This window comes from Myotis myotis, unplaced genomic scaffold (assembly GCF_014108235.1).
Source record: "Myotis myotis isolate mMyoMyo1 unplaced genomic scaffold, mMyoMyo1.p scaffold_m19_p_4, whole genome shotgun sequence".
Classification (NCBI taxonomy): Eukaryota; Metazoa; Chordata; class Mammalia; order Chiroptera; family Vespertilionidae; genus Myotis; species Myotis myotis.
The window spans coordinates 122,837,913-122,982,091 of NW_023416346.1; the positions used below are offsets into that span (position 1 = coordinate 122,837,913).

The 144,179-nt window shown below is 40.7% G+C and overlaps 1 protein-coding gene and 1 pseudogene across 14 annotated transcripts; both read left to right on the forward strand.

The window, feature by feature from the left end:
• The first annotated feature begins 561 nt into the window (after positions 1-561).
• SCML2 (Scm polycomb group protein like 2) lies at positions 562-112,988 on the forward strand. Of its 14 annotated transcripts, none has more exons than XM_036305648.1 (15): positions 571-682; positions 15,882-15,927; positions 18,385-18,450; positions 25,017-25,087; positions 26,172-26,406; positions 29,446-29,534; positions 51,518-51,761; positions 63,050-63,255; positions 68,602-68,722; positions 87,973-88,176; positions 88,898-89,080; positions 105,898-106,011; positions 107,035-107,280; positions 110,594-110,745; positions 111,804-112,988. In XM_036305648.1, the coding sequence occupies exons 2-15, from the start codon at positions 15,906-15,908 to the stop codon at positions 111,942-111,944; spliced, it is 2,094 nt and encodes a 697-aa protein (XP_036161541.1). In that variant the 5' UTR covers positions 571-682; positions 15,882-15,905; the 3' UTR covers positions 111,945-112,988. The 14 variants fall into 14 exon arrangements, with proteins under 14 accessions (XP_036161546.1, XP_036161547.1, XP_036161541.1 ...); XM_036305652.1 differs by having other exon boundaries at positions 18,385-18,447; XM_036305650.1 differs by lacking the exon at positions 571-682 and adding an exon at positions 11,647-11,698.
• LOC118654328 lies at positions 63,606-63,818 on the forward strand (annotated as a pseudogene).
• Positions 112,989-144,179: the final 31,191 nt, after the last annotated feature.

Below are 144,179 nucleotides of genomic sequence, written 5' to 3' on the forward strand. Positions count from 1 at the left end.
ACTGGAGGGTAATGCCTGGCAAAAGCTCTTGGGGTGTGTGTGGGGGGGGAGGGAGGGGGGAGTATCGCTGTTTTAAGGAATATGTTGCAACTCCTGAAGGAGTGGTTTTGTTCCAGCTGCTTTAAGGAGATGGTCTTTCCTTGCTCATAGAACTTGCTCGAGTTCCTAGGGAAGCGCCTGCCTATTGAGCGTGTGGCCAGGGGTGGGTGGTGGCCCAGAGTCCAAGGCGATGGTCCAGGATAGGAGAGCGAGTTCCCGGGAAGGAACTTGACGCGCAACCTGGGGTCCCAGTTAGGGTGCAGGGGCTGCGCCTGGCTTTTCTTTTCTTTCTTTCTTTTTTTTTTTTTTTTTTTTTTTTTTTGGCGGGAGAGCAGATGGTGGGAGGAAAATAAGGAAAAACTGCCCAGGGCTTTCCCGGGCTCGCAGTGTGTGCTCGCGCGGGCTCACAGCCGGGTCCCCAGCACTGGCCCCGCACGCGGCCGCGGTCAAAGGGCGTGCTCGCGGCAACCGCAGGGCACGCGGACCAGCGGGGGCGGGGCGCCAGTGGCGGTTGCGGGGCATGCGCGGCTCCGCGCGCGGCTTCTCAAACATGGCGGCAGCGGTGTGAAGATCTGTGGCTGCTCTCGGGGAATCGGTGACCAGTGTGATCGGAGTTTTGCTCCCTTTGCCTAAGAGACCCTAGGTATGTGGCTGTCCCCGGCCCCTTGAGGACCAGACAGGCGGAACCTCGGAGTCCGGTATCTGGCCGAGTCCGCGAGCGGGCGGGTGGCCGGGAGCCCTTCGCGGCGGGTCCCGCGCGCGGAACGCCCCCTCAAACGCCCCGCGGGGTCGGGCCTTAGCCGGGCCCTGCACCCCTGTCGCCCACTCTCGGCGGCCTCACCAGCCCCCCCATCCCGAGATTAGGGGTTCCCCTGCCCCACGTAGTGCCCTCAGCCTCAGTCGTGGCACCCCTCACACTCCCCCGGGGTCCGGTAGCCTGGCCGCTCCCCTCCGGCTGCCCCGGGTCCCAAGCGCGGACGGCACCTTCCCGAGCATCCTCTTGGGGTGCGTGGGGCCGGGTCGGGCCCCGGGAGCGCGGATGGGCAGCGGGGCTGACTTTGTGTGCTCGGGGCCGAAACTTGCCTGGTTGCCCTCTGGACTTGTGAGGTAACTTTTGGAGTTTGCGAGTGAAATGCCAGCTCGGAAGGATGCGCCAGTGGCGGAGCGCGGGTTTCGGTACTGATGCTAGGTGCCCGTCCGACTCGCGTAGGGGGCTCGTGGCGGCTGGTGTGTGGGGAAGGGAGGGGGTAGGGGGAGCGGAGGAGCTGGCGGGAGCGGAGGAGCTGGCGGGAGCGGAGGAGCTGGCGGGAGCGGAGGAGCTGGCGGGAGCGGAGGAGCTGGCGGGAGCGGAGGAGCAGGGGGGAGCGCCAGTGGCTTGTCTAGGGGGCTTGGAGCAGCCAGCTCTCAGATTACAGGGTAGGTAGCCGGGGTGGGTAGCGGCGTGCGCGGCTCCTGCTCTCCCAGCGTGACGGGTTAGGGACCTTCGCTACCTTGGTTTTGAGACAGCGTTTCTCCACCTCGTTAGTGCTGCATCCTAGAGTGACTCGCCAGAGGTAGAATGGTAGGTGAATTTATTAGGTTTTGCGCTTTGAGGTTCTTCGTTGCTTTGAGGGCTGAACTGTAATTGGGATCCTCCTTCCCCAGAATGTTTTGACAGCACAGGTATTTAGGTACAAGTTCCCATTTAAGGCTATTGATTTTTTTTTTTTTTAAAGAAAGGTTGTAAAACATTTGTCATTCATAGTAACGTGCGATTACAAGTGGAAATTGGCCTCTACTTTGAAGAAATAGATTAGCATTTATGACTTAACTGTAGGGTGACTTCGGGACATTTCTAGAAAGTGTATTGATAGGTTAGTAGAGGAAACTAAGGCAGAGAAAGTGAGTACTTCATTATGATCGCAGGATTTACAAAATTAAAGTTTTCTTTCCCCAAACCACTGCAGATACTCCTGCATTTTTAATGATCCCAGAACTATTTATAAATATTTCTGTTTTGAGGACAGAATATTATAAGATGCATAACATTTATGGAGTACAGCTTCCTATGACGAGCAAGTGTATAACAATAGTTCATAGACATATTTCATCAGTGCTTGGGGATGTTCTTCAATAAAGATAATTTTGCCTTCCTTGTTATTCTTTTCTTAATTACTCATTAAATGTATTTCCAAGGGTGATTGTTCTTTTATTCTGTTTGTGGTTTTGTATATTTAAGTGGGAGGGATGTGCAAAATAAGCTTTTGGAAGTTAGTCCAATTGGGATTTCAAGAAAGGAGTGAGTATATGAGCACTGACCCCAAGTTTTGTATTTGTTTGGCTGTAACTTTATCCATAATCTTCAAAATAGTATGATGGAATTAAAAAAAAACATAGTCAAACACCATTAAAATGACTGGAATTTTTGAGTATATTTCATATTTATCTCACAACCATATAAGCTTCTTAAAGGTATATACCTGTTTCCTAAGAGAATCTGATTTGTTTTGAAATCGATAGTTTGGAAAAAAAGATTAATGTAACTGAATACATTATAGGTGAGGATGCTTTAAAGCTAAGGGTGTCATAATATGTACAAAAAACCTTGGAGCCAGTCTTAAAGTGATATGAATTTTTCTCATGAGGTAGTTGGTCAGTCGTTTTGGTTTGCACGTCAATAAGCACATCTTTATTAAGTGCCTGTGCTGTCTGTATGGAGTTCAGTTCAATGTGCATTTACTAGTATTCAGAGGCTGCTATGTGTGCTGGTTTCTGGGTGTTTAAGGCTTCCCATCAGTATTTTATTCCTGAAAAGGTCAAGGTTATAGCTAAGAAAATTAATATGAATGTCTTTTTATTTCAAGGCAAATTCAGGGATTTTGGTTATAATTCTCTAAATGAAATTCTGGGTGTAGCAGAATTTTCTGACTTATATGATGTTAACTTTATGACTCTTTTGTTCTGATTCTATAGAAGTATACATTTTTATGAGAGATTGTTTTCTGAGTCAGATAACATTTAGGGGGAAAAAGGAATGACTGGTATACATTGAAATCAGAATGTGCTTTGGACATTGGGTATTTTTAATGCTAAAAAAACCCAAACAACTCTTTACTTCTATGACCAAGTAGTTTAGGCTGTTAACTAGATATTAACTGGCTGATCATTTAGAGCATTTTTTTCTAAGATGTTTCAGAAATCTCTCTGAGCTCAAAAATAACAAATAAGGGTTATGATGGTCAGCTATAAGCCAGATGTGGCTCTCATTTTCTTTTGGGTTTGTTCCTTTTTAGCTGCCTGCCTGTTCCTCCCAGATGCTTCCTATCACCCCTCTTCCTGCCCCTGTTCCCTTTGCTGTTGAAGTCTGTTTCCGCATCATTGAAATGGTCAGGGTAATCCTGCGCTGCCTCACTGAGAAATAATTGATGATATAGTAAAGTGCCTTGAAAACGCTGAGTAAATACCAAGTCTTTTGAATGAAAATGACGTAGTCCCTTGTTCCATTTAAGGAAGATCCAAGTCACAATTTTAGTTTGAACTCTTGTAGGGTAAAAGAGAGTAGAAGGAGGAGGAAAATTTCACTAGAATGTTTTATTGCCCCTCTCCTTGGGTTAATAGAAATCACTTGTAACTTTAGTAACTGGAACACTGGCAGATGCAAGGGATCTATCTGCTTTGCTTTTTTTTTTTTTTTTTTTTTTTTTTGCCAGGTAACAGGGTCTGTAACTTCTTTCCTCTCTATTTTCATTCCAGTTGTGAATGGAAATCTGGGGCCATCTCCTCTATTTGCTCCTCTCCCTGGGACTCTCATTGTTTCCTCATAGTCATTTCTAGTTTTTAGGATTTATAAGATATGAACAAAGTGAGCTCTGCCACAGCCATCTATGTTAGAGCCATGAGGCTATGGTGCAAATATTGGTCTGGCATTGCCAGGTGTTTTGTAGTTTGGAATGAGCAAATCAAGCACCCTTAAGAATTTTAGGAACATTTTTAATGTCTGAAAATTACTACACAATACCTTAGAATTTGAAGTGATTGTTGATTTCAGGAACCAAAAAAGTGGAAATTTTGAAGATAGCAAATGTTGGTGATTTAGAAAGAAAAGTTTATTCTTCCTTGGCTTGGAGTCTTACTATTTATGATCCTTTTACCTTGGGGAAATAGATGAAAGAAACCACTGCTGTTTATCTTAGATTAAAATGGGTTGGCATAATTTAGTGGTTGAGTTTTCCAGGCTCTAACTTTGGTTATTCTAAGCATAGAAATGGCTTTATTGTAGTGATAACATCTCATTTTTAAAAAGATAGTAGAGATGGTGATTCTGAAAGCTGGGTAAGTTGAGAATATTTCAGAAACTAGGATTTGAAATGTGCGTATGTTCTTTGGTTTTCATGAGTAAGGCATTTTTGCTTATTTTGTGTTTATGTTGTCTAATATAACTAAACCTTACCCACCTTAGAAATAATAATACTAGTGTTTTTTGTGATAAGTGATTTCTACTAAACATGTATCCCTAAGTCTTCTTCTTACTTTCATTTTTTGGGCATGTGATGGAAATGTTTTAATGTAAGAAACAGGGATATTTTACTGGGTTTAAAGCAAAAGATTTGAGGTTCCTATTAGCAGTTTATATGATGGTGCTGTTAACTTAATTTCATACTCATCTGACCTAGGCTAGATGAATTCCTTATTTAACCAGGGAGTTAAAAGAAAAAAAGAATAAGCTTAGTACGAGTAAAGAGCTGGGAAACACTTGAAAATGGAGAGCATTTGATTACCTACTACTTGTGATGTGCGTTTATGGCTGTGGCTCTGCCCCTTCCTAAGTTTATAGGAGCAAATTGTTGTAATAGCGGAAAGAGCATGCCCACCTTTTGTGGTAACATGCCATTGTAAACTTCAGAAGGGACAGATATATTGCAATTCTAGGGCATACCTTGAAGATGCTTTCTTTTCTCAAGGAAAGGCTGATGAAGCTCTCTTTGCTTCTTGTCTTTAGAATACGTATTTGATTTATCTTAACCTCTGTTTTTCCAGACACAAACAGCTTCATTTGCTTAGTCTCTTAAGCACATGTATTGACAAGGTTATTTAAAAACAAAACAAAACATGTGGTCACTTTTCCCACCTTCCATCATTTTTAGCTGGTTTAAGATTTTGATTATATATTTAGTTTTAAAGTAAGCCGTGAGTGAAACAGCTGTTTCTTCTCCAGTTCTCTGGCCTCTGAATACAGTTGTAAACATGTGCCCTTTGCTGTGAAATTGGTCCTTTTATTCTTTTGATAGATTTAAAGTATTATTTGGAGTATGTTTCAATACACTTTCAAGTTATTTGAAATGTAATGATCAGTATTATCTTTATTTTTTATTAACTTGGTAGAGTTTAAGAAATCTGTTCAAATAAACACATTGTCTTTGATGGTTATTAAAAGAAAATATAGTACTCAATAAGCACATTTATATATTGCTTGGTTTAGACTAGAAACCCTGATCTGAGATTTTTTGAGGTTGTAGAAATATTTAAGTGGGTAATTTACTGACACACCTGCCTCATGTTTGAAGCATTGTCAGGGATGTTTAGTTTTCTGGTCACTTCAGATTGTGTTTTATTGCATGCTTTTCTGCAGTCTGTTGTCTAGCAGGAATTTTTGTTGTCATAATTTCCATTATTTCTTGTAGGGCTGGTGTTAGAAATCATAAATCTAGACTGCTGTGATAATAGGGGACAGGCTGTAACTTGACCCAGTTCTTTTGTCAAAATGTCACATGGAGAACTGCCTGTAGTAAATTGACATGCTCTGCTATTAAGTCCAGTCTTCTGCAAATGTTAGTGGGCAGCAGATCCTTGGACAAACAGCCTGCGGCTGTGCTTTAAAACTTTAGGAATTGACAATAATAAACATGGATTTTGGCAACCCTTAATGTATCTTTCATTGATCTGTTTTCTGATATAACATACTTCTTAACTAAATGAATAGCTTTCACATAAATTATTTTAAAATTGTAGGTATTAATTATTTTAACTTGTAGGCTACCATTGTTAGATAAATTAAAAATTCTTCAAAATAGTTTTTTCCCCCCTTGGGCTTGACACAGAAAAAGATTAATTTCTAATTTGTTGTAGTCAATTTCAGTAAAGCATAATTAAAATTGTTCCTCTAGAAACCTTAGTTTCTCCAGAAGGCTTGATTTGATAAATGCTACCAAAAATCTTCATTCTTAATATTGATTATACACAACTCAGGGATGAAAATTTATTTTTAAAGGCAATCACAACATTAAAGTTTAGTTGTTTTCTCATTATGTTTATACATATATCAGAAAATGGGAATTTTACAAATATATTTTTATTCAATTCAGAGAGGAAGGGGGAGAGAGAGATAGCAACATCAATGATAAGAGGGAATCATTGATTGGCTTTCCTCTGCATGCCCCGCACTGGGATTGAACCTGCAATCCCAGCATGTGCCCTGAGCCGGAGTCAAATTGTGACCTCCTGGTTCATAGGTCAGTGCTCAACCACTGAGCCACACCAGCCTGGCAGAAAATGGGAAATTTGATTATTTACTTGAATGGATTAAGTAGTTACTTGTGAAATCTTAAAGTGATGAATCATGCCCAATTTAACAAATTATATATGGCTGTACAATGGATATATATACTTTTCTGTCCTTTATTAGGATAACCACCATTACCAGAAGCAAATTTTAGTTAAAACAGCCAGCTAAAGGTAGGACAACCAGGGAATAACACATGCCTAAGGCTCAGAGAGGAGAGGTGTCAGGAATGAGGGGTGACCTATCACAGAGGGCTCCTGAAGTGTCAAGGGGATTGACACCAAAATGGGTGCTGATAATCTGGGAAGTAATTGAAGCCTTGGAAGCAGATATAGGCGAAGAGGGAAGGTAGAGGCCAGATTGCAGAAAGTGAGGTATCACAGCAACTCTTTGTATTATGGGTGTTATCATATTTATTACCAAAATCCTGGTGACCATCAGGAAACAGTTAGTCTGGTAAATATATAATATAATCGAGAGTCTTTTCTACAGCAATAAAAATTGATGTTATCTCAATTTAAGGTCACTTTACTTTTTCAAATATGTGGGTTTTAATATCTGCAAAATGGGAGGCTCAGTGAATAAGTCTAATACTTAATGTTTAAGTTTGGACATTATTCCCACTTATGGGACTTCTGTCTGAGAAATATAGCAGCAAACCTTGCTGTTAGTATGGGAACACATTTATTTCTTTTTCAGCTCAACATCTGCGTTTAGTTTATTTTTATGTTCTCTCAGGTTGATTTGCTGTAATTTCATCTATTTTATAACATCTGAAATACAAAAGGCCCTGGGAAATTTCTTGCTTGTCAAACTTGTTTTCGTTTCTGTTCTTGTCATCCTTATTGACTCTTCAGGTAGTAGTCTCTAATTAGAGACTCAAGGTATATTACCTTATTTTCAAAACAAAACAAAAAAGGGAAGGAAAAACAAAAACCTCAAACAAGCAAATAATGGAAGGATTCTGTATTCTTAGAATTATAGACTCATTAACTTTAGTCCTTTAAAACGGTCTTTCTAAAAAAACACTAGAATTTTCTCTAGAATCAGATAGGTGCAACTAGGAATTTTAGGTTTAATGGTTCCACTATTAATTTACTGTTTACATTGTTTAATTGTATTGAGAAAATGGTTTAAAACAATGCATGACTTTTCAAACCATTAAAAAATTTATCTTTGTTGTTGAAAGTATTATAGATGTCTCCTTCTCTCCCCCCTCCATTACCCCCTTCACCCACTCCTGATCCCCCAGGCCTTCACTGCTCTATTGACTGAGGAATCTCAGAGGGAAGGGGGAAGGGGAAGCGGGAAGATATTAACCAAAAAATTTATATGCATATATGCATAACCCATGGATAAAGCATTTTTAGCTCAAATCTATGACAAGATACAGTAAGCAAAACAAATGATTTTTTTGGTAAAAGATTCCAGGTTATCTATGCTTGGTTAAAGCCTGCTAGATTTAGTGTAACTGCCCTTTTGGTAAATTAAATTTAAATGTCAGGCATTATAAAAGAGTACTAACCTAAGACCCTGGGGGGCTTACCAGTATTTATATTTGAGTGCTTTTTTTACAGAGAGGAAGGGAGAGAGAGAGAGTTAGAAACATCGATGAGAGAGAAACATCGATCAGCTGCCTCCTGCACATACATCTCCTACTGGGGATATGCCCGCAACCCAGGTACATGCCCTTGACCGGAATCGAACCTGGGACCTTTCAGTCCGCAGGCCGACGCTCTATCCACTGAGCCAAACCGGTTTCTTGAGTGCTTTTTTTAAAATGCAGTGAAGTTGCTCCTTATATGCATTTAGCGAAGCAACTTCCCTTTATGGTGGTAAAAACAAAACAAAGCTTTTAATTTTTTTTTCACCAAAAATTTCTCTGCTATGTAACATTGAACATTATTTTGGGGGCTTTATTTGAGACTTAAAGTGCTGAAACAGCTCAAAGTATGTTGAGAACAAAGTTAAGCTTTTCTACAGTTTCCCCTGGGGCTTCACTTTACACGAACTTTTAAAAAGGCATTTATTATTTTCCAATTCTCATTTTAGCTAGAAATGTTGGCTTTATAAATTTATAACATAGGCAGAATTTCATTTGAAGATTATGACATATGAAATATGGAAAATTTATATTTGAGTGGTTCTCCCTGACTGGTGCTCCTAAGTGATTAGAGCAGGGGTGGGTAAACTTTTTGACTTGAGGGCCACAATGGGTTCTTAAACTGGACCGGAGGGCCGGAACAAAAGCATGGATGGAGTGTTTGTGTGAACTAATATAAATTCAAAGTAAACATCATTACATAAAAGGGTACGGTCTTTTTTTAGTTTTATTCATTTCAAACGGGCCAGATCCGTAGTTTGCCCACGGCTGGATTAGAGTGTCAGCTCTCACACCAAAAGGAGGAGAGGTTGAGGGTTTGATTACTGGTTAGGGGCATGTGCCTGGGTTGCAAGTTCCATCCCTGCCCCTGGTTGGGGAGTGTGAGGGAGGCAACTAATCGATGTGTCTCTCTCACATCGATGTTTCTTTCCCACTCTCTCTAAACACACACACACACACACACACACACACACACACACACACACACAGAAAACCAAAAATCAATGGGAAAAAAAATATCCTCAGGTGAGAATTAAAAACAAAAAAAGAGTGGTTTAAATGTGTATTATATATGGATTTACATATGTGATTTTTAAAAATTGAAAGGATATATACTAGATGGTTAACAGCAGGTATTACTGTTTGATGGTGGGATTACAGAAGGTCCCCCCTCCCCCACCCGTTTTACTTAACTGTATTTTGACTTTTGGGGGGTGATGAATATGTAAAAAAGAAGAAAAAAAAACATTCTAGTTACTAGGGATTCACAAAGGCTTCTTTGGTTCATAAAGGGCCAAAATCTATTTTCAGTACTCACCAACCCTAAAAGAATTATATTCGTGAATAATTATACCTCAAAGTCACAGGATGATGATAAGTTTTTTTGAGCTTTTGCTAGAATACATAAACTTTCTGGTAATGCTGGTTAGTAGATGGCGGTTGCTTTCTTTGGTAACTACATGTCTGGGCAATATATATATATTTATATATATACTAGAGGCCCGGTGCACAAAAATTTGTGACTGGGAGGGGGGGGAGGCGGGGGTCCCTCAGCCCGGCCTGTGCCCTCTTGCAGTCTGGGACCCCTCGGGAGCTAACCACCTGCTGGCTTAGGCCTGCTCCCGGGTGGCAGAGGGCAGGCCTAATTCCTAGGTGCAGCCCCTGGTCGGGCTCAGAGCAGGGCCGATTGGGGAGTTGGGGCGCCACCCCCTGTCATGCACAGAGCAGGGCGGATTGGGAGGTTGCAATGCCACCCTCAGTCACGCTCAGGGTAGGGCCTATTGGGGGGTTGGGGCACCGCCCCTGTCACACTCAAGGCAGGGTCGATTGGGAGGTTGCGGCACTACCCCCTGTCACGCACAGAGCAGGGCCAATCAGGGGGTTGGGGCGCTGCCCCTTGTCACACACAGAGCAGGGTTGATCAGGGGGTTGGGGAGCTCCCCCCTGTCACTCACAGAGCAGGGCCCATCAGGGGGTTGAGGAGCTCCCCCCTGTCACTCACAGAGTAGGACCAATAGGGGAGTTTGGGCACTGCCCCTGTCACACACACAGCAGGGCCGATCAGGGGGTTGGGGCGCCGCCCTCTATCACCCACAGAGCAGGGCCGATCAGGGGGTTGGGGCGCCACCACTGTCACACTCAGAGCAGGGCCGATGGGGAGGTTATGGCTCTACCCCATCACACACAGAGCAGGGCCCGTGGGGGGGGCGGGGCGGTGTTGGGGCGCCGCCCTGTATCACCCACAGAGCAGGGCCGATCAGGGGATTGGGGCGCCTTCCCTGTCAGGAACAGAGCAGGGCCGATAGGGAGGTTGTGGCCCCACCCCATCACACACAGAGCCGCAGGGCGATCAGGGGGTTTGGGCGATGCCCTGTCACGCTGATCCCGTTGCCTGGAGGCCTCGCGGCTCTGCTGATCCCGGTGCTGGGAGGCATATTACCCTTTTAGTATATAGGGTAGAGGCCTGGTGCATGGGTGGGGGCTGGCTGGTTTGCCCTGAAGGGTGTCCTGGATCAGGGTAGGGGTCCCCACTGGGGTGCCTGGCCAGCCTGGATGAGGGGATGATGGCTGTTTGCAGTTGGTCACACACCCTTCAGGGTGGGGGTCCCCACTGGGGTGCCTGGCCAGTCTGGGTGAGGGGCTGAGGGCTGTTTTCAGGCTGGGACTGAAGCTCCCAACTGCTCTTTTTTTTCTTTTTTTTAATTCTGGGCCAGCTTTAGCTCTGGCTCCAGCTCTGAGGCCTCTGCTGCTGAAAGAAGGTATCTGGTTTGTTTAGGTTCTGTAATCGAAACAATGTATAACTCCAGCTCTGAGATCCCAGCTCGCTGAAAGCTGGTTTCTGGGGTTTTGTTTAGCTTCTATATTTGTTACAATGTTTCTTAAACTGCAGGCTCAGAGGCCAGCAAGGCAGGTGGGGAACGTTGGAGTCCTCCATCACTGAAGCAAGCAAGCCTCATGTTAGTTTCAAGCTGCCTGGCTGCCGGCCGACATCTTGGCTGGCAGTTAATTTGCATATCTCGCTGATTAGCCAATGGGAAGGGTAGCGGTCGTACGCCAATTACCATGTTTCTCTTTTATTAGATAGGATATAAATATATATACATACATATATATATATATATTACTGCTTAATTTAAGAGTTACTTAAACTTAGCATTTCTGTTTTTTTAAATCTTTCTTTGTTGAGAGATTACAGATGTCTCCCCCCCACCCCCGCTTTTTACCTATTCCCTCCCACCTCCCAGTTCCCACCCCATCCAAGGCTTTCATCACCCTATTATCTGTGCCCATGGACAATGCATATATACATATAAATTCTTTGGTTAATTGCTTCCTGCCCACTCTCCCCCCTTCCCTCTGAGATTCATCAGTCTGTTCCATGTTTTCATACCTCTGGTTCTATTTTATTGTGTTCATTAGATTCCACATATAAATGAGATCATGTGATATTTGTCTTTCTTTGACTAGCTTTTTTGCTTAGATAATCATCTCCAGATCCACCCATCTTATCTCAAAAGGTAAGAGGGCCTTCTTTTTTATAGCTGTATAGTATTCCATGTGTAAATGCACAACTTTTTTTTTTTAGATCTATTTATCTAAATGTATTGGGATAACATTGGTTAATAATATTACATAGATTTGAAGTGTACAACATTATATTACAATGTCTATATGCTCAGTGGTGTGCTCACCACCCAAAATCTAGTTTACTTCTGTTACCATATATTTGAAGCATTTATTTCTTTAAACATCTTTTTGGTCCATACTTTAAAAAAGTAATTAGCCCTAGCTGGTTTGGCTCAGTTTGTAGAACGTTGGCCTGCAGACTAAAGGTCCCAGGTTCGATTCTAGCCAAGGGCACATGCATGTGTTGTAGGCTCGATCCCCAATAGGGGGCATGCAGGAGGTAGCCAATCAATGATTCTCTCTCATTACTGATGTTTCTATCTCTCTCTCCCTCTCCTTTCCTCTCTGAAATCAATAAAAACATTTTAAATAAAGTAAGTAATGGTCAGGAATCAAAGTAGGAATATAGTTTCATTTTACAACATAATTTAAGGGCTAATGCTGAAACTCACTCTTCTCAGGGAATTTTAATTAGGACAGATGGGGTATGATAGAAAACAATCTTTGAGTTTCCACTTATTCAGCACCTATGGTAGGTCCTTTACCTATATACTATCTTGCTTTAATTTTCATGACTATATTATGAAGTTTAGATGGTATTAGTTTTCATTTATATATGGGAAAACCAAGACTCAGAGAGATGAAATAATTTGTAACGGCTTTAAGCACTTGAAATAATATTTATATGTAATTGATATAGTCACCAGTAATTATCACAGTATAATTTTTTTCTTTAAGAATATGTATAATTTGTTAAGTGTGATAGACCAGCTTTGCATATATAGGGCTTCTTCATAATATAAGAACATATAGGGATTATTAAACTTTCAGGGCACTCCCTCCCCCCTTGAAAATAACTTTCTGTGATTATTTAATAGATACCATTGTAAAGAGTTCAAATAATACATCCTATCTAATAAAAGAGAAACATGGTAATTAGCGTACGACCGTTACCTTTCCCATTGGCTAATTAGGGAGATATGCAAATTAACTGCCAGCCAAGATGTCGTCTGGCAGCCAGGCAGCTTGAAACTAACATGAGGCTTGCTTGCTTCAGTGACGGAGGACTCCAACATTCCCCGCCTACTGCTGCCGGCCTCTGAGCCTGCAGTTTGAAACATTGTAACAAATATAGAAGCTAAACAAAACCCCAGAAACCAGCTTTCAGCGAGCTGGGATCTCAGAGCTGGAGTTATACATTGTTTCGATTACAGAACCTAAACAAACCAGATACCTTCTTTCAGCAGCAGAGGCCTCAGAGCTGGAGCCAGAGCTAAAGCTGGCCCAGAATAAAAATAAAAGAAAAAAAGGAGCAGTTGGGAGCTTCAGTCACCTGTCAGCCTGAAAACAGCCCTCAGCCCCTCACCCAGACTGGCCAGGCACCCCAGTGGGGACCCCCACCCTGAAGGGTGTGTGACCAGCTGCAAACAGCCATCATCCCCTCATCCAGGCTGGCCAGGCACCCAGTGGGGACCCCCACCCTGATCCAGGGCACCCTTCAGGGCAAACCAGCCAGCCCCACCCATGCACCAGGCCTCTACCCTGTATAGTAAAAGGGTAATATGCCTCCCATCACCGGGATCAGCGGAGCTGAGAGGCCTCCCGGCACTGGGATCAGCGTGACAGGGGGCAGCACCCAAACCCCCTGATCTCCCTGCGGCTCTGTGTGTGACAGGGGGCGGGGCCACAACCTCCCTATCGGCCCTGCTCTGTTCGTGACAGGGGAAGGCACCCCAACCCCATGATGGGCCCTGCTCTGTGCCTGAGATGGGGGAGCTCCCCAACCCCCTGATCGCCCTGTGGCTCTGTGTGTGACAGGGTGTGGCGCCCCAATCTCCCCCCCCCCCACGGGCCCTGCTCTGTGTGTGACGGAGTAGAGCCATAACCTCCCCATCGGCCCTGTCCTGAGTGTGAGAGTGGCGGCGCCCCAACCCCCTGATTGGCCCTGCTCTGTGCCTGATACGGGGAGCTCCCCAACCCCCTGATCGCCCTGCGGCTCTGTGTGTGACAGGCTGCAGTGCCCCAACCTCCTGATCGGCCCTGCTCTGTGGGTGACAGGGTGTGGGGCCCCAACCCTCCCCCCCCCGACACGGGCCCTGCTCTGTGTGTGACGGGGTAGTGCCATAACCTCCCCATCGGCCCTGCCCTGAGTGTGAGAGTGGCGGTGCCCCAACCCCCTGATCGGCCCTGCTCTGTGGGTGATACAGGGTGGTGCCCCAACACCCCCCCCCCACGGGCCCTGCTCTGTGTGTGACAGGGTAGAACCATAACCTCCCCATTGGCCCTGCCCTGAGTGTGACAGTGGCGGCGCCCCAACCCCCTGATCGGCCCTGCTCTGTGGGTGACAGGGGGCGGTGCCCCAACTCCCCTATTGGCCCTACTCTGTGAGTGACAGGGGAGAGCTCCCCAACTCCCTGATGGGCCCTGCTCTGTGTGTTACAGGGTACGGAGCCCCAACCCCCTGATGTGCCCTGCTCTGTCCGTGACGGGGTGGCGCCACAACCTCCCTATGGACCCTGCCTTGAGTGTGACAGGGGGCGGTGCCCCAACCCCCCAATCGGCCCTACCCTGAGCGTGACTGAGGGTGGCATCACAACCTCCTGATCCGCCCTGCTCTGTGCATGACAGGGGGCGGCGCCCCAACTCCCCAATCGGCCCTTCTCTGAGCCCGACCAGGGGCTGCACCTAGGGATTGGGCCTGCCCTCTGCCACCCGGGAGCAGGCCTAAGCCAGCAGGTCGTTATCTCCCGAGGGGTCCCAGACTGCGAGAGGGCACAGGCCGGGCTGAGGGACCCCCGCCCCCCCCCCCCCCGAGTGCACAAATTTTTGTGCACCCGGCCTCTAGTAAAAATATAAAGAAGACAATAAAGGTCACCTAAAATCTTACCACCTGTGGTGCAAAAAATAAGGATCACCAAAATAGTTTTGTATTACATTATGCAAACTTACACACAATTTTTTACATATAGGATTATATCACACAGGAGATATTTATAAGATACCATCTCTCTTACCCCCTTCCAGTTAGTATATACACCACCATCTTTACCATCCCAGGTAAGTCTTATTCACAGGCTAGCTTGTGTCCTTTGTTTCTCTCCATACTTAAGAAATCTTTTAGTCATATAATTGTATTCAAACCTATATATGCACTTAACATTGAATTTTAGTCACTATTAGTTACTATTAGTGAACATTTGAGTACTTTTAAGTGTAATGCTTTGTACTAGCTTTGGGAGAGATACAAGGGAGTAATGTGTGGCCTGTGTTCTCAATTACTTTATAACCTGTGAGGAGAGGTGAACAGGTAAATAGCTTGTATTATATAAGACTTGTTTTGATATCTGCTGTTGGGTAGAAATGTCGGGTAGAAACAGCCTGGGAAGCCCTGCAGGGGAACTCCCAGAGGACAGAGGCCTTGCCTTTTTTATTCTTGTATGCATAAACCCTTGATAAATGTGATTATGTCCAGAGTCTGTAAATAAATATCTGTAAATAAAATCATGTGTTTTGTTCATATGCTTATTTCTGACTAGGTGGACCTGTTGGAGAGCAAGGACAGTGTTTTATTTATCTTTGTTGTAGAGTAAATGTCATATTGAGGACATGCAGGAAAAGTTTGGATTAATGAATTAGTGGCTTCAAAATACACATGCCTTCTAACAAGTAATTATCTTGTTAAACTTGACTCTTGCTTGCAGTTCTTACAAGTTTCACCAACACAGTCATGATTGTTTCACCTCTCCATAAAATACGCATAAGTGGGTTTTTGGGGTAGGCCTCAGTTTGAATCCCAACTCTACTAACTTACCATCTGCTTTTTAAAATTATTTAACAATAAAATCCACCCTTTTAAAGTGCACAGTTCAGTGTATCCATCACCACTATCTAATTCTAAAATACTCCATCACCTCAAAAAAGAAATCCCTTACCCACAGCCATACCTGTTAGCAATCACTCCCTACTCCCTGTTCCCATGCCTTTAGCAACTACTAACTCTATAACCAGTTTCTAATAATAATATGACCCTTTAGAAGTATGCTAAAAGGTATTAATTGATTTTTCTCCTTGTAGGAAAGAACACCAGAAAGGGATACTATGGGGCGAACAGCTGGTAGAGGTAAAATTTACTTACCTAAAAATGATAATATTGGTTTGTTACTCATTTGGAATGAGTATCTTCTGGTAGACTGAACGTTTGTAAAATCCTTTTAAAAATAAAAGTTAAGCGAGATGTTAGGTGCTTAGAATTGGAATTTTAGAACTGAAGAGCTATTAACAATAATTTTGTTATCTCTTCTGAATTTTATAAATGAGAAAACTGACACTGAGGGAGGTTAAGTGAACAGGTCATACAACAATCTGTGACAATGCTAAAATCAGAATCTAAATCTTCTAACTCGAATATGAGAGATTAAAAAATACTTCATCCTGACTTACTCTAATGAGAAGGCTGCTCACTGTACTGTGAATATGCACTCTGTTTTGAGTTGTGCTTTCTTTTCCATAATACATACTTCACACCTTTGCTATCCTAAATCCTGTTTTTCTTTCAAGACTCAGTTCAAGTTCTTTGTCTCCCATGACTTTTTCCCTGGCTGAATACTGAATGTTATCCTCTGCTGTTCACAATTTTATCAAGTGTACTAGTTTACTGTAGTCTTTGTAACTAGATTTTAGCTTCTCTAGAACAGGAATCATGCCTTTAGTTTTACTTTCTTATTAGAAAATCTTAAGGAGAACTATTTAGTAAATATAAATACGTACCTTCTTTTTACTAGCCAAATTATTTAAATAGAAAGCATTCCATCTACTTTGTTCATGTCCTGATTCAAACAGACACATCTACACTAATAAAAGAGAAAAATGGTAATTGGTGTACGGCGCTACCCTTTTCATTGGCTAATCAGGGCTATATGCAGATTAACTGCCAACTAAGATTGGCAGTTAACTGCCAATTAAGATTGGCAGTTAACTGCCAACAAGATGGCGGCTAATTTGCATATGTACGCACAATGCAGGGAGGCGAAAGGGAAAGCAGGAAGAAGCCCCCTGCCACTGACAGTGATCGGAAACCCAGGGGGGAGCTAAGAGGTGGGGGGCAGGGCCTTTGATCGGAGAATCAGGTGCCTTTGCCGCCCTGGCCAGTGATAGCAGGAAGTAGGGGTGGAGCCAGCGATGGGAGCTGGGCACGGTCGAAGCTGGCAGTCCCGGGAGCTAGGGGTCCCTTGCCTGGGCCTAAAGCGAAGCCCACGATCGCGGCGCCCCCCGCTGCCACTGCGGGTCCCCGCTGCCCGGGCCGGACGCCTCAGCCAGAGGCGTTAGGCCTGGGCAGGGGCGGAGCCTGCAACCGCGGGGAGCTGGGGGTCCCCTGCCCAGGCCTGACACCTCTGCCGGAGGCCTCAGGCCTGGTCAAGGGGCCGATCCGGTGATTGGTGATCGGAGGGTGATGAGGGTCAACTCCTCTGGCCGAGGCATCAGGCCTGGGCGGGGGGCGGAGCCGGGGACTGGGGGGATATGATGGTCCCCTTGCCCAGGCCTGAAGCCTGGGTCAGAGGCGTCAGGCTTGGGCGGGGGGTGGTGTAAGCGATCAGAGGGAGATGGGGGTCCCCTGGCCAGGCATGATTCCTGGGCCAGAGGCATCAGGCCTGGGCGGGGGCCAGAGCCAGTGATCGGGGGGAGATGGGGGTCCCCTGTCTAAGCCTGACACCTCTGGTGGAGGCGTCAGGCCTGGGCAAGGGGCCGATCAGGCGATCGGAGGGTGATGGGGGTCAACGCCTGAGGGCTCCCAGTATGCGAGAGGGGGCAGGCTGGGCTGAGGGACACTCCCCCCCCCCCACACACACCCAGTGCACGAATTTCGTGCACCGGGCCCCTAGTTTAAAATAATTAAGACTATTGGGGAAATATGAACAGACTTCTTATTTGATATTAATGAATTATGCATGAATTTTTAGCATAATAATAATATAATGATAGAATTTTAAAATTATATATCTTTAAGACATATACTGTAATATATGTGGACAGAATAATATAATATCTTAGATTTGGTGAAGTCATAAGTTCCAGCACTGTTTGAGCTCCTCAGTTTGTTACAAAATTCTGCCTAACCTATTGAATTATATTACATTCTAGCTTTCTTGTTATGTTTTCAACTGTCAAAAATATCCACTTTATTTCTAAGGCACATTAATTTGAATATTGTAAGGATCAGCTCAACTGGTTTTGGTTTATTTATTCATTCATTTTTCAAATCCTTGAGGGTGTTATTGCCTGCCAGGTCCTATTCTAGGCACTGAGACTATAGCAGTGAATAAAACAGACAAAATTAAATAAATCCCTGCACTTTTGGAGCTTACATTTGAGTGAGGCATAAAATGAAACAAAATAAATGAGCAAATTTTAAGGTATACAGCATGTGAGAAAATGAAGTCCTGTGCAAAAAATGAGAACATTAATTATAAAATTAAAACTGGTTCCTATCAGAAAATAGTTTTATAGTTTTTCTAAGTGTTCTTTCAGACTATTGCTATAGTCTTTAGGTATTGCTTACTATTTTATTTATTTTTTTTAGATTCAATGAATGTGAAGAAGGAGAGTCAAGAGAAAACTTCTCAATCGGACACATCTACACAAGGTGGTAGGTTTTAAAGTACTTCAGTGCAACATATTTTTTCCTCAGTCAGTGTTAATATGAACTCTTATTGCTTTTATATAGTCTCTGTACAGCAAACTCCTGTAAATATAAAATCTAAGTGATAAGAAAGGTCAGGAAATAATTTTTATTTTGAAAATTTTACTTTGGTTTTACTTAGAGATAAATTGGTATGGCATTACATAAAAAAATAACCATGTATTTCAATGCAAATTTTGAAAAATTAAAGATACCTAGTTATTAATTACCATGTATTACCAATTTTAAAATAACTTGATTATGAATAAAAAAACCTAACATTAGAATCAATGTGAAAGTCCGTTTTTGATGGTCAAAAGATAGTTGATAAAAGTAGGTAAAAGCTTAGGCATTGATAGGTCAGACAGACCTCTTCTAGAAATCCTGGCCTCATCCTTTTTTTGTTTTTAAATCCTCATCTGAGGATATGTTTTTATTGATTTTAGAGGGAGGAAGAGAGAGAGAGAGAAAGAGAGAAACATCGATTGATGAGAGAAACATCGATTGATTGCCTCCTGTATGTGACCTGATTGGAGATTGAATCTGCAAGCGAGGTATGTGCCCTGACTGGGAATTGAACCCCAACCTTTTGGTGTATGGGATGATGCTCCAATCAACTGAGCCACCGGGCCAGGGCTGGCCTCAGTCTTTATTGGCCTCGTGACATTGGGCAAATTACTCAACATTCTTTGTCTGTTTTTTTTTCTCAGTAGCACATGGATACTACTACTTACCTCATAGGGTTATTGGAATTTAAATTTGAAAAATAAATGTAAAGTACCTAGTATAATTCCTAGGTATATTGTACATGTTCAGTAGATGTTAATTTTATTTATTAACACTCAATTGATTTCTTATTGTAAACAGCATGTGTATAGCACTGCACCAGAGACACTGGAAGTACATCTGACTTGTTGCACCTGCTCTTAAGGAAAATGAGAAAATAAGTCATATGAACACAAAAGGCCGAATAAAAAATGACAAACTTATTATGAGATATTACCAGACGAACCTCTTGCTCTTTCCTTTGTCTTTCTGTTGGCCCTGCTCTGCCAGCCCCACTCTTGTAGTACTTCATATATGGCTTTCTGTTCTCACAGGAAGGTTGCCTATAGAGGTAATCCCCATGGAATCATTCTCTCTCAATGCTGGGCCCCCAGTGCCTCCTTATTTTTTCCCATTGGCCTTATTTGTCCTTCAGCTCTTCTTTCCAACCTCTAAAACCCTCCAAGGAAATGGAGGCCATTAGGTTAGAATGTTCTTTATCCCTACAAATTCCATCTGTTTTTTAAATATAACAGTTTTGTTGAGATGTAAACAATTCCCCCATTTAAAGTATACAATTCAGTGGTTCTCAATATATTTACAGAGTTGTGTAACCATCATCACAATAAATTTTAGAACATTTTTATCACCCTACAAAGAAATTCTGCACCCAGTTAGCAATCACTCCACATTTTCTCCTAATGCCTCTCCCCTCCCCAGCTCTAGGCAACCGCTTATCTACTTGTTGTCTCTATACATGTGGCTATTCTGAAAATTTCATAAAAATATATTTTTGAAGGTTGAAGCTAGTAACTTTTCAAAATTCGCAAACTTCTGATTTAAAAAATGAGATTGCTTGATCAAATTGATAGACATCTGCAGATATTTTTAGGACCTGATTTTAACATCTTATTTTAGAAATTTGGACAAATAATGGACTAGAATAGAGTACAAGTCAAACAAGAAGGAACCATGGGTCCTGAGCTTAACATATTGTTTTAGAAATCAGTGAGTGACTGCTAGAAGTTAAGCTCTAAAAGAGCCAGAATTTTTGTCAGTTTTATTTTTATTTTTATTTTTTTAAATATATATTTTATTGATTTTTTACAGAGAGGAAGGGAAAGAGATAGAGAGTTAGAAACATCGATGAGAGAGAAACATCGATCAGCTGCCTCCTGCACATCTCCCACGGGAGATGTGCCCGCAACCCAGGTACATGCCCTTGACCGGAATCGAACCTGGGACCTTTCAGTCCGCAGGCCGATGCTCTATCCACTGAGCCAAACCGGTTTTGGCTTTGTCAGTTTTATTAATCACTATCTCCAGTACCTAGAACAGTGCCTGACACATACTGGCTAACTTTTATGGGAATCCAGTGATGAATGAAACAGACATGATTCCTGCCTTTTTTCAGTTTAGGAGGAAAGATAGACATTAAATAAACAACTTCAGTTGTGATAAGTGCTGTGAAATAGTGGTGCAGTGATCATTTTGCTGAGAAGCTTCTAGCTCCAGATATTTTGCCCATCTTTACTAGACTCTGAACCCTAGCCTCACACTAGAAGACATTATGATTCTGATTTACTCTGGAGAAGACCAGAGGGCTCACATAGATTATGTTCAGTTTGCCAAAAGGTATTTGGACAAATAATGAACTAGAATAGAGTACAAGTCAAACAAGAAGGAACCATAGGCATGTGCAAATAATAATCAGAACACAAAGTACTCTGAGCACAATGTACACCTGTCTCTTGAACAAACCTATCAGTTCCTAGGCTTCTTTTCTGAGAGAGAATCTACCCTCCCACCCTACCCCAGTTTGTCAATGAGGATAAGATGTAGAGGCAGACTGGGACGTCAGGCTTAGCTAAGACGTTCTGACTATTTTGGCTCCTGGTCAGGAATTCCAGCTGTGGTATTATAGATGTGTCAAATCTAAATTAAACTGATCAGGATATTTCAGTGACCTTAACGATACCCTAGCCAGATACTCCCACCCCCAATTCATGTTTTGTTTTGTTCTTTAAAAAAATCCTCTCCAAGACCATATGTTGGTAGAGCTTCAGTTAGAATCTTGGGTCTCCTGATTGTTTAGTTAGTGTTTAGGAGGTCACTGAAATATCCTGGCCAGTTTAATTTTGGAGCCATGGATCTTAGTTTTCACTTATGAAAAAGCTATCCAGTATTAATAAATAAATGACAGTATAGACATTTAATTTTATAATAACACTAGAGGCCTGGTACACAAAAATTTGTGCACTGGGGGGGGCGGGGAGGGGGTGTCCCTCAGCCCGGCCTGTGCCCTCTCACAGTCTGGGACCTCTCCGGAGATAACGCCCTGCAGGCTTAGGTCTGCTCCCAGGTAGCAGAGGGCAGGCCCAATCCCTAGGTGCAGCCCCTGGTCGGGCTCAGAGCAGGGCCGATTGGGGAGTTGGGGCGCCGCCCCCTGTCATGCACAGAGCAGGGCGGATCAGGAGGTTGTGATGCCACCCTCAGTCATGCTCAGGGTAGGGCCGATTGGGGGGTTGGGGCACCGCCCCCTGTCACACTCAAGGCAGGGTCGATGGGGAGGTTGCGGCACCACCCCCTGTCACGCACAGAGCACAGCCAATCAGGGGGTTGGGGTGCTGCCCCTTGTCATGCACAGAGCAGGGCCCATCAGGTGGATTGGGGCTCCGTACCCTGTCACGCACAGAGCAGGGTCGATCAGGGGGTTGGGGAGCTCCCCCCTGTCATGCACAGAGCAGGGCCCATCGGGATTGGGGAGCTCCCCCCTGTCATAGACAGAGCAGGGCCCATCAGGGGGTTGGGGAGCTCCCCACTGTCACACACAGAGCAGGGCGGATCAGGGGGTTTGGGCGCCGCCCTCTCTCACCCACAGAGCAGGGCTGATCAGGGGGTTGGGGCGCCTCCACTGTCACACTCAGGGCAGGGCTGATGAGGTTATGGCTCTACCCCATCACAGAGCAGGGCCCGTGGGGGTGGGGGAGTTGGGGCGCCGCCCTGTATCACCCACAGAGCAGGGCCGATCAGGGGGTTGGGGCACCGCCACTCTCACACTCAGGGCAGGGCCGATGGGGAGGTTATGGCTCTACCCTGTCACACACAGAGCAGGGCCTGTGGAGGGGGGGAGGTTGGGGCGTCGCACTCTGTCACACACAGAGCAGGGCTGATCAGGGGGTTCGGGCGCCACACCCTGTCACACACAGAACCACAGGGCGATCAGGGGGTTGGGGAGCTCCTTCCTATCAGGCACAGAGCAGGGCCGATCAGGGGGTTGGGGTGCCTTCCCCTGTCACGAACAGAGCAGGGCGGATAGGGAGGTTGTGGCCCCGCCCCCTGTCACACACAGAGCCGCAGGGCGATCAGGGGGTTTGGGCGCTGCCCCCTGTCACGCTGATCCCGGTGCTGGGAGGCATATTATCCTTTTACTATATAGGATGGAGGCCTGGTGCATGGGTGGGGACTGGCTGGTTTGCCCTGAAGGGTGTCCTGGATCAGGGTGGGGGTCCCCACTGGGGTGCCTGGCCAGCCTGGATGAGGGGATGATGGCTGTTTGCAGTTGGTCACACACCCTTCAGGGTGGGGGTCCCCACTGGGGTGCCTGGCCAGTCTTGGTGAAGGGCTGAGGGCTGTTTTCAGGCTGGTGGGTGACTGCAGCTCCCAACTGCTCCTTTTTTTCTTTTTTTTCTTTTTTTTTCTGGGCCAGCTTTAGCTCTGGCTCCAGCTCTGAGGCCTCTGCTGCTGAAAGCAGGTTTCTGGCCTTTGTTTACCTTCTGTATTTGAAACAATGTTGCGATTCTACTGGCTGAAGCCCTGTGACTAAAGCAGGTTTCTGGGGTTTTGTTTAGCTTCTATATTTGTAACATAGTTGCTTAGAGTTGCAGCTCAGAGGCTGGCAGCGGCAGGCGGGGAACGTTGGAGTCCTCCGTCACTGAAGCAAGCAAGCCTCATGTTCGCTTCCAGCTGCCTGGCTGCCGGCCGCCATCTTGGCTGGCAGTTAATTTGCATATTGCCCTGATTAGCCAATGGGAAGGGTAGCTGTTGTATGCTAATTACCATGTTTCTCTTTTATTAGATAGGATGCCATTTATTGAGTGACTTACATGTATGCTACTTCACTTAATTCTCAAAATACCTTGTACCATATTTATTACATTCCCCATTTTATAAAAGAAGGAACCGAGGCTGAGAAAGTGAAATGACTTGCTCAGGGTCACATAGCTAGAAATAGGCAGAGCTTGACTGGAAGAAGGCAGGTTTGACTCCAGAGTCCATAGTCTCAACATTTCTGCTGTATACCTTTCAGCAGTGTGGTAACATTCACTTCACATCATCTAAAGTGGACTTAAACACAGTATTTTTTAATGGAATAATCTCTTAAATTTATTGTTAATTTTAAAAAGCAGGGTGTACAGTGTTAAGTATGACATAATATTTGTACATACACGTATAAATGCACACTCATATATCAATGGCATGCTAAAGCTGATTCACACCAGCTTGGGAGAGCCATTTACATACATCTCTTTCCAACTTTGTGGTTAGTGACTTCTCCTTGGCACCTTGCAATCAGGTATGGTGGTAGTAGTTAAATCACAGAAGACTGCAAACACTACCAGTGAGGCTTTTTGTTTGTTTGTATTTTCTGAAAAGCTGGCTGTTAATCATTTGTCAGCACTTTGTGTGTGTGTTTCAGTGTGTTATATCCTTTAAAGGATATATAAGAGGTTAGTAATGTAAATTCCCCCAGGAAGGGGAAATGTCCAAACCAATATTTTTAAAAAATATGTTTGTGCTGATTTCAGAGAGGAAGGGAGAGGAAGAGAGAGAGAGAAACATCAGTGATGAGAATCATTGGTTATGCCCCCACACTGGGGATTGAGCCCACAATCAGGCGTGTGCCCTGATTGGGAATCGAACCATGACCTCCAGGTTCATAGGTCAACAATCAACCATAGAGCCACACCGGCCAGGCTCAAAACCAATATTTTTATAGTGAAAAAATTAAAAGAGTACAGAAAAACCTGATGGTTGATGAGAATTAAACTTTGTATGAATTAATTCAGCTATCAAGTTTTTCTTTCAGTGTCTTTGGCATCTGACTGGCACAGTGAATTGAAGTGTTCAGGCCAGGCAGAGTACTGCTTTCTGACCTTTTCCTCTAGCATTATAATATATTATGAAGACTAAGTGAGAGAAAGGACAGCAAGAGTGTGTAAAAAATATAGATCATTAAAATAATCTATATCAGTGACTGTACCGATGACTGGTTTACTGCTTTGTTCTGCCATCATATTCTTGACACCTGGATGGAGATTGACTAGTCAATTGAGAAACAACTCTGATTCTCAGATTTTTTCTTTCCATAAAATTCTGCTAGAACACACACCTAAACACCTTTAGCTTCCCTTGAAAAACAAAGCACCATCACATTAATAGGATGAAATGGTAAAAACACATCTTCAATAAATTTATATTAGAGATAAATAAGTAGAATTTGCTATTACTCTATAAAACATCCTTTAGTTGTTTATAGAATCCACATTTTTAGAATCACTGTGCTGTAGTCCTCATTACATTGAGAAGATCTGGCATTGCCTTATTTTTTATTTCTATACTGGTAATCAAATGTAGATCAGGAAGTTTGAATCTGCTCTTACTTAGGAAATATTTTTGAAGAGATATGGAACCAAAACCCATTTTATTCTTGAAAATTAGTATACATATTGCATATATTAAGAAATATTTTGTATATTTATTTCTAGATGATTTCCATTGGGACACTTACTTGAAAGAGACTGGATCTTTAAGTGCTCCTATAGAGTGTTTCAGACAGGTATGCTAAAATTCTGTAGATGTTGAACATACTAATGTAAACTATTAACTTGTTGAAAGGTGTCTGTGTGAGTGTTAGGTTCAGGTGGTGTGAGGAGATGGTGGGATTGTGGTAGTGCCATTTAAGAGCCAGCTGGTCTCTTTGCATTCATTCATTAAGAATTTCTTCAGTGTCAGATATATGAAGCCCTTATGATTACCCATCTGGAGGGAAAGATAGACATGTAAATAATTAATTATGAGAAGTGTGATTACTCTATAGTGGGAGGGCTCACAAAAGAGGTGCTATCTGAGATGGTTGGAATGAAGGGAAGAATATTCCAGGTAGAGAGAACATCTAAAACAAAGGCACATGGATGTAAGGGAACCTGAGTGTGAGGGATGGCGTGGCTGAAGCACAGAGTGGGGTAGAGGCAATAGTGTAGGAATGAGGTTAAAGTTGTGGGGGCTTTTAAACTGTAATGAGTACTTGGACTTTTATCTTAAGCAGTGGTGAGCTACCAGTTGGCTTATTTCAAGGGGAGTGGCCTAATCAGATTATTATTTTAGAAAGCCACTCAGGGTGCATTTTATTTATTTATTTATTTTTAAATATATTTTATTGATTTTTCACAGAGGGGATGGGAGAGGGATAGAGAGTTAGAAACATCGATGAGAGAGAAACATTGATCAGCTGCCTCCTGCACACCCCCCACTGGGGATGTGCCCGCAACCAAGGTACATGCCCTTAGCCGGAATCGAACCTGGGACCTTTCAGTCCACAGGCCGATGCTCTATCCACTGAACCAAACTGGTTAGGGCACAGGGTGCATTTTAAAAGCCACATTTAGGTTGCCTGGAAGTGGGAAAATGAGTAAAACCAGCAGTTGGCAGTATTTTTATGCTGCACATCAAGCCAAGGGGAGGGTTTGAAAATCTTTTTCTTGACCCTTAAAGTTTTTAACTTTGTTCACCATCTGCTGTGACCATTACTTAAAATGCTCCTCAAGTATTCTGGTAACATAACTGACTATTTGTTTTTCTTATAGTTGATGCACTTTAACAAAATTGTGTGTGTGTGTGTGTGTGTGTGTGTGTGTATGTAGTCTAAGATCCCACCAACTAATGAATTCAAAGTTGGTATGAAACTGGAAGCGCATGACCCTCGCAATATGACTTCAACATGTATTGCCACGATTATCGGAGTTACTGGTGCCAGGTTACGTTTACGCCTTGATGGTAGTGATGATAAAAATGATTTTTGGAGACTTGTTGATTCTGCAGACATACAACCCGTTGGCACATGTGAACAGCAAGGGGACTTACTTCAGCCTCCATTGGGTAAGGATAAACAGTTTTTAAAATAACATATTCTTACTAATGTAATATTCAGAAATAGTTTTAATGGCCTTTTAAAAACCCGTCCTCCTAGACATTCTTACAAATAGGTGGTCAGGTGGTTACTGTGGAAAATGTATGAGAGAGGAACTCATCAGTACTATAATGTTAGAGAGTTTCACTAAGTACACATTTGGTTTATGTGTGCTAAAGGTTTCCCACTCCAGGGAAAGACTCATTCTGTCTTTAAAGTTGAAATGTCAAAAGCTGCTCTACTAGATTACACATGCAGATTCAGAAGCCCTTCTGAGGGAGTAGTTTACAGCATTAGATAGCAAGTTACTTCCTCCCTTAATATTGTCCACTGGGCCATTCAGTATTTTTGGTATGGAGATGAGCATAGGGGATTCCACATCCAGGTTCTAGATGCAAATTTGGGAATTCCATTTCATCTGTAGTGGGAAGAAATCTCAGTGAGAGAGGAAGGAGTGAGTAGCTTTAGGTCTTTGAAAAGGAGGAGATGGATGGAACTTACCAGTAAAGGTTTTTAAGTTCCAAGTTCTCCATTTTGACCAAGTTTTTAAAATGTAAAAACTGTATGACTAATTTTGAGCAAACTTTTTCTTTTACCACTTAGGTGTACTATGATATTCTATAGAAAATAAGTGATTTCATGTATCACTTTGTATTCTGAATGAATGGTGGGTTTTGGTTTTTGTTCTTTACAGCACTGAAAAGGAAAATTCCTTATTTTAAAGCACAATGAGAAAATGGATTTTTTTTGTCTCCTACTGGTGAAAAATTCCCTGAGAATAAAAACTTAATATATTAATAATAACTATTTTTAGTGATGTATTTTTATGCTGTTTTTGCTCTAATTGTTAATTATTCCTAATTTGGCTTAAATATTTTTAAAAACTAATAAGAGATGTGTTATTCCAAGAAGATGGTTAAGGGTGTGTATGTTTTCTGCTTTTCCCCTTTTTCCTTCATATCATTCATATTTTTTATTGTTTACTTTTATAACATTTCTGGAATCATACAGAATTCTGTAAGAGGTGTGTAAACCTGAGGCTTAGTGCTTTCCTGTTTGGATTTTATTTCTGTCTATAATATGATAATATGTGTCTTATTTTGTTTAAAAGAAATACAGCTATTGTGATTGCCAGCATTTCAAACACATAGCCAAAATTATGATTGATTATTTTTCAAATTACATTTAGAATTTTTTAACTAAAAATATGAAATACATAACAACACATGCTAATTAGTGTATATTTTCACACTACATATAAAAATACAGTTTTTGCCAATTTGCTCATTAGGCACTTTTGAATAGTTTAGTTTCCATTTTAATATAACACAACTTATTTAATTTTCCTTTTTAAAATGGGTTTATTTATTTAAATCTTAAAAGTTATTATTTAAAAGATACTTTAAAGTTTTAACATACAAACAGAAAGTGTATAAATCATAGGTGTACAGCTTATAAATGAACATACCTGTATAACTACCATCCAAATCAAGATGCGTGAACATTATCAGAACCCCAGAAGCCCCATTCCTGCTGATCTCTATTCATAACTACCCCTTTCCCAAAGATAACCACTGCCTAGACTTCCTGACATCATAGATTAGTTTTATCTGTGTTTGAATTTTCTATGCACTTTATTTTTTAGCCTTTTAATCTATGTTTGACTTTAGGGAGTTACAGAATTAAGAAAAATGTTAAATTTAGAAAAATCATGGTATATGATGCAATAAGATAAGGTAAGGGGTAAGAGAAAGGCATAAGGAACAGAGAATGATTCTTATGCAATATTCTGACCACAGTGTGGAAAATATATGCTGTGGATAACTTTATTAGATATCACTAATAATATTGAGGGAGTAGGTAATAAATCTCCCCTCCCCCATTTTTCCTAACAACAATTATTTCCCTTATTATATTAGGGGGTTTTGGTACAGGGTTATTATGGTATGATTTTCTGTCTGAACATTTTTGTAGGTTTTATACTGTTGATAGACATGTTGCCAGTGACTCATATGCCTCCCTATCTTACTGCATGTAATCATCAGGAATGCATGACAAGTTCTCTCCAATTCTGGTATCAAGGCAGGCAAGTGCTGCCTGAAACAGATTGCAGTAAAACCAGCAGATCCCTGTTTCCAGATGCTGTGATAGTCACCATTAATTATAAGATCTCTGGAAAATATACCTATTTTGATAGCAACTAATACATATTCTAAGAGGAGATCATGTTTATGTAGTGTGTGTAAGGATTGCTAAAGTGAGAGCTGTATTTTTCTCTAACATATTGTATGAAAAAATTTCAAACATACAAGGTGAAATAATTTTACAATGAATACCTACCTACCCATTACCTAGGTTCTGTCATTATCATTTTATTATACTTGCTTTGTCACTCATCTATCTGCCCTTCTATGAATTTATCAATCCATCTTATTTTAAAATACATTTGAGAGTAATTGACATCATTACATTTCTCCTGAATACTTTAGCATGCATATTATTAATTAGAGTTGTGTTTATGCAGCTTTTTAAGATGAAATTTACATAAAATGAAATGCACTGTGTTAGTGTGCATTTACTGAGTTTGACATAAAACTGTCTTTTTCTGAATGGAAATAAAGCAGGGGAAAAGAGGGCCTGGAAATCTTTTGCAGCCTTTGCCCTCCTTGTGAGGCTGTTGGTAAGAAATGGTAGCTCTCCTGGGTTCTAGCTTGGATTACCCAAGTATAATGGCCCATTCCCAAGATATACATGGATGTTGATGATCTCTAGCTACTGGTTTCTCTAAAATGAGAGTTTCTACTCCACTGTAGCATTGTTGCCAAATAATACAGTGGTTATAGTAGCACCAATTGGAGAGTGTAGCTGCTCCTCTGGCCCATTTCCTGAGTTCCTCGATAAGAAAGTTATTCTCTGGAGAATAGTAAATGAATACTATTTTTAATACCAACTTGCTGTAATATCATAGGAAGGCTTTTTCATGATACCTGATTTAATTTTTAAAATAGGATACAAGATGAGTACATTATCTTGGCCGATGTTCCTTTTGCGAACATTGGATGGATCTGAAATGGCACCTGCAACATTCTTCAAGGAGGTAAGAAAGAATTTATAAAGAACTTCAAACCTCAGAGGGAAGGCAGCAGAGGGTGAGGCTAAGGGGGAGAGATCAACCAAAGGACTTGTATGCATGCATATAAGCACAACCAATGGATACAGACTACAGACACGGGGAGGGCGGGGGTGAGGGCATGAGCGGGGTGGGGGGGACGAAACTGGGGGGAAAAGAGTACATTTGTAATACCGTAATCAATAAAGGAAAAAAAAAAGAACTTCCATCAGCTGGGCTGTGGTTTTATTTTTTTAACTTGTAGCCCTCCATAGGAACCCATGCACCAGTAGCTTGCCCATAGCTTGCTGCTGCCCTCTAGTAGCTCTCCGCCCACTGCCCTGCTCTCCTGTAGCTCCTCCCACCACCCCCCTTGCTGCTCCGCCCTCCTGTAGCTCCCTCCCTCTCTCCCTGCCCCTCTCATAGCTTGCTGCCCTGCCCCCTCCTGTTGTAGCTCTCTGCCCCACCCTCCTGCTGATCCGTGATCCAGTCGTTACATTTGCATTTTACATCCTTATTATATAGGACTAGAGGCCCAGTGCACAAAAATTTGTGCACTCGGGGAAGGGAGGCATCCCTCAGCCTGGCCTGTGCCCTCTCGCAGGCTGGGACCCCTCGGGAGATAACGCCCTGCTGGCTTAGGCCTGCTCCCGGATGGCAGAGGGCAGGCGCAATCCCTAGGTGCAGCCCCTGGTCGGGCTCAGAGCAGGGCCGATTGGGGAGTTGGGGCACCACCCCCTGTCATGCACAGAGCAGGGCGGATCCAGAGGTTGCGATGCCACCCTCAGTCACGCTCAGGGTAGGGCCAATTGGGGGGTTGGGGCACCGCCCCCTGTCACACTCAAGGCAGGGTCGATAGGGAGGTTGTGGCGCCACCCCTTGTCATGCACAGAGCAGGGCCAATCGGGGGTTGGGGCTCCGTACCCTGTCACGCACAGAGCAGGGTCGATCAGGGGGTTGGGGAGCTCCACCAACCCACGCACAGAGCAGGGCCGATCAGGGGTTTGGGGAGCTCCCCTCTGTCACGCACAGAGCAGGGCCCATCAGGGGGTTGAGGAGCTCCCCCCTGTCACAGAGTAGGGCCGATAGGGGAGTTGGGGCACCGCCCCCTGTCACACACAGAGCAGGGCAGATCAGGGGGTTGGGGCGCTGCCACTTTCTCACTCAGGGCAGGGCTGATGGGGAGGTTATGGCTCTACCCCATCACACACAGAGCAGGGCCTGTGGGGGGGGGGGGTTGGGGTGCTGCACCCTGTCACACACAGAGCAGGGCCGATCCGGGGGTTGGGGCGCCGCACCCTGTCACACAGAGCTGCAGGGCGATCAGGGGTTGGGGAGCTCCCCCCTATCAGGCACAGAGCAGGGCCGATCAGGGGGTTGGGGCGCGTTCCCCTGTCACGAACAGAGCAGGGCGGATAGGGAGGTGGTGACCCCTCCCCCTGTCACACACACAGCCGCAGGGCGATCAGGGGGTTTGGGCGCTGCCCCTGTCACATTGATCCTGGTGCCGGGAGGCCTCAGGGCTCCGCTGATCCCGGTGCTAGGAGACATATTACCCTTTTACTATATAGGATAGAGGCCTGGTGCACGGGTGGGGGCCGGCTGGTTTGCCCTGAAGGGTGTCCTGGATCAGGGTGGAGGCCCCGCTTGGGTGCCTGGCCAGCCTGGGTGAGGGGCTGATGGCTGTTTGCAGCTGGTCATACCCCCTTCAGGATGGTGGTCCCCACTGGGGTGCCTGGCCAGTCTGGGTGAGGGGCTGAGGGCTGTTTTCAGGCTGGCGGGTGACTGAAGCTCCCAACCGCTCCTTTTTTTCTTTTTTTTATTCTGGGCCAGCTTTAGCTCTGAGGCTTGACTCCAGCTCTGAGGCCTCTGCTGCTGAAAGCAGGTATCTGGTTTGTTTGGGTTCTATAATCGAAACACTGTTTCAACTCCAGCTCTGAGATCTCGGCTGGCTGAAAGTAGGGATCTGCGTTTGTTCTATAATTGAAACAATGCTGCGGTCCTGCTGGCTGAAGCCCGGCTGGCTGAAAGCAGGTTTCTGGGGTTTTGTTTAGCTTCTATATTTGTAACAATGTTTCAAACTGCAAGCTTAGAGGCTGGCAAGGCAGGTGGGGAATGTTGGTTTCCTCCATCACTGAAGCAAGCAAACCTCCTGTTCGCTTCCAGCTGCCTGGCTGCCGGCCGACATCTTGGCTGGCAGCTAATTTGCATATCGCCCTGATTAGCCAATGGGAAGGGTAGCAGAGTGACACCAATTTGCATGTTTCTCTTTTATTAGTGTAGATGGGATACTTAAATATTTTCTCTTCTCTAACATGAAAACGCAAAAATGCTTTTTAAATTTAATGTTTGGCAAGTGTATTTGTTAGTCTGCTAGGGCTGCCATAACAAAGTTCCACAGACTGGGTGGCTTAAGCAAAATAAACTTATTTTTTTCACAGTTCTGGAGGTCAGAAGTGCAATATTAAAGTGCCATTGGGGTTGGTTTATGGTGAGGCCTTTCTCCTTGGTTTATAGATGGCTGCCTTTCCGTTGTATTTTCACATGGCCTCTTCTCTGGACATGCACAGAGGGAGAGGAATCTGTTTTTTCTTTCTCTTCTTATAAAGACAACAGTCTCAAGTCTTATAACCTCACTTAACCTTTATTACCTTTTTAAAGGTTCTAGCCCTAAATAGTCATATTGGGGGTTAGGGCTTTAATTTATGAATTTTTGGAGGACACATTAAGCCCCTAACAGTAGCTTAAACAAAAGAAATTTATTTTCTCAAAGCTCCAGAGGATAAAAGTTTGAGGTCAAGGTGTTGTCAGGCTTGGTTTCTTTGAGGCCTCTCTCCTTGGTTTGTAGTTGATGGGAGCACACAATTCAGCCCATGACAGCAAATTATTTAACAAAAACGTTATTGTTATAATCATCCACTAGCCAAAATGAATTAGTACCCCCTTTCTTGACCTTAGATATGAAAGGGGTGTTCCACTGGAAGCAGATGTTCATTGCTATTTTTTATTTACTTTCATAAGTGAAGCTTCCCCCTCACTTAGTTATGTTAGTCATCCCTTTGATATTGAAGAAAATGATAATGGGCCAATAAAACCACTTGAAGGTTACTCAGATTTGTTGTTTAGAAGTAAAAGAATGTTAAAAAGTCATCAGAATGAATTTGTTATAAGGAAATACTTGTTATATAACAAAGGGAAAATTCCAAAACTAGTTTATGCTCTTGAGAAATTGTTGAAAGAGTACAGCATGTTAGCAAACAATGAATAAAAGCCAAGTTTTAGTTAAATTATGGGTCAAATATTTCTTTCTCAACTGTTATCCTAATTGTTTTCATAGTCACTTAAATTTTATTACAACTATTCATATCAAGAAGATTAAGGACATAAGGATGTGACACATCAATTAATACGACTCCTGTGCCTTGGCCAGTGTGGCTCAGTTGATTGGGCATTGTCCCATGCACCGGGAGGTTGCTGGTTCGATTCCTGGTCAAGGGCACATGCCTAGGTTTGGGGGCACGATCCCCAATAGCGGGTGTGCAGGAGGTAGCCGGTTGATGTTGCGCTTTCACATTGATGTCTCTCTCCCTTTCTCTCTAAAAATCAATAAACTTCTCTCAAAAAATATGACTCCTGCATTGCAAAAAAAATTTTTTTGAGTGCAGCTTTGAGCAGCATGAAAGAACACAGGCAAATGCTCCAAGCCCTTTGGGCAATACGTGAAGTATATGTAAGAATAGCTAATCCCCTTTTAATGTGCACTGGGCCACTAGTAGCTAATAACAGGAGATGTTTAACAGAGGAAGGTGGAGAGAGAGAGAGAGAAAAATTGATGTGATAGAGACACATCAATTAGTTGTCTCCCGCATGCACTCTGACTGGGGCTGGGGATTGAACCTACAACCCAGGGACATGCCCTTGACTGGGAATTGAACCCGAGATCCTTCAGTGTTCAGACTGACGCTCTAACCATTTAACCACACTATAAGGGCTAGCAGTAGTTTTTATTAAACACCTATTAGCTTGGGTTGTGGCTTTAGAAAAGCCACTGAATCTATTTATATATCAAATTGTTTATCATCTAGTGACAAGCCACTTGTCATACACATTGTTTTTCATTTAAAAATATTTTTATTGATTTCAGAGAGGAAGGAAGAGGGAGAAAGAGATAGAAAAATCATTAATGAAAAAGAATCATCAATCAGCTGCCTTCTGCACACCCCACCCTGGGGATAAAGCCGTCAACCTGGGCATGTGCCCTGACTGGGAATTGAACTGTGACCTCATGGTTCATAGGTCGATGCTCAACCACTGAGCTACACTGGCCTGGCTCATTTTAAAAATTATAAAAGTAGTTCATGTTTGTGTGGGGGCAAAAAATCAAACTATACATTTAGCTAGAGCAGCTGTGGGCAAACTACGGCCCGCGGGCCGGATCCGGCCCGTTTGAAATGAATAAAACTAAAAAAAAAAAGACCGTACCGTTTTATGTAATGATGTTTACTTTGAATTTATATTAGTTCACACAAACACTCCATCCATGCTTTTGTTCCAGCCCTCCAGTCCAGTTTAAGAACCCATTGTGGCCCTCGAGTCAAAAAGTTTGCCCACCCCTGAGCTAGAGTGAAAAATGTGTATCACTTTATCCTGTCCATTCCTGTATTCCACTCTTCTCTCTGTATTGAAGTTTTATTTGTGTTCTTCCAGACCTTTTTCTGTGCTTTCACAAATATATATGTGCTCTTATTTTTTTTAACAAATTGGAATATATTGTATATATTGTTCTGTGATTTAGTTTTCCCCCTAAATTATGTATAGTTTGGAATTCTTTCCATTTCATTTCATATATACTTCAGGTAATCTTCTGTGGTATGGATTACCATAATTGATTTAACCTCTGCCTAAGGATGAATATTTAGGTTCTCTCCATATTCTTGTTTAAATCATCCTCAGTGAACATTCTTGCATATATATACATATATATATATATATGTATATATATGTATATATATATGTATATATATATGTATATATATGTAGATATAGATATATATCTACATATCTATATATATCTATCTAGCTATTTATATATCTATATCTATATCTATCTATATCTATATCTATATCTATATCTATATCTATATCTATATCTATATCTATATATATATGAATAGCTATGTTCTTGGAAATAGAATTGCTGGTTCTAGGGGAATGTATGCTTTAAGTGTTGATATATACTATTAAATTGCATTCCAAAATGGTGTTCCAAGCTATGCTACACTACTAGTGTGTAGGTCTGTTTGTATTTCCACACATTCTCTAACATTGAATATTATCAATCTTTTAAAATTTTGTGAATCTTTTTTTGGGAGTTGGGGATAAGGATGGTATCCCTTTGTTATAATTTTCATTGAGCTTTTAAAATGTGTTTAATGGCCTTTTATTATTCTGTAGTAACGTGCCTGATTATTGCCTTTTCCTGTTTTTCTATTGGATTTATTTTTTTACTCTTACTGATTTGTGGGTACTCTTCCTTCTTGATGGCCTCTGTATAGCCAATGAATTATAAAGGCCCATCCACTTAGCTTCCCAATTATTTCTTTGTTGTGTGTCGTCTTTCTCACTTTACCACCATTGCCTCTTTTTTTTTTTTAAATATATTTTATTGATTTTTCACAGAGAGGAAGGGAGAGAGATAGAGAGCTAGAAACATCGATGAGAGAGAAACACCGATCAGCTGCCTCCTGCACATCTCCCACTGGGGATATGCCCGCAACCCAGGTACATGCCCTTGACCGGAATCGAATCTGGGACCCCTCAGTCCACAGGCCGACGCTCTATCCACTGAGCCAAACCGGTTTCGGCAACACCATTGCCTCTTGTACAAGCTTTCCTCTTGCCTGGACTGTTCAGTCATATGACTGCCTCTGCTCTTCACCTTTCCACAGAACTGGTAGAAATACCTGACACAGAAGCCTTACCACATCATTCCCCTGCTTGAAATTCTTTTGAAGTTACCAGTTGTACTCAGGATGAAGTATAAGTTTGTCAGTATGGCCTTTAAGGTACCTATGATCTGGTTTATGGCTGCCACAGCTTTCTTTGGATTTTACGTTCTAAATTGCTTGTATTAGCCTATTGATACCATGTTTCTTTTCAGAGCTGGTTATCTCTGATTAACTCCTATTTTTCTTTTAAGATTTATGTCAGGTATTAAATCCTTCAGGATACCTTTCCTAATTCCTCCTCTCCATTTTTTTTTTAAATATATTTTTTATTGATTAAGATATTACATGTGTCCTTATCCCCATGGTACCCCCTACACCCCCCCCCCCCCGCTCATGCCCTCACCCCCCCCCCCCGTTGTCCATGTCCATTGGTTAGGCCTATATGCTTGCATATAAGTCCTTGGTTGATCTTTCCCCCTTACCCCCACCCTCCCCTACCTTCCCTCCAAGGCCCGACAGTCCAATCAATGCCTCTCCGTCTCTGGATCAGTCCTTGTTCATCAGTTTATGTTGTTCATTATATTCCACAAATGAGTGAGATCATGTGGTATTTATCCACTCTCCAGTTCCATCCATGCTGTGGCAAATGGTAAGAGTTCCTTTTTCTTCTTCCTCTTCTTAAAGAATACCTTTCAGCATTTCATATAATGCTGGTTTGGTGGTAATAAACTCCTTTAGCTTTTTCTTATCTGTGAAGCTCTTTATCTGACCTTCTATTCTGAATGATAGCTTTGCTGGATAAAGTAATCTTGGTTGTAGGTTCTTGCTATTCATCACTTTGAATACTTCTTGCCATTCCCTTCTGGCCTGCATGGTTTCTGTTGAGAAATCAGTTGACAGTCGTATGGGTACTCCCTTGTAGGTAACTGACTGTCTTTCTCTTGCTGCTTTTAAGATTCTCTCGTTGTCTTTTGCTCTTGGCATTTTAATTATGATGTGTCTTGGTGTGGTCCTCTTTGGGTTCCTTTTTTTGGGGTTCTCTGCGCTTCCTGGACTTCTAAGTCTAATTCTTTGACCAGGTAGGGGAAGTTTTCTGTCATTATTTCTTCAAATAGGTTTTCAATATCTTGCCCTCTCTCTTTTTCTGGTATCCCTATAATTCTGATGTTGGTACGCTTGAAGTTGTCCCAGAGGCTCCTTACACTATCTTAATATTTTTGGAATCTTTTTTCTTTTTTCTTTTTCGGTTGGGTATTTTTTGTTTCTTTGTATTTCAAATCTTTGACTTGATTCTTGGGATCCTCTTGTCTGCTGTTGGATCTCTGTATATTATTCTTTATTTCAGTCAGTGTATGCTTAATTTCTAGTTGGTCCTTTTTCGTATCCTCGAGGGTCTCACTAGATTTCTTGAGGGTCTCGCTAAATTTATCGGCGGTTTCCATAAAATTCTTTTTTTTTTATTGCTTAAAGTATTACAAAGGGTATTATATATGTGTCCATTTTATCCCCCCGCCCTAGACAGTCCCCTAGCATCCCCTATGCCCCAGTATCATATGTCCATTGGTTATGCTTATATGCATGCATATAAGTCCTTTAGTTGATCTCTTACCCCCCTACCTCCTGCACCCCAACCCTCCCGGCCTTCCCGCTGCAGTTTGACAATCTGTTTGAGGCAGCTCTGCCTCTGTATCTATTATTGTTCATAAGTTTATAATGGTCTCTATTATCCATGAATGAGTGAGATCATGTGGTATTTTTCCTTCATTGACTGGCTTATTTCACTTAGCATAATGCTCTCCAGTTCCATCCATGCTGTTGCAAATGGTAAGAGTTCCTTCTTTTTTACAGCAGCATAGTATTCCATCATGTAGATGTACCACAGTTTTCTAATCCATTCATCTACTGATGGGCACTTAGGCTGTTTCCAGATCTTAGCTATGGTGAATTGTGCTGCTATGAACATAGGGGTGCATATATCCTTTCTGATTGGTGTTTCTGGTTTCTTGGGATATATTCCTAGAAGTGGGATCACAGGGTCAAATGGGCGTTCCATTTTCAGTTTTTTAAGGAAACTCCATACTGTCTTCCATAGTGGCTGCACCAGTCTGCATTCCCACCAGCAGTGCACAAGTGTTCCTTTTTCTCCACATCCTCTTCAGCACTTGTCGTTTGTTGATTTCTTGATGATAGCCAGTCTGACAGATGTGAGATGGTACCTCATTGTTGTTTTGATTTGCATCTCTCGGATGATTAGTGACTTTGAGCATGTTTTCATATGTCTCTTGGCTTTCTGAATGTCCTCTTTTGAAAGGTGTCTATTTAGGTCCTTTGCCCATTTTTTGATTGGATTGTTTATCTTCCTTTTGTTAAGTTGTATGAGTTCCCTATAAATTTTGGAGATTAGGCCCTTATCAGAGATGACATTGGCAAATATGTTTTCCCACACAGTGGGTTTTCTCGTTGTTTTGTTGATGGTTTCTTTTGCTGTGCAGAAGCTTTTTATTTTGATGTAGTCCCATTTGTTCCTTTTCTCTTTAGTTTCAAGTGCCCTAGGAGCTGTATCAGTGAAGAAATTGCTTCGGCATATGTCTGAGATTTTGTTGCCTTTGGATTCTTCTAGAATTTTTATGGTTTCCTGTCGTACATTTAAGTCCTTTATCCATTTTGAGTTTATTTTTGTGTATGGTGTAAGTTGGTGGTCTAGTTTCATTTTATTGCATATATCTGTCCAATTTTCCCAACACCATTTATTGAAGAGACTATCTTGGCTCCATTGTATGTTCTTGCCTCCTTTGTCAAATATTAATTGAGCATATTGGTTCGGGCCGATTTCTGGGCTCTCTATTCTATTCCATTGATCTATATGCCTATTCTTGTGCCAGTACCAGGCAGTTTTGAGAACAGTGGCTTTGTAATACAACTTGATATCTGGTATTGAGATCCCACCTACTTTGATCTTTTTCAGGATTGCTGCAGCTATTCGGGGTCTTTTTTTATTCCAGATGAATTTTTGGAGTGTTCGTTCTAGATCTGTGTAGTATGCCGTTGGTATTTTAATGGGAAGTGCGTTGAATTTATAGATTGCTTTGGGTAGTATGGACATTTTAATGATGTTGATTCTACCAATCCATGAACACGGTATGTAGTTCCATGTGTTTATGTCTTCCTCTATCTCTTTTTTCAATGTCCTGTAGTTTTCTGAGTTAGAGGTCTTTTACCTCTTTAGTTAGGTTTATTCCTAGGTAGCTTAATTTTTTTGGTGCGATGGTAAACAGGATTGTTTTTATAACCTCTCTTTCTGAAAGTTCACTATTGGTGTATTGAAATGCCTCAGATTTCTTGGGGTTAATTTTGTATCCTGCTACATTGCCAAATTCATGTATTAAGTCTAGTAGCTTTTTGATGGAGTCTCTAGGGTTTGTATGTATAATATCATGTCGTCTGCAAATAAGGACAGTTTTACTTCCTCTTTTCCAATTTGGATGCCTTTTATTTCTTCTTCTTGCCGAATTGCAATGGCTAACACTTCCAGCACAATGTTGAACAGGAGTGGTGAGAGTGGGCATCCCTGTCTTGTTCCTGTTCTTAGGGGAAATGGTGTTAGTTTTTGTCCATTGAGTATGCTGTTGGCTGTGGGCCTGTCATATATGGCTTTTATTATGTTGAGGTATGATCCTTCTACTCCCGCCTTACTGAGAGTTTTTATCAAAAATGGGTGTTGAATTTTGTCAAATGCTTTTTCTGCATCAATTGATATGACCATGTGGTTTTTTTCTTTCAATTTGTTTATGTGATGCATCACGTTTATTGATTTGCGGATATTGTACCATCCTTGCATCCCTGGGATAAATCCTACTTGGTCATGGTGTATGATCTTTCTGATGTACTGCTGGATCCGATTTGCTAAGATTTTGTTGAGGATTTTGGCATCTATGTTCATGAGAGATATTGGCCTGTAATTCTCTTTCATTGTGTTGTCTTTACCTGGTTTTGGTATTAGGGTGATGCTGGCTTCATAGAATGAGCTTGGAAGTGTTCCTTCCTCTTGAATTTTTTGTAGTAGTCTGAGGAGGATAGGTTTTAGTTCTTCCTTGAGTTTGGTAAAACTCCCCTGTGAAGCCGTCTGGTCCTGGGCTTTTGTTTGCTGGAAGCTTTTTGATGACTGCTTCAATTTCTTCCATAGTTATTGGCCTGTTGAGATTTTTAGATTCTTCCTGATTGAGTTTTGGAATGTTGTATTTTTCTAGGAATATGTCCATTTCCTCCATGTTGTCTAGTTTGTTGGAGTAGAGCTGTCCAGAGTATTTTTTAACAATCATTTGTATTTCTGTGGGGTCTGTTGTTATTTCGCCTCTATCGTTTCTGATTTTGTTTATTTGGGTCCTCTCTCTTTGCTTCTTGGTGAGCCTGGCTAGAGGTTTGTCAATCTTGTTTATCCTTTCAAAGAACCAGCTCTCGGTTTCATTGATTTTCTGTATTGTTTTTTTGGTCTCTATGTCATTTATTTCTGCCCTAATCTTTATTATCTCCTTCCTTCTGCTCACTCTGGGGTTTTCTTGTTGCTGTCTGTCTAATTCTTTGAGTTGTAGAGTTAGATGATTTACTACCATTTTTTCTTGTTTTTTGAGATAGGCCTGTAGAGCTGTAAACTTCCCTCTCAGGACTGCTTTCATTGTGTCCCATAGGTTTTGGATTGTTGTGTTTTCATTGTCATTAGTTTTCAGGATGTTTTTAATTTCTTCTTTGATCTCATTGGTAACCCAATCAATATTTAATAACATGCTATTCAGCTTCCAGGTGTTTGAGTATTTTGGGTTGTTTTTATTGTAGTTTATTTCTAATATTATGCCATCGTGGTCTGCGAAGACGCTTTTTATGATTTCAATCTTCTTGAATTTGGGGATACTTTGCTTGTGACCCAATATATGGTCTATTTTTGAATATGTGTTATGAGCACTTGAGTAGAATGTATATTCCGTGACATTGGGGTGAAGTGTTCTGAAGATGTCTATTAAGTCCATCTGATCTAGTGAGTCATTTAGGATTGCTGTATCTTTGCTGATTGTTTGTCTAGAGGACTTATCCAGTGATGTCAGTGGTGTATTAAAGTCCCCTACCATGATTGTATTGTTGTCGATCTCTCCTTTGATATCTTCCAGGAGTTTTTTTATGAATTTGGGTGCTCCTGCATTGGGTGCATATATGTTTACCAGGGTTATATCTTCTTGTTGTATTGATCCCTTTGGTATTATGAAGTGGCCTTCCTTATCTCTTTTTATGGCCTTCACTTTGAGGTCTATTTTGTCCGATATAAGTATTGCTACCCCAGCTTTCTTTTCCTTTCCATTTGCCTGAAAGATATTTTTCCATCCTTTCACTTTCAGTCTGTGTGAGTCCCTTCTAATGAGGCGGGTTTCTTGTAGACAGCAGATGTATGGGTCATGTTTTTTTATCCATTCAGCCACTCGATGTCTTTTGGTTGGAGCATTTAGTCCATTTACGTTTAAAGTTATTATTGAAAGGTATTTGTTTGTAGGCATTTCTTTTTTTGTGTGGCTGTTTTCTTTCTGAGCTTTTTATTTCTTATTTTTATACCAGTCCCTGTAGCATTCCTTGCATTGCTGGCTTGGTGGTGATAAACTCCCTTAGCCTTTTTTTGTCTGTGAATCTTCTTATTTCCCCTTCAATTTTGAATGATAGCCTTGCTGGATAGAGTATTCTTGGATTCAGTCCTTTGCTTTGCATCACTTTGTAAATTTCCGTCCATTCTTTTCTGGCCTGATGTGTTTCTGTTGAGAAATCATTTGACAATCTAATGGGAGATCCCTTGTATGTAACTTTCCGTCTCTCTCTTGCAACCTGTAAGATTCTCTCTTTGTCCTGAACATTTGTCATGGTAATTATGATGTGTCTTGGTGTGGGTCTTTTTGGGTTCACCTTGTTTGGGACTCTCTGGGCTTGTGTGACTTTTTTCTTCCCCACCTCAGGGAAGTTTTCTGATATTATTTCTTCTAATAGGTTTTCTAATCCTTGTTCATCCTTCTGTTGTTCTGGTACCCCTATTATTTGTATGTTGTTTCGTTTCATGTTGTCCCAAAGCTCCCTTAGGCTCTCCTCCTGTTTTTTCATTTTTTTCTCTAATTGCAGTACATTTTGGGTGTGTTTTGCTTCCTTGTCTTCTAATTCACTAATTCGGTCCTCCGCTTCTCCTAGTCTACTGTTGATACTTTCATTGGAGTTTTTCATTGCAGCTATATCACTCTTCATTTTTTCTTGGGTCTTACTTAAGTTGTTGATTTTTTCATGTTTCTTCTAGCTTCTTCCATATGTTATTGATTTTTTCATCTGTTTCTTCTTGCTTCTTGCAGAGGTTGTCGATTTTTTCCTCCATCTGGTTTATGCACTCTAGGACCCTTATTCTGAATTCTTTTTCTGTCATGTTGCATGCCTCTGTATTACTTAGCTGCTTTTCTGGAGAGTCCTCCTTCTCTTTCCTTTGGGGGTTTCTTTGTCTACCCATGTTTGATCTCACTGACATATCTAGACGTTGAGTCGTTCAGTGGTTGCTCCCTTGGTGGCAGTGACTCCTTGGTCTGTGGTTGCTCTTCGGACGGTTGCGGTAGCAGCTGCTCTTCAGTTGGCAGCAGCTCCTCTGGTGGGTGCTGTTCACAGCTGTGGTGGCTCTTCTGGCTGGTGGGGTGAGGTTTCACGTACAGCTGCTGTTCTTCAGCAGAGGGTGTGGTGCTCAGGAGGTTGCTGTTGCTTGGATCTGACTCCGTGGCGCTGGAGGACACCAAAACACTTCATTTTACCTAAAGGTGCCCAGGACTTCACCGAAGTTCCCTTGCCCCCAACAAAACCATAAAATTTTTGAAAAACCTTATAACCGTGGTTTTGAACTCTATATCCAGTCGTTTGCTTTCCTCCATTTCTGTCATTTGTGACCTGTTTCTTTGTCTCCGCATTTTTTATGCTTCCCTGTGTTGGTAGAGTGGTTTTGTGTGCTAGGTGTCCTGTAGGGCCCAGTGGCTCAACCTCCCCAGTTACCTGAGGTGGACACTCTTGGTGAACCCCCTTGTGGGCTTTGTGCACAGTCTTGTTGTAGTTAAGCCTTGATTGTTGTAGGATCACTGGGAGGAATTGACCTCCAGGCCAGTTGGCAGTGAGAATTGGCTGTGTCTGCAGTGGGAGAACTTCTGTGCTGAAGACACCCTTCTGGGGCAAGACTTGCTTTAGTGCGACTTTGGTTCTGACTGAGTCTGCCCCCTGGGTGTGTCCCTTATGGATTTGAGGAGTTGTAATCTGGATGGTCCCCCTCTGTCCAGTGGGTACACTGGCTCTTGGAGGTTACCCAGCAGGAGCTATGAAGAGAACTGCAGATTCCCCTTCCTTTTTTGGAGTTTGGAGGTGCCCTGATGAGGCCCAGCTGTGAAGCAATGCAAGCTGCTTTGGGGCCTTGTGCCTTCTCTTGGAAGTTCTGGGTCTGTGGCCCAGCTGCAATTTGTTAGGTAATTTTCAGGTTGCAAAGGGCCAGGGCATTCATATGCAAAAGCCTCTGACGCAGCCTGGGTGGGGCGGGGTCTCAGGGAATCAAAGGGCGGAGCAAGGAACTATGGCGGATTCTCAGCCCTGCCCTAAGGGGCCGTGCGCGTCTCAGTGTCCTGACAATCGAATTGCTGCAAGGATCTCTGAGGGAAAGTCGCCCTCGAGTTCTCAGTTCTGTCCGCTGCCAGACAGTCCAGTTTCTCCCCGTATGAGTCCTGGGTCCCCAGAGACTTCCCAGAACCGGAGTTCAGAGCATTCGGGAGCTTGTGACTCCCTCCCGATTCAAAAAGACAGCCTCATCCTCAGGTACTAGCCCCTTTCCACGCGCACAAGCCTCCGTACCTTTGCACTTTACTTCCGCAGCTCCTGACCCTCAATGTGCTTTTCTCCTTCCTTCTAGTTGTAGAATGTCCACTCCTCCAGCCTTCCTGTAGTTCTGGATGATGTCCGTTTTGTCTGTTTATTGTGTTTTGAAGTTGTAGGAGGCCGCAATTTCAGTGTTTCCCTATGCCGCCATCTTAGTTTCTCCGCCCCTCCTCTCCATTTTTATTCTTCTGTAGCACTTTGTGCATATCTCAATCTATGTAGGGATCTATATATGTAAAAGCGTAAGCGACCATTATGACCGGTTGACTGAATGACCAGTCGACTGGTCGTTATGACGTGCACTGACCACCACAGGGCAGACGCTCAACACAGGAGCTGCTCCCTGGTGGTCAGTGTGCTCCCACAGCCAATCTCTCACAGCTTGCCAACCTCCTGCAGTCCTTCCCCCAGCAACCCCACCCATGCACAAATTTGTGCACTGGGGCTCTGTTGTGCTTTTTTTTCACTGTCCCTTGTTTCGTAGACTGAGTTCCTTTTGAACAATTAACATGTGCCTCTCATTGGTCCTAGTACATACTATTTGTTAAATGAATGAAGAAAGTTTGGGAAGTACAGAAAGATGAGTAAATATAGAGGGAAAGATGAGGTTTTTGTTTTATTTTTTTTTTTTAATTAAATCTTTATTGTTCAGATTATTACATTTGTTCCTCTTTTTTTCCCCCCATAACTCCCCTCCTCCCAGTTCCCGCCCCACCCTCCGCCCTCACTCCCCACCCACTGTCCTCATCCAAAGGTGCACGATTTTTGTCCAGTCTCTTCCCGCATCTCCCACACCTCTTTCCCCGCAAGAATAGTCAGTCCATTCCCTTTCTATGTCCCTGATTCTATTATAATCAACAGTTCATTCTGTTCATCAGATTATTTATTCACTTGATTCTTAGATTCACTTGTTGATAGATGCATATTTGTTGTTCATAATTTGTATCTTTACCTTTTTCTTCCTCTTCCTCTTCTTAAAGGATACCTTTCAGCATTTCATATAATGCTGGTTTGGTGGTGATGAACTCCTTTAGCTTTTCCTTATCTGTGAAGCTCTTTATCTGACCTTCAATTCTGAATGATAGCTTTGCTGGATAAAGTAATCTTGGTTGTAGGTTCTTGGTATTCATCACTTTGAATATTTCTTGCCACTCCCTTCTGGCCTGCAAAGTTTCTGTTGAGAAATCAGCTGACAGTCGTATGGGTATTCCCTTGTAGGTAACTGAGTTTCTTTCTCTTGCTGTTTTTAAGAGTCTCTCTTTATCTTTTGCTCTTGGCATTTTAATTATGATGTGTCTTGGTGTGGTCCTCTTTGGATTCCTTTTGTTTGGGGTTCTCCGTGCTTCTTGGACCTGTAAGTCCATTTCTTTCACCAGGTGGGGGAAGTTTTCTGTCATTATTTCTTCAAATAGGTTTTCAATATCTTGCTCTCTCTCATCTTCTGGCACCCCTATAATTCTGATGTTGGTACGCTTAAAGCTGTCCCAGAGGCTCCTTACACTATCCTCGCATTTTTGGATTCTTTTTTCATTTTGCTTTTCCGGTTGGGTGTTTTTTGCTTCCTCGCATTTCAAATCATTGACTTGATTCTTGCGCTCCTCTGGTCTGCTGTCGGGAGTCTGTATAATATTCGTTATTTCAGTCCGTGTATGCTTAATTTCTAGTTGGTTCCCCAATATAAGATCGAGGGTCTCATTAGTTTTCTTGTAGATCTCATTAAGTTTATCGGCGGCTTCTAAACAGTTCTTGAGAGACCTTAAAAGTGTGGTTCTGAACTCTATATCTTCCATTGACAATTTTGTCCTGTTTCTTTGTCTCCGCATTTTGTTATGCTTCCTTGGTGCACCCCCTAGTGGTCTTTGTTCGCAGTCTTATAGTTAAATCTTGATTGTTGTAGCTAATTCCAGGGAGGGTTTGACCTCCAGGCCAAGTGGCTATGAGAATCAGCTGTGTCTGCAGTGAGAGAACTTCTGTCCTCTAGGGAGGTGCTAATCTGGCCTTTGCCTGAGGCTATCCGGCAAATGCCTCTGTGCAGGGTCGCACAGGATCAACAGGGTGGGCCGGAGAGAGCAGTTATGGCGGCTCTCAGTCCTGTCCCCAGGGGCTCTGCCTCTCTGAGTCCCAGCACCCGCTGCAAAGCTCAGAGAGAAAGCTGCACTTGCTCTGACCGAAGCCAGACAGTCCCGCTTCTCCCGTTTGAGTCTGGGTCCCTAAAGACTCGCCCGGATCTGGAGCTCAGATTCTGCGACTTCCTCCCGATTGAAAACGCCAACCGTGCCCTCCGCCGCCAGCCCGCTCCGCGCACTCCGCACCTCAGAATTTGACTTCAGCACTGTGCCTCCTCTGAGTGTCCATATGCGTTTCTCTTTCCTCCTAGTTGTAGGACTTCCACTCAGCCAGCGTTCCTGTGGTTCTGGGTGATGTCCCTTCCGTTTTTTGGTTTCACTTTTGAAGTAGTTGTTCAAAGCAGCAAACTCCGGCGTTAACCTATGCCGCCATCTTGGTTCTCCAGAGCTCTATAATCAGGTTTTTGTTTTAGACATTTTGCGATGCCTCTGGGAAATTTGAGGAAGGATGATTGCCACCAGACTGTTAGAAGTAAAGTGTTTAGAACTTAGAAACAAGGTTTTACTTGAGTACCTGGATTTGAGAGTTTTTAGTTTAAATGATAGTAATGGAAGCCACGAGCATGAATGAGCTAGTTCAGAATTTATAGGAGAAGAAAGGAACGTCAATGTTAGAACCTTGAGAAATTCCCACTCACCTTTATAATGTATAAGCACTCATATTAGGTACTTAATAGAGGTCAGTTAAGGGGAAAGCTGATTCCTTACTATTTGGTGGATAGGAAGGTCATCAGTTACATTAGTAAGAACTAAAGACTAGGTGAACAGTACCCTTACATATAGTTAAATTTGTAATTATGGGGGAAGAATATTGATAGAGTTCATTGCTGATGGCATCAGTTTCTTACTCTGTGAAATAGGAAACTGACAAAGGTTGGAGGGGAGGATTCATACATAGACTGAATGTCTGTTGTGTTTTAACATTGAGGTGGAGAGCTTATTCTCTGGTTGGGGAGAATGTCAGTTAACAAATAAAATAATAAACATATAATGAGGATGCATTATTAGTCTTTTGTATGGGGTTGGAGAGGTAACAGCCTAGGCATACATGGCCATTTTGGAGGGTTCAGCTAAAGATGAAGACTAAATATGTGTGGCACTACATGTAATTAGCATGTGGGACTTTTCTTCATCAGTGCTCAGCAAATAAGTATATATAGGTAAAGTGGATATGATATTGAACTAAGATTTGGAGATAACAGAACAAGCACAAGGCAATAAGTTGGTTTTGGGTGCTGAGGAGAAAGTGGTGACAGGATGCTCTGTAACCTGGAATTGAAAAGGTGTGATAGAATGTTAGAGTGTTTGGTTCTCTCTCTCTTTTTTTTCATCTATATCAGTGGCTCTCAGCTGCGAAGGGGAGCGATTTGCCCTCAAGGAACATTGGCAACATCTGGAGACAATTTTGAATTTTGGTTGTTACAACTTTGTGTAGGAGTACTACCTGTATCTAGTGGGTATAGACCAGGGATGTTGCTAAACATCTTACAGTGCACAGGACGGCCCCCACAACAGAATGTCTGGCCTCAGATGGCCGAAGGTTGAGAAACTCTGATCCTTATTAATTTCTTGGTGACCTCATCTAATTCCTGTCTTTACATACGCTTTATATGCAGATGACTTTTTCAAATTTGTGTTTCCAATCTAGACCTTTTGCTCCCAACTCAGATTTGTATATCCAGCCTACCTACTCTACATCTCCACTTGAATATCTAATATATATCTCAAACTACTCCTCTTGCAGCCTTTCCCATATCAGGGAGTAGCAATGATCCTTCTGGTTCCTCAGGCCAGAAACCTTGGTGATTATTTCTTTCACACACTGTATCCAGTTCATAAGGAAAGCCTAATGGCTCTACCTTCAAAATACAACCACTTCTTGACATCTCCATTGTTATCAGACTGGTACAAACTACTTTTATATCTCACCTGGATTACTGCAGTAGCCTCCTTAGTGGCCTCTTTATTTATAACCTTAGAGTTGGTAGTCAACACAGCAACCAGAATATTCCTTTGAAAAAAAAAGGTGAGATTATATCAGTCCTTTGCTCAAAACCATCCAGGAGCTCTCCATTTTACTCCAAATAAAATCCAGAGTTCTCATAGTTGCCTCCACCACTGTACATAATATGACCCTTTATTCTCTCTCTGACCTTGTTTCCTTCTGCTCTCATACTTGCAGACTACATTTTAGCCATACTTGCTTCTTTGTTGTTTTCAAGCATTTCAGACACATCTCCTGCTTTAGGCCCTGGCTGTTCTCTTTGCCTGGGACACTTTTCCTCTGCATAGCTGCATGGTTAATAATCACCTCTTTTCAGGTTTCTGCTCACTATCACCTTCTGTATGAGGGTTGTCCTGATCACCCTATTTGAAATTGCACAATCTTTCCTATACAATGTTCTTTGGCCCTTATTCTTCTCTGTTCTCTTTTTTTGCATAGCACTTATTTCTAACATAGACTATATTTTACTTATTTTATCATGGTATCTTATCTTTCTCTTTACTAGCACCACAAGGGTGTTTTTTTAAAAAATCTGTTTTGCTAGTTAATATATATCAAGAACCTTCAGTAATGTCTGGCATGTAGTAGTCACTCAGTAAATATTTGTAAATGGATAAATGAAGGTTAAAGGACTAGACTTCTTGATGAGGTCAAATAAATAGTTGATTAAAAGTAAGGAAGTAGAAGTTAAGGATAGGAGTTTGTGGTCAGAGGTAGACTCTGGGAATACAGCTTTATACAAAAGAGTGAAAAACACCTTTCCTGCCCTTATGAAGCTTACCTTCTAGCTGGGGAAATGTATAACAAACCATGCTAAATAAAGTATGAATATATGATGTTTCATAGTTATATATACACTAAGGATAAGGGAGGGTGACATTTTAGATAGATTAGTCAGGAAGGTGTTGCTGAGGAGGTGCCATTTGAGTAAATATCTGAAGAAAGGGAGAGAATGAACCATGAGATTATAAGGGTAAGAATATTTCAGGCAGAGGATTAATGCAGGTAATACTGAGATTGGCTTCAGAGTTGGTGGGATTTGGGAAGAAATATCCTTTAAGTAGAACCATATTGTAGGTAAGTGAGGAAGGAGGTTAAAAAAGCATTCTTTACTGCCACCTTCTTGAACAGAATCACTTTTCTCACAGTAAAAGACAGTGACCCTTGTTTATTTTACTATTGCTTCTGCAAATTAAATGTTTATGTTAGGAAGTCATTCAAGAACTAATGTTGGCAAAGCATATTCTTTAAAATCATTTAAAAGCAGTATCATTACCTTTCATGGGCAGCAGAGGGAACCATTTTGCTAATTATCTAAATCTGGAGGTACCTTATTTTGAGATAAAGCCCTTTCATTTACTATGTTATACAAAAAGAGCAGTTTCCTTTTTCAAAAATAAAGATTTGTGTCCTGGTTAGTGTGGCTCAGTTTGTTGGGCATTGTCCTGTGCACCAAAAGATTGCTGGTTCGATTCCTGGTCAGGGCACTTGCCTGAGTTGCAGGCTTGATCTCTGGTGGGGCGGGGGCTGCATGTAGGAAGCAGTCGATCACTGTTTCCTCTCACATCGATGTTTCTCTCTCTTTCCCTCTCCCTTCCTCTGCCTCTAAAAATCAATTAAAAAATCTAAAAAAAAAGATTTGTTTTCTTTCAGAGTCTGTTAATATTTGTTTGTATGGGTATGCTGATGTAAGTAAAATAGATAAGTAAGTTTATAAAATTTAGAAGAATTAATAAGTAGTATGAAAATATTTAGAGAATAAATAGCAGAAAAGTGTGTACTGCCATTTGAACTTAATTTGCTTTGCTACAGACAGTTTTTCCTTTTATTCTGTCATATGACATTTTAAGGTCCTGGGAACCTTATGTGTGCCTTGAATGTTTCCTGCATTCTGTGAATGTCCAGCATAAATTTATCAACTACCAAGTTATCTTTTGTTAAATATGCCCCCCTGTACCCCATATATGGTAACAGATAATTGGTCTTTAGTGGCAATATGTAAATCTTGTTTCTTACCAGTTGTTTAGTTATTAAATATTTTGATATTTGCTCAAGCTAATTTTTGTTCTGCTGACTTTCAGGGTGGTTTTAAAGAATCAAATTAAAAATATGTAATTAAAAAGGACATTGATGGCTAATAATTAAGGAATTTTCAAATTGCAAGAGTATAAAGGATAACAGTGGAAAAATATGGATAATGAGATGGGTTTATAGAGGCATTTTATAAAGGGACCAACCTACCAGATATGTTTCTTAAATTATATCTTGGTGAAATAATTAGTTGGGAGCTTGTTTACTGTTCTTCAGGTGACTCCTTGTTTCATTCTTTTTTTTTTTTAATATATTTTATTGATTTTTTACAGAGAGGAAGGGAGAGAGATAGTTAGAAACATCGATGAGAGAGAAACATCGATCAGCTGCCTCCTGCACATCTCCTACTGGGGATGTGCCCGCAACCCAGGTACATGCCCTTGACCGGAATCGAACCTGGGACCTCTCAGTCCACAGACCGACGCTCTATCCACTGAGCCAAACCGGTTTCGGCTCATTCTTTTTTTTAACTGCTTGCTGTTGGGTCCTGTGCTGGAAATAACATGAATAAGATGTAGTACCTGTTTTGAGAATCCATTCATCTCATAGAGGAGTGAACACATTCTAACAGTAGTTTCACAATTGAAGGCAAGAGTGCCTCTGAGGTGGGCCTAGGAGTGGGCAGGAGTTGGTCATGGAAGCCTTAAGAGACCAAGAGAACTGTGATTTGGAAGTGGATGAGTTGGAGTTAGTTGGCCAGGCAGATGATGGGGTAGGGTGTTGCAATGAGTTAGTTGCCTAGGTTTAAAATCTAACTCTGATATTATGTATTATGTTGTATTCTTAGGCAGTTGTGCATAAGTTTTATCACCTGTAAAATGAGGATAATAATTTCACTGACTTCATAGGGTATTGGGAGAATTAAATTAATATATAGAAAACAGTGTCTTGGCATATACTAACTAATTAAAGGTTAGCTTTTAATGTTAGTTTTGTAGAGATCTAGAGGGTAGAATTGGCAGGTTGTGGTCTTTGAATGTGAGTTTTAATGGGAAAGGATGTCTTCAGGGCAGTGGTTCTCAGCCTTGAATGGACATTAGAATCACCTGGGAAATTAAAAGGTGCTGATGACTGGGCCCCACCCAAGACCAGTTTAATACTTTCTCTTGTGGTGTGACCATCAGGTGAGTCTAATGTTCAGTTGGACTGAGAACCACTGGTCTAGAATTATTTCCAGGCTTCTGGCTTGGATGATTAGGGAGCTGATGGTGCCATTTACTAGGATAAAATGCAAATTGAAAGAAAAGATGTTGCTTTCAACAGAGCACTTGGGCTTTCTAAGAATCCTGTTAGCATTTGCATGCTTTAACTTTTGAAACTAAGGCATACTTTTTAAAGTATTCTGGATTGGTTATCATACATATCCAATATATTATGAATATATAATATATATGACTTTCATGTTCTTTTGTCTGCCTTCTCTATAGATTTACCACCTATAATTTTTATTGATTTGTTTGACTCCCTCTTTTAAACTTTCTTATTGATTGCTTCTCCCCTTTGCCCCCATTCAGCCCCTAACCCTATTACTACCACCACTAGAATTTAAGCTCTACCAGAGCAGGTATCTTTGATATTTTTGTTTACCAATAAATCCTGAATTCTTGGTACATAGTATACAATATATATATTTCTTGAATGAATGAGTAAATGAATGTCTAAATTACTGTCATGCTGGTTTTGTTTCCTTCCAGGTTCTTGGCTCTGCTTCAGAGTAAGTGCGATGTTGTAGAACAGGGCTGCAGAGCGATTTCTAAGAACTGTTTTTTTCCTGTATTTTAGTTGATAAGCATAGAACTCAATTTTTAGTTGCTACAGGTTTTAAGAATCAATTGAGCAAATGCTTCTTAATATATCTAAACAATGAAAACTTTTTAAATGTTTTGATAGGAACCACCAAAGCCACCTCTAAATAACTTTAAAGTGGGGATGAAACTAGAAGCTGTAGACAAAAAGAATCCGGATATGATATGTCCTGCAACTATTGGAGGTGTTAGAGGAGATGAAGTTCATATTACATTTGATGGCTGGAGTGGAGCTTTTGATTACTGGTGCAAATACTATTGCCGAGATATTTTCCCAGTTGGGTGGTGTCGTCTGGCAGGAGATGTATTGCAACCACCAGGAGCCAATGGTAAGATAATACGTAACTACATCTTCTTTTATTTTATTAAAAAAATATATAACTGCTATTGGCATTGAGGTTAGCATTTCATACCCACTGGAGCCACAGGCAGAACAATGAGGGCACTGTCCAGGCTAGAGAACTGGAGATAAAAGAAGACTGTGATTAGAATTATTGAGGGCCAACCCAGTATCATAGTCTGAATTCACAGTCTACACTGGAGATATGTGCAAAGCTGGAACTATTCTTGGACCATTGAAGCCTCGCTGCTATAAGCACTTTGGGGTACTTAGTTTCCTTTATAGTTGATATTAAACTTAAAATTACACATGGTATTCCACTGTTTATATCTAGAAGATAGAATTTAAAAGGTTGGGCATAACAATTATTACATACATGTTTTACATGATTTTGGTCATGTTACAATTAAATTGATACTTTGATAGTCTTAAGTAAAATCTACACATCAGTGAACATTTCGACCCTATGGAAGCCATCATAGATTAGTATGTTATTTTAGTAATGGGTTTATCAGTTGTGATGTTGTGTTTCATAAGTTGAATACTATGATTTTCTGGATATTTTCTTTCAGAGAAAAGTCATCAAAACATTGGATTTTTTTGGTGACTCTTCCAAGGGCGTAGACATGCCTAACCTGGTTTTCTGAGAGTGGAATAGCTGCTGAGATTTAAGATGGGTCCATGCACATAACCCATTCATTGGCCTAAGTTAAATACAAACTTATTAGTGGAATTAAATGTAAACATACTTAAAATTTACCTCACTAAATTTATTTATACTAGAAAAAGAGAAAATGGATGTAGAAAATTAGTAGGTAAGCTGTGTGGAGGAAGGGAATAGAGGTAAGCACATGTAGCCGTATTACATTAGTCCTTTCTTACCTGTAGGGAATATGTTCCAAAACTCCCAGTGGATATCTAAAACCTTGGATACTGCCCAACTCTATATATTCTATGTTTTTTCCTATACATACATATACTTTTTGGCTTCTCTTTGGCATATCTGAATTGCCAGCATCACTACTCTTGCATTTTGGGGCTATTAAGTAGAATAAGGGTAACTTGAACACAAGCACTGTGATACCATGGCAGTGGATCTGATAACTGAGATGGCTACTAAGTGACTAATGGTGGGTAGCGTATATAGCATGGAGATGCTGGACAAGGGGATGATTCATGTCCTGGTTGTGTAGGAGTAGGATGAAGTGAGATTTTATCATGCTACTTAGAATGGCACATGATTTAAAACATATAAATTGTTTATTTTGGAATTTTCTATTTAATATTTTTGGGCTGGAGTTGACCATGTGTAATTGAAGCCATGGAAAGCAAACCACAGATTAGGGAGGAATTTTTTGTAATTTGTGTCTTTAACACAATACTACATACCATGATGTTCTTTTTATTAGGCAACTCTTAACAGTTTCTTAGTGCCATAATTGTATGAAGCAGACATTAGTGATTGATTTTTGTAAAATTTAGTATGATACAGATCTATATGCATGTGATACTAAGATAAATGAGGCATAGTCTCTGTCCTCAAGAAGTTTGCTATCTATTGGGAGAGGGATGATTGGAGGGATAGATTTAAAAATATGATATAGAATTAAAAATGTAAAAATAGAGATGTATGCTAGATATGAAGTTGGTTCAAAGACATCCAGTCTGTTTAGGCTGGAGGTAAAAGTGGTTGGTTAAAGAAAAGCTTCACAAAAAGACACATGATAAGACTATTAAGAGAGGAGAAAGAGTTTGGTAAGGGGAATGGAGATAAAGGTAGAGTAGACACATCACAAAGGTTAAAATTATACAGTTTATCTTGAAAACTGATGAGTTCAGTTTGTGACACAGTGACTTTGGAATGTGTGGCTACAAATGCTATTGTCCTCCAGCATCTGGTCTCCCTTTTTTTCTTAGTAATACAAGTTGGCTGCCTAACATAAAGACTACAGTTACAGCCTCTCTAGCAATTAGATGTGATCATTAGATTAAGTCCTGGTCAATGGAATAAAAGTACAGGTAGTGTGTTCTACTTCCAGGAGGTGTATTACAGAGAGATGAATGTACCCATCTCTCTTTCTTCCTCCTGCTCTGTCCTGCTGCTAGAGATGTGGTTGTTTTGGGTGGAGCTCTGCCTCGTACCATGAAATGGGGACCATATTCTAGGCATAGTGGAGTGGAAAGTAGAAAGGAGTCAGAGTCTCTGTGAACTTTGTGGAGCAACATTTTCATACTAACCTGTTCCAGACTATTACCTGAGAGAAATAAACTTCTATGTTATATAAACCTCTATTCTTTTAGGTTTTTCTGTTATTGTTAGCTGAACTGAATCCTAACTGATTCAGGGTAGCTTTAGGACGTCCAGGTGGACATGTCTATTGAAGAGCTTCATATGCAGGTATGGAGCCTAAAAAGGATAGATCTTGTTTGACAAAGCAGGTTTGAGAGTCTTCGTGTTCATCAAACAAATATTCTTTGCGTCAGGTGTGATTATAGGTGCTGGCAGGGGGAAGTGGCAGCTTATACATCCTATCGATAGCAGTAAGTAGTGGAAATTTGGGGTGTAATTTTAATTGTGCATGTGTAACAGGTGGAGGTAGAAGAGGACCAATGAAAGGATTTCCTGGGTCAACATTTATTTTTTAAAATATATTTTTTATTGATTTCAGAGAGGAAGGGAGAGGGAGAGAGAATCACTGATCATCTGCCTCCTGCACATCCCAAACTGGGGATCCAGCCTGCAGCTCAGGCATGTGCCCCCACCGGGAATTGAACTGCAACCTCCTGGTTCATAGGTCTACACTCAACCACCGAGCCACGCAGGCCAGGGCCTGGCTCAACATTTCAAACAGTAATTCTCACACTTGAATCACCTGGGGGAGCTTGTTACAAGGCGGATGTCTTGGAACTTATATCCATGGGTTCTGAACCAGTAGGTCCGGAGTGAAGCTCAGGTGTTTCCACTGCACATGGTTAGAGGCCCAAACTTTTGAGAAATACAAAAATGAGGGATGAGTAGAAGATAGAAGCTAATTTAGGACACAGAAAAAGTATACATAAATGTAGGAGAGTAAATAGATTGGTCCCCCCAAAAAACAAGAGAGGAAAGACTTTAAGGAGTAAATATACAATACTATCAAATGCAGCATAAAAGTCAAGAGAGCTCATTAGTGGTCTTAAGTAAAAGTGTGATTAGTATACTTCTTTGAAAAACCAGATTTTAGAGAGTTGAGTAAATAAAAGATGCAGAGCGTTTTTTAAAATGTTGTTTCACCAGTACTTTCTGAGATCTACCTGCTCTGTTTTTTACCCCACTAGACATTTCACCAGTTAAAGTGAAATTTAGAAACCTTTAAATGGTCTTTAAAAACATACAGAAATATTAATTATATTTACTTGAATATTAAATAATTTAAGGGCCTTAGAGTTAGATAATTTAAAAAGCTATAAATAATAAATTAATTCAATTTCATAAATTAAAAATATTTATTGTTTTTGTTAATTCTGAATATTCTTAAACACACTAGAAATGTTTGTTTTTCAACCGTTATATAATTGCTTTTTCAACACTAGTTTTAGGTTATATCACTTAAAACTTTTTCAAATAATAAATGACTAAAGACAATTAATTCACTTACATGATTTCTTAAAGAAATGTAGTGAGGCATCCATGAATGCCACTTGATTTGACTTTACATTAAAAACTACTTATTTAAGCTTTACTGGTTTTCTGTTTAAGAATAGTAATAAAATTTAATTTACTATAAAACTTTTTTTTTTTAAATAAAAATTTCCTCCCTGTGTTAACACTTCTATAATCAGAAACAGCCAAGTTCTATCAGGCTAATCATTGGTAGAAAAATCTACCAATGATTAGCATGATCAATCCACCAATGAGAAGCATGCCTTGGATAGAAAATTCAGCAAGCTGTGTGGCTTTTTCTCCCTCTTGTTTATTTAGGTTTTCTTTTCTTGGTTCTTGTTATGACCTTACAATCTTTCAAGGCCCTTTGCTTCTGGTTGGTGCTGTCACAGCTCACCAGACTTACTCTGGAGACCAATACAGGGTGAGGAGGAGGAAAGATCTGTGCTGCTGTGTCCTTGGCAACTTAAAGAAGGCTGAGTCAAGCAAACTAAAACGTCTCATTGTAGATTTTCTTCGTGAAGAATTTAGTTGATCTTACTTTTTTGTTTCAACTTGTCCCCTCTTTGTATCTTATATCTTAGTTCTCTCTTAAAAATGATATTTAGGAATGCCCTGCAAGCCCTTCTTTTGTTTCCAGCATATACAGTTAGAGGAATTACAGCCAGTCATCTCATTCAAGTCCAAATATTTATCAATACAGGAAGGAGAAAAACTTAGAATCTAGCAACTTAGATTCAGAACTGGGACTACCATAATTTTGAAGGCGTTTTAAAAAAATCTTTTCTTTTTTACTATTTTTATTTGGGGAAGTTTATAAACAAATAAGTTGCTATTATGTTTCTATAATTTTATTTATTTTTGTTTTAGTTTGTGTCATTAAACATTTTCTTTCTATAATTTTATTTATGAACACAGTAAATGTAGGTTTTTCATCATTTGAGAAATTGGAGAAATTCCGAAGCAGAGAATTTTTTTTTATTGTTGACTCTATTACAGATGTCCCTCAGTTCACCCCCTTTGCCTCTCCCACCCTGCCCCCGGTTCCCCTAGGCCTTCAGCACATTATTGTCTGTGTTCATGTGCTATGAGAAGCAGAATATTTAAAAAAAAAACTGTCCCAGCATTATTTTTTTCTAATATTGTGGGATATTAACAATTTTAAGAAATAAATTGCTACATTTTAAACCATTCTGCCTGGCTTTAAAGGTACTTAAATACTCTTAAAGTTAAGTATATAAATTAAACTTTTGAACATAATAGTTTTATTTAACTTAGTTTCAGGTTTATGCATCATTGATTGTAAATAAATGACCCACACTGGTGTGAAGTGTCTGTCATCTTGTAGCTTAATTCGTCAAACAGTTATGACCATACAGACCAGGAAGGAGGGCAGCAAACTTCCAGATGCTTTGAGTATAAAGTTGCAGAATCCCAAGGGTATAGAGGAATTCTTCTGGTCCAAAGGGAACTGTGGAAGAGGAGAAAACCTACAATCAGGAAGATGTAGCCAAGCATTCCTGAGTAGTGGCACCATAGGCCATCAGTGACCACCTTAACTCTTCTTGATTAAATCCTTCATTTTATTGAGTCCCTCAATACTTACCTCGCCTCTCAGGGAAACAGCTTTAATTTACAAGTGGAACTCAATGGTAAATATGACATTTCTTTCACACTTCGTAAAACATTTCTGATAATGAATATTTGATAGAACTGTCATATTAGATTTATTTTGTTGCTAATTCAGACATAAGTTTTATGAATACGAACTTCAAAAAATTTTAAATAGATTTTAAATGTAATTATCTTGGGCACTGTTTGCTTCTTTGAATGCTGTTTATTTTATTTTATGTATGCGTGCAAGTGTGTGTAGGATTCACTTTTTTAATTAAAATTTTATGGGAGTGGGCTTTAAAATCTAGACTTTTCATCTTTCTTAAAAGTTAACTAGTCAGTTTATATAGTATTCTTATTTTTCAAAGCCCTTCATATGTAATATTTTTTGAACCGATTCAAAGTTAGTCTTTTGAGAAATATTTGAAAGCCTTCATTGAGCAAACAAGAAGTAGTGCTACTCCCCACCCCCACTTCATTGTTATTTAAAAAAAAACACACAACTCCCCCCCCCCCCGAAATTATGGCTGATTTTGCTCGTTGTTCAGATTTGTGCAGAGGAGTATGTGGTGTCTAAAATCTTGTACTTCTCTAAATTTTAAATGATGATCTTACAGTTTTTAGTACATATATTTACTAACTTTCCCCCCCTTTTAAAAAAATATGATTGGTGTATGTTCAGTAAAAAACACATAAAGCAGCACTTTCCCTATCTCTGTTATAGTGGGATAAAAGTAACAGAAGTACTCATAAGTAAGGTTGTAAAAAGCTCAAGGTGTGCCAGTCCCACCAGAAAGCTTCTCAGTAAACACTAAAATATTTGTTTAAATTTTTCCTGTCAATGTAGCTTAAAATATAGACTAATATACTTAGCTTACTTAGTAATCTTCTTGTTTGGTATACATGAAATAGTTCAAAATGCTGTCAACCCAAATTATTCACTCAAGGGCCATGAAATTTAAAACAGCTGATATTTTCTTTTTTATAGGTACAGCTTGCAATAAATGTTTTGCTTGTGCTAATGAGACAGATATGATACAAACAAGTATCTTAAGAAAACAAATGCCCTTTTTCTGTTTTAAGCGTTTCAGCTAAATATTTCAATAATTGCAAGCAGAACCCGGAGCTTCTTTCTTGTTTCTATTCTATGATATATTCTAACAAGTTCTCTTGAGACTATTAAAATGTCCTGGTTTTTAGGACATGTGGTCCAGTGGGGATAACTTTGTCTACAGAGGCAATGGGTTTGCAGTTAGATTTTGCATGTCTTCTCATTTCTTTCCAAATTCTCTGACCCAGGGTCACCTTTGGTTCCTCTGTGAAGGCAGTGGTGAAGGAAGTTTGAACAGGTGACTGATGATCACTGCCTATAGGGTCCACAGACAATATGTGAATTACTTTAGCAGTCCTCTTAGTCCCCTCCTCCCACTCCCACCCCCTTAAACCAACAAATGCAAATAACTTCATCTCCATTTGCTAGAAATTCAGGCTTGCTCAGGCAACATGGGCTTTGTTGACTTGCTTTCTTCAGAAGGGCAGTTTTATTCCTGATAAAAGAGGAGGCCCATGAGTAGAACCTAAATCACCTTAATGGTAAGTGCAGCAACAGTTTGTTTCTCTGGATTATTTCCAAAGGTGGGATTACCCTCAAAGTTTCTTTATATTGTAATTGAAGTGTGGTTAAAGAAATTCATTGTCTGCATTGTTAGCTTTTGTGTATTAAACATCCCAGTCATTTCTGTGATCTCAAAGACTCTGTTTTATTCTAAATATCACTTATTAATTTTTAGCACTATTACTTGATTAGTCACTTCTAAAAAATTGTTTTATGATACAAGGTAAAAGTCAGTTTGATTATTTCAACCATAAAAAATTGTTTAAATAAAAAAGGAACAACCCGATTGTAAGTTAGATTTGATCATTTAAATCTACAGTTTGTAATGAAAAGTGTTGGCAATTTTTTTCTGTAGCTTTGAGTAATATAATTTTCACTGCTAATACATGAGACTTAGTAAAAGTATGTTTATGATACAGTAATGTGGATACCATATTTTATCAAGTAAATATTGTGTCAATACATTTAATGTGTTTTGTGGAAAGTATAGCAGTGATTGTTTTTAATAGTATTATGGAAATCACTCTATAGAAGTCATTCAATAAGAAAAAATGTTGTGGTTTAAAAATTGAATGGATTTTAAAGGCTTAGGTGATAGGAATTGACCTGAAACAACTGAAGTTGCTTCTTTTCATGTGAACATTTTTTCTTAAAATATTAAAGGTTTTAGAAATGGTCATCTTCTTTAATAATATTATTGTGACCAAAATCTTCGTTTTTTTGAAGTGAGCAGTTATGAGGAGGAATTGTAAAAAAAAAAAAAAAAAAAAAAAAAAAAAAGGTCTTTATGGGAAGCATACTCATGAAGCTGAAGGGAGTAGTGTACAAAGCATCTATGATTGGCAAGCAGAAAACAAGTATATTTTAAAAACACTCTTAAATTAAAGCCCTTCTAAATTCTAACTGATTTCTGATTTCTAGCTTGATTTCCTTTCTGGGTTGAATACTTATGAGATATAATTATATAACAGGATAAGAAAACCATGTAACTTCTACTAAATTCGATTTTCTTATTTTAATTTAGCATGTATGCCAAGAGGCACTGTCATTTAGGTATGGAGATAAAGAGCTTAGCTGGACTTTTGTATTTTAAGTTAGAAAGTTATCCTTTAACCTTTTAATTGTGTTTGGGAATTTCTTTCCTGTAACATTTTTACAACTTTTCAATAACCTTAAGATAGACTATTCTATTCAAATTAAGGTATGTGTTATAAGGTGTATGAAGAGTTTTTCTCTCTCTTTTTAAAAATCTGTTTATTTTACCTCTCCATGCCCTGTTTTGAAAAGGGGGAGAGGGGAGTGCATTGAAGCTTCAGATCCTTTCAGTATATTTGATTTTGGTTTAGTTGTCCAGATACCATCTTTTTAAAGCTGCTGGAAAAGACATGCACCACTTCCCAAATTGGGATGTTCTATGAGACCCCAAAAGCAGATCTTTAATTTTTCAAGTGAATGAGTCATTTATTTCTGTATGAGAGTTACCTTTTATTATCTGCTTGAGGTATTTTTAATTCTGTAAAACTGTGGTTCTTGGTATTGAGAGGGAAACCTACATAGGTCATCATGGAGACTCAGAAAGGACGATGGAGGAGCTTAGGTAGTAACAGGCTGGACTTATTCATACTATTGGACTCTGACCATATTGACCAAACCATCTCTGCTTAGTAAATGAGCAGGGAACTGTGCAGGTTAGAATAGATAACTTGGTGCAAGGTCCCAGAGGAATAAAAGATGAAAAGGCAAGTCTCATTTCCATAAAAACTGGTACAGCTACTACTAAAAATTAGAGACCTTGTTTTTCTTTGTAACTTTTCTAGTGTTTTCCATCCTTTCCTTATAGTGATTATTTGAAAAACAAATCTTTTTTAAATGAAGGGGGGCTTAAAAAGGACTTTAATGCTTGTTTTGGGCACAGTAGGAAAGTGAGAAGGTGAAAAAGCAGTATTGTAGAGTATGTGATGATAAAAGGAAAAGTGATAGGCAGAGACCTATGCAAGGCAAGATTGAGGTGTGGGCAGTGTCTGACCAGGGCAGAGAGTGCCCCGGCTACTATGAATGGAATACTATGTACATGTCTCTGATAGTCAACTGCTTACACAGCAGAGATGCTTTTGTGATTATGTTCTGATCAGTCAACTTGGACCAGATGAATAGGTTGTGGGGATGAATAGGTTGTCAAGAAGTAAAGATTTAGCCCAGTGGGTGTGGCTCAATGGTTGAGCATTGACCTATGAACCATGAGGTCACCATTCGATTCCCAGTGAGGGCACATGCCTGGGTTGCAGGCTTGATCCCCAGTAGTGTGGATTTTATAGCCATCAGTGATATTCTAATGTTCTAAAGCAGGAGTTGGCAAATTACAACCCAAGGGCCACTTCCAGCCCATGTAGCCTATGAGCTAAGAATGGTTTTTATATTCATTAAGGGTTTAAAAAGATAAGCAAACGAATAAAGAAATGAAAAAGAATATGTAACAGAGACTGTATATGGCCTTTATAGCCTAAAATATTTACTATCTGGCCCTTTACAGAAGAAGATTGCTGACCCTTGTATAGCTCAGGCCTAGAGAAAACAAACCCTAGTGTGATTAGAGGTGGGAGCTGACATGCGGGATGTGGTCAGAGATTAAGGGATAATACCGTAAATGATACTAATTAGAGGGTATTGGTGGATGTGGATAGTTGGGTGCAGGTTGATAGGGAGTAAAGTAAAGCTAGGAGAAAGCTAATAGATAGGGCTGAAATTGACAGGACTTGTGGCTATATCTCAAAGAGAATGAAAATCATGGTTAGTCCCTGGCTGGGTGGTTCAGTTGGTTGGAGCATTGTCCTGAATGCCAAAAGGCTGCAGGTTCAGTCTCCAGTCTCGAGGTGTATATAAGAGGCAACCAATAGGTGTTTCTCTCTCACATCTCTCTCTCTCTCTCTCTCTCTCTCTCTCTCTCTCTCTCTCTCTCTCTCTCTCTCCCCTCTCCCCCTCCCTCCCTCCCCCCCATTCCTCTCTGTCTAAAATAAATAAACATATTCTCCAATGAGGATAAAAAAAGGAATAAAAGCATGGTCAGTTGGTATGAAGCAAAGATGATAAGTAAGGATATTGGATATATAGAAATTGGGCACAGTTGGTTATCTTAGAGATAGAAGAGTTCCAGCAATTACTAAATATAAACATTTTAGGGAGAAGATGAAATATCCAATGATGAGGTCAGGATGATGAAGTGTGAGAAATATGATGGTTAGATTCAAGAAGATGATGACAGGGAGACTGTGTACGAGGAAATAATGTGAATTTGATTACTGCAGTTATTAAAGAAAGTGGAAGTCAGAGTGGAGCATGAGGTATATGATGGTAAGGAAGGAAGAAGAGAATGTTGTAAGTAGATGAATTACTCTAAATGGGGTTAGGGGGGAATGATGGTGACAATTAAGTGGTTCTCCATTTGCTCTGGCCCCTGAGAGAAGAATTTTCCATCTCTTTGACATGGTAGGTGATAGAAGGTAGATAAAAAGGCTGCAGGGAAGATGTGGTATACTTAGGCCTTGAATATGGGAAGAGCAAAGTAGTAGATTTGTTTCAAGTTGTAAAATGAAGCTCTCAAAATAAAAGTAGTTGATTATTGCATAGATGTATAAATGTTTTATTTATATAACTCATCCTGTGGAAAATTTTTGTTTGACATTAGTACTTCTTATTGCGTGTAAAATTCATTTTTTTGTAATGAAGTTATTAGGGTATAATACTAAAAATATATATTTAATTGTGAACATAGACTAAAATAACATGGCAGGTAATGGCTCTTTGAAATATTAAAACAGTTTGGGTTGGGCTAGTAGATCTAAATCACTTGGGCTTGATAGTGGTCCTTCAGTGACAATGTTAATGTGGCGTCTATATTATAGTATATGAAGCTTTGTTATTAGACATACATATAAGAAGATAATATGCCTTAGCCGTTAAAAATCAAGTGCAGGGGACTCCCCTGGCCTCTGAAAGATAAAGCAGGAGCTATTGGTAGCTGCTTTATGTTTTTCTGCATTGATGGACAAAGTGATTCCTGCATATAGCATAATTATTAGCATAATTTCATGGTAATGAAGGAGGAACTCTTCTCTGCAAAGGGCTAAAAATATGAGAAGCAGACAAAAGGTAAATAGAAATTTTCAGTGCACTAAATTTAAAGTTATTGGCTGCTCTTATAAAAGCCTCTTTACTTTTTTCTGGAGAATTAGATTATTTCCTGATAATAAGAAATCCTAAATACCTAAAACTTCATTTTAAATTCAATGATTAACTTTTGGAATGTTGTTAAAGATTAATTTATATTTATTTTGAGTAGTAAAAAGACAATACCTTATTATGTCATTTACTTTAATTTTATTTTTGTGTTGTGTTTTTCCCCACTCAGTTATTACAAAGAATACAGCTAAAAGACAGTCTTCCCTTTCCAAAGCAACCCAGCAGTCAATGCAGTCTTCAAAGAAAACTGCTGTAGCACTCCCAACACAACCGACCAGGAAGTCAGGACGGGTTAAACCACCTGGATGTCCTCCAGCCCCCAAGAAAGAAAGTACTGCTAAAAATGTCACACCAAAGAAAAAAGTCCCAAAAAAGGTTTGTTGTGCCTTCTACTAATTTGTATTATAGGTCTGTGTAGTGCCTTATTATTTATAACATATAGTTAAGATTTACTAAGAGTATGATGAAGCCCTTTAGGAGTTTACTAAGAATACACACACACACACACACACACACACACACACACACACACACGGCTGTTTACGGCCTACATAGCCATTGAGATTGATATTTCTTTTCTTGGGTAAAAGTAAAACTTTGAATAGTGTTTGACCTCTTAAAAACCATATTGAGATTAGCTGGCACTGCAGCTGTGAGTCCAGCGCAGAGCGGTATAGCCACTACAGATACCTGATATTGTGTTCTGAGGAGTGGCCAGTGGTGGGATGGAATGGGCCAGGGCCCGTTTTCACTGAGATGTACTACGGATCAGCATGTACCAGAGGTGGAAGTCCAGTTCAAACGCAAGAGGACAAACGTAGAGGCTGTCCTCTATTGAGCAACAGAGTGTGCCATCTCAGCAGCAGCAAATGCCAGTGGTGGACTTTGAGGCAGAACTGAGGCAGGCATTCTTAGCTGACACACCAGGAAATGGTTAAAGCAGTCTTGAAACATCCCAGGTAGCTGATTCCAAGCAAAAAACCAGGCTCCACCTACTGTTGGAAGCTTCTGCCCCAGCTTGCATTGTTTGTAGCAAAATCTGCATCATACCTCTTTGTCTGTAGCCTACCCTTTGGTCTTTTTTTTATTGCTTAAAGTATTACAAAGGGTATTACATATGTTCCTGAATTCATCACAATCACAGAGGATCAAGTCCATGTGTTTTTTTCTAAAGCCTTGAAGGTGCCAATGAAGATTTGGCCATCTTGAAGGATACAATTCATTCTATATGTTCTGCAGCATTTTGCTGCTCTTTCCCACAGTCATGATTGCTGTTCCACCAAATCAAATATCTACAGTAAAGTTTCTGGATCCTTAAGACCAAAGGGTATTACACATATGTAACGTGAAGCAGCCAGAATGTGAAGAAAAGCAGGTTTGGGGTCTGGTGCTGCATGGGGAGAACTTGGTTTCCATGAGTGTGGAGGTACGTCCCTCCAAAGATACTGGCATTGTTTGAGTGCCCCTGTTGGAGCTGCAGGAGGTGCTGGAGTTGGCAGGGCCACTAGCAGAGGAGTACCAGCTGGTGTTCCAATTCCTCAGGTTCTTGTTGGATTACCAGACTCTGTCTAAGGGATTGGGAGACCATTCCAGCAGGTAATGACTCCACATGGAAGAGACACTGTAGCAGCTGCTGCAGTTGCAGCCACTTGCAGCATTGCTGGAGCCCCAACTCAGTACCCATCAGCCAGGGACTCCCCCCACATCAATGAGCCAAGTAACCCCACCTCCATACATTATTACTTCTCCACCTGGTATGAGGCCACCCATGGGATAACCAGTTGGGCTTCTCCCTGCTTGAGGGATGCCAATAGTCATGCCCCCTCCAGGAATGAAGAGGTCCATCTCCCTCAGGAATGAGTCTACCAAGACCCTAGGGTACTATTGATCCTTAGTTACTTTTTTTCCTGCAGTGTGTCTTGTAAAACTGTGTGGAGTGTTTGTGAGCTTTTGTCCCCACTGTGCTGCGTTCATATTTGCTAATAAATGCATAGAGCAATTAAACTGGGAAAGAACCTCCAAAACCACTTTGAAAGTACTGCATGAGCGTGTTTATGTTCAGACAGTTTATTTAAAACTCAGTATATTTTACAAATAAGTCTGAGATGAATTTTACTGTACATAAATTATACTTCAAACTTGGGGGATTGGGGAAATCAGTGTGGTCAATTTAATGATGCTAGATCTATATTCTATTCAACTGACTTCCTCAAAGAAAGCAACTCTAAAACCTGGAAATAATAGAAAAGTCAGCTACCTGAAGACACTGGAGAATGAATGGAAACTGACAGACTCTGGGGCGGGGGGGTTGGAGTACACAGAGTAGGAAGGGTGTTATACAAAATTTTGTATCTGGCAAAAATACCCTTCAAGATTGAAGGGGAACTAAAAGATTATATTTTTAGATAAAGCATGCATAGAGAATTCATCACTGGCAGTCAAGCACTATAAGAAATGCTGAAGAAAGCTTATCTCTGGGTAAATAAACAAATGACTTACTTTTGGACATTTTTCTTCTTAGTATCTTTAAAATAATGTAATTGTTTAAAACAATAATTATAGTCTTGTGGGGTTTATAACATACATAGATAAAATGCATAAAACAGTTATAGTATAAAGTCTTGGGTTGGGGGAATGGATTTGTGTCAATGTAAGGCTTCAACATTGTATGTTAAGTAGTACAGTATTAACTTTATGGATTGGACATTGTAATCACCAGGGTATAGTGTAAAAATACAAATGCAAAGAAGCATAGCTAAAAAGCCACTTAAGTAATTAAAAAAAGATAAGGACGAATGGAGGAGCAAAACACAGAGTAGACAAACAGAAAATGGTAGATCCAGACATAAACACATTAAAAATTATTTTTAAAATTAGTGGACTAAACTCTCTAATTTAAAGACAGAGCTTAAGAAGGTGAAGGGATTACGCATAACAATATTATCACATAGACACAATGAAATAGCTCCTAGGAAACCTCAAAAGTTGATCTAAAATAAAGTATTAGTGATGTTTAATAATGCCCAGAGTACATTTGGTTCTTATATACAACTAGAGGCCTGGTGCATGAAATTCATGCAGGGGGGTCGGTCCCTCAGCCCAGCCTGTACCTTCTCCAGTCCAAGACCCCTTGAGGGATCAGGCCTAAACCGGCTGTCAGACATCCCTCTCGCAATCTGGGACTGGTGGCTCCTAACTGCTCACCTGTCTGCCTGCCTACTTGCCCCTAACCGGTTTCTCCTGCTGGCCTGATCACCCATAACTGCTCTCCCCTGCCAGACTGATCACCCCTAACTGCTCTCCCCTGGCAGACTGATTGCCCCTAACCGCCTCTGCCTCGGCCCCCGCCACTGTGGCTTTGTCTGGAAGGATGTCCAGAAGGATGTCCAGAAGATGTCTGGTCTAATTAGCATATTACCCTTTTATTAGTATAGATAGGCATAATTTTACATACAAGCTGATTGTAATGTTGTCAGAATTATCTATCTATCTATCTATCTATCTATCTATCTATCTATCTATCCATCCATCCATCCATCCATCTATCCTAAACAACCGTTTCTCTGGTTGCTATGATGCGCACTGACCACCAGGGGGAAGATACTCAATGCACAGGCATGGAAACATGGAACAGACTGGTGAATCTAAGGGGAGAGGAGGAAGGGTGGGAAGAGATTAACCAAAGAACTTACATGCATACAAGAGGCCCGGTGCACAGAGTCATGCACCAGTGTGGTCCCTTGGCCTGGCCTGTGGGGATCAGGCCGAAACCTGCAGTTCAACATCCCCCGAGGGGTCTTGTACACTGGGCCTCTAGTCTTATATAATACTAGGGGCCCGGTGCACGAAATTCGTGCACTGGGTGTGTGTGTGTGTGTGGGGGGAGTGTCCCTCAGCCCAGCCTGCCCCCTCTCACATACTGGGAGCCCTCAGGCATTGACCCCCATCACACTCCAATCGCAGGATCGGCCCCTTGCCCAGGCCTGACGCCTCTGACAGAGGCGTCAGGCCTGGGCAGGGGACCCTCATTTCCCCCCATCACTGGTTCTGCCCCCAGCCCAGGCCTGATGCCTCTGGCTCAGGCGTCAGGCCTGGGCAGGGGACCCCCAGACCCCTCCGATTGCTGGCTCTGCCCCTTGCCCAGGCCTGATGCCTCAGCCAGAGGTGTAGACCCCAATCATCCTCCGATCGCCTGATTGGCCCCTTGCCCAGGCCTGACGCCTCCGCCAGAGGTGTCAGGCTTGGACAGGGGACCCCCATCTCCCCCCGATCACTGGCTCTGGCCCCCGCCCAGGCCTGAGGCCTCTGGCCCAGGAATCATGTCTGGGCAGGGGACCCCCAGCTCCCCCCGGTTTCAGGCTCCGCCCCTGCCCAGGCCTAAGCCTCTGGCCAAGGCATTAGGCCTGGGCAGGGGACTCCCAGCTCCCCGCGATCTCCTGCTCTGCCCCTGCCCAGGCCTAACGCCTCTGGCCAAGGCATTAGGCCTGGGCAGAGGACTCCCAGCTCCCCACGATCTCCCGCTCTGCCCCTACCCAGGCCTAATGCCTCCGGCCGAGGCGTTAGGCCTGGGCAGAGGACCCCCAGCTCCCCGCGGTTGCAGGCTCCGCCCCTGCCCAGGCCTAACGCCTCTGGCCTAGGTGTCCAGCCCGGGCAGTGGGGACCCGCAGTGGCAGCGGGGGGTGCCGCGATCGCGCGGGCTCCGCCCCTGCCCCTGCAGGACGCCTCTGGCTGAGGCGTCCGGCTCGGGCAGCGGGGACCCGCAGCTGCAGCGGCCCCGCGATCGTGGGCTCTGCTTTAGGCCCAGGCAAGGGACCCCTAGCTCCTGGGACTGCCAGCTTCGACCGTGCCCAGCTCCCATCGCTGGCTCCACCCCTACTTCCTGCTATCACTGGCCAGGGCGGCAAAGGCGCCTGATTCTCTGATCATGGCTGGGGGGCAGGGCAAAGGCGGCCCCAGGGCCACCTTTGCCCTACCCCCCACCTCTTAGCTCCCCCCTGGGTTTCTGATCACGGTCAGTGGCAGGAGGCTTCTTCCATCTTTCCCTTTCGCCTCCCTGCATTGTGCCTACAAATGCAAATTAACCGCCATCTTTGTTGGCAGTTAACTGCCATCTTAGTTGGCAGTTAATTTGCATATAGCCCTGATTAGCCAATGAAAAGGGTAGCGCTGTACGCCAATTACCATTTTTCTCTTTTATTAGTGTAGATGGAGAAATGCAGACTAGATACAGTTAAAACCAGATGAGTGACTGCTTTCTAAAGACAACTCTGTCTGTCTTATTGAAGTCCCTCACCTCCATTGAATGTATTATTGTTGGATTATATTTACAGAGTTTTTTTTTAGCAGTGTGAGAAAACTTGTCTTATAGAGAACCTCAAAAAATAAAACAAGTTTTACAGTGAACTATTTTGGCTAAGGTGTGACCAGTTGGAGCAGGGGTAGCACTGGGAATCTCAGCTTCCTGGTCTCTTTTTCTCCTACTTGACCAGATCATGGGCCCCTCTGAAGAGCATAGTGTGAAAGTACTGTAGTTACACACACACACACACACACACACACACACACACACACACACACACACACGGGTTTCCAACCCTGAGGACTTCTGGCAACTGATCATTTGTTGACCAGTTATGTCAATGCTTTTCCGACCTTCTTGGCTTGGAATGTTTTTTAAAGAATAATGCATACTTGCGTTTTTTGTTGTTGATTTTTTAACAGGAACAATCTATTCCTGTTATGTGTTCCACATCTACAACTTCTATAAAGATGCTGACCAGAGGCAGAGGTGTTGAATATAAGGAGCCCAGTCCTGGGTCATGTAAAATAGTGATGTCTACAGGTAAATTAGTATTTTAAAAGACTATAAAATTACTAATCTTTTATTATGTATTATTTTCAGTATCTTTGAAGTCCTGTAAGTAAAACAATAGGAGAAAAGATAATAATAAACATTTCTTTAAGCATTTTTCATGTTTTTTGAAATTCTCATTGTTCATTTTGATGTTAAGGAAAAAGAGTCTGTTTAAATACATGAGTCACTCAATACTCTTAAAAGTTTTTATCCATCTTAGTAAGATTTATAAAATTTACATTGTCAAATTTATTTTTGTTTTTCCTTTATATCATTTCACAATTTGTACTATTGCCTATATGTATTTTTAAAAGCTACGTCAAGCCTTTTTTTAGTGCCTTTTATAATCTTGACAGATCATTGCCTGTTAAGGGGCATGATGACTTTAAATTGTTCTCTGCTTTGTGAAGAGTATGAAATGACCAGACCCAGACTAATAAATTCCTTTTATTTGTCATCTCCTACACATTTTTTTATTCCTTTTCTATTTTTTAAAGCATGTTCTGCTTCCTCTCCTAGATCCTTAATGACTCCCCTATACACTTCTGTTCCCTGGACTTTGTACCACTATTTTTCTTTCCTGACTAAAGAGAAATTAAATTTTAAGTTTTTGAAATGAAAATCACCTTTAAAATTGATTATTGCAGCATACCTCATTTTATCAGTTTATTATTTCTGACTTTTAGGAGAGACTAGCAAAATGAGTATAATGCAAAGGAGGTTAAGTTTTTTATAGCTATTTCATTTCTGTGAGAGAGTCCATCTTTTCTATTGCCAGAAAGTTGAATTATGATAAAGTTCAACATAGAGAAGGTGAGATTAATGAGTTTTTATTAGACTATGTATATATGAAAATTTTACAATTTAAATTAAGTAATGGGTAACGAATAAAAATAATGTGCTTGAATTTGTTTGGTAATGTACCGTCATATTGTTATATTGTTGATTTGTTTATTCTCAGTGAAGAAAAATTGACATTTGGTAATTGTAGATGATTTGCTTCTAAATCATATGTTTTTATTATACTAAGGAAAGCATTTATTTTTAAATTTTCTTCAGTGAACCTTTTCTTCAGTGAACACATTTTTATTTTCTTTTTTAAAAATAAATCTTTATTGTTCAGATTATTACAGTTGTTTCTTTTTCCCCCCATAGCTCCCCTTGACCCGGTTTTCACCCCACCCCCTGCCCTTACCCCGTGCACCCCCCACACCCTCTTCCTCCCAAGAATTGTCAGTCCACTCCCTTTCTATGCCCCTGATTCTATTCTATTCATAAGTTTATTCTGTTCATCAGATTTTTTATTCACTGGATTTTTTTATTGTTTTATTGCTTAAATTATTACAAAGGGTATTACATATGTGTCCTTTTTTCCCCCCCACCCTTGAAAATCCCCTGGCCTCCCCTACCCCCCAGTGTCTTATGTCCATTGGTTATGCTTATATGAATGCATACAAGTCCTTCCGTTGATCTCTTACAACCCTCCCTCCTGTCCCCCAACCCTCCCCGGCCTTCCAGCTGCAGTTTGACAATCTGTTTGAGGCAGCTCTGCCTCTGTATCTATTATTGTTCATAAGTTTATAATGGTCTCTATTATCCATGAATGAGTGAGATCATGTGGTATTTTTCCTTCATTGACTGGCTTATTTCACTTAGCATAATGCTCTCCAGTTCCATCCATGCTGTTGCAAATGGTAAGAGTTCCTTCTTTTTTACAGCAGCATAGTATTCCATCATGTAGATGTACCACAGTTTTCTAATCCATTCATCTACTGATGGGCACTTAGGCTGTTTCCAGATCTTAGCTATGGTGAATTGTGCTGCTATGAACATAGGGGTGCATATATCCTTTCTGATTGGTGTTTCTGGTTTCTTTGGATATAATCCTAGGAGTGGGATCACAGGGTCAAATGGGAGTTCCATTTTTAGTTTTTTGAGGAAACTCCATACTGTCTTCCATAGTGGCTTCACCAGTCTGCATTCCCACCAGCAGTACACAAGTGTTCCTTTTTCTCCACATCCTCTCCTGCACTTATCGTTTGTTGATTTGTTGATAGCCATTCTGACAGGTGTGAGATGGTACCTCATTGTTATTTTGATTTGCATCTCTCAGATGATTAGTGACTTTGAGCATGTTTTCATATGTCTCTTGGCTTTCTGAATGTCCTCTTTTGAAAGGTGTCTATTTAGATCCTTTGCCCATTTTTTGATTGGATTGTTTATCTTCCTTTTGTTAAGTTGTATGAGTTCCCTATAAATTTTGGAGATTAGGCCCTTATCAGATATGACATTGGAAAATATGTTTTCCCATGCAGTGGGCTTTCTCGTTGTTTTGTTGATGGTTTCTTTTTCTGTGCAGAAGCTTTTTATTTTGATGTAGTCCCATTTGTTTATTTTCTCTTTAGTTTCCAATGACCAAGGAGCTGTATCGCCGAAGAAATTTCTTCGGCATATGCCTGAGATTTTGTTGCCTTTGGATTCTTCTAGAATTTTTATGGTTTCCCGTTATACATTTAAGTCCTTTATCCATTTTGAGTTTATTTTTGTGTATGGTGTGAGTTGGTGGTCTAGTTTCATTTTCTTGCATTTATCTGTCCAATTTTCCCAACACCATTTATTGAAGAGACTATCTTGGCTCCATTGTATGTTCTTGCCTCCTTTGTCAAATATTAATTGAGCATATTGGTTTGGGCCGATTTCTGGACTCTCTATTCTATTCCATTGATCTATAAGCCTGTTCTTGTGCCAGTACGAGGCAGGTTTGAGAACAGTGGCTTTGTAAACAGTTTGATATCTGGTATTGAGATCCCACCTACTTTGTTCTTTCTCAGGATCGCTGCAGCTATTCGGGGTCGTTTTTTATTCCAGATGAATTTTTGGAGAGTACGTTCTAGACCTGTGAAGTATGCCGTTGGTATTTTAATGGGAAGTGCGTTGAGTTTATAGATTGCTTTGGGTAGTATGGACATTTTAATGATGTTGATTCTACCAATCCATGAACACGGTATGTTCTTCCATCTGTTTATGTCTTCCTCTATCTCTTTTTTTCAACGTCCTGTAGTTTTCTGAGTAGAGGTCTTTTACCTCTTTAGTTAAGTTTATTCCTAGGTAGCTTAATTTTTTTGGTACGATGGTAAATGGGATTGTTTTTATAATCTCTCTTTCTGAAAGTTCACTATTGGTGTACAGAAATGCCTTAGATTTCTTGGGGTTAATTTTGTATCCTGTTACATTGCCAAATTCATGTATTAAGTCTAGTAGTTTTTTGATGGAGTCTCTAGGGTTTTGTATGATCATGTCGTCTGCAAATAAGGACAGTTTTACTTCTTCTTTTACAATTTGGATGCCTTTTATTTCTTCTTCTTGCCGAATTGCAATGGCTAACACTTCCAGCACAATGTTGAACAGGAGTGGTGAGAGTGGGCATCCCTGTCTTGTTCCTGTTCTTAGGGGAAATGGTGTTAGTTTTTGTCCATTGAGTATGCTGTTGGCTGTGGGCCTGTCATATATGGCTTTTATTATGTTGAGGTATGATCCTTCTATTCCCACCTTGCTGAGAGTTTTTATCAAAAATGGGTGTTGGATTTTGTCAAATGCTTTTTCTGCATCAACTGATATGACCATGTGGTTTTTTTCTTTCAGTTTGTTTATGTGATGTATCACGTTTATTGATTTGCGGATATTGTACCATCCTTGCATCCCTGGGATAAATCCTACTTGGTCATGGTGTATGATCTTTCTGATGTACTGTTGGATCCGATTTGCTAAGATTTTGTTGAGGATTTTGGCATCTGTGTTCATGAGCGATATTGGCCTGTAATTCTCTTTCATTGTGTCGTCTTTACCTGGTTTTGGTATTAGGGTGATGCTGGCTTTATAGAATGAGCTTGGAAGTGTTCCTTCCTCTTGAATTTTTTGTAGTAGTCTGAGGAGGATAGGTTTTAGTTCTTCCTTGAATGTTTGGTAAAACTCCCCTGTGAAGCCGTCTGGTCCTGGGCTTTTGTTTGCTGGAAGCTTTTTGATGACTGCTTCAATTTCTTCCATAGTTATTGGCCTATTGAGATTTTTAGATTCTTCCTGATTGAGTTTTGGAATGTTGTATTTTTCTAGGAATATGTCCATTTCCTCCAGGTTGTCTAGTTTGTTGGAGTAGAGTTGTTCATAGTATTTTCTAACAATCCTTTGTATTTCTGTGGGGTCTATTGATATTTCTCCTCTTTCATTTCTGATTTTGTTTATTTGGGTCCTCTCTCTTTGTTTCTTGGTGAGCCTGGTTAGAGGTTCATCAATCTTGTTTATCCTTTCAAAGAACCAGCTCTTGGTTTTGTTGATCTTTTGTATGGTTTTTTTGGTTTCTATGTCATTTATCTCCGCTCTGATATTTGTTATTTCCTTCATTCTGCTTACACTGGGCTTTTCTTGTTGCTCTCTTTCTAACTCTTTGAGTTGTAGAGTTAGGTAATTTATTCTCATTGTTTCTTGTTTCTTGCAGTAAGCTTGTAGAGCTATGAACTTCCCTATGAAGACTGCTTTCGCTGTGTCCCAAGGTTTTGGATTGTTGTGTTTTCATTGTCATTTGTTACCATGATGTTTTTTATTTCTTCTTTGATCTCCCTGGTAACCCAGTCATTGTTTAATAGCATGCTATTTCGTTTCCATGTGTTTGATTTTTTTGGATTGTTTTTATTGTAGTTGATTTCCAGTGTTATGCCATTGTGGTCTGAGAAGATGCTTGATATGATTTCAGTCTTCTTGAATTTGAAGAGACTTTGCCTGTGACCTAATATATGGTCTGTCTTTGAAAATGACCCATATGCACTTGAGAAGAATGTATATTCTGTGGCTTTGGGGTGAAATGTTCTGAAGATGTCAATTAATTCCATCTGATCTAGTGAGTCATTTAGGATTGATGTTTCTTTGCTTATTTTTTTTTAGAGGTTTTGTCCAGTGGTGTAATGGGGTGTTGAGGTCCCCTACTATGATTGTATTGCTGGCAATCTCTCCCTTGATCTCCTCCAGAAGATTTCTTAAGTATTTGGGTGCTCCTATATTGGGTGAATATATGTTTACCAGAGTTATTTCTTCTTGTTGAATTGCTCCCTTTACTATTATGAAGTGGCCTTCCTTATCTCTTTTTCTGTCCTTCACTTTGAGATCTAATTTGTCAGATATAAGTATTGCTACCCCAGCTTTTTTTCCATTTCCATACACCTGAACAACCTTTTTCCATCCCTTCACAATCAGTCGGTGTGCGTCTTTTTTTCTGAGGTGGGTTTCTTGTAGACAGCAGATATATGGGTCATGTTTTCTTATCCACTCAGTTACCCAATGTCTTTTGATTGGGGCATGTAATCCATTTACATTTAAAGTTATTATTGATAGATACTTGTTAGTCGCCATTTTTGTTCTTTACACTGTGTTCCTTCTTTGTTTCCTATTTTTTCTTTTTACAGCAGACCCTTTAGCATTTCTTCCATTGCTGGTTTGGTGGTAATAAACTCCCGTAGACCTTTTTTGTCTGTGAAGCTCCTGATTTCACCCTCCATGTTGATTGATAGCCCTGCTGGGTACAGTATTCTTGGATTCAGACCCTTCCTTTGCATGACTTTGTATATTTCATTCCATTCCCTTTTTGCCTGATGTGTTTCTGTTGAGAAATCAGTCGCTAGTCTGATGGGGCATCCTTTGTAGGTAAATTTCTTTCTCTCTCTGGCTGCTTTTAAAATTCTTGATCTGTCCTTGGTATTTGCCAATTTAATTATAATGTGCCTTGGCATCGGTCTTTTGGGGTTCATTTTGTTTGGGACTCTGTGAGCTTCTTGGATCTGTGTGAGTTTTTTCTTGCCTATATCAGGGAAGTTTTCTGTCATTTTCTCAAACAGGTTTTTTATTCCTTGCTCAGTTTCCTCTCCTTCTGGCACCCCTATTATTCGGATGTTGTTTCGTTTCATGTTGTCCCAGAGTTCTCTTAGGCTCTCCTCCTGCTTTTTAATGTTTTTTTTGTTTTTTTTTTTTTCTAGAAGCTGCTCTGCTTGGGTGTTTTTTCCTACCTTGTCTTCTAGCTCACTGATGCGGTCCTCTGCTTCTTCTAGTCTACTGTTGATGCTTTCTATTGAGTACTTTGTAGCAGTGATGTCATTTTTCATTTCTTCTTGGTTTTTCTTCATTTCCTCTTGATTCTTACACATATTGTTGAATTTGTCTTCCATTCTTTTCATCCACCTTATGACCATTTCTTTGAATTCTTTCTCTGACAGGTTGCTTGCCTCCATAGTCTCCATATCGATTACTTGCTTTTCTGGTGATGCCTGTTTTTCTTTCATATGTGGGCGGTTTCTTTGTCTCCCCATAATCTCCCTTCTCCAGGTGTTTGGGTATGTAGTTCTCTCTCTGCTGCGTTGATTTAAAGGCACAAAATACAACCCAACGAGGCACAACGTACAAGGCACTGAACACAAATGTATTCACGATATTAATAACCCCCAATAAAGGTGACCACCCAAGCAAAGAGAATTAGGGGATATGGAAGAAAGAAGAGAAAAAGAAAAGAAAGGAGTGCAAAAATGAAATTGGGAAAGGGGGGGGGAAGTAAGAGAGAAAAGAGAGAGAATGAAATAGAAGAGGGGAAGAGACTATTTATACGGCAAGAAAACTCCAATAGAACTGCCACTAATCCCAACAAATTCCATCAAAACGTCCCTGGAGATGAATGCAAACTACAAACAACCACTAATATTAAATGAGGTGAGGGAAAACAGAAGCACAAAAATAACCGGGAAAAAAAAAAACAACAACAACAGAAAAAGCAAAACAAAACAATCTCACAAACAAGCATAACAACCCCCAATATACTCAGCAATCAAGCAAACAAGAACAAAACGACAGAGAGAAAAAAAACTTGGATAGTGAAGAAATATAAGAGAGAGGTGTATATGGATTTAGAGCAGGGGATTGGAAATTAGATATATAAGTAGGGTGAAATTTTGACGGGATAAAAAGAAGGAATAGGGAAAATCTACAGCAGGAATAGGGTAAGAGAAACAGGACAATAAAAGGGGAAAAGTGAGGAAGAGAGTTTTGGCATAAAGGTAAAGTTGAGGTAGAGAAAAATGATGCTAAAGGAACGATGAAAATAGAATGTAGAACACTAATCCCAAAATAAAATAAAGAGAAAATAAAATGACACTTTAAAAAATGGTAGTAGTAATAATACTGGTTAAAAATAAAAATGTAGTAGTTAAAAAGGTAAAATCAGGTGATATAAAAAATAAAATAAAATAGTTTCTTAATTAAAGGTGAAAAAATAATTAAAAAAATAAAAATGTGCAGTAGTGAAGGTGCTACAGTTCTACTCTTCTTTTTGGCACGCGTTAGTCCTGCCAAGTACTCAGGAGAGTGTTGAATTTCCCTGCGATACACTGTTCCTCTGTGTTGTAAACCACAGTCCTGATTTTAAGGCAGGCTGTATTTGTTTCCCAGACTGCCTTTATTTATGTTTACAGAAGAGTCAGTTTGTGGATCAGCCTCTGGGTGGCAGTGTTTCTGGATTGACCTCCGAGGCTATAAGTCCTCTCTATCCAGCAGTTGGGGTTTATTTTTTCTATCCTACTTAAAACTGGTTTGGGAGAGTCAACTGCCCAGAGCTGGTTCTTTAATCGTTACTCCCCACTCTGTTTCCCAGGTTCCACAGAAACAACTTTTCCCCTGCAGTCTCTTTTGTGACCCCAATTGGGCAATCCAATGCACTGGGTTTAATAATCAAATGCAAATATTTAAGGGGAAGTGAAAAAACAAGAGCCTGAGAAGTTGCGGGAATTTGCAAACCTCCACCTTCCAGGTCTGTGCGCACTCTTCCATGCTTCCTCTCTCCCCTAGCACTAAACAGCCGGCACACTGGCACAATCCAAGCCTGCTTTTTTGCATCCAGTCCAGCTATGGGCTTATTTTTAGAGTTCCCTTCTGCCAGCAGCCCTGTGGGAGCCCTTCCACACTCGCGGATCACGCTGGCCCCAATGGCTGCGGACTTTGTGGGGCGCAGAATTCCCCCTTGTGCGTTCCTCTCTCCAACCTGAATTGCAAACCGCACCTTTAGGGGAAATCTAACCTTTCCATGAGGAGAAGCAGGGTTCCTTTAAGTCCACATAGTCGCGCTGTCCCTGACCCAGATCTGGTGTTTCCGGGTTAGCAGCCGATCTCTGAATGCCGGGTCTTTGGATGTATATGCTTCCATTAACAGCCACTCAAGATGGCGTGGTCTCCGCGGCTGAGCCAGCGTTCCAAGAGAGATTTCAGCCGCATTCTCCAACTGTCCCCTTTCTCTGGGAGTCCTCGGTCTTTCCCGGCTGCAAACTGTCTCCCAGCTGAAAATCTTCTGCTTATTCGGGCTGTATGTTTCCCGTTTCAGCTGCTCCTCCTTATCTGCTCCGGGACAAGGCACGGGACACGTCCGTCTATACCTCCGCCATTTTATTCTCCTGTTCATAATTTTTATCTTTAACTTTTTCTGCTTCTTCCTCTTCTTAAAGAATACCCTTCAGCATTTCATATAATACTGGTTTGGCGGTGATATACTCCTTTAGTTTTTTCTTATCTGTGAAGCTCTTTATCTGACCTTCAATTCTAAATAATAGCTTTGCTGGGTAGAGTAATCTTGGTTGTAGGTTCTTGCTATTCATCACTTTGAATATTTCTTGCCACTACCTTCTGGCCTGCATGGTTTCTGTTGAGAAATCAGCTGACAGTCATATGGGTAGTCCCTTGTAGGTAACTAACTGTTTTTCTCTTGCTGCTTTTAATATTCTCTCTTTGTCTTTTGCCATTGGCATTATTTATTTATTTAGGATCACTATACTTTGAAATAATTTTCTTTTTTTTTTTTTTTGCTTAAAGTATTTCAAAGGGTATTACATATGTGTCCTTTTTTTTACCCCGCCCTTGAAAATCCCCTGGCCTCCCCTTCCCCTCAGTGTCTTATGTCCATTGGTTATGCTTATATGCATGCATACAAGTCCTTCTGTTGATCTCTTACCCTCCTCCCTCCTGCGCCCCAACCCTCCCCAGCCTTCCCGCTGCAGTTTGACAATCTGTTTGAGGCAGCTCTTCCTCTGTATCTATTATTGTTCATCCTATATAATGAAAGGGTAATATGCAAATTGACCCTAACAGCAGAATGACTGGGAATGACTGGTCACTATGACACACACTGACCACCAGGGGACAGATGCTCAATGCAGGTCAGTGTGCTCCCACAGGGGGAGCTCTGCTCAGCCACAAGCCAGGCTGATGGCTGCCAGCACATCAGTGGTGGCAGGAGCCTCTCCCGCCTCCTCAGCCGCACTAAGGATGTCTGACTGCAGCTTAGGTCTGCTCCCTGCTGGTAAGTGGACATCCCCTGAGGGCTGCCAGGCTGCCAGGCCTAAGCCAGCAGGTGGACATCCTCTGAGGGGTCCCAGACTGTAAGAGGGCATAGGCCAGGCTGAGGGAACCCCCCCCCACCCAGTGCACAAATTTTTGTGCACCGGGCCTCTAGTAAGTTTATAATGGTCTTTATTATCCATGAATGAGTGATATCATGTGGTATTTTTCCTTCATTGACTGGCTTATTTCACTTAGCATAATCCTCTCCAGTTCCATCCATGCCTTTGCAAATGGTAAGAGTTCCTTCTTTTTTACAGCAGCATAGTATTCCATCGTGTAGATGTACCACAGTTTTCTATGCCCTTGGTATTTTAATGATGATGTGTCTTGGTGTGGTCCTCTTTGGATTCCTCTTATTTGGGGTTCTCTTCACTTCCTGTACTTGTAAGTCTATTTCTTTCACCAGGTAGGGTAAGTTTTCTGTCATTATTTCTTTAAATAGGTTTTCAATATCTTGCTCTCTCTCTTCTTCTGGCACCCCTATAATTTGGATGATGGTACGCTTGAAGTTGTCCCAGAGGCTCCTTGCACTATCTTCATATTTTTGTATTCTTTGTTTCCTTTTGCTTTTCCTGTTGGGTGTTTTTTACTTCTTCATATTTCAAATCTTTGACTTGATTCTTGGGATCCTCTAGTCTGCAGTTGGAGCTCTGTATATTATTCTTTATTTCAGTAAGTGTATGCTGAATTTCTAATTGGTCCTTTTTCATATCCTTGAGGGTCTCACTATATTTCTCAGAGGTTTCTAGAAGATTCCTGAGTAATCTTACAACCGTGGTTTTGAACTCTATATCCAGTAGTTTGCTTTCCTCCATTTCTTCAATTTGTGATGTGTTTCTTTGTCTCCACATTTTGACTGTTTCCCTGTGTTGATAGAGTGGCTTTGTGGGCTAGGTATCACATAAGGCCCAGTGGCTCAGCCTCCCTAATTACCTGAGGTGGATACTCTTGGTGCACCCCTTTGTGGGCTGTGTGCACAATCTTGTTATAGTTAAGCCTTGATTGCTGTTGGTATCACTGGGAGGAATTGACCTTCAGGCTGTGAGGGCTAGCTGTGTCTACAATGGAAGAGCTGCTGTGCAGGAGACACCCATATGGGGCAGGACTTGCTTCAGCGAAGCTTTGGTGCTCACTGAGTCTGCCCCCTGAGTGTGTCTCTTATGGATGTGAAGAGTTGTAATCTGGATCGTATCACTCTGATCACTGGGTAGACTGGCTCTTGGATCTCCAAGGAGGTACAAAGTCAGCCACTGCCTGAGGCCACCCAGCAGGAGCTACAGAGAGATCTGAGGATTCCTCCTCTTTGTTTGGGGTTTGGAGGTGCCCAGATGAGGCGCAGCTGTGAATTAATGCAGGCTGCTTATGGGCTTTAGGCCTTCTTTTGGGAGCTCTGGGGTTCTCTGACCCAGCTTCAGTTTGACAGGTTTTTAGGTGGAGAAAGCCCAGGCCATTTGAATGCAAAAGCCTCTGCGTACACTTGGGTGGGGTTGTAAATTGGGTGGGGCGGGGTCTCAGGGAATCACCAGGGTGGAGCAAACCACAATGGCTGCCATTCTGCTCTGCCTTGGAGTGGTCCCAGGGTCTGTGTCCTGCGGCCCCATGCAGGAACAATGAATGCTGTAAGTACCTCTGCAAGAAAGCCGTCTGATGCCAGGCAGTCCAGTTTCTCTCCGAATGAGTCTGGGTCCCCAAATTCTCGCCCAGAACTGGAGTTCAGAGCTGTCGGGAGCTTGTATCTCCCTCCCAATTGAAAAAGACAACAGTGTACCCAGCTGCCAGCCCCTTTCACACGTGCCTCCGTACCTCTGCACTTCCATATCTCTGCACCTCCTACCAGACGCAGTGGGCTTTTCTCTTTCTTTCTAGTTGTAGAATTTCCTCTCAGCCAGCCTTCCCGTGGTTCTGGATGATATTCGTTTTGTCTTTAGTTGTAATTTTAATGTGTTTGTGCGCGGCAGCAAGTTCAGGTGTTTACCTATGTTGCCATATTGGTTGTCTCCGCATCATATATTTCCATTTTTATTTTCTTAAAGTTAATAAAATTTCTCTAGGTTATTAGAATTTACTGTGACATATGTCTTAAGTTATCTGATTACTTTACAAAATATAATAAAGGTACAATTTGGTGATTTAAAATAAATTCAGCCCCAAAATGAGTTTTTTTTCCAATTACAATTGACATTCGTGGTTAGACATTTTTATAATTTGTGAAATGATCCCCCTGATAAGTCTAGTACCTACTTGGTACCATACTTAGTCACTATAATACTAGAGGCCCGATGCATGAAATATGTGCAAGAGTAGGCCTTCCTTCCCCCAGCCGCCAGCACTGGCTTCCCTCCAGCACCTGGGACCCAGGCTTCCCTAGCAGAGGGAGGCCCCGCTCACCTGCCACAGCTCACTAGTTGGTTGCAGCCATGCTGGTCGTGGCTTGCCTCGGCCCTCCGAGCCCCGGCTTCGACGTCCAGTCTAATTAGCATATTATGCTTTTATTATTGTAGATTATTAACTATATTCCCTGTGCTATACTTTACATCCCTGTGACTATTTTGTAATGGCCATTTTTTTTTGGTTAATTATCACCTGAGAATATTTTTTCCATTGATTTTTGGAGAGAATAAAAGGGAAGGAGGGAGGGAGGAAGGGGGGAATGAAGGGTGGAAGAAGCAGAGAGAGAGAGAGAGAGAGAGAAATAGAGAAACAGAAAAACATTGATATGAGAGAGAGACATTGTGCCCCAATTGAGGCAGTGGATGGAATATGCAACCCAGGTACATCCCCTGACCAGGAATAGAACCTGCTTACCTTCGTTGCTCGGCCCAACACCTTAACTACTGACCCACACTGGCCAGTGCAGTAATGGATATTTTCTACTTCTTAATACCTTCACCTTTTCACCCAGCCTCCCAACTTCCCTCCCATTAGTGTGTTCTCTGTGTCTATGAGTCTGTTTCAGTTTTGTTTGTTTCTTTATTTGTTCTTTAGATTCCACATATAAGTGAGATCGTTTGTTATCTGTTTCTCTCTCACTCTGTCTGACTTCTTGCACTTACCATTATACCATTTAGTTCCATCCATGGTGTTGCAAATGGTAAGATTTTATTCTTTTCTATGGTTGAGTAGTATTCCATTGTATATATGTACCACATCTTTTTTCTAAATGTATTTTATCAAGTTTTTACAGAGAAGAAGGGAGAAGGATAGAGAGTTAGACACTTCAGTGAGAGAGAAACATCGATCAGCTGCCTCCTGCACACCCCCTACTGGGGATGTGCCCGCAACCAAGGTACATGCCCTTGACCAGAATCGAACCTGGGACCCTTCAGTCTGCAGGCCGACGCTTTATCCACTGAGCCAAACCGATCAGGGCTGTACCACATCTTCTTTATCCAATCATTGATCAAAGAACACTTTGGTTGTTACTATGTCTTGACCACCATGAATATTGCTGCAATGAATATAGGGTTGCATATATCTTTGCAAACAAATGTTTGCAAATTTTTCGTGTAGATACCTAGAAGAGGGATTGTTGGGTCATATGGTAACTCAATTCTTAATATTTTGAGGAACCTCCATACTGTTTTTCATGGTGGCTCTACCAGCTTATATTTTCACCAGCAGTGAATGAGGGTTTCTTTTTCTCTACAACCTCTTATTATTACTTGTCTTATTGGTAAAAGCCATTCTAATGGTATGAATTGGTATCTCATTGTAGTTTTGATTTGTGTTTCCATAATAGCTAGTGAACCTGGGCATCTTTTCATATATCTTTCATATATCTTTCATATATCTTTCATATTGCCCATTTGTATGTCTTCTTAGGAGAAGTGTCTGTTCAGGTCCTCTGCCCATTTTATTTCCAATCCTCACCAGAGGTTATGCTTAGAGAGAGGAAGGCGGAGGGAGGGAGAGAGGGAGGGAAAGAAAGAGAGATAGAAACAGTAATGCAATTGAGAAACATTGATTGGCTGCCTCTGTACGTGCCCTGACTGGCAGTTAAACCCACCACCTGGGCATATGACCTAACCAGGAATTGAATCAACAACCTTGCAGTGCATAGGACAATGCTCCACCAGCTGAGCCACTCTGGTGGGGCCCTCTGCCCATTTATTTATCTACTTATTTATTTATTAATATATTTGTTTTGATTTCAGAAGGAAAGGAGGAGAGAAAGAAGCATCAGTGATGAAAGAGAATCATTGATCAGCTGCCCTGTACTGGGGATCTATCCCACAACCTGGGCATATGCCCTGGACTGGAATAGAACCCAGGACCCTTCAGTCCACAGGCCGACGATGCTCTATCCACTGAGCCAAACCAGCCAGGGCTGCCCAGTTTTAAATTGGATTTTTTGCCTGTTTGGTGTTGAGTTGTATGAGTTATTTATGTATTTTGGATATTAAGCCCTTGTCAGAGTTGTTGTTTACAAATACCTTCTATCATTCGGTTGGTTGCCTTTTTGCTTGCTTTTGCTGTGCAGAAGATTTTTAGTTTGATATAGTCCCATTCGTTTATTTTTGCCTTTACTTCTCTTGCTTTGTCAAAATCATAAAATCTTCTCTATGGCCAAGGTCTGTTGGGGTTCTTATCCCAGTATCAAGAAGGGTTCAGGAATCTGGAAAAAGGGCTGTGCATAGATGACATAGGAATCCAGAGACTAATAATGAATCCTGAGACGAGATATAATTTTGAAAGGCATTGGGGGTCAGAGGACCTTCAGCTAAAGGAACTGAAGACTCCCTCCTTGTCTAGGACCCTTGCTTTTATTAACACTAGAGGCCTGGTGCACAAAAATTTGTGCACTCGGGGGGGTCCCTCAGCCCGGCCGGTGCCCTCTCACAGTCTGGGACCCCTCGGGGAATGACTACCTGCTGGCTTAGGCCTGCTCCCCAAAGGATTGGGCCTAAGATGGCAATCAGACATCCCTCTGGCAGCCCGGCAGCCCTTGGCGGATGTCCACTTGCCAGCGGGGAGCAGACCTAAGCTGCAGTCAGACATCCTTAGCGCTGCTGAGGAGGCAGGAGAGGCTCCCACCACCACCGCTGTACTGGCAGCCATCAGCCTGGCTTGTGGCTGAGCAGAGCTCCCCCATGTGGGAGTGGGCTGACCACCAGAGGGCAGCTCCTTCATTGAGCATCTGCCCCCTGGTGGTCAGTGTGTGTCATAGTGACCAGTCATTCCCAGTCTTTCTGCTGTTAGGGTCATTTTGCATATTACCCTTTTACTATATAGGAGAGAGGCCTGGTGCATGGGTGGGGGCTGACTGGTTTGCCCTGAAGGGTGCCCCGGATCAGGGTGGGCGTCCTGCTTGGGTGCCTGGCCAGCCTGGATGAGTGGCTGATGGCTGTTTTCAGGCTGGCCACACCTCATTTAGGGTGGGGGTCCCCACTGGGATGCCTGGCCAGCCTGGGTGAGGGGCTGAGGGCCGTTTTCAGGCTGGCCGGCGACTGAAGCTCCCACCCTCTCCTTTTTCTTTTCTTTTTTTTATTCTGGGATTTATTTACCTTCTATAATTGAAACTTCGTTACTGTCACTGGAGCTGAGAGCCGGCTCTAGCTCGGAGGCCACAGCCTGCTGAAAGCAGGTATCTGGGGTTTATTTAGCTTCTATAATTGAAACTTTGTTGCTTTCGGAGCTTAGAGCCAGTGCCGGGGTCCAACCCCAGCGGGTCCAGGGGTCCCCAAAGGTGTGGACAGAGTCGGCGAAGAAGAGATGACATGGAGACAGCGTTCAGTTGATCAGCAGCCTAGCCAGGATCTCTAGCCAGGATCTCCAGCCAAGTTCTGGTCTGGATCTCCAGCGAAGTTCTGGTTAGGATCTCCAGCCAGGTTCTGTGTCCATGTTCTCTTGCTAGGTTCTCCAGCCAGGTTCTGTCCAGGTTCTCCAGCCAGGTTCAGTCACCAGGTTCTAGTCAGGTTCTCTTGCCAATTTCTGTAGTCAGGTTCAGTCCAGGATCTTTTGCCATGTTCTCTCGCTAGGTTCTGTCTCTAGGTTCTGAGGCCAGTTTCTGTCCAGGAACTTTTGCCATGTTCTCTCCAGCGAAGTTCTTCTGTCTCTAGAGAACGTTCTGTGTAGGTTCTGTGCCTAGGTTCCGTCTCTCCTCGTTCTGTCTTCTTACATCTGTATTTATACCAGTTGATTCCAATCCTATCAATCTCTATTTCAAAGGTTAGGGCATTTCTTATCTCCATTCCAGGGAGTAAAGATTATGTAGCTTAAGCATGATTGTTCGTAGTCAAAGTGATTAATTACCCACCTGGCACTTAGTTTTAAGAGGTTTTATTCCCTCCCTAACTTCAGGGGAAAATCCCTACCTGGGGAAACAACCTTTCTCAGAGACCTTGGTTAAAACACATAGTGCCAAGAAGGTGAGCAAACATATTAAGAACAGTATGCCATATATGCCAGGTCCCTTGAAACAGCAAGCATGGACCGGCTCCCGGCAAATTCCCCCTTTTTTATTTTTTAAAAGCAGGCATTAAAAAGAAAAACCCTAAATGCTCTCTTGTATCCATTTTAAGAGTAGGATTGGCGCTTTCCGCTATTACCTGAGTCCTGATCTATCACCCCAGGGAGAGCTTGCCAATCCTGCACTTTCCCGGGGTGGAAAGGCTGCAGTGGGGTTAAGGATAAGGCTCCTTGGGCCTCCTCCCATGCCTTTACATTTACCTTTCCTTCCTCAGAAAAGCATGGACATACTTCTTGTATAAAACGTTCTGTCTGACTGGGAGTAACCTTAATTCCTCTGCTAGCAAGCATATGTTAAAAGATCAATACAGAGTCTTATTTCTTTAGACTCAGTATGGCACATCTTCTTAATCTAAAGATCAATACAGAGTCTTCTTTCTTTGGACTCAGTATGGCACATCTTCTCAATCTAAGTTCTGTACTATCCACCTTCTTACCCTACTTATCCTCTATAGGGGGGTCTGTAGCACCCTGGTGGAGTCCTATCCGTCCCGAGTGTGGGGGTTCTCAATGGGGGGGGGAGCTTACCTAGGGGAATCCTGTTCCAGGGGTTCCCAAAGGTGTGGACAGAGTCGGCGAAGACTATCCACCCTCTTCCTGCGGTGGAGTCCTATCCGTCCCGAGTGCGGGGGGGCTTACCTAAGGGGTCCCTGTTCGGGCGCCATATGCCGGGGTCCAACCCCAGCGGGTCCAAAGGTCCCCAAAGGTGTGGACGGAGTTGGCGAAGAAGAGATGACATGGAGACAGCGTTCAGTTGATCAGCAGCCTAGCCAGGATCTCTAGCCAGGATCTCCAGCCAAGTTCTGGTCTGGATCTCCAGCGAAGTTCTGGTTAGGATCTCCAGCCAGGTTCTGTGTCCATGTTCTCTTGCTAGGTTCTCCTGCCAGGTTCTGTCCAGGTTCTCCAGCCAGATTCAGTCACCAGATTCTAGTCAGGTTCTCTTGCCAATTTCTGTAGTCAGGTTCAGTCCAGGATCTTTTGCCATGTTCTCTCGCTAGGTTCTGTCTCTAGGTTCTGAGGCCAGTTTCTGTCCAGGAACTTTTGCCATGTTCTCTCCAGCGAAGTTCTTCTGTCTCTAGAGAACGTTCTGTGTAGGTTCTGTGCCTAGGTTCCGTCTCTCCTCGTTCTGTCTTCTTACATCTGTATTTATACCAGTTGATTCCAATCCTATCAATCTCTATTTCAAAGGTTAGGGCATTTCTTATCTCCATTCCAGGGAGTAAAGATTATGTAGCTTAAGCATGATTGTTCGTAGTCAAAGTGATTAATTACCCACCTGGCACTTAGTTTTAAGAGGTTTTATTCCCTCCCTAACTTCAGGGGAAAATCCCTACCTGGGGAAACAACCTTTCTCAGAGACCTTGGTTAAAACACATAGTGCCAAGAAGGTGAGCAGACATATTAAGAACAGTATGCCATATATGCCAGGTCCCTTGAAACAGCAAGCATGGACCGGCTCCCGGCAAGCCAGGTCGCAGCAGGCGGGGAATCTTGGCTTCCTCCATCACTAGAGCAAGGAACCCTCCTGCTCGCTTAAGTTGCGTAGCTGCTGGCCGCCATCTTGTTTGGCGGTTAATTTGCATATCACCCTGATTAGCCAATGGGAAGTGTAGGGAAGGTACGGTCAATTACCCTTTTGTCTTTTATTAGATAGGATTTGTCCTAAGGCAAGGTGGAGGTAATACACTTCAAAGGGTAAGGTTTCAAAGGGTACAGAAGCATTGTCAGTTTGGGGAATAGCCTATGGCCGTTCAGATTTTTATCCAGTAGGAGGTAATAGCATGTAGATTAAGATGCCTTTTAGCTGTCTGGCAGCCAAGCAATAATCCCTTTTCAGGTTTGGGGAAATGCCTTCAGCCATTCCCAACATGTGACTACATGTGTGACTCAACCCTGTTGAGTCCCCAAGTTTCATCAACCTTTTGAAACTCTTGAAATTATGACATACTAGAATTTGTCTCCAACAAATGTCCATAAGTTTAGTACCTATGTTTTCGTCTCTGCAATTTATTGTTTCAGATCTTATATTTAGGTCTCTGTTCCATTCTGAATTCATTTTTGTACCTGGGGACAAACTGTGGTCTAGTTCATTCTTTTGCATGTTGCTTTCCAATTTTCCCAGCACCATTTATTGAAGAGGCTTTCTTTTCCCCATTGTACATTTTTAGCTCCTTTGTCAAAAATTATTTACCCACATACATGTGGTTTTATTTCTGGGCTCTCAATTCTGTTCCATTAGTCTGTATGTCTGTTTTTCTGCCAATACCATGCTTTATCATTGCTCTGTAGGATGATTTAAAGTCAGGTAGTCTGATATCTCTGGCTTCGTTCTTTTCTCAGGATTGCTTTGGCTATTTGGGATCGTTTGTGGTTCCATACAAATCTGATGACTTTTTATTCTGTTTCTTTAAAAAATGACATTGGGATTTTGATGGGGGTTGCATTAAATCTGACTATTGCTTTGGGTAATATAGCCATTTTAATTATGTTAATTCTTCCAATTCATGAATCTGGAATATCTTTCCATTTTATTGTGTCTTTTTCAATCTCTTTTAATAATGCGATGTAGTTTTCAGTAAATAGGTGCTTTACATTCTTTATTAAGTTTATTCCTAAGTATTTTATTCTTTTTGTTGCAATTGCAAAAGGAATGTATTTATTTTTTCTTTTGTTTCCCTTGTCTAAGGATATATATTAGAAAAAATATTACCAAGACCAATGTCAAAAAGTTTATTGCCTATGTTTTCTTCTAGGAGTTTTATGGCTTTGTGTCTTATATTTAAGTCTTTAATCCATTTTTAGTTTATTCTTGTATATGGTTTAAGAAAGTGGCCTAGTTTCATTTTTTTGTACTGTCCAGTTTTCTCAACATCTTTTGTTAAATAGACAGTCTTTACCACATTGTATATTCTTGCCTCCTTTGTCATAGATTAATTGACCATATTAGGCTTGAGTTTACTAGTATTTCTGGACTCTCTATTATAACATGACCAGTCTTGAAAAATGTCTATACTGTGTGTACAGTTAAAAGGTGAAAATAGTCATCTATGTTTGTCATGTTATATAATGTGGGAATGTATAATGAATTTTTTTGTAGTTTTATAATCTGTTTGGGCACAATGCTAGAAAATTGCATAAGCATTTGGATTATATCTTTCTAGTTTTAATATATTTACATAAATATAAAAATATATTTAGATACATATTCTAAGTAGAATAAGTGATCACTGATATTAACTGTATTTAGGTTCTCTAGAGTGAGTTATGACTTGTGGGATATTGTAGTTGAATATATATTTATGCTTTTGTTGACTAATTTAATTGTTATTTCTGTATACGCATTTTTTCTCAAGTGTGTGTTTATATAAATAAACATGGAGACTGTGGCCCTTACCTGGATCAGAATAAAATCCAGCAGTTGCCTGACCACTTTGGCCCGGGCCCTGTGAATGTGGTGCTCCGGCGTACTGTGCAGGCTTGTGTGGATTGTGGCATTGACAGTAAGGCTGTTTTTGGATTCCTTAAGGCAGATAATCGTGGAGGAGAAGTAATAACTGGTATGCTCATCTAATTCTTTATTCAGCTTTTTTTCCTAATTTGATTTTCAGAGGGCAAAGATTTTATAATATGTAGATTATTTTATAATATTTCTATTCTTTTAACTGTTTATAATATTAGAATATTTATTATATTGATATAATAGAATATAATAGTTACATGTTTATAGACTTGTAACCCCGTTTAACTTTACTTTTGAAATATACAATGTCAGAGTAATACTGTAACATGAGACAAAAGGTACAGATATTTTTTCTTTTACATGCTTTGCTAAGCTCATGTACAAAGTACCTTAATGATAATAAATTGTAATTTTTTTTTAGAAAACAGACTGATTTATAAGAAGCTCTAAATAAAAATGTGACTCAAGAAGTGATTCAGAGATAAATATACAGCTTTCATGATTTTGGGTCAGATACTATGACATTTGTACACATGCAATGTTTGAAATAGTAGAAAGTGTTATAGATCAGTGAGTGGGTTTCTGTTGTTTATTTTATGAATATTTTTAAATGAGAATGATTTCACAAATATAAGTTATGTTTTAATGGGAGGAACTTTTATAATTTAAGGTTATTCCTTCTTCGTAAATTACAAAACCCCCACAAATTAGAGTTATATTACATTTCCTAAATGTAATATGATGGCTTATTTTGGATAATCATTGTAGTTCTCATCTTTCTGTGATATAATTCTGATACATATGTTTTCTTGTAATAGCCTCCTTTGATGGGGAAACTCATTCCATCCAGCTCCCTCCAGTGAACAGTGCATCATTTGCTCTTCGCTTTCTTGAAAACTTGTGCCATAGCATGCAATGTGATAACCTTTTGAGTAGTCAGCCTTTTAGTGCTTGCAGAGGTAATATTCTTAGTACTGCAGAGGATGATAAAAATAAACCAGGTAAGAGAAAATGTAAAATTTTATAATGTACTTTTGTTTTATATTACAAATTATAATTAACTCAAGAATCTTGTTTAATGCAGTTTTTCCTTGTGTCCTTCTCAGAGTAAACATTTTATCTACAATGATAATTAGACATGTTTAATATACTAGAGGCCTGTTGCATGAAAATTCATACACTCGGGGGTGTGGGGTCCCTCAGCCTGGCCTTCACTCTCTCACAGTCCAGGACCCCTTGGGGGATGTCCACCTGCCAGCTTAGGCCCGCTCCCCGGGGGATCAGGCCTAAGCTGGCAGTCAGACATCCCTCTGGCAGCCCAGGAGCCCTCGGAAGATGTGTTACTGCCATCAGTTGGACATCCTTAGTGCTGCTGAGGAGGTGGGAGAGGCTCCTGCCACCTCCGCCGCTGCTCTTGCAGCTGTCAGCCTGGCTCATGGCTGAGCAGAGCTCCCCCTGTGAAAGTGCATTGACCACCAGGGGGCAGCTCTTGCGTTGATTGCTCCCTGGTGGTCATTGCACATCATAGCGACTGGTTGTTCCGGTCATTCTGATTGTTTCACCGATTAGGGTCAATTTGCATATTAACCGCAGTCCCAACAACAACAACAAAAATCACAGACATTCCAGAAAACTGGGATCTTAAGCCAGCCAAAGGAATGACATTTCAATTTTTCATTTTTATTTTTTTATTATTATTTTCTTAGCTTTCTTTTTTTTTTTTTTTACTTCTTTCTTTGTTCTCCTTTTTTTTTGTTTGTTCCTTTATTTCCTATTTCTTTTCACATTACTTTTTCAACCACGTGAGCAGCAGACATGTGAGCAGCGTGCTCTTGTCCAGGGAGCATCAGCCCCGTGAGCAGCCTGCCTCGAGCCTAAGAGAAGCAGCTTCATGTGGCCTGCCCCTGTCCAGGGAGCAGCAGCTGTGTGAGCAGCCCGCTTCCCCATCCGAAGAGCGACAACCATGCGAGCAGTCCGACTTGTCTGAGGAGCAGCAGCCGCATGAACAGTCTTCCTACCTCTGAGGAGCTACAGCCTTGCGCAGCCCGCTCCCATCCGAGGAGCAGCAGCTGCGCACAGCCTGCACCCTACACTAGTCTGAGGAGCAGCAGCTGCACAAGCATCTTGCCCTCGCCCAAGCAGCAGTAGCTGCACGAGCAGCCTGCCCAATCGGAGGAACAACAGCTGTGTGAGCAGCCTGCCCCCATCCGAGGAGCAGCAGTTCTGTGAGCGGCCTGGCCCCATTAGAGGAGCAGCAGCAGCCCACCCAGGCCCGAGGAACAGCAGCCACACGAGCAGACCGCCCACATCCGAGGAGCTGCAGCCCTACGCAGCGCACACCAGTTTGAGGAGCAGATCCACAACAGCCTACTCCTGTCTGATGAGCAGCAGCCAGTCCTAGGAGCAGTAGCCCCACAAGCAGCCCACCACATCAGAAGAACAACAGCAACATGCAGCCAGCCCCCATTCAAGGATCAGCAGCCACATGAGCAGTCCGCCCCAGTTCAAAGAGTAGCAGCTGCTTGTGTACCTCGCCCCCATCCAAGGAACAGCAGTCTCGTGATCAGCACACCCTCTGTCTGAGGAACAGCAGCTGTGTGTGAAGCCTTCCCCCACCAGCCAGAGGAGCCACCACAGCTGTGAACAGCACCCACCAGAGGAGCTGCTGTCAGTTGAGGAGCAGCTGCTACCACAACCGCCCAAGGAGCAACCACAGCCCGAGGAGCCACTGCCACCCAAGGAGCAGCCCCTGAATAATTCAACATCTAGATATATCGGTGAGATCAAACATGGGTAGACAAAGAAACCCCCAAAGGAAAGAAAAGGAAGAGGCACCAGAAAAGGAGCTAAGCAATACAGAGGCATGCAGCATGATAGAAAAAGAATTCAGATTAAGGGTCCTAGAATGCATAAACTGGATGGAGGAAAAAAATCAACCACTTATGCAAGAATCAAGAAGAAACGGATGAAAAAATCTACAACTTATGTAAGAATCAAAAAGAAACGGATATGAAAAAAATCAATAAATTATGTAAGAACCAAGAAGAAATGAAGAGTGATATAGCTGCAATAAAAAACACCATTGAAAGTTTCAACAGTAGACTAGGAGAATCGGAGGACTGAATTAGCGAATTAGAAGACAGGGAAGCAAAACACACCCAAACTGCACTGCAATTGGAGAAAAAAATTAAAAGACAGGAGGAGAGCCTAAGGGAGCTATGGGACAACATACGAATAATAGGGGTGCCAGAACAACAGAAAGAGGAACAAGGGTTAGAAAATCTATTGGAATAAATAATATTAGAAAACTTCCCTGAGGTGGGGAAGAAAAAAGTCACACAAGCACAGAGAGTCCCAAAGAAGGTGAACCCGAAAAGAACCACACCAAGACACATCATAATTACCATGGCAAATGTTCAGGACAAAGAGAGAATCTTAGAGGCTGCAAGAGAGAGACGGAAAGTTACATACAAGGGATCTCCCGTTAGATCATCAAATGACTTTTCAGAAACACATCAGGCCAGAAAACAATGGATGGAAATTTACAAAGTGATGCAAAGCAAAGGACTGAATCCAAGAATACTCTATCCAGCAAGGCTATCATTCAAAATTGAAGGGGAAATAAGCTTCTCAGACAAAAAAAAGGCTAAGGGAGTTTATCATCACCAAGCCAGCAATGTAAGAAATGCTAAAGGGACTGGTGTAAAAAGAAGAAATAAAAAGCTCAGAAAGAAAACAGCCACAAAAAATAGAAATGGCTACAAACAAGTACCTTTCAGTAATAACTTAAAACGTAAATGGACTAAATGCTCCAATCAAAAGATATCCAGTGGCTGAATGGATAAAAAAACATGACCCATACATTTGCTGTCTACAAGAGACCCACCTCAGAAGAAGGGACTCACACAGACTGAAAGTGAAGGGATGGAAAAATATCTTTCAGGCAAATGGAAATGAAAAAAAAGCTGGGGTAGCAATACTTATGTCGGACAGACTACACCTGAAAGTGAAGGCCATAACAAGAGATAAAGAAGGCTACTTCGTAATACTAAAGGGATCACTACAACAAGAGGATATAACCCTGATAAACATATATCCACCCAATGCAGGAGCACCCAAATACATAAAAAAAGTCCTGGAATATATCAAAGGAGAGATCGGCAACAATACAATCATAATAGGGGACTTTAATACACCACTGACATCACTGGATAAATCCTTTAGACAAAAAATTGGCAAAGAAACAGCAATCCTAAACGACTCACTACATCAGATGGACTTAATTGACATCTTCAGAACATTTCACCCCAAAGCCACGTAATATATATTCCACTGAAGTGCTCATGGGACATTTTCAAAAATAGACCACATATTGTGTCACAAAGTCTCCCCAAATTCAAGGAGATTGAAATCATACCAAGCATCTTCTCAGACCACAATGACATAATATTAGAAATAAAGTACAATAAAAACAACCCAAAATACTCAAACAATTGGAAGCTAAATAGCATGTTATTAAATATTGATTGGGTTACCAATGAGATCAAAGAAGAAATTAAACATCCTGGAAAGTAATGACAATGAAAAAACAATCCAAAGCCTATGGGACACAATGAAAGCAGTACTGAGAGGGAAGTTTATAGCTCTACAGGCCTATCTCAACAAACAAGAAAAAATGGTAGTAAATCATCTAACTCTACATCTCAAAGAATTAGAAAGAGAGCAACAAGAAAACCCCAGAGTGAGCAGAAGGAAGGAGATAATAAAGATCAGAGCAGAAATAAATGACATAGAAATAAAAAAAAAAATACAGAAAATCAATGAAACCAAGACCTGGTTCTTTGAAAGAATAAACAAGATTGATGAACCTCTAGCCAGACTCACCAAGAAGCAAAGAGAGAGGACCCAAATAAACAAAATCAGAAATGATAGAGGCGAAATAACAACAGACCCCATAGAAATACAAATGATTGTTAAAAAATACTATGGACAACTCTACTCCAACAAACTAGACAACCTGGAGGAAATGGACATATTCCTAGAAAAATACAACCTTCCATAACTCAATCAGAAAGAATCTAAAAATCTCATTAGGCCAGTAACTATGGAGGAAATTGTAGCAGTCATCAAAAAGCTTCCAGCAAACAAAAGCCCAGGACCAGACAGCTTCACAGGGGAGTTTTACCAAACATTCAAGGAACACCTAAAACCTATCCTCCTCAGACTACTAAAAAAATTCAAGATGAAGGAACACTTCCAAACTCATTCTATGAAGCCAGCATCACCCTAATATAGGTGTGGGCAAACTTTGACTCGAAGGCCACAATGGGTTCTTAAAGTGGACCGGAGGGCCGGAAAAAAAGCATGGATGGAGTGTTTGTGTGAACTAATATAAATTCAAAGTAAACATCATTACATAAAAGGGTACGGTCTTTTTTTTTTTTTTTTTTTTTTTTTTTTTAGTTTTATTCATTTCAAATGGGCCGGATTCGGCCCGCGGGCCGTAGTTTGCCCACGGCGGCCCTAATACCAAAACCAGGTAAAGATAACACAATGAAAGAGAATTACAGGCCAGTATCCATCATGCCAAAATCCTCAACAAAATCTTAGCAAATTGGATCCAGCAGCACATCAGAAAGATCATACACCATGACCAAGTAGGATTCATCCTAGCGATTCAAGGATTGTATAATACCCGCAAAACAATAAACGTGATACATCACATAAACAAATTGAAAGAAAAAAACCACATAGTCAAATCAAATGATGCAGAAAAAGCATTTGACAAAATCCAACACCCATTTTTGATAAAAACTCTCAGCAGGGTGGGAGTAGAAGGATCATAAAGTTAATAAAAGCCATATATGACAAACCACAGCCAACATCATACTCAATGGACAAAAAATAACGACATTTCCCCCAAGATCAGGAACAAGACAGGGATGCCCACTCTCACCACTCCTGTTCAACATAGTACTGGAAGTATTAGCCATTGCAATTAGACAAGAAGAAGAAATAAAAGGCATCCAAATTGGAAAAGAGGAAGTAAAACTGTCCTTATTTGCAGATGACATGATATTATACATAAAAACCCTAGAGACTCCATCAAAAAACTACTAGACTTAATAAATGAATTTGGCATTGTAGTAGAATACAAAATTAACGCCCAGAAATCTATGGCATTTCTATATGCCAATAGTGAATTTACAGAAAGATTGACTAAAAAAACAATCCCATTTACCATCGCACCAAAAAAATAATATACCTAGGGATAAACTTAACTAAAGAGGTAAAAGACCTCTACTCAGAAAACTACAGGACGTTGAATAAAGAGATAGAGGAAGACATAAACAGATGGAAAAACATACCATGTTCTTGGATTGGTAGAATCAACATCATTAAAATGTCCATAGTACCCAAAGCAATCTATAAACTCAACGCACTTCCCATTAAAATACCAACGGCATATTTCACAGACCTAGAGCAAACTCTCCAAAAATTCATCTGGAATAAAAAATGACCCCGAATAGCCGCAGCTATCCTGAGAAAGAACAAAGTAGGTGGGATCTCAATACCAGATATCAAACTGTTTACAAAGCCACTGTTCTCAAACCTGCCTCGTACTGGCACAAGAACAGACATGTAGATCAATGGAATAGAATAGAGAGTCCAGAAATCGACCCAAACCAATATGCTCAATTAATATTTGACAAAGGAGGCAAGAACATACAATGGAGTCAAGATAGTCTCATCAATAAATGGTGTTGGGAAAATTGGACAGATAGAAGCAAAAAAGTGAAACTAGACCACCAACTCACACCATACACAAAAATAAACTCAAAATGGATAAAGGACTTAAATGTACGATGGGAAACCATAAAAATCCTAGAAGCATCCAAAGGCAACAAAATCTCAGTCATATGCAGAAGTAATTTCTTCAGCGATACAGCTCCTTGGTCATTGGAAACTAAAGAGAAAATAAACAAATGGGACTACATCAAAATAAAAAGCTTCTGCACAGCAAAAGAAACCATCAACAGAACAACAAGAAAGCCCACTGCATGGGAAAACATTTGCTAATGTTATCAGCAATAAGGGTTTAATCTTCAAAATTTATAGGGAGCTCATACAACTTAACAAAAGGAAGATAAACAATCCAATCAAAAAATGGGCAAAGGACCTAAATAGACACTTTTCAAAGAGGACATTCAGAAAGCCAAGAGACATAAAAAACATGCTGAAAGTCACTAATCATCCGAGAAATGCAAGTCAAAATAACAATGAGGTACCATCTCACACCTGTCAGAATGGCTGTCATCAACAAATCAACAAAAAGCAAGTGCTGGAGAGGATGTGGTGAAAAGGGAACACTTGTGCACTGCTGGTGGGAATGCAGACTGGTGCAGCCACTATGGAAGACAGTATGGAGTTTCCTTAAAAAACTACAAATGGAACTCCCATTTGACCCTGTGATCCCTCTTCTAGGAATATATCCCAAGAAACCAGAAACACCAATCAGAAAGGATATATGCACCCCTATGTTCATAGCAGCACAATTCACCATAGCTAAGATCTGGAAACAGCCTAAGTGCCCATCAGTAGTTGAATGGGTTCGAAAACTGTAGTATATCTACTGGATGGAATACTATGCTGCTGTAAAAAAGAAGGAACTCTTACCATTTGCAATGGCATGGATGGAACTGGAGAGCATTATGCTGAGTGAAATAAGCCAGTCAATGAAGGAAAAATACCACATGATCTCACTCATTTATGGATAATAAAGACCATTATAAACTTATGAACAAAAATAGGTACAGAGACAGTGCAGCCTCGAACAGACTATCAAACTACAGCGGGAAGGCTGGGGAGAGTTGGGTGGCAAAAGGTGGGGTAAGAGATCAACCAAAGGACTTGTATGCATGCATATAAACATAACCAATGGACATAAGACATGGGGGTAGGTGAGGCCACGGGATTGTCAAGGGCGGGGTAAAAAAAAGGAGACATATGTAATACTCTTTGTAATACTTTAAGCAATAAAACAATTTTAAAAAAAAGACACACAGGCAATGGCAGCTTTTTAAGGTGTAGTAGTAACACAGGTGATCACAATTTATTCTACATATATTTTATGCTTTTACATTTAATTAGTAATATTCACACTTTAAAAATTACAACAAATATTCATGTGGCTCTATGTATATCTAGAGTGATACTTTTGTCTTTCTGTTTTCTCTATGTTATTTTACTTGCAAATTAAACAGAAGAAAGTACAAAAAATTTTGCATATTAACCTTTTATTATATAGGATAGTTACAAGCGGCCCGGTGTACGAATCCGTGCACCAGTGGGGTCCCTTGGCCTTGCCTGCGGGATCGGGCTAAAACTGGCTCTCCAATATTCCCCGAGGGCTCCTGGATTGAAGAGGGCACAGGCCAGGCTGAGGGACCCCACAGGTGCATGTTTGGGGCTGGGCAGGGACGTGAGAGGTTGGTCAGACAGGGAGGCCCCGGGGGAGGGCACCAGGGTATGTCTGGCCTGTATCACTCAGTTCCGATCAGCCAGACCCCAGCAGCAAGCTAACTTACCAGTCGGAGCTTCTGCCCCCTGGTGGTCAGTGCATGTCATAGCGACTGGTCGACCAGTCGACTATCTCCCCCTGATAGTGCATGTCACAGTGATAAGTTGAGCGGGCCTTAGCATATCATTAGCATATTATGCTTTGATTGGTTGAATGGGTGACCGGACGACCAGACACTTGGCATATTAGGCTTTTATTACATAGGATTTTTGTTCATTCAAAGTGAGAAAGCAATTTCTTTTTGTATTCATAATGAACTTGAGAATCAAAACCTGAAAGATATTTTATTGTGGTTTGATTTGCATGTTGAACATCTGTTCATGTGTTTATTGGCTATTTTTATATCTTCTTTGGAGAAATATCTATTTAAATCCCTTGCCCATTTTTAATTGGCTTCTTTATTTCTTGTAAATATATTTATTACATATGTAATAAAGCAAATATTATATATATGTTTGTGTATATATTACATATACATATTTACTTGTTAAATATATGTGTAATACACAAATAATATTTTATACATCCTGTATACAAGTTCCATATCAGATATATGGTTTGCACATATTGGGAGGGGAAAAAGTAGGTTTATAGTTCATTATGGAAAATGATACAATAATTAATAAATGATATTAAAATAATAAATTCTGTTTTACATACTGACAACTGTAAACTTACTTTTGCACCACCCTGCATTTTCTCCCATCCTTTAGGTGACTTTCACTTTCTTGATGGTGTGCTTTGAAGCACAAAAGTATTTAATTTTGATGAAGTCCAATTTATCTATTTTTTTTTTTTTGTTTCTTGTACTTTTGGTATCACATCTAAGAAAACATTGCTTTAATACATGTTCAGGAAGATTTACTTTTATGTTGTCTCTTAAGAATTTTATAGCTGTTCTAGTTAGGTCATTGATCTATTTTGAATTAATTTTTGTTTTTGTTTGGGCACAACGTATGTTTTACTTTATACAATAGTTGAAGGTATCTTTACGTACTGTGACTTTATAAATTATCAATACAGTCTCCTTATACATGGTACAGTTTCCCATGGTTAACTGCAGTCCAAAAATATTAAGTGGAAAATTCAAGAAATAAATAATCCTTTAAATTGGACACCATTCTGTGTACCATGATGAAATATCACTTTGCCTCACCTGGGATGGGGATCATCTCTTTGTCCAGTGTGACCACATTGTATATAGTACCTGCTCACTATTCACTTAGTAGCTGTCTCAGTTATTAGATCTAATGTCATGGTATAGCTGTGCTTGTGTGTATTTAATTAACTCTTATAGTAGCCTAACACTATGTCACAGTGCTACGTTACTCAGCTCACTTCACCTCATCACATAGGCATTGTATCATCTTACATCCTCACAAGAAGAAGAACGGTGAGTATAGTACAATAAGGTATTTTGAGAGAGAGACTACATTCACATAACTTTTATAGTATGTTATAATTGTTCTGTTTTATTATGATATTGTTTTTAATCTCTTACAGTGCCTAATTCATAGACTAAACTTTATCATAAGTATGTGTGTATAGGAAAAATTATAGTACATATAGGATTTGATACTGTCCATGGTTTTAGGCATCCAGGGGTCTTGGAATGTACTCTACATGGACAAGAGGGGACTCTTGTACTGTCTAGTGTTCTTCAATTTCAACTTGAAGGAGTCCCTTTAGTATTTCTTGTAGGGTATCTCTGCAATTGTGGAATTCTCTCAGTTTTTATTAGATTTATTTGATGCTGAATTTACTTCTGGGCCACAAGATTTTGTTTCTTTAGTTTCTTCTGGAATAACTTTTTCTTCTTTGCAACCTCCTCTTCTGGTTTAGGAAAAATTTCCTTTTTCAGTAAGGATCATCTCCATGTGGCAGGGAGAGCTCATGTATGTGTTAATTTGCCCATGAGCTCTGTAAGTTCTGCGCCACATCTTGGGAGATTTATTCACTTGGATGTGGTCAGTGACCAGAGAATCAAAAGCTAAAATCCTTATGTTCAGCATTATTCTCTGCTTTCTTACGCACATGCAGCAAAAAATTCATTGCTCTTTTTGGGTCACTGATCCTGCATCCAGTCCCACTGTTCGGCCTGGGCACACCTACCAACTCCACCATTGTAATGATAGAATGTTATATGTTGTTTCTTGTAAAGTGATATCCTTCAGATACTTGGTGGGTTTTTGGATATCCATATCCCTGATGACCTGAGCAGTTTCAGGAGGGTTCTTAAAGTAAACACGAAGATTTGAACCTCTTAATTTGCATGATTTGGGGGATTTTCTGGGTCAAGTGAATAGCGAAACATTTTAGAGGTCACCTCAGACTGCTTATGGGAATAGTCTCAGTTTTTGTTTATGGAGAATTTCTTATTTTCCTCTTCATTTTTTAAAGGTTACTTTTGCTGAATGTAGAATTCTTGATTGACCATCTGTTTGTTTCAGAGATTTGGATGTGTCATCCTACTTCCTTCCGTAGTTTGTAGTTAGTTGCTAATCTTATTGAGACTCCCTTGTATGATTTGCTTTCTCTTGTAGATTTCAAAATTCATTTTGTCTTTTGCTTTTGACAGTTTTTTTTCTAGGTGTGGATATCTTTGAATTTATTTTTGTTGGATGTTGAACTTTTTAGATATGCCGGTTAATGTTTTTCATCAAATTTTGGAAACTTTTGGTCATTATTTCTTTAATTTAAAAAAAAATATTTTATTGATTTTTTACAGAGAAGAAAGGAGAGGGATAGAGAGTTAGAAACATCGATGAGAGAGAAACATCGATCAGCTGCCTCCTGCACACCCCCTACTGGGTATGTGCCCGCAACCAAGGTACATGCCCTTGACCGGAATCAAACCTGGGACCTTTCAGTCCGCAGGCTGACGCTTTGTCCACTGAGCCAAACCGGTTAGGGCTCTTTCTTTAATTTTTATTTGTTGATTTAGAGAGCAAGAGAGGAAGGGAGGGAGGGAGTAAAGAAGGGAGGAAAAGAGAGACAGTGAGTTATTGTTCCACTTATTTGTGCATTCATTGGTTGATTCTTATATATGCCCTGACCGATAATTGAACCTACAACCCTGGCGTATAGAGGCACCACTCCAACCAACTGAGCTACCTGGTCAGGACCCATTATTTCTTCAAATATTCTTTCTGCCCCTTTCCTGCCCTGAGACTCTTTCATTATGTATATTTTGTCATGCTAGATGGTGTACCACAGGTCTCTGATATCTGTTCATTTTTGCTCATTCTTTTTTCTTCTTAATCCTCAAACTATATAATCTCAATGGACCTTTTTTAAAATTTATTCGTTCTTCTACTAGTTCAAATCTTCTGTTGAGCCTATCTAGTGAATTTTTTTATTTCATTTATTATACTTTTTTTAAAAGTCCCATATGTCTTTTCACTTCTTTTTTTATTGCTTTATTGGTAGTCTCTATTTGGTGAGACATTGTTCTCATACTTTTAAAAAATTCCTTAGACATGATTTTTAAAAGTTTTTTGAACATATATAAAATAGTTTATTTAAAGTCTTTGTCTAATAAGTCCAGTGTCTGAGCTTCCTCAGAGGAAGTTTCTATTGACATTTTCCTTCCCTGTGTATGAGCCATACTTTTCTGCATCTCTGCATGTCTCCTAATTTTTAAATTGTAAACTGGGCATTTTAAAATTATATAATGCAGTAATTCTGATAATTAGATATTCTCCCAATCTATAGGGTTTTCTGTTGCTGTTGTTTATATAGTGACTTTCCTGGACTAATTTAATAACTTTTCCTGAAGTAATTTTGTCATGTATGGCTACTGAAATCTTCTCAGTTAGCTTAGTGGTCAGGTAATGATTGGGCAAGGATTTTCTTAAATGTCTGGAACTGGTATGTCTCCCAGCCATAGGAATTTTTTTGTGTGTGTGTCTTGGGACTTACCTTGGAGTTTGTTTGTTTTTTAATATATTTTATTGATTTTTTTACAGAGAGGAAGGGAGAGGGATAGAGAGTTAGAAACATCGATGAGAGAGAAACATCGATTCAGCTGCCTCCTGCACACCCCCTACTGGGGATGTGCCCACAACCAAGGTACATGCCCTTGACCGGAATCGAACCTGGGACCCCTCAGTCCGCAGGCCGACGCTCTATCCACTGAGCCAAACCGGTCAGGGTGCCTTGGAGTTTTTTAGCGTGTGTTGGGACTTATCTTCAACACTCAGGAGACAGTTTACAAGTCTGCTTTATGCAGAGTCTTAAGGTCAGCAAGAAATGAAAGATTAGGGCTTTCTCTGTACTTTGCTAAGCATGCATAATGCTGTCTAGATTCCCAGGAATATCTCAATGCTTTTCACCCTAATGGACATCTTTCTCCAGTTTTTCTTTTCAAGGTTTTTGGTTAGTTTCTTATTAGCCCCAACCTGTACTGCTGCCCCAGGCACCACAATGTTAAACAGTTGCCAATGTTTTTTTTGTTTTTTGTTTTTTTTTTAACCAATGCCTTGGAGATAGGGCTGTTCAGACAGAGCAGATTCTGATTCAGGTCAAATACAACAATCCCTGAGATCAGAGCTTTTAACTTATCTGCAAGATTGTTCAAATAGTGACATTTCTCTGTGGCTGTTGCTGTTGGAGAGCTCCAAACCCATCATGTCCTCTCTAGTGATGTCTAGGCTACTGGTTTTCATAGCTACTATAGTTGTGAAGGTGTTTGTTTGCAAATCTGCTGCAAAACTGGGATTAAGGGGATGGCATTAGGGAAGTTAAAATGACTTTGCTGTTCTTTCTGAGGTTCAACCATTTTTTTCTTGAATAAATTCTTTTTTGATTGCTGTAATCCTTTATTTACTATCCAGAGTTTTGAAAAAGTTGATTTTTCCAGTGTTTTTATTATTTTTATAAAGGAGTGGATTTTCAGAAATCTTTAATTAGTCCCCCTGGAAATGCCTCTCTATGACAGTGATGGCGAACCTTTTGAGCTCGACGTGTCAAAATTTTGAAAAACCCTAACTTAATTCTGGTGCCATGTCACATATAGAAATATTCATAATTTTTTTTTATATTTGCAGCCATAGTAAAATAAGATTTATATTTTTGATATTTATTTTATATATTTAAGTGCCATTTAACAAAGAAAAATCAACCAAAAATATGTATAAAATGAAAAAAAAACAGAAAAACAATGTACATTTAGGAAAAAATAATAATAAAAACAATGATAATCAAATGGTGTGAAAACTAGAAATTAGTGACTTTTTTGGTGCTGAAGTTTGTCTGCTAATTTTTTGATTGCAGGTTCATACTTGGTGCACTTCAAGGCCAAGCAAGCACCACTAACTTCATCTGTTAGCCGGTTTCTTTTGTTTGTTTTAATATTATTTAATGCTGAGAACAAAATATCACAAAAATATGTTGATGAAAAAATTGTTAGCAAAGCCATTGCTAGATTTTTTATGTTGCTAAAAATGTCAGGTACTCTGTTCCAAGCACTCAAAATTTCTTGTTCGTAGTTGTACTCTTCTTCATTATTCAAACAATTTTGTTCCAGATTTTCAAATTTCGACCTTAAGTCGACAAACACATGAGTCCAAATGCTACCTTGAAAATCTGCAAGTTGCATCTCTAAATCGTCAATTTGCATCCATTGGAAATCCTTTAATTCCAAAGTACTGTAAACAACTACATCCAGATACTTAATTATTTTAATGGTCTGTTCTAGGCTTCTAAATTGGTTGAATCTTTCGCTGAACTGTTCAAATAACGAGTTTACTATATTCTGGTACATAAGTATGGACTCCATTACACTCGTTTTAGTGGCTGCCTTGAAACATTTTTTTTTATCTGAGGAAAATACTTATAAGTTTTAGTTTCAATATCTCGCTTGAAATTTTAAGTTTACTTTCAGAAGATTTGCTATATCCAAACACAACGTCAATACTTTTGCCAAAACCTTGTAATTTTAAGTTCAGTTCATTCATATGAACAGAGAGATCTGTAAAAAACATCAAATTGCTGACCCACTTATGATCATTGATCTGAGGAAAGTTTGCCAGATCCTTATTCTCAATAAATACCGTAATTTCTTTAAAGCACTCCACAAATCGCTCAAGTACTTTACCTCGACTCAGCCATCTCACATTATTGAACATCAGTAGTCCACTGTAGGTTGAATCAACTTCCTGTAAAAGTGCAGAAAATTCTCACTTGTGAAGGGGTCAAGAAGCTATGAAATTCACAATTTTTGTTACAACTGACATTAAATCATTCAATTATGAGAATCCCGATTTGGCACACAACACCTCCTGGTGGATAATGCAATGAAAAGGTACAAGTGGATGTCTAATAGGTTCCATAAACAATTTCAGGAATCCCACATTTTTTCCCACCATATTTGGTGCCCCATCTGTCGTGACTGACACAATTTTAGAGATATCAATGTTTAGGTCACTGAATGTTTTTATAACAACCTTACATATTTCGTTTCCTGATGTACTTATTGGCACTGATTCTAACTTTATCAACTCTTCTCTCATTGTGAGACCATCAGAATATCTAACAATAATGGCCAACCGAGCATTTGATGTGACATCAGTAGTTCATCAAGAGAAATCGAAAAATATTTACAACTATTTAAGTCTTTTTTTAATTGATGTTGTATGTTTTTGTAAAGATCTATAATTCTGTCTTTGATAGTATTTCTACTGAGTGGTAACTCAGAAATTCTTTTAATAATATCATCTTTATTTTTCATATCGTGAAGTAGAACTGGTGCACATCTTAGAAATGTTTCCTTAATAAATTCTCCGTCACTGAGGGCTTTTCCATGCTGAGCTATGGGGTGAGCAATACAGTAACTTGCTGATGTTAAATTTGTAGAGCATCTTACAAATTTAACGATGGAATTTGATTGACTTTTATAGAGGTGTAGCTGTCTAGAAATGTATTCCTTCCTTTCATCGATACTTTTTTTCAAGAGCTGACAATGATTAGTTTCAAAATGTCTCTTTACATTCCACGTTCTGCTTACTACCGTTAGATTACACAGTATGCACAATGATCTGTTGTTTCTGTCGACAATCCCGTACATCTCGGTCCATATGTCTTGAAAGGGTCAGCTACTTCCTTTATCATTCAATCTTGGTTTTTTATTTTTTTGATTCTCCATCACAAGGCTGCAAAAATAAATAAATATAAATCACAGCGTTTTTATTTTTTTATTTTATTTTTTTTAAAAATATATTTTATTGATTTTTTACAGAGAGGAAGGCAGAGAGATAGAGAGTTAGAAACATTGATCAGCTGCCTCCCGCACATCTCCCACTGGGGATGTGCCCGCAACCCAGGTACATGCCCTTGACCGGAATCGAACCTGGGACCTTTCAGTCCACAGGCCGACGCTCTATCCACTGAGCCAAACCGGTTTTGGCAATCACAGAATTTTTAATAAAAGGTTGATAGGTTTCTTACCTATTAACTTTTTGCAGTGTTGTTGCACTGACTCCTGGTGCAAAACAATTCAAAGATAGTATGTATAACCAACAAATATATGGTGCTGTAATCAATTATCCGACACGCAGAATGTCTCGTCGAGCACTGTTGCACTGTATATCTTTTTCTTCTAACCCTCCCACTCCTGTCTCCTAATGAACATGGCGATCAAGTGCGTCCGTTTGCCGAATGCACCCGAACACACGGGAAGCTTACCCGAGGCACATGTTGACAATAATGAGGCCGTTTCCAGAATTGGGCATTTTGTCACTCGAGTAAAAATAAAATGTCATGAGTAAAGATTAATCTCTTTATAGTGCAAGTCTTACCTTTTTATATTAATGTCAATATTGGAACAGTGTATCTTGGATGTTTTCACTATGTATTTTTGCTACACAACACCTATGTACATGTTTACATCCGGTTTTAGAATTGCATTATTGATCATGAGTAATGTGCGTTAATAATATTACTTGAGTGATGCCCAACTCTGGCCGTTGTGAGAGACAAATATTTGAATTATGCAATTTTTTGTCTCTGTCGATGCGTGTCACCCAAAATGAGTTCGCATGTCACCTCTGACACGTGTGTCATAGGTTCGCCATCACTGCTCTATGATGACTTTTTAAAGTATGTTTTTTTAATTATCTGGATTTTTCTAGTTATCTCTGCAGGAATAATTTTATGCCTGAACTTACTATAATACCCAGAAGCAGAAATCAAGAATCAATTTTACATTTGTATCAGCACCAGATAGTAGACCATATACCAGTTTCATAAACTTTTCATACGGAAAGCATTAGAATATTACAAGTAAACAAGTAAAGACTTTTTTCTGATCTTGCTAAGATTCCGAGGTAAAGAAATATCTATGGGGAACTATACTTGTATTCAAATTTTCTATTTCATTGCATGGGTATGAAAAAATCAATTTTTTCTTATAATTTAAATGTTCTAATTATAGACATATTTGTCATTCACTAAAATATGTTTTACCTGTTGGTTTTATAGTCCATGATCAAAAATAAAATCAAGTGGTAATAGTCTCTTAGATTTGTTCGTAGTCAATCAGTAACTAGATGGCTAAAGGTTGCTCATTAGATGATTTTGAGAGGCATGCCTTAGCCCCCAACCATTTTGAACCAGGTGAAGTTTGACCTTGGTTCTTCTCTCTTGACGTCTATTATCAGACCTTTAAGATTTCTATTATACTTTATTTTCCCTTTTAGTTGGAGATTAAATCAAGATAGCAATTAATATTTAGAATATAATTGATAATTTGAGTTGTCTTTACTTTCAGGATCATGCCTTCAAGAACAGTCCTTTACCTAGAAATGCATTTGTTTGAATGATAAATAACCAGTAGAGTTGTTGTAGCAGTAGTCCTAGGCCAGGATTAGTGCCCATAAAATGGGATGTTCATTATACACTGTCTTCTCCTTAACTACTCTGAATTCTTAACTTTTCTTGCTTATGGGAACAATTTTCTGAGGCCTTTTTAGACACATTATAATTGGTTGCCTCCTGAGATATTTATAGATATGTGATGGCCCTAGAATAAATAAAGCCTAGACATAATGCTTTAACCTCTTGAATATGATGCCACTGAAATGTTTAATAGGATGAAATGAACATGTTATTCATAAACCATCAAATGGTACATTATTGATGAAGTCATAGTAGTAAAATGATTTAGAAACAAGTGTTTTATGCTGATGATATGAGAAGGCTAGAATATCTTAGTTATAACAGACACTTTTTTTTAAACAGTTGAGGAAGATGTAACTGAAAAACAAACCACCAAGCGACCTTCTGAGCAGCCTCTATCTGATGTTGCTCCTCTCTCTCCTAAGCTCCCCAAAATAGAGATGCATGCCTCTCAAGGTAAATAGTATCTACATGTCCCAAGATTGGGGAGAAAAGTCATTCTATACCACTTATATATGTTCTTGTATGGTGGTGTTGAGGGTAGGGGGTGTATTTGCCTAAGTCATTTTGACAATTAGGCTACTACTTTGGCAGCTTTGTTGAGCACTCTATTCTCTTCAGAAGGACACAGTTAATGTTTCTCATTAGATTAAAAAGAAACAATTACAGTAAAATTTTTCATTCAACTTTAAACTACTGAAAGATGATAGAAAGAGGAATTTATTGGGGGTGACATTGGTTAATAAAATTATACAGATTTCAGGTATACAATTCTATAATACGTCTTCTGGATATTGTATTATGTGTTTACCACCCCAAGTTAAGTCTCCTTCCATCACCATTTATTTCCCCTCTCCTTTCTTCTACCTCCTCCCAGCCCCCTTCCCTCTGGTAATCACCATGTGTGGGGGTTTTTAACCTCTCCAACTTTGTGTTGTTATTTTTTTAATTTAATATCCTGCAACTTTACTGAATTTGTTGATTAGTTCTCTTTTTTTATTAAGTCTCTTTTTTTTATTGTTGACACTATTACAGATGTCTCCCATTCTCCCCCCTTTGCTCCTCTCCACCCAGCCTCCATATCCCCAGCCGCCTTCCAGTCCCTCCACCCCTCTTCCCTCTGAGATCTGTCAGTCTCTCCAGCGAAAGTTTTAAGTGCCCAACTAGTAGGCAAATTTTAGAAACTAGCTGAGTGATCATAACAAATAGTTGTGAAGAATGGCATTTCTGAAAGTGAATGCCTTAGTGAGGTGTTCACAGCAACTGTAGGTGATGTCATAGAATAAATTTGGATTTCAGGATAGTGTCTATTACTATAAATATCAAGGAGGGGATGGCCATGTACTTTGTGTTAAAGGTTTGTGGTTTAGTATAGCATGGCTTAAGCGAATTGTTGTTGAAGATTAGATTTTTGACCTTTTAATAGTATTTGAATTATAAGTCTGTTGAAGATAATTGCCTTTGTCTTTTTTCTTCTAGAAGAACTATTGTCTTCTGAGGGAAATGTCATGCCTAAAGAGGAGACGCTTCCTGAAGAGTCCCAGGACTCACCACTAAATCCAGAAAGTAATTTGAATCCTGCCAGTGGAGATCCTTTAAGCACTGATACCTCAGTCTCCAAGAATTTTTCTGAAGGTGTGCCCTTCTCCTTAAGTTCAGCACTACTGGATACATCATCTACCCAGAACATTCCCCATGAATTCCAAATGCAGAAGAACAGTGAAGGTATATTTTAAAACAGTGATTTTAAATCATTGTGTGTCTCTTTCCCCTTAAGGTTTCCATGTTCAGTGACATCCCCTGAGAGTGTATCACATTAGAGAAAGTGCCAAATTGAGGAGGTTGAGACACCTCCACATCACTGTCAGGGCCTAGCCATTACAGATGCTAAGATTGTCCCTGTGTAGATTGCCTCTGCTGTTAAGTGACGTTGTTTGCAGAGAGTCTGAAGATGGATGTTTATTCTATAAAGGGGTAGTTTACCCTGAATTTTCAGGGATTTTCACAGAACATGAGCTTTTGAAGACAGACCTTCTTAGTACAAGGCTCTAAAAGGTTGCTTCTAATGCTGAATATCTTACTTCCAAATGTATTCCTAACACTACCATGCCAAAGTAGCCTGTATTGGGGCTTGAGAAGGCTACCGCTGATCTTTTTGGTAGTGGGAAGACTAATAGTAATAACATTACTTATTAGTAGTTACTTAATAAAAAGCATCATTATCTTTATCACTATCTGACATTATGTGCCTAGCACATAATATTTTGCATAGCCTTATACATTAAATCTTTATAATAATTTCTTGTGATGTAGGGTGCTGGTAAACATTTTTAGGTAGAAAAATCTGAGTAGTCAGTTGACTAAGGTGAAGGTAGCTGGACCAGTGCTTGACGCCAGGCCCTCTGGCTCAATGGTCATACTCTATACCGCCATGTTGCTTACATCTCCAGAGAATAGGTAAGCATTTCACTTGGAAACTGTCTAGAAATGTCATTACTATTCTTTTCTTTAAGGTATTGGAACTGTTAAAGCTGAATTCATCCCTGATTGCTGGTTATGCTCACACAACCTTCTGCCCTGCCCCATTATTTGAATGAAATAAATTGTTGATTTTTGTTATAGGAAAGAAATTCAATAACATTGTTGGGGATAAAAATCAAATCACTTTCACTTTATTTCAGAAATAGTTACTGCTATACTAGTATTTACAAGGCAAAGCTATTCAGGATAAAAACATGGCTGGACTTTATTTTTTACATAATTTGTTTAATGTAATTATTTGAATAACACTAAATGTTTGCAACCTTCTCTGGTTGTTTTGAAGATATGGGCCTAATTACATTATTTTTCCATAATAGATTAAAAATAGATATTCTTATCGATGTTTTGTTTTAATATAATATTATAGTTTTGTACCAGAAATCATATCTTTACTTATACTTTATCTGTAGTAATCTGTAAAACTAGTTATATGTTGTTCAAGTTTATATATATACAATGAAATATTACTTGGCCATAAAACTGAATGTAATCTTGCCATTTGCGATAACATGGAACTAGATGGTATTATGCTAAGCTAAACAAGTCAGAGAAAGACAAATATCTTATGATTTCATTTACACGCAGAATAGAAAAACAATAAATAAATAAAACAGAAATAGACAACGACAACAAAAATACATAACTATATTCCCCCTGTGAACTACTATATCACTTGGTTGGAAAACTGCCTCATATTACCAATAGACTGAAACTACACTAGTAGTCTGATTCAGTCTAGACATTTGTTCAATATGTTATAAGTGCAACTTTTCTCCTGTTCATCATGTAAGATCACTGAAACTTCCTTATCACTCTGAAACACTGAAAGAGTAAATTGTAAATGGGAAAAAAAAGACATAACTATATCAGATTTTGTGACAGAAATCAGAAATACCACAAAACATAAGTTAATTTAGTGGTATGATTCGCCTTGCCAATAAGTTTATGTTAAATTGAGTCTTTCTTCAGTTAAAGATCTTTCTGTCTAAGTTTTTAGAATGTCTTAGGTATGATATGGTCTACAGCAGCGGTCGCCAACTGGTGGTCTGTGGACCACGGTGGTCTGTGAGGTACGAAAGGTTGGCGACCGCTGGTCTACTTCATCATCACTTTTATCTTGGTTGATTCAGCCCAGTAGCATTTCTTGGTAGATATGACCAACATTTTTTTATCTCTGACTAGTGGAAGAGGAAGATACATTTTAGTAAAGACGTTTTATTTTACATCAAAGTTGTGATATTATTGAAAAAGAAAATTCTAAGCCACACACAAAAAATTGATCATTGTAACTTTTTTTATCTTCTGTTTTCTTTGCTCTTGTCCTCAATAAATACTCAAAATGTCCCGTAAGTGTCCAGAATCCAGATAATAGGAAATAAAGGTACACCTTTGGCTAATTTATTCCAAAAAGATCAAATTTGTATTGACAGTTTCTTGGTTAGACACATAATATAAATCTTCCTAGTAAAGCATACAGTGTACAGATGATGTATTATAGAATTATTTACCTGAAACCTGTGTAATTTTATTAATGTCACCCCAATAAATTCAATTTAAAAAAAATAAAAAAACCCACTGTGTTTTCACACACTATAGAAAGTTGAGTGTTCTGGTTGAGAAAATGAATACTTGCCTAGACACAGAAATTTCAGCATGATTTAGTGAACATCATAGCTAAAACTTTTTGAGGTATGAGCACTTCAATTGTTTCATGTCTTAGTTACTTATTTTTTCAACATATAAACCTTCAACCAAATTATCTATTGCTATGCAAATAAACTTGAAAGAGGTATTTGATATTAAATACCTCAGTATAATATTGAAGTTACTTCTGACCTATATAAACAGACAATAATCTTGTTTTCTTCAAAATTCAGATAAGCATTTGAGCCTTGAGATACAGGAATTTAAAAAATAAAGTAATGCTAAAAACGTTCATATTAAGTACATGGGAGAGATTTAGTAAAAGAACTAATTCAGTTCTTCTTAAAGATAATAGGGTTTTTGAAATTTATTGATTAAAGTGAATAAATATAAGCAATTAGAAAACTAAATTTGGGGAATTCCCATTGTATTTAGCTAGTAAAATAAACCTAATCTAGAAAAGAGGAGAAAAATTCATTGAAATACTTAAAGAGAGTAATAGGTTAGCTTAGATGAACCTAATTTAACCCAAGTAACAGATCTTTTACTGTATTTTCCTGTGGCCAAAGAGACCTTGGATTGCTCAATCTGTTTTATGAACTTTGAAGCTTTACAGTAACTTCGGAAGCTGCTGTTGTTGTTCATGGGCAGTCAGATGGGACGCTCATGGGTACCCATCCTCACATCATCTTTATCTAAGCTTTCATTGGATTTTACACTTGGAGTCCTGGGTCCTTGCCAGGGTACCTAACAGATGGTTCCAGGAATGAGTTCATCACTTCCTACCTAACATCTCTTCTTTCAGGATAATGATCAGGTCAAGTATGATTTGTCTTTTTTCCCCCCATTGAAGCTCCAAGTTATATAGCTGTACCTGACCCCAGTGTCCTGAAGCAAGGCTTCTCTAAGGACCCTTCAACCTGGTGTGTGGATGAAGTGATACAGTTTATGAAACATAAAGATCCTCAGATATCAGGCCCCCTCGCCGACCTCTTCAGGCAACATGTAATGTATCTTTTGATCCGGTTTTCCTGCCTTTGAATGACTTCTGTGCAGGCTCTTCAGTTGGAAGCTGATTAGTGTGGATGGTGGGGAACTCTATCAACTGATTTTTCCATATGTGAGAAAGGTTACCTTGTTCAAAGTTAGATCCGTAAGTGGTAGAGGCTGGATCTATACTTTAAATGGGTACCCGAGTACCTAAAATACTACAAGTCTTCAAGTTCTCAAGAGAAGATGATTCAGCATGGTCACTCACTCTCAGGTGTCTTCTTTGTAACGGCAGCTACAAGGATCCTCCTCCCCACCTGCTCCCTGCTCAGCCCCAGGACCATGAGTAGGAGGGGGTGACCACAAGCTGTAACAGGGTGTCCATCTTGTTTTTGATGCCCAATGAATTCAGCAACTGTATAAGATTAAGTGCAGCTTTATTTTATGGATACCAAATAATATGCTTCTGTGACATAAATTGGTTAATTAAGGAAATAAAGAATTTTAGGAGGATGCCTTATGTCTATTAAAGAATATGTTTATATTTTCTAATAAATCATATTTGTGACCAAATATCTGATGTATCCTTTTCAATATTGTAAGAAAATTACTGATTACAACAAACTGATTAGCTTTCAAAATAAACACAACACTATATACCACATTTACAGTTTGCGTTGATGTTGACATATTCATATTCCAGCCTTTCTAAGATAGTTAATGGCCGTCTGAAATTCATTTCTACCGCTTACAGGTTTCTGCCCTTTGTCACAGATAATGTAGTATTTTATTCGGTACACATTATTTAGAATTAGCTAGTTTGATGCTTAGGCCATTTTTAAAAAAGATACTGGGTTAAGTTTCCTTTTTCTTAAAATTTGAAGTGAATTTAAAAATTATCAAATGATGCTTTACTATATAAATTATATTTTAAATAGTTCTCAGGGAATAAATGTCTATTCAGACAATATATATTGGGAATGTACAGCTTCTCTCTTTTAAATGTTCTTATGTATAAATAACGACAAAATATGAATGCATTATTAATTTTTATAATTTCTTTCTCTCTATAGGAAATTGATGGGAAGGCTCTGCTACTACTCAAAAGTGATGTTGTAATGAAGTATATGGGGCTGAAGTTGGGGCCAGCTCTAAAGTTATGCTACCACATTGAAAAACTTAAAGAAGGGAAACCCAGTTTTAAAAATATATAAGTTTGTATTAGCCATGATTCTCTCAGTTGTCCTGATAATTTATTAATCTAAAAGTATTTTTATTCTCTTAGCAGTTTTAGTTTTCTAGACAGTTCCTAAAAAAGAATGTTACATACAGAATTGCAGAGCTACATTACAGTCCGGTCTACATCTTTAAATACCGTTTTATGTATTAGTATTAGCATATTCAAATTGACAACTTCTTTATGTCTTTTTATTATTTTATAGTTTATTATTTTATCATACAGTTTACAAGTATACTTCAGGTAGGAAACAGAGAAACCTTTGATTTCAGTTAATGTTTATGTATAGAACTAAAACAGCTAAATTCCAAAGGGGAAAGTATCAGGGATTGACAAGTTCTCTAGTAAAATCCATGAGAAGTTGTCGTTAGAAGAAAATTTAAAGATACAACAGCAGAAATCATCTCTTTCTCAAATATTTTGTCTGTTATAACAGTGTTCTGTTCGTGTTCTACCAGTTTCCAGAAAGGGAATAACCATATAAATTATTACCCTTTTGTTATTTTTCTATATGTTATATTTGTTCATATTTAAAGAAAAAAAGCAAGCTTATAAACTTTCATAAAGTGTTCTTATCTGTTTTTGATAATTTTCAAGCAATTATAAGCTAGATAGAATAGTTGCTTTATGTAGGAGATATTATACTAAAAGGGTGTCTTGGATGGAGTCTGGTTAATTTTTTTCAATGGAATACCTATTATTTTAAAACAACATAGGTAGGCATTCATTTCTCAAATCTCTATTTGAAGACAGCCGTGCCCAAATTTTTACAAGATATATATTTTATTGTCTGTGTTTATTCCTCATATGGTTACAGCATATTTATATATTATTCTATACCTGTAGGTGTACAAAGAAATAAATCTGCTCTTTTTGAATTTAATATGGCACTTTACACTGCCACAGAGGTAATGATAAACTATTTATATAATCAGACGTTTTTATTCTGTAAAACAATATGTGCATCATTTGCTATCATTAGTACCTCTCAGCTTAGTCTTCAGGGGATAAGAAACAATTCATAGATTGGTTTCCCTACAGGGAAGTTCTCTGTCCTATGCAATGTTTCTAATTAATTTGCTTAGTTCTGAGCCATTTATTCTGCTAAATTTTGGAAGATGCATTGATTTTGACATCATTTGGGCTTTAATTTTAAAGTAGAACTTTCAGGGGGAAATGGTGCTATATGTTTATTGTTATTACTTTGTATAACTTTGGAGTAATGTTTATAAGCTATGAGAATTTGTGCTAAAAGTATTAGCCATTTGTTGAAAATGCCAGTGAAATATACACCAGGGGCAAGAATGTTCATTTTATTTTTTAGAAAAGCAAATGTACTTTATACAAGAATGCAACTATTTAAAGGGTGGTTTCACCTATGTTATTTCTTTTGTGTTATAAGATAAAATTCTAATTTAAACTTGGTCTTCTCTCAAATTGTTTGAGTGAAGACGCTATGTCCAGTTGAACAGTCCTCAGGTGTTTATACAAATACTATGTTTTACAGTTATCAGATTTTAAAATATAATAAAGTTAAATAACAGCAAAAACTGGTGTCAGAGTCTCAGTTGTGATTTGCTTTCACCTCGTTACATTTATGTATGAATTGGGTATATTGAAAAAGCAGCAATCTAGTAAGTTTGTGGTTTTATATGTCCAAATACTCGAGTTTAACACTTGACCTCATTCCATGGGTGAACAGATTCATAGGGGCAAAGGGCTGGTCTCTTGAAGGGGCCTTAAATGAGAACAGGGGAACAGTCAGAAGTTAAATCAGTGAGCTTTGTCTGTGCTCAAAGCTTTAGTTACTTGCAATGTTATTGATGAAGCCAGCATGCTAGAAAATGCCAGTGCCCCAGATATTGCCTCACCTGAGTTCATCTGTCTGGTGATTCTGGATGCTCTTTTACCAGTGGGGGACAGAAGCTGCACTGTCTCTCTGCCTTCAACTCTCCCAGCTTACATGCTCAGAAGGCCTTAGAGCAGCGGTTCTCAACCTGTGGGTCGCGACTCCTTTGGGGGTCGAACGACCCTTTCACAGGGGTCGCCTAAATACATCCTGCATATCAGATATTTACATTATGATTCATAACAGTAGCAAAATTACAGTTATGAAGTAGCCACGAAAATAATTTTATGGTTGGGGGTCACCACAACATGAGGAACTGCATTAAAGGGTCGTGGCATTAGGAAGTTTGAGAACCACTGCCTTAGAGGCTCAGAGTTGTGGTTTTTCGCCTTCAGTATCTGACTCCTCAGCCCACCCACCCCAGGAGCTGCTGCTAGGTGTCTGTGAACCCAGAAACTTTCTGTTGTTGCTTCTTAGCAGCCTGTTCTATACTTCACTGGAGGCCACATGGTCATAATAGGTTCCAGGGGTTGGTGCTCCAGTGACTGGAATAGGGCATCCATTTGCTGTCTGAGACTTGGGTGATTCAGAACCACTTGTTCTTCACTGGTTTGTAAATTATTAGTGCAGAGAATAGAATGCTATGCTAGCCTCCTGTGAACTTGCCAGGCTTTTAAAATAATATTTCCTCTAGTTTTGCCTCCCATTCCATCTTGGAGACTCTGTAGCCAAAAGAATTGAGCAACTTGAGCTCTGAAGCCCTCTGGGCACATCGAGCATTTGCTTTCATCTGTGTGATTTCTGATGGTTGGAGTATCTTATAGGACATATTCCAGAGAAGGATTTCCCAGACTTTTAAACCTGGACGCCTCTGTAAGCATGAAAAAGCCATGCCCTTCTGTAATATTGTAAATTAAAAATTCAACATCACAACTGGAAACAATGTAATTGGGAAGAAAAGCGCTGTTTTTTCAAGCAGCAGAAGGGATTGTACTCACAGTTGGCTGAGGAAATGAAGTGTGTTTACATTTTGGGAGCTGTTTCTACAGTGTGATGCTGGGACTTGCTTGTATCCCGAAGTCCTCTGAGGCTGATCAGGGAATGATGGGCTCTAGGGGAGGGAAACAATGCGTGGTGGACAGTGTTCTTCCACTCCCTCCCGATATCCCCCTTGTCCTGCAGCTTGATGGAATTGAGCCTTGAAAGCATCTCTCCCCAGTGAGTGCAGACTCAGTTCAAGCTTGCCCACATTTCCCATATGAGTGGCAACTCTGGTATGGACTGCCTTCCCTGGCTTTAGCAGCACTATCATCACTGAGGGGAGATATTTAAGACATAAGGAGCCCAGCTCCTCCCCTCAAGCTGCCTGCACATCTTTGAGATTATTCAACGTTCATGGAAAGGAGAACCTCAGGCTGCTTACAGCATGCATGAGCTCCAAGAGACCATGAGCAGTGTCAAATCAGTCATTCTGTGTCTTGTTCTTCAGCTGAAGAACTAAAGTGCCTAATTAAGCTCATTCATTTGTGGGAACAACCCCTCAGAGGCAAGGGGGTAGCCAGGGCAGGGTTATGGCCTCTGCAGACCCCACTTCACCTTTGGCCTCCCCTCTCCACCTGCCTGGATAGGCCTGAGCCACTCAAGTCCCTTTATATGTAGGGGGTGGGGAGAGTCATAGTCCACCAGGCACAGAAGTCAATTCACTGAGAGCAGATTGAACATGTCACATGTTAGATTTATATAAGAGTAGAGAAGTTAAGCTCTTAGACATTAATATATGGATTGACTAATGTAAAGTGTTCCAAAGTACTGGGTGGTGGTGACAGTTGTGACCACCCCAAACCAGAAGACACTGATGAGGAGGATGTTCATGGTTCTAGAAAATTTTGATGAGGCATCAATGAATGAAGCTACCTAAAATCTTTTCTGTTTTTGTTTTTTTTTTTTGTAAGGTGGAGTGGACTAGATCTAACAAATCAGCTATGTGGTCCAAAGTTTTATAGACACAGAGAACATCAAGTGTTACTAGTTCAATAATATAAATATTTTGTATATTAAAAAAAAAACCTGAAGAGACAGATAGTAGGATACACTGCACAGTGTAGTAGGACTGCCATTCTGTTGAATGAACATACAGTTGTTTCTAAAACTCGTCAGTTTATGACATAATCTCAGGGTGTTTTTCTGTAAGAATCAATTGTCAGAATCATTGAATTATTAACAACCCTCCCCCAAAGTTTCCTCTTTTTCTCTTGAGCCTTCTGCTGAATTCCTCCAAGTACCAAGCCTGGTTATTTCAAAGTTTTTAGTACTCTTAATTTGGTTATTCCAGTAATATTTCTCTAATTTTGTTTGCTTTTTAGACAAAGGGATTCATTTCCTTTCCCTTCTTTTCCCACTTATGTCTTAAGTATCTCCCCTCAGTGATGATGGCACTGCTAAAGCCAGGGAAGGTGGTCCCATAGCACCAGAGTTGCTTCTAATGTAGTGGGAAATGTGGGCAAGCTTGAACTGGGTGTGCAATCACTGGGGAGAGATGCTTTCAAGGTTCAATTCCATTAAGTTGCTGGACAAGAGGGGGGGGGGTGTCAGGAGGGAGTAGAAGAACACTGTCCTCCATGCATTCTGAAGGATAGCCCTGGTTTGTGTTACTCCTCTATAGCCACCCTCATTCCTTCGATCAGCATGACAGGACTTACAGATACAAGTATGTTTCCTGCATATACCCGAAAAAGCTCCTCAGGGTTAATTTTTGCCAATATATCCTGTGTTCACAAGTCCCTCCCAGAGCGTCCACTTAAATGAACATTACTGTGAACAGCAGCACTATGAGGTGGCTTTCTATACATCATGAATTTCCTGTTATCACCTTGATAGTTTGCCCATTTTCTAAGAGCATGGCCTTTGTTTTAAGTTCCCTAATTATTCCTTGCCACTACATTAGCAGTGGACATCATTGTTACGTAACGTGCTAGACTGGGTTTGGGAATTGGAAGTTTTGTGCGACACCCTTTTCCAAGTTTTCTTTGGGTTGAAGTGCTTCAAATAAAGTATCTGCCAGGTAAGAATGTTTAGGAAGGTGACATGATGCCCTAGAATAGTCTAGGCTGCTGGCACTAATAGACCCAAAATGTATTTTGTCTCCAATATAATAGAAGTGTATTTGTTGGTCACAATCCCAAGCAGATGTCCCATTTGTCTGTGTTGGTTTGGGAACCCAGACTCCTTCCATCATGTAGCTGCACCTTCTTCTGGGGCCTTGGGATCCTTGATTCAAGTGGTTGGGGACATGGCACACTTATCTTTCCATTTTTTTTGTTGGGCTCAGTTCTGTGGCCATACCAGACTATAATGCTGACCAAAATAGTGTGTGCTCAGGAAGGTGGGGAAGTAGATATTTGGTAAACAGCTAGCAGTCTTGAACATACATTGTGATCCTAATAACAAACCATAACTCATTAATACTTATTTGACATTTCTTAATTTACCTACCACATTATACTCAGACACCTGGCTCTTCTAGTCCACTCTCCCTGCTTTATTTTCTCCATTGTATTTAAACTTAGGATGGGTTATGTTATTGTTCCCAATCCTTGACTTTTCCCTTCCCCGTAAAAGGATCTTGCAACCCATCCATTGCCATGGGACTTGCAGATCCTCTCTGAAGGAAAAATCTAGTGTCCACCCCTTTGTTGGCCCTGAACCCTGCTTTGGCCCGTGGGATGTAAGTGGACCTGAAATACATCAGGTCCCAGTAGGAGCTTCACAATGGCTTCTTGATCATCTCTCTCCTCCATTACCCTCTGCTATGAACACAGTGTGTGCCAAGTAGGGGCTGCTCCTTCAGACTGGATTCTGGAGCAAGAAGGCATGTGGGGCTAGGCCAAGCCATCTGTTCCTTATTATGGGATATGTGAGCCAGATGCCAAGGTGTGTGGTTGTAACTTACTGGGTTTTCTTGGACTTAATAATATGGCTCAAAAATATGGTGAAATATGGCTTATGCACTTCCTGACACTGTTTATTTGTACATTATATGTCTTCCCCACTAGAATGAACTCTTCATTAGGGCAGTGAGTCTCCTCAGCTTGTTTACTGCTGTCTCCTATCTCCATATTGGCACCTAGAACAAGGTAAGACCCAAGAATTTGTTGACTGAGTCATATTTTTGGGAATCTAATTTAACTTGATTTTTTGTACCCAATTCATCCCAACCCTTTCCACAAGTATGAGAGCTAGTGCCATACATTGCCATTTGGCCTTTAGATAATCTGGTTGGTTTTACATACATACTGGCAAGCATTGGAACTATAGGAAGGAAGAGTGAATTATTGGAGAAGAGTGTGGCTCTGAAGAGAATTAAAAACTGTAAAATTCCCAACTGGCCATCTGGTTAAATATGACAGCTTGCTAGTGGGATCCTAGAGTGTCAATGGCAGAGGAAGGAGGGGGACTGGGCTTGGAGGAGCATGGGGAGGAGCTGGTCAGCACAGAGCCTGCGGAACAGGATGTGTGACCCTTCGGGCAAGTAACAGGGGAGCCAAGTCGGTCCCTCCCAACCCCTGCCACTCCAAGAAGTCTTATCAGGATTGTGGATTTTTCATCTACTGCTGAAAGTCACCAGGACACCTGTTTGAGCTGCAAGCTACCTGTATTAACCCTCCCACTTTTTCAATGGCTTAGGACAATGATTTTCAACATTTTTCATCTCATGGCACACATAAAGTAATCACTAAAATTCTGAGGCACACCAAAAAAAGGTATATTTTTTGCCGAACTTACAAAAAAATGGGTATAATTTTGATTCATTCACTCCGGACCACTATTGTGTTGGCTGTTGTCATTTTTAAATTTGACAGTCTAAGAGAAAAGAGGTCAGTGCCCCTGACTAAATAGTCAGGTATTGTAGGTTTTAAAACTTCTTGTGGCACACTGGTTGAGAATCACTGGCCTAGGAACCTAAACAAACAAACAAAAACCTGGAGGGGTGGGAGTTGCAAGGAAGGAAACCACAGAGTTGTAAAATGCCTTCCTCCTCTCTCCCTCACTTGTTTTTATAGTAGTTAGGATATGGGTTTGGGTACTCTAACAAAGTGATCCCCAATCCCAGGAGCTTCATAAGGATAGAAACTTACTTCTCTCTTGTCATGTTGCTAGTAGAAGATGTCCCCCATTATCAGAAATCCACACTCCTCCATCTTGTGCTTTCCTGGACATGTGGATTTCACCTCTTGGTCCAATATGGTTGCTCTGACACCTGCCATTGCATTCAAATTTACATAGGAATAGAAAATGGCAGCCAAATAGGCCTAAGGCCAGGCCAGAAGAGCAACTAAATCGGAGAACATCCACCCTGAATTAACAAATTAGACACAGCTGAGGAGACAAGTTTCAATAAGGAAGGGCAGAGGACACTTAGAGCAGTGGTTCTCATGTGATTCTAATGTACAGTCAAGGTTGAGAACCACTGACCTAGAGAATGCTGTTTGCCAGCCAAAACCCATGGGTAACAACCACTGTGACCTGGCAGTGAGTGGCACAGCACCTCCTGGCAGGCTCCAGACATCTGTACCAGGCCTCCTCACCAGCCCGCTGGGACCAGCATCCTAGGATCCAGCCCCAAGACCTGCAGTGAGTGCAAGCCAGAGGGAACTCTGTGCTCCACCCATACCCTGGACCCCAGAACCGTGCTGCTAGCCTGCCTTGGAGCCACTTGGTACCTGCTCCACCCTGAGCTCTGGGATCTGCTGCTGGGGAAACCTGGAGCAAACCAGAGTATGCCTCACTCCTCACACAGGAAAGCAGGGACTGTGTGACCCTGAGCAACCTCTCAAACCCCAAGTAGGGCCCCCAGGGCCAGAAAGAGGCAGAAAAAAAAACAAAGAAAAAACCCCAAGAAAAGAAAAGGAGGAATCTCTAGAAAAGGAACTAACTTAAATGGAGGCATCCAATATGTCAGAAAAAGAATTCAGAGTAAAGGTCATACAGTTCATAAACTGGATGGATGAGAAAATCAACAACTTATGTAAGAATCAAGAGAAATAAAAAATGATATAGCTACAATAAAAAACACAATGGAATGTTTCAATAGTAGACTAGAAGAAGCAGAGGACTGAGTGAATTACAGTGGTCGCCAACCTTTCAGATCTCATGGACTGCCAGTGGTCATGGACCACCAGTTGGCAACCACTTAATTAGAAGATAGGCCAGAAAAACACACCCAATCTGAACAGCAATTGGAGAAAAAAATTAGGAAGCAGGAGGAGAGCCTAAGGGAGCTTTGGGACAACATGAAACAAAGTAACATATGTATAATAGGGGTGCCAGAAGGACAAGAAGAGGAGCAAGGATTAGAAATCCTATTTGAAGAAATAATGACAGAAAACTTCCCTGATTTGGGGAAGAAAAAAGTCACACAAGCACAGAGAGTCCCAAAAAAGATGAACCCAAGATTACCCACACTGAATTCACATACAGCCACTTCTAGCCTCTGCGGAGTCTTTACCTAGGAGGCCCTGCGCCCAGTCAAAAGGCTCTTAATCTCAAAACAGGAGACCTGATTTTGTAGAAAACCAGCATTCTCCGTCTCACAAATATATTTCATCATCATTCATGTAGACATGATAATTGAAGCTTAATTGATGGATGAAAACTGTAAGGTAGAAAATGTGGTAAGGATGAGTTTTGTCAGTAGGTTCATAGCATAGATGGGACCGAGAGCTGTAAAGGACAGGAACTTTAGAAGAGTTAGGAGGAATTTGTCATTTGTGGCCCCTTCCATAATAATGTAAAGACAGGTGAATATTAGAATTAAGTTTCAAATATTTTTGGTTACTGATCTTTTTCTCTCTTTTGTTTTTGTCTTCCCTACCCCCCCCCCCCCATCATGTGGGTTGCCATTAAAAGGCCACCTTCAGGGAGCATATTGCTCAAATTTAGCACAAACAGGTGCTCTGACATTAAAGCCTCACTATTCCCCACTATGCACAGCCCCCATTACCCTCCAGGCTCCACTCCCCTCTACCTCCCATGCTGCCATTCCCCACCAAGCTCTTGCCCCACTTAGGCCCCTTCCTGGTGCCACACCTCTGCCCCCCACCCAACTTCCACACTGCCCTTCCCTCCCTGTACTGTGCCCCAATTCCCCACCCATCCCCTACCCTGTCCTGCTCCCCCACCCCTGTACTGTGCAGCCATTACACCCAGCCCCCACCACATCCATGTGCTGTCCCCATACACGGGCCCCACTTGTCAGTTCATGTGCTGCCTTCCACCCTAGCCCCGGGGACCCCTCTTGACCCACCTCCCCAGAGCAGACACTGTGGGGTATTGCAAGACAGTGCCCTTGACCTGTTTCTTTGAAAGCCTCTCCAGGTTAGATTGGACATAATTTTCTGTTTCAAAATTAGAATGACAATTGCAAGGTGACAGAGAAAATCTTGTAGGTAATTTTCATATTTCAGAAGTGACTCTAGCAGAGGTGTGAGTGGAGTACAGAAGGGGTGAGAAACACATGGGAATCATACTCTCACATCTTTCCTCCAGCCATCGGAAGCTTTGGGTGACCAAAGAACAACCACATGGAAAAGTGTGCAGTCAGCTTTCATTCATGGGTTTTGTTCTCCTTTGGGGTAGGTTGTCACTGCTCTTGAGTTCCAGTCAGGGGAAAGGGTCTGGGGTTTCTGGTGTGTAGGCAGAGCACTTAGCCTCAGACTCAAGGAGTCTCTCTCACTCTCTCTCTCATATTTTATTGGTGACAATAAATATGCCTATCAACTTCTTGTTACTGGATATAACTTGTATTTTTTTGAAATGTTCAATTTATCCTTAATGATCTGATTTTTTTTCCATTTTATTTTATTATTTTTTTAAATTGGATTAATTGGGGTCAATTCAATTAAGTAGGTTTCAGGGGTGAAACTCCTGAATAATACATCACCTATATTATATTGTGTTCTCACCACCCCAAGTCAAGTCACGGGACCCTTCTGTTTTACACCAGTGATTTTCACCTTTTTTATGTCATGGCACTCAAACTAATTACTAAAATGCTGCAGCACACCAAAAATATATATTATACATTTTGCCAATCTGACAAAAAAAATAGGTATAATTTTGATTCATTAACACTAGATGGCTATTGTGTTGGCTGTTGTCATTTTTTTATTTGATAGTCTAAAGCAGTGGTTGGCAAACTCATTAGTCAACAGAGCCAAATATCAACAGTACAACGATTGAAATTTCTTTTGAGAGCCAAATTTTTTAAACTTAAACTATATAGGTAGGTACATTGTTGTTAACTTAATTAGGGTACTCCTAAGGTTTAGGAAGAGCCACACTCAAGGGGCCAAAGAGCTGCATGTGGCTCGTGAGCCACAGTTTGTCTACCACTGGTCTAAAGGAATAGAGGTCAGTGCCCCTGAATAAACAGTCAGGTATTGCATGTTTTAAAAATTCTTGAGGCATACCAGTTGAAAATTGCGTCTTTACACTGGCAGGCAGGAAGAGGAGTGGAGGTGTTCAGAGGACTACTTTCCCAGGGGGAGATAAGGGGCAGAAGAACTGGCTGTGGTGGACCTCACTTGTGCCAGCTTCAAGCTCAGTAGAAGGAGGAGGCTTGATCTGCTCTGGCTGGAGCTCTTGGGCTGGTCATAGCCAGGGTCCAGTGGTTGGCATCCTCTCTGCAATGAGATGAGTCCTGGAGCTAGAGGGAATGTTTCTGAAGCTTCTGGAGCTATCCTGGGCACACACAGGTAATGGGCAGCAGCCAGTGGGGCTCAGTTCTGAGAAGCTACGGAGGAGGAACCTAGGATTGAAGGTCAGTACATGGACTTAAAATTGCTACAAAATCTGTATTAAATGTGAGAGGATGACATGAAATTGAAGGTGACCTTCTAAGCTCCAAGGTAGATGCCCTGGCATGGGGGTCTGTGCAGACCACTGGCTGTGCTGGGGCTCCATGTCCTTAGGCCAGGAACCTCCTGAGCCACCCTGGCCACTTTTCTTTCTTTCTTTTTGGAGCATCTCCTGCGCCCAGGCACATCATAATTTTTCCAGGTAAGTTACATAGAGGAATGAGATAGAAAGATGTAGCCAGAGTGGAAAAACCAAGATGGCTGCATAGGTAAACACCAGGTAAAGTAAAAGGTAAAATGCCTCCCACAATAAATTCAAAAATTCAACTAAAAGACAAAACGGACATCATCCAGAACTACAGGAAGGCTGGCTGAGTGGAAATTCTACAACTAGAAGGAAAGAGAAAAGCACACTGAGACTCAGAGGAGCTGCGGAGGTGGAGTGCAGAGGTACGGAGGTGCATGCAGCAAGGGCTGGCGACTGAGGATGTGACTGTCTTTTTGAATCAGGAGGGAGTCACAAGCCCCCGACTGCTCTGAACTCCAGTTCCGGGTGAGTCTCTGGGGACCTAGACTCATACGGGGAGAAACTGGACTGTCTGGCAGCGGGCAGAACTCAGAATGCGAAGGCGGCTTTCTCTCAAAGGTGCTTGCAGCAATTACGGGGACACTGAGACGCTCGGCCCCTTAGGGCAGGGCTGAGGATCAGCCATAGCTGCTTGCTCCACCCTGTTGATCCTCTGAGACCCCACCCCACCCAAGCTGCAGCAGAGGTTTTGCATATGAATGCCCTGGCCCTTTGCAATCTGAAAATTACCTAACAAACTGCAGCTGGGCCAGACAGACCCAGAACTTCCAAGAGAAGGCCCAAGGCCCCACAGCAGCTTACATTGATTCACAGCTGGGCCTCATTTGGGCACCTCCAAACCCCAAACAAGGAAGGGGAATCTGCAGATCTCTTCATAGCTCCTGCTGGGTAGCCTCAGGCAGAGACTAAATTAGCGCCTCCTTAGATCCAAGAGCCAGTGTACCCATTGATCAGAGTGGGACCATCCAGATTACAACTCCTCAGATCCATAAGGGACACACTCAGGGGGCAGACTCAGTGAGCACCAAAGCCCCACTGAAGCAAGTCTTGCCCCATAAGGGTGTTTTCAGCACAGAAGTTCTCCCACTGTAGACACAGCTGATTCTCACAGACAATTGGCCTGGAGGTCAATTCCTCTCAGTGATACCTACAACAATCAAGGCTTAACTACAACAAGACTGTGCACAAAACTCACAAAGGGGTGCACCAAGAGTGTCCACCTCAGGTAATTGGGGAGGCTGAGCCACTGGGCCCTATAGGACACCTAGCACACAAAGCCACTCTACCAACACAGGGAAGCATAAAAAATGCAGAGACAAAGAAACAGGTCACAAATGACAGAAATGGAGGAAAGCAAATGACTGGATATAGAGTTCAAAACCACACTTTTAAGGTTTTTCAAGAACTTTCTAGAAACCGCCGATAAATGTAGTGAGACCCTCAAGAGATCTAGTGAGACCCTCGAGGTTATGATAAAGGACCAACTAGAAATTAAGCATACACTGACTGAAATAAAGGATATTATGCAGAATTCCAACAGCAGACTAGAGGATCTCAAGAATCAAGTCAAAGATTTGGAATGTGAAGAAGCAAAAAACACCCAACTGGAAAAGCAAAATGAAAAAAGAATCCAAAAATATGAAGATAGTGTAAGGAGTCTCTGGGACAGCTTCAAGCACACCAACATCCGAATTATAGGGTGCCAGAAGAACAGCGAGAGAAAGATATTGAAAACCTATTTGAAGAAATAATGACAGAAAACTTCCCCTACCTGGTGAAAGAAATAGACTTATAAGTCCAGGAAGCGCAGAGAACCCCAAACAAAAGGAATCCAAAGAGGACCACACCAAGACACAGCATAATTAAAATGCCAAGAGCAAAAGACAAAGAGAAAATCTTAAAAGCAGCAAGAGAAAGACAGTCAGTTACCTAGAAGGGAGTATCCATACAACTGTCAGCTGATTTCTCAACAGAAACTTTGCAGGCCAGAAGGGCGTGGCAAGAAATATTCAAAGTGATGAATGCCAAGAACCTACAACCAAGATTACTTTATCCAGCAAAAGCTATCATTCAGAATTGAAGGTCAGATAAAGAGCTTCACAGATAAGGAAAACCTGAAGGAGTTCATCACTACCAAACCAGTGTTATATGAAATGCTGAATGGTATCCTTTAAGAAGAGGAAGAAGAAGAAAAAGGTAAAGATACAAATTTTGAACAACAAATACACATCTATCAACAAGTGAATCTAAAAATCAAGTGAATAAGTAATCTGATGAATAGAACAAACTGGTGATTATAATAGAATCAGGGGCATAGAAAGGGAGTGGACTGACTATTTTGCGGGGGGGGGGGGAAGGAGTGTGGGGGATGCGGGAAGAGACTTGACAATAATCCTGCACCTATGGATGAGGACAGTAGGCGGCGGGGGCGGTGGGGGTGAGGGCGGAGGGCGGGGTGGGAACCAGGTGGAGGGGAGCTATGGGGGGAAAAAAGAGGAACAACTGTAATAATCTGAACAATAAAGATTTAATAATAAAAAAAAGAAAGATGTAGCCAAGAGACCTGGGCTTAGGCACATGCATCTCACAGGCCAGTTTCTGTCTGTGTGACTGGCCCCATTGCTTTAGCTCTCAGAGTCAAGGGTCACCCATTCCCCTAATGGTTTGAGAATTCAGGGCGATGCTGCTGAGGAAGCAACTAGACAGGGCCACGGACATATGTGCTCCTCTATTCCTGATTTGCCCACCCCTCAGTCCCTGCTGCTCTCCTTTCCACATCCTGTTCACAGCTCACCCCATTACACTGGAACCCAAGAAGGCAGTTGTGTGGCTTGATATTAAAGAAAACTTTTAGTGTGGCCTTCAGATAAATTTCAGCATAGGTTCTGGAGTTACTAGCAGTTCACTAGTTGTGAAGTCTTGGTCCTTGTTTCTCTTTCTGTGGAGGATGACGGCCACCTGTATGGATGGCTTCAGTGTCCTGGGGTAGGGTCATCACTTTTTCCTTATAGTTAAAGCAACTTCATTATTGGCCTTTGTCCTCATTTTGTTCACTCCATCCCTGGGGATGTAGGGTTTTTTTTTAAATTGGTGATTTTGGGAAGAATAACTGGCTACATTCTAGCAGCTCTGTCATGGGAGAAAGACTGCTGGCAGGGTGGGATTTCTGGGTGAATGAGTCCAATTAACAGTGGAATCCACCTGCAGACTCCTTGGCCTGTCACACTGAACTGTGTCTTCCAACTTAGCTCTAGTAAAAGGAAGATGTTATTTTAGCCTCTATCTTCATTTTTTTATTTCTCAACATTTTAGAACCTGGGAGCAGGGGAAAGAGGGGTGATATTTACTAAAGCCCCTTTGAACATCTCAACACACAACATAAGGTAGGTATCTAATATCTCCCCCTTTCTCCACACACCCCGACACACACTGTTACCAGGTTATGTTGCTTCCTTTTCCATCACACGGCTGATTTTGCCAATCCCTTTTGACATCATCTCTTGCTACATCATTTTTATGATCAATAATTCCTATCTTCCCCAGGATATTATGCAACATGAATCTAAAATAATTTTTATGTCAACTGAGTACATATTTAATATTGTGGCCCTCAGAACTCTAATAAGATTCTCCCTTACCTGGCTAATCTCATTTCTTGCTATGTCCTGGCCCACACACTTCATACCAGCCTCGTCATATTTACTCAGGCCATTTCTATACTTGGGCCTTTCTCTCACCTCATTAAACTCACAAACCCCATTCAAAATGTATGAAGCCATTCCCATGATCCCTGTTTCCTGGTAACTACACCCATGTCTATTTAAGCCCCTTCCACTGAGTTTGGGCTGGACTTACTACCTTCTAATGAACAGAATACAGGAGAACTGATGAGATGTCAATTCTGAGATCAGATTGGAAAGACTGTGGCTTCTGTCTTATGCACCCTCTCAGGAAGGCAGCTGTCACATCACATGGCAGCCCTGGAAAGGTCTCACGTGTGAGGTCTCAGGGCTGCCAACAACTTTGTGAGTGAACTGGGGAGTGAATTTCCACTCCACCACCTATCGAGCCTTCAGTTGAAATCACAGCCCCACCTGATAGCTTGACTGCAACCTCACAGAAGGCCTTCAGAGAGAGAGGAAACCTGATAAATCACCCGCTAAGTTCCCGACCCCCAGAAAATGTGAGATAACAAATGTTTGTTGTTATACAGAAATTTGTAACTAAAGCAATGGTATCTTCCCTGTTTTTAATTAAAGGCAATAAGTTCTGCTTGGTTATTATTCTGTTTTCCCAATATCACTGCCAAGCCATTTTCCTGGTGCCCTCCTTCCACTGACAACCACAAAATCTGGTGAAAAGCTGTCTGTTGTTTGTTATTTTAAATTTAAAGTCCTGATCTCTTAAGTTTGAACTATGAAAAATCTGTGCACAAAGTCCCAGTGGAATTTTGAAGGAGTGAAGTCTCTTCCTTGAAAAGGAAAATATGCAAAGTTTCTTCTTGGTTCATGAAATATTTGACATGTGCAACCTGCTCTGGTGGTTATTTTTAGATCTTCCCTCTGATGGAGTGCCTGGGTCTTGTTTTCACTTGTCTTTCAGGGCTTGTGTATGACTGAATGAGGCCAGCTCCCAGGAAGCATAGGCATTCCTGCATAATCTTTACGGGGAAGTTCTGTATGTACATGAAGACTTATTTCTTTTACTTGTTTCCCTTTTATCATTTTAAAAATATGTTGTTTTTGTTTGCCTTTCTTATATAGAAGTATAAATCTCATGTCTATATGGAAATATATCTGTAACGTATAATCAGCATCTGAGTGTAACCATTTAGACATATTTATTGAGTGAGGGTTAGTTGTTTCTAAAGTTGCATCTTGCTTATTAATTTAGGTATCAATATATTCCAAAAGTTACCTTGGATGTTGGCAAAATCAACAGCAATGCTTCTGTTAGAAAAAGTGCAGGTATATAAGAAATGACTCTGGTCAGAAAACAGTACCTTGATAGAATCCCTTCCTGAAATGCCTGAGTTAATCAGTGACATATGAACCTCCCTCATGAGGCTACTGTAGAGAAGCTCTGGTCATTGTGGGGAATGGTGGCAATCAGCACTGAGTTCCACTTCAGGCATTGTCAAATGTTTGTATTACCTGCTAACTGTATATACTTATGACAATAATGCAAAGGATTTAAGCTTTATGATTATGTAATAAGTAAACTGCCTGTCTAGGATGTGGTTTTGGTCAGTGTGCTTGTATTGGTCAGGATAAACTATGCTATGCTGCATAACAGACAAACCACAGAACCTCACTGGTTTTGCTTTTCTCCCAGGTAAAAATCTGATTCCCCATAGTTGCTGCTGCTGCTTTTGTGTGGCCCTGCCCATGTAATACATGGCCTCCAAGACTGTTTTTGTTGCCTCAGTCCAGAGGTGACTTGTGGCACTTCTACTTAGACCACTGGTAGAACTAGTCATGTGGCCCTGCTTAAGAGCAAAAGAGTTAGGTAGAATGGTGTTCCCAAGAAGAGGAGGAGGAGATGGAAGATTTGGTGAACATATTAAAGGCTGCATTAAAGTCACTTCACATGCTCTTTGTACCTGCACCTTGGGCCCTGCCTGCTCACTTCTGATGCACATAAACCAGCTCGGTAACATGAACCTGCTCAGGTGGTGTGAGAATGAAGTGTGACCATCCTGTGATTGACTCTGCATGGCATACAGAACAGTGCACCTCAGCCTGATGCCTGTAGGAATCCTTTGGAACTTTTTAAGTCAGCACTGCCCCACCCCCTGTCCAGTGACATGAGAGTCTTTGGGGGCCCCATCCTGAGTACCAGGAGTTCTCACAGCTTCCCTGATGATTCCAGGTGCAGCCCGGGTGGAGAACAGGCATCTAGAAGAGTGACCAATGCTAGTGCTAACACAGATGGGCCCCTTGCCTGCCCTCCCTTGAGGTCAGTGGCTGGATTCTGTGCTTCCCAGCCCACTTGCCACTCCTCTTCCAGCTCACTTGGGGACTGAACCTTCTATCTTTCCTTCTGTTCCACTCCAAGAACCCAACCAACATTTTCCTGCTTGATTTTTCTCCCTCCTTCAAACTGAGGTTGTGGCTTCAGCAGCATGCACTGCAGCGTGTGGCGCCCACCCACCCCCTCCCCACCCCAGCTTGTATCTTAGCCTATGAGGAAAGCTGGAAAGGACTGGCCCCAAGCCTCTCTTGCAGGTTTTGCTGGAACACAGTTTCTGTTACTAAAGGGCAGGGAAGCTCCTTTCTGAAAATTTGGGCCCTTGAGGATTTTCAATCTGGATCTTTCCCAAGATGTATGATGTTGAAAACTCATAGTCTAGCTTTCAACAGAGACCAAGGTCACCAGCCAGAGGCCAGGGTCAGGACCACTATGTGCAGGAGTGACTTGTGGTTGTGTAGGTTGGGACGGTGGCAGTGGTAGTGGCAACAGTGGGCTCTGTCCTCCCAACATATATATGTTCCTGTTGCTTCATTCTTCTGCTATTTTATCTTCTCTTATACCTGGTAATATTTCACCTTGTACATTCTATTTAAAAATATTTTGTAGAAATAACTTGTTATCTTCACAAGAAAGAATGTTTGTTTGCTTATGCTGGGTACCTGGGAGTGCTAAATAAATCCGTGAATGATATGAAACCAAACTATAGTCTATGTAGTTAACTGGATCACTTTTTTTTTTTAAGGGATGGCTTTTTGTCGTCATTGTCCAAGGTAAAGGATAGTTTACTAGCTCTACTCCTTTGGTGGGCCCCGGGGTTCTGACTTTTATTTCTCAGTCCCACAAAGCCACAAGAAATACATCCTGATCTCTTTCAGCTGTTTCTGTATCAGTACATGTTCTAGAGCAGTGGTTCTCAACCTTGGCTGCACATTAGAATCACCTGGGAATCTTTTTAAAATCCTGATTTCCGGGCCTCATCCTCCAGAAATTCTGTTTCTTTGTTACTAATGTTGTGGCCCCACCCCATAACAAAGAAACAGAATTTCCAGAGGATGAGGCCCAGAAAGCAGGATTTTAAAAAGATTCCCTGGTGATTCTAATGTGTAGCCAAGGTTGAGAACCACTGTTCTAGAGCAAAGCAAAATTAGCCCTCTAAGCTTCTCACACCTGTGTAAGTTTCTTGCCTTTTCCAGCTCTTAGCTCACTATTTGCTCATTATTCTGTTAGCTTTTTCATGTTCTTGAGACTACTTTAAAACATTTCATTTAGCTTCTTTAGTTGCCTTTTAGGGAAACATCTGCTGTGCATTAGCCAGTCCACTATTGCAGGAAGCAGAACTCCTGGTTCCCATGGCTGCACAGGTGTTGATAGAAATATCTACTCTTTCCACAGCCTCTATGGCTCAGCTCTCAGCTAAGGACAGGTAGATGACACTATTAGCATCTCCCCCCACTTCTCTTAGTGCTTTGAGACACTATTTTCGTTTCTATTCAGGTTGATGCAGCTTAGGTAGAACAGGAGAAAAATAGCTAGCCTTAAGAATTACAGAAGGAAGTGTTTCCTCCTTCCAGTCGCATCCATCCATGGAGAAGTTGGGTGAAATGAATGGACTAAGAGAACTGACTGGAAATGAAAGTAAAGGGGTTGTCAAACACCTGTTGGGTGTTCAGTTACATTCCAGGAACAGATTCGATGTACCTACTGAGTACTAGGTGCTGGAAGGAGACCCAATAGGGTGAGTGCATCAGTCTGGGTCCAGGATGAAGAGAAAAAACACACAGTAATTTGGACAGAGAGAATTAAATGTAAAGAATTATTATGTACTAGAGGCCCAGTGCATGAGATTCGTACACTGCGGGGCGAGGGGGTCCCCTCAGCCCAGCCTGCACCCTCTCACAGTCCAGGACCCCTCGGGGAATGTCCGACTGCCAGGCCTAAGCCAGCAGTCAGACATCCCTCTTGCAGTCAGGGGCACTCGCAGTCCGGGACCCCTCCCTTTTTACTTGCCCACCTGCAGCGGAGGTGGGAGAGGCTCCTGCCACCGCCACTGTGCTCACCAGCCGTGAGCCCAGCTTCTGGCCAAGCAGCCCTCCTCCTGTGAGAGTGCACTGACCACCAGGGGCCTTGGTGATCAGTGCATGTTATAGCGACCTGTCTTTTTGCCTTTTAGTCGATTTGCTTATTAGGCTTTTATTATATAGGATAACAGAGGATTAGAGTAATGAAGGATTGGCTAGTAAGAAATAAAGAAAACTCTAAACAATAAAGGAATAACAGCTATAAGGAACAGCTACTTCCTTTAGGGCTGAGATATTACATGGAAGAGGAACAACTATGACTCAGTAAATGTTTCAAGTCACCGTGATGCTGCACTGGTGGAACTTGCTATAAACCAACTCTCTGGAACTTGCTGGAAATTTGCCCTGTAGGGTGCAGCATGTGTGTCCATTTGTGTGTTTTAACTCTGCAGAAGCCTGCCTAGAGAGGAAATGGGAACAAGAATGCAAAACCCATTTCTTCTTCATTTTCTCTCCAGCACCTCCTAATTTAAGTGTGCTACTGGCAAAGGGATAAAATATATCCATTTTCACAGAGCAGGCAAAGGGATGAATCTGAAGTTGAGAAGAATGCATGGATTCCAGCACAGTGCATTGTTCTACTACTCAGCTACCCAATGCACCCTCCTGCACACATTTAGACCCCCACACAACACCGAAGGAGCTCTGAATTTCTACTAAGAAGATACATCTTTATTTTTTGCTGGTGAAGAAACTCCTACACTCACCCCACCGGAAATGAAACTCACAGTGCTAAGAGTCATTGTACAACTAACACAGTGCAAAGTAACCAAAATTGCAGACACTTCTGGATGCTTTATATTTTATAATATTTACTTCTTAGAACCTTAGGAGGGAAGTGCTAATTTAAATATAAGTAAGATGTGGCGCTGTTCTTCTGTTCTCAAAACTGCCTGGTACTGGCACAAGAACAGGCTTATAGATCAATGGAATAGAATAGAGAGCCCAGAAATCGGCCCAAACCAATATGCTCAATTAATATTTGACAAAGGAGGCAAGAACATACAATGGAGCCAAGATAGTCTCTTCAATAAATGGTTTGGGAAAATTGGACAGATATATGCAAGAAAATGAAACTAGACCACCAACTTACACCATACACAAAAATAAACTCAAAATGGATAAAGGACTTAAATGTACGACAGGAAACCATAAAAATTCTAGAAGAATCCAAAGGCAACAAAATCTCAGACATATGCCGAAGCAATTTCTTCACTGATACAGCTCCTAGGGCACTTGAAACGAAAGAGAAAATGAACAAATGGGACTACATCAAAATAAAAAGCTTCTGCACAGCAAAAGAAACCATCAACAAAACAACGAGAAAGCCCACTACATGGGAGAACATATTTGCCAATGTCATATCTGATAAGGGCCTAATCTCCAAAATTTATAGGGAACTCATACAACTTAACAAAAGGAAGATAAACAATCCAATCAAAAAATGGGCAAAGGACCTAAATAAACACCTTTCAAAAGAGGACATTCAGAAAGCCAAGAGACATAGGAAAACATGCTCAAAGTCACTAATCATCCGAGAGATGCAAATCAAAACAACAATGAGGTACCATCTCACACCTGTCAGACTGGCTATCATCAACAAATCAACAAATGACAAGTGCTGGAGAGGATGTAGAGAAAAAGGAACACTTGTGCACTGCTGGTGGGAATGCAGACTGGTGCAGCCACTATGGAAGACAGTATGGAGTTTCCTCAAAAAACTGAAAATGGAACTCCCATTTGACCCTGTGATCCCACTTCTAGGAATATATCCCAGGAAACCAGAAACAGCAATCAGAAAGGATATATGCACCCCTATGTTCATAGCAGCACAATTCACCATAGCTAAGATTTGGAAACAGCCTAAGTGCCCATCAGTAGATGAATGGATTAGAAAACTGTGGTACATCTACATGATGGAGTACTATGCTGCTGTAAAAAGGAAGGAACTTTTACCATTTGCAACGACACGGATGGAACTGGAGAGCATTATGCTAAGTGAAATAAGCCATTCAATGAAGGAAAAATACCACATGATCTCACTCATTCATGGATAATAGAGACCATTATAAACTTTTGAACAATAATAGATACAGAGGCAGAGCTGCCTCAAACAGATTGTCAAACTGCAGCGGGAAGGCCGGGGAGGGTTGGGGGGCAGGAGGTAGGGGGGTAAGAGATCAACTAAAGGACTTGTATGCATGCATATAAGCATAACCAATGGACATAAGACACTGGGGGATAGGGGAGGCTTGGGGACTGTCAAGGGCGGGGGGAAAAATAGACACATATGTAATACTCTTTGTAATACTTTAAGCAATAAAAAAAAATAAAATAAAAAAATAAAATTAAGATGTGGCGCTGTTCTCTAGGAACTTAGGAGAGAGGTGTGCTGACAAAGATTTCTAATATCAGGTAAAGTAATTTAAGTGCTAAAAGGAGGTGAAGGTAACATGCTGCAGAATCCTAGAGAAGGAGCTATTCATTCTCACCAGGGAGCTGCAGGAAAGTGTCTTGGTGCAGGTATTATTAGAACATATGGCCCACTGGAACAGGCTTTGAAGGATGTGAAAATTTATGTGTGTTCAAGTCATAACTGCCACTAGCGTTGTGACTTTGAGCAAGTTAAACCCTCTAAGTCTCAGCGTTCTCATCTTTAAAATGGGACAATAATATCAACTTTTTATAGCACTAAGGACCACATAAGGTCAGACATGTTAACTGGCTGGCTTGTGGTGAACACTTGGTAAATTATAGCTATTGTTTATGGAGAAATGAAGCACATGGCTGTTTGGAAAATAGCAAGTAGAGAGCATAGCAGCTGAAGGGCAGGGTGGCTTGGTTTAGTGGGCCTTATTAGGGGCACATTTTAAAAGCTGGATTATTTTCAGATTTATTCCCAAAGCTGGCAGTGGACATGAATATGCAACCTGGAAGTCTGAACTCAAATTTCTTACATCCTATCCTTTTTCTATGATATGTTATACATGAAGAGCATTTGGGGAAGGGAGTATTTGGGTGGCTACCAGTTCACATTTTAAAAAGTACACTTAAAAGTAATATGAATATAGGTATAAGGTGATGTAGGCAAGGCGCCACACTTGGGGTTGTTGCTCTCCCCCCTGCCCCCATCCGCGTGCTTGCAGACTAAGTGCAACTGCGCAGCCGCCTAACCGCCTAACCGCCTAACCGTGTCTTTGGATACAAGTGTTGCATTTCTAGCATTTGGTGCCTTAGTCTACTGCTGGGGCCTTAAGTGCACAGTTGCTCTTTGTCCGCAGCACAGACGTGGAGCCTGGTGTTCGGAGCAAACGGACTCCTGCTTCACAATGTCGGAGGAACAAGGTAAGGTGACCTCCCCAAAGCTACCCCACTATCTTCAACCTGTTTCCTCAATGGGTCCGAGGAAAGGCTCCTATTGGATTCACACCGAGCAGGCCAGGGTGGAATTGGCCAGTCATCAGCCAAAGCCTGTGACCACTATCTCTCAAGTGGTCAGTAAACATGTGGGAGCTCAGTTTTGGTGGGCAAGGTTTGGCCTTGGGTCCAGGGCTTCCGAGGGGTTTGAAGCGTCTTGGTAGTCCATGGCGTCTTAGGGCTTAAGCCCTCTTGGTGGTCCAGGGCCTTGCAGTGTCTTGGTGGTGCAGGGCCTGGCGGCCTCTGGGTGGTCCAGGCCCTCGTGGCTTCTTGGTGGTTCATGGCGTCTTAGGGGCTTGCAGCCTCTTGGTGGTCCAGGGCGTCTTAGAGGCTCTAGCTAGAAGATCCTGGGGCTCATGGCATCCGTAGGGTTTATGGTGTTCCAGGGACTTGAACTGATCTGGGCCTCTTGGCATTTGGGGGTTCAGGGTGCCCTGGAGGTTCATAGCATTTCCAGGTTCAGGGCGTCCCCAGGGCTTAAAGTGTAATGGCGTCCTGGGGCTTTGAAGAAAGGCTTGTGGAGCAACCATGTGGAGAGGCGGGGCCTGGATTCCTGTACCCGCGCCAGGATTCTTTCCAGGACCCCTAGTGGCCATAAAAAAATCTCAGCCATCTGGGCTCCGGAGAATGCGCCACCCAAAGCACTGCGTCAGAGCTGGTCCACACCGTGGAGCTTTTTCCTTAAACTTTTCAAGATCTCATGGCCACTGCTGAGCACAGCCTATTGGGGGAAGTCTCAAATTTCAGCAGAGCTGAGATTTCAGATTACTCCCACTGTCTACCCCCCTCCCCCCGCCAGCACCAGTGAGCTATTTTTGGCCGTGTATTGAATACTTGGTGCTGACTTTCTTTTTCGGTTAGAGGAGGTGGGATTCCAGGAAGGACCAAGACTCTCAGACTCTATACATCATTTTGAGTTTAAAGAATTGATAAACTAGCAAGGTGATTCATTATAACATCTTTTGAGATCCAGATGTTGATTTTGAGGCATTGATGATAACCACGTTTGATCAAGGGTAGTGCAGCCTTGCTGTTTTATTATAAATATTTAAACAAGGAAAAAGAAAATAAAGATGTATGTGTGAAGAAGTCCCCCCATATAGAGCCTGAGGCAGGAGTCAGAGAATACTGCAAAATGTGAGGACCCCTGTAAAGCAGGGGAGGCTTCCATGCCTGCTCCAGACCCCATCCTGCCCGCTGCACGATTGAGCGCAGTCATTTGATAGAAAAGGCTCTTAACATCCTTGGGGATTTCTTCCTTCTCTCCTCTACCCGGCTCTACCTGATTTTGGACAGTTTTAGGGTTTTATAACATGAAGCGTAAAACTGGTTTAAGGTTTACAAGTAGTGGTTTACACACACCTTTTTTTCAGGGTGTTCTATAAAGCCCAGCACAGGCTCTAGTCAGTTTTAAGCCTTCCCACAGTAAGCGCTGGGCGATAGGATAGCTTGGACAGCATTATTGACATTTTGGCTGACTTGTAGTCTCTAACGTTTGATATGGAAAACAGAGGGGCTGCTTTAGAAAGCCCTGATAGAAGATTTAGAAAGTGATTGTTCAGTGTATTGACACACAGTTTTGCTAAAAAAATTTTGGAGAGGTCTTGGCCATTGTAATCTGCTATTTTGCTGGTTATTCTTGCTGTGGTCCTCTTGTGAAACTCTGGTTTCAGCCCTCACCATTGTGAACTATGCTTATCTGATAAGTGATAAGTTCATGGCAACTTAGTTTCTTGCACCTTGGGAGCATAATCTTAAAAAAAACTTATAAAAGTTATAATATCTTTTAAAAAATATATTTTTATTGATTCAGAGAGGAAGGGAGAGGGAGAGAGAGATAGAAACATCAATGATGAGAGAGAATCATTAATTGTCTGCCTCCTGTATGCCCCCTACTGGGGATCGAGCCCGCAACCAGGCATATGCCCTTGCTGGAATTGAACCTGGGACCCTTCAGTCCGCAGGCCGATGCTTTATCCACAGAGCCAAACCAGCCAGGGAATAATATCTTTTTTAAATGTTATGTATATACCTAAATTAACTAATTGGAATTTTACAAATTTACTGATAAACCTTAGTGGAGTTGTCAATAGCTTTACTAACTCTAGTTTGAAAAATCTGTGTATATACAAAAGCTCATCTTAAAAATAAGATTTCAATTACCTTTGTAATTTTCTCCTGATTATAAAATCTAAAATTTATTGTAGAGAATCTTAACAAATACAGAGTAGTCTAATGAAGATAATTTTGTACCCAGAGATAGTGACATAGAGATAACCATTGGTGTATTTCCTCTTACTCTCACAGTTAGGATTGTAGTGTATTTTTCTGCTTTGAATCTGTTTCCCTTATTTAACATTATTTCATAAGCATTTTTTTTTGTTAATCCTCACCTGAGGATATTTTTTCCGTTGATTTTTAGAGAGAGTAGAAGGGAGTGAGGGAGGGAGGGAGGGAGGGAGGGAGAGAGAGAGAGAGAGAGAGAGAGAGAGAGAGAGAGAGAGAGACACATCGACATGAGAGAGACACATCTATTGGTTGCCTCCCAAACAGGCACTGACTGGTGCCAGGGATCAAACCGGCAACCAAGGTACATGTCCTTCACTGGGAATGGAACTGGAGAGACCCCTTTGGTGTGTGGGCCGATGCTCTAATCACTGAGAACACTGCCGGGAGCTCATAAGCATTTTTAATATTAATAAATGTTATTTGAGAATGTGCTTCTCATTGTCTATGTACTATTCCATCATATGGAAATACCATAATTTATCTAACCAATTATCTTTTATTTGGCTAATTAGGTGGTTTCTAATGTTCTATTTTTTTTTCCGTGAACACTATTAAGTAGAGTTCACAGTAACTCTCCAAAATCAGCTCCATGTTTTATGAATGTGAAAACAGAGGCAAAAGAATAGATGAACCTGGCCAAAGATCGTATTTCTGGATGGCTCTAGACTAGAACCTGAATTGGACTTGCATCATCTGATTTCCAGTTTAGTATAATTTTCATACCACCATATCACCTCACACTAGCTAATTATTTTAATGTTTGGGTCTATTTCAAATAAATGTATTGAATCCAGGTATATGAAATGTAGTACTTCAAGCTTAAATATGTTCTGTTTTGGGAGCCAACTTTAACAAAACCCACTTATATGTCATATACTAGTATTTTGCATAATGTGTTACTTTCATATTTATTAAAATGGTTTACCCAGTTGATATTTCACACCTAGTTTATTTGTGACCACCTCTTTCACATTTTGTGAGATTCAATTTGAATTTTATTTGTTTTATAATGATATTACTTTTATACTTCACTTCTGCATTATTTATTATAAAGATTAATATTAATTTTTAGAGCACAATTTGGAAATTCATGGTCACCATAAAGTCTGGCTATGTAACATGAGTTGTATCATTTAAAATTTAAAATCATATAATTGAACATGTAATAGCATTGGCTAAGTGGTCATGTTTCTTAAATGAGAAGAAATTTATTGCTCTGTAACAGCGATTTTCAACTGGTGTGCTACAAGAATTTTTAAAACATGCAATACCTGATTATTTAGTTAGGAGCACTAACCTCTTTCCCCTTTGATTGTCAGATAAAAAAATGACAACAGCCAACACAATGATAGCCATCCAGTGTAAATGAATCCAAATTATACCTATTTTTTGTCAGATAGGCAAAAATCTAGTGCATTTTTTGGTGTGCTGCAGAATTTTAATGATTAGTTCATATGAACCATGAAATGAAAAAGGTTGAAAATCTCTGCTCTGTAAGTTGGAAGTACTGTATGTGCCCATATAGCATTATAGTATAGTATATGTAGTAAATGTATATATATATATATATATATATACACATATATATATACATATATATATATACACACATATACATATATATAATCAAAACTTCATACAAAGCAATTGATTTCTTAGCTACCTTGCAATGATTGGTGATATGAAACTATTAAATATAATTTTGCAGCTAAAATATGGTTTTTAAACATGCCATAATTTTATAAGGTGGTTTCTCTAGAAACTGTTTATTTAATGTGGTATCTAACCTAAACTTTCTCTGTGCTTATTCTTAGATTCTATTATTGTAACTGTTGGTGGTGACAGTGATGATGACAATGACGATGTTTTGCTAACAGAAAATTCTGAAACAGAGTGTACTGAGGACACAGATTCCACTGATGGTGTGTTGTCCTTACAACCAAACTTACAAAGTGGCAGTGATAATTCTCAGCCACCATCCCAAATGTCAAATGGTAATTTAAAAAAATTTTTTTTTTTATTGATTAAGTTATTACATGTGTCTTTATCCCCACATTACCCCCCCATCCTCCCCACTCATGCCCTCATCCCCCTGTTGTCTGTGTCCATTGGTTAGGCCTATATGCTTGCATAGAAGTCCTTTGGTTGATCTCTCTCCCTCACCACCACCCTCCCCTACCTTTCCTCTGAGGTTTGACAGTCTGATTGATGCTTTTCTGTCTCTGTATCTGTTTTTGTTCATCAGTTTATGTTGTTCATTATATTCCACAAATGAGTGAGATCATGTGATGTTTATCTTTTTCTGACTGGCGTATTTCACTTAGCATAATGCTCTCCAGTTCCATCCATACTGTTGCAAATGTTAAGAACTCCTTTTTTACAGCAGCATAGTATTCCATTGTGTGGATGTACCACAGTTTTCTAATCCACTCATCTATTGATGGGCACTTAGGCTGTTTCTAAATCTTAGCTATGGTGAATTGTGCTGCTATGAACATAGGGGTGCATATATCCTTTCTGATTGGTGTTTCTAGTTTCTTGGGATATGTTCCTAGAATTGGGATCACTGGGTCAAATGGAAGTTCCATTTTCTGTTTTTTTGAGGAAACTCCATACTGTTCTCCACAGTGGCTGCACCAGTCTGCATTCCCACCAGCAATGCACGAGGGTTCCTTTTTCTCCACATCCTCGCCAGCACTTGTCATTTGTTGATTTGTTGATGATAGCCATTCTGACAGGTGTGAGATGGTATCTCATTGTTATTTTGATTTGCATCTCTCGGATGATTAGTGACTTTGAACATTTTTTTCATATGTCTTTTGGCTGTTCTTCTGTCTTCTTTCGAAAAGTATCTATTTAGTCAAATGGTAATTTTTAAAAATTTTCTCTTGTGCAAAATTTTCTTTCTGATATCCTTTTCCAATAAATTGCTTATATATTCCTATATCTTTTACATTAAGTAGTTACTATCAGAGGGCCAAGCTTTAATATAATATCATGGTTTTTACTTGTGCTTACATTTCTCCTTCATTTAAGCTTTGTCATGTGCCCTTTCCATTTTTGCTCTATACAAGGTAGGGAAGTATCCTCATATAGCATTGGGGAGAATATATTATCTGTTTCTGAAAAATTATTTATGCCTGGCAACTATAATTATAACTGTTGTGTGGTAAAACAAAAATTGTACTGATGGGAAAAACAGCTTGGGTCAAGAGTCCCAATGACACGTTGCCTCTGTAAAAGATCTCAAAGAATAAACAAAAATACTCATGGAACTAATAAGCATTTATAGCAAAAGTCAATCCCTTTCTTACATACCAGCAATAAACAATTAGAACTTGAAATTAAAAACACAGCACCATTTACATTTGCACCCAAAAGATAGCTCATGGAAAGCCAGAGTCTGGCTTTCAGAACTGCTGTGGCTATTTGTCCTTCCAATGGTTGTTTCTCAACCATGGTGATGAAAGAAATGTGAGGCCATCACCTCATATATAACGCTAAGAGACAGTAACCCCTTAGACCATTTTTTCAGTAGCTAGATGACAACTTCTTTGATCTTTGCTTAGAGAATTGGGTTTCTACTTTTTAAAACATTGAAGTGTTATTGCTTAGATTAGAGGTCGGAAAACTTTTTGTAAAGGACCAGATAGTAAATATTTTAGGCTTTGCAGCCATAAGGACTCTGTCACAACTACTTCAATCTGCTGTTGAAGCATACAAACAGCCAATATGTACATAGACAAGTGTGGCTGTGTTTCAGTAAAACTTTATGGACACAGAAATTTGAATTTCCTATATATTTTTTTATTTCATGAAATAGTCATCTTTTGTTTTTTAAATTATTTAAAAAGTAAACAAATTCTTAGTTTAGGGGTTATATATAAAACACCCAGCAGAATTTGGTTCTCAGGCTGGAGTTTCCCAACCCTGATCTAACTGATGCCAAAAACTTATTTATACCATTTGTTGCTTGTTCTGGTTTTAAAAATATATGCAGGATCAGCAGGATACTTCCTTAGTGTGTTATAGAACATCTGGCTGACTCAAACAGCCTTCCTTGGTGGGAATGAACTAGAGAAGAATTTTCAAAAGTGGACATCCTTTGATTTATCATTCTAGGAATTTATTCCATAGAACTACTTGCAGGAGTGAAGACTGTTCAGCAGTGTTCTTTGCAAGAGCAAAGCTTTAGAAGTAACTCAAATATCCCTAAATCAGAGATTGGTTAAATAAATCATGACCTGTTTGCATGATAGGAAACTAAGAAGCTATTAAAGTGTTTGCAGTATATCTAAAGCTATTAGTTTGGAAAGGCCAATACATGTTTAGTGAAAAGTGGAGGTTGTAGAGTGGTATTTATAGTCTGACTCCTTTTATTTATCTGACAGAAAAATTCAGAATAGATTTCAGTAAAGGTGGTCAGTTAAACATTTTTATTGTGGTAAAATATGCATACATCATATTTTTAATTTTAACCATTTGTATGTGTACAATTTAGTATCATTAAACAGCCTAGTACTTCTGGCTATAATTTTCAGTACAATATTTATAGCAATGGTAAAAGTGGGCATCCTTGTCTCGCTCCTAATCTTAGGGGGAAAGCTTTTAGTCATTCATCATTGAGTATGATGTTAGCTGTGGGTTTTGGTAAATACTTTTTGTCTGTTTGTAGAATTTTCCCTTGTTCCTAGTTTTCTGAGAATTTTTATAATGAAATGGTGTTGGATTTTGTCAAAGGCCTTCTCTACATCAATTGAGATGATCATGTAGTTTCCCCCCCAACTTTGTTCTATTAATGTGATGTGTTACATTGATGGGTTTTCTTATGTTGAACCACCCTTACATTCGTAGGATGAATCCCACATGGTCATGGTGAATAATCCTCTTAATATGCTATTGCAGCAATTTTCATCCAGTGTGCCACAAAAAATTTTAAAACATGCAATACCTGACTATTTCGTCAGAGGCACTGACCTCTTTTTCCTTAGTGTGAAATAAAAAAATGACAACAGCCCTGACCGGTTTGGCTCAGTGGATGGAGCGTCGGCCTGGGGACTGAAGGGTCCCGGGTTCGATTCTGGTTAAGGGCATGTGCCTTGGTTGCGGGCACCTCCCCAATGGGGGGTGTGCAGGAGAAAGCTGATCGATGTTTCTAACTCTCTATCCCACTCCCTTCCTCTCTGTAAAAAATCAATAAAATAATATCTTTTTTTTTCCTGCCATTTTCTTTTTTTATTTTTTTTAATTTTTTTTTATTGCTTAAAGTATTACAAAGGGTATTACATATGTGTCCATTTTATCCCCCCGCCCTAGACAGTCCCCTAGCCTCCCCTATCCCCCAATGTCTTATGTCCACTGGTTATGCTTATATGCATGCATACAAGTCCTTTAGTTGATCTTTTACCCCCCTACCTCCTGCCCCCCAACCCTCCCCGGCCTTCCTGCTGCAGTTTGACAATCTGTTTGAGGCAGCTCTGCCTCTGTATCTATTATTGTTCAAAAGTTTATAATGGTCTCTATTATCCATGAATGAGTGAGATCATGTGGTATTTTTCCTTCATTGAATGGCTTATTTCACTTAGCATAATGCTCTCCAGTTCCATCCATGACGTTGCAAATAGTAAGAGTTCCTTCCTTTTTAGAGCAGCATAGTATTCCATCGTGTAGATGTACCACAGTTTTCTAATCCATTCATCTACTGATGGGCACTTAGGCTGTTTCCAGATCTTAGCTATGGTGAATTGTGCTGCTATGAACATGGGGGTGCATATATCCTTTCTGATTGGTGTTTCTGGTTTCTTGGGATATATTCCTAGAAGTGGGATCACAGGGTCAAATGGGAGTTCCATTTTCAGTTTTTTAAGGAAACTCCATACTGTCTTCCATAGTGGCTGCACCAGTCTGCATTCCCACCAGCAGTGCACAAGTGTTCCTTTTTCTCTACATCCTCTCCAGCACTTGTCGTTTGTTGATTTGTTGATGATAGCCAGTCTGACAGGTGTGAGATGGTACCTCATTGTTGTTTTGATTTGCATCTCTCGGATGATTAGTGACTTTGAGCATGTTTTCATATGTCTCTTGGCTTTCTGAATGTCCTCCTTTGAAAGGTGTCTATTTAGGTCCTTTGCCCATTTTTTGATTGGATTGTTTATCTTCCTTTTGTTAAGTTGTATGAGTTCCCTATACATTTTGGAGATTAGGCCTTTATCAGATATGACATTGGCAAATATGTTTTCCCACACAGTGGGTTTTCTCGTTGTTTTGTTGATGGTTTCTTTTGCTGTGCAGAAGCTTTTTATTTTGATGTAGTCCCATTTGTTCATTTTCTCTTTCGTTTCAAGTGCCCTAGGAGCTGTATCAGTGAAGAAATTGCTTCGGCATATGTCTGAGATTTTGTTGCCTTTGGATTCTTCTAAAATTTTTATGGTTTCCTGTCGTACGTTTAAGTCCTTTATCCATTTTGAGTTTATTTTTGTGTATGGTGTAAGTTGGTGGTCTAGTTTCATTTTATTGCATATATCTGTCCAATTTTCCCAACACCATTTATTGAAGAGACTATCTTGGCTCCATTGTATGTTCTTGCCTCCTTTGTCAAATATTAATTGAGCATATTGGTTCGGGCCGATTTCTGGGCTCTCTATTCTATTCCATTGATCTATATGCCTATTCTTGTGCCAGTACCAGGAAGTTTTGAGAACAGTGGCTTTGTAATACAACTTGATATCTGGTATTGAGATCCCACCTACTTTGGTCTTTTTCAGGATTGCTGCAGCTATTCGGGGTCTTTTTTTATTCCAGATGAATTTTTGGAGAGTTCGTTCTAGATCTCTGAAGTATGCCGTTGGTATTTTAATGGGAAGTGCGTTGAATTTATAGATTGCTTTGGGTAGTATGGACATTTTAATGATGTTGATTCTACCAATCCATGAACACGGTATGTTCTTCCATCTGTTTATGTCTTCCTCTATATCTTTTTTCAACGTCCTGTAGTTTTCTGAGTAGAGGTCTTTTACCTCTTTAGTTAAGTTTATTCCTAGGTAGCTTAATTTTTTTGGTGCGATGGTAAACGGGATTGTTTTTATAATCTCTCTTTCTGAAAGTTCACTATTGGTGTATAGAAATGCCTCGGATTTCTTGGGGTTAATTTTGTATCCTGCTACATTGCCAAATTCATGTATTAAGTCCAGTAGCTTTTTGATGGAGTCTCTAGGGTTTTGTATGTATAATATCATGTCGTCTGCAAATAAGGACAGTTTTACTTCCTCTTTTCCAATTTGGATGCCTTTTATTTCTTCTTCTTGCCGAATTGCAATGGCTAACACTTCCAGTACTATGTTGAACAGGAGTGGTGAGAGGGGGCATCCTTGTCTTGTTCTTGTTCTTAGGGGAAATGGTGTTAGTTTTTGTCCATTGAGTATGATGTTGGCTGTGGGCCTGTCATATATGGCTTTTATTATGTTGAGGTATGATCCTTCTACTCCCACCTTGCTGAGAGCTTTTATCAAAAATGGGTGTTGAATTTTGTCAAATGCTTTTTCTGCATCAATTGATATGACCATGTGGTTTTTTTCTTTCAATTTGTTTATGTGATGTATCACGTTTATTGATTTGCGGATATTGTACCATCCTTGCATCCCTGGGATAAATCCTACTTGGTCAT

Bases quoted from the DNA above. Each gene is read 5' to 3' on its own strand.
- SCML2 (XM_036305648.1), top strand. From the start codon at position 15,906: ATGGGGCGAACAGCTGGTAGAG. The intron at 26,407-29,445 runs GTAAGGATAAAC...TTTTTAAAATAG, and splicing joins CTTACTTCAGCCTCCATTGG to GATACAAGATGAGTACATTA. The intron at 68,723-87,972 runs GTAAATTAGTAT...TTTTTTCTCAAG, and splicing joins TAAAATAGTGATGTCTACAG to TGTGTGTTTATATAAATAAA.